General features: G+C 38.9%; 17 protein-coding genes and 3 long non-coding RNA genes across 26 annotated transcripts; 6 read left to right on the top strand and 14 right to left on the bottom strand.

Moving 5' to 3' along the window:
- The first annotated feature begins 1,115 nt into the window (after positions 1-1,115).
- On the top strand, positions 1,116-7,149 carry LOC145234734 (uncharacterized). The gene is made up of 2 exons (XM_080099459.1): positions 1,116-2,253; positions 7,092-7,149. The coding sequence occupies exon 1, from the start codon at positions 1,444-1,446 to the stop codon at positions 2,251-2,253; it is 810 nt and encodes a 269-aa protein (XP_079955585.1). The 5' UTR covers positions 1,116-1,443; the 3' UTR covers positions 7,092-7,149.
- On the top strand, positions 2,753-5,582 carry LOC145234741 (uncharacterized). The gene is made up of 3 exons (XM_080099470.1): positions 2,753-4,119; positions 4,420-4,646; positions 5,422-5,582. The coding sequence occupies exons 1-3, from the start codon at positions 2,768-2,770 to the stop codon at positions 5,565-5,567; spliced, it is 1,725 nt and encodes a 574-aa protein (XP_079955596.1). The 5' UTR covers positions 2,753-2,767; the 3' UTR covers positions 5,568-5,582.
- Positions 5,456-8,827, bottom strand: LOC145234738 (uncharacterized). Of its 3 annotated transcripts, none has more exons than XM_080099465.1 (6): positions 8,605-8,827; positions 8,098-8,187; positions 7,123-7,376; positions 6,567-6,712; positions 5,913-6,026; positions 5,456-5,519 (listed from the first exon to the last, which is right to left on the bottom strand). In XM_080099465.1, the coding sequence occupies exons 1-4, from the start codon at positions 8,667-8,669 to the stop codon at positions 6,687-6,689; spliced, it is 435 nt and encodes a 144-aa protein (XP_079955591.1). In that variant the 5' UTR covers positions 8,670-8,827; the 3' UTR covers positions 5,456-5,519; positions 5,913-6,026; positions 6,567-6,686. The 3 variants fall into 3 exon arrangements, with proteins under 3 accessions (XP_079955591.1, XP_079955593.1, XP_079955592.1); XM_080099467.1 differs by having other exon boundaries at positions 6,657-6,712; XM_080099466.1 differs by lacking the exon at positions 5,456-5,519 and adding an exon at positions 5,679-5,741.
- A 357-nt stretch (positions 8,828-9,184) lies between these two features.
- LOC145234737 (uncharacterized) lies at positions 9,185-17,859 on the bottom strand. Of its 3 annotated transcripts, none has more exons than XM_080099462.1 (6): positions 17,639-17,859; positions 17,132-17,221; positions 16,157-16,410; positions 15,601-15,746; positions 14,947-15,060; positions 14,490-14,553 (listed from the first exon to the last, which is right to left on the bottom strand). In XM_080099462.1, the coding sequence occupies exons 1-4, from the start codon at positions 17,701-17,703 to the stop codon at positions 15,721-15,723; spliced, it is 435 nt and encodes a 144-aa protein (XP_079955588.1). In that variant the 5' UTR covers positions 17,704-17,859; the 3' UTR covers positions 14,490-14,553; positions 14,947-15,060; positions 15,601-15,720. The 3 variants fall into 3 exon arrangements, with proteins under 3 accessions (XP_079955587.1, XP_079955588.1, XP_079955590.1); XM_080099464.1 differs by having other exon boundaries at positions 15,691-15,746; XM_080099461.1 differs by lacking the exons at positions 14,490-14,553; positions 14,947-15,060; positions 15,601-15,746 and adding exons at positions 9,185-9,256; positions 9,961-10,150 and having other exon boundaries at positions 17,639-17,858.
- On the top strand, positions 10,150-16,183 carry LOC145234733 (uncharacterized). Its single transcript, XM_080099458.1, has 2 exons — positions 10,150-11,287; positions 16,126-16,183. The coding sequence occupies exon 1, from the start codon at positions 10,478-10,480 to the stop codon at positions 11,285-11,287; it is 810 nt and encodes a 269-aa protein (XP_079955584.1). The 5' UTR covers positions 10,150-10,477; the 3' UTR covers positions 16,126-16,183.
- LOC145234740 (uncharacterized) lies at positions 11,600-14,764 on the top strand. Its single transcript, XM_080099469.1, has 2 exons — positions 11,600-13,680; positions 14,456-14,764. Exons 1-2 carry the CDS (start codon positions 11,802-11,804, stop codon positions 14,599-14,601), a joined length of 2,025 nt encoding a protein of 674 aa, XP_079955595.1. The 5' UTR covers positions 11,600-11,801; the 3' UTR covers positions 14,602-14,764.
- A 2,282-nt stretch (positions 17,860-20,141) lies between the features above and the next one.
- LOC145234736 (uncharacterized) lies at positions 20,142-21,491 on the top strand. The gene is made up of 3 exons (XM_080099460.1): positions 20,142-20,396; positions 20,457-20,685; positions 20,749-21,491. Exons 1-3 carry the CDS (start codon positions 20,223-20,225, stop codon positions 21,111-21,113), a joined length of 768 nt encoding a protein of 255 aa, XP_079955586.1. The 5' UTR covers positions 20,142-20,222; the 3' UTR covers positions 21,114-21,491.
- Positions 21,492-21,516: 25 nt separating this feature from the next.
- On the top strand, positions 21,517-25,822 carry LOC145234739 (uncharacterized). Of its 3 annotated transcripts, XR_013861327.1 has the most exons (11): positions 21,517-22,208; positions 22,463-22,555; positions 22,712-22,812; positions 23,090-23,179; positions 23,262-23,670; positions 23,925-24,028; positions 24,446-24,648; positions 24,818-25,007; positions 25,198-25,247; positions 25,408-25,465; positions 25,615-25,822. It is a non-coding gene; the product is annotated as an uncharacterized LOC145234739 (long non-coding RNA). The 3 variants fall into 3 exon arrangements; XR_013861329.1 differs by lacking the exon at positions 22,463-22,555 and having other exon boundaries at positions 21,517-22,005; positions 22,712-23,670; XR_013861328.1 differs by lacking the exon at positions 22,463-22,555 and having other exon boundaries at positions 22,712-23,670.
- A 2,865-nt stretch (positions 25,823-28,687) lies between these two features.
- LOC145233277 (uncharacterized) lies at positions 28,688-31,119 on the bottom strand. The gene is made up of 7 exons (XM_080097973.1): positions 30,947-31,119; positions 30,677-30,867; positions 30,303-30,610; positions 29,964-30,030; positions 29,493-29,677; positions 29,273-29,339; positions 28,688-29,062 (listed from the first exon to the last, which is right to left on the bottom strand). The coding sequence occupies exons 3-7, from the start codon at positions 30,421-30,423 to the stop codon at positions 28,870-28,872; spliced, it is 633 nt and encodes a 210-aa protein (XP_079954099.1). The 5' UTR covers positions 30,424-30,610; positions 30,677-30,867; positions 30,947-31,119; the 3' UTR covers positions 28,688-28,869.
- A 319-nt stretch (positions 31,120-31,438) lies between these two features.
- On the bottom strand, positions 31,439-33,155 carry LOC145233751 (uncharacterized). The gene is made up of 5 exons (XM_080098526.1): positions 32,765-33,155; positions 32,399-32,465; positions 32,136-32,317; positions 31,991-32,066; positions 31,439-31,627 (listed from the first exon to the last, which is right to left on the bottom strand). The coding sequence occupies exons 1-5, from the start codon at positions 32,877-32,879 to the stop codon at positions 31,588-31,590; spliced, it is 480 nt and encodes a 159-aa protein (XP_079954652.1). The 5' UTR covers positions 32,880-33,155; the 3' UTR covers positions 31,439-31,587.
- Positions 33,156-39,992: 6,837 nt separating this feature from the next.
- On the bottom strand, positions 39,993-46,907 carry LOC145232345 (uncharacterized). Its single transcript, XM_080096946.1, has 19 exons — positions 45,228-46,907; positions 45,011-45,080; positions 44,640-44,812; positions 44,368-44,431; positions 44,078-44,247; positions 43,919-43,979; positions 43,526-43,713; positions 43,369-43,447; positions 43,039-43,214; positions 42,762-42,825; positions 42,456-42,625; positions 42,297-42,357; positions 41,898-42,085; positions 41,754-41,832; positions 41,511-41,692; positions 41,336-41,408; positions 40,996-41,180; positions 40,597-40,663; positions 39,993-40,384 (listed from the first exon to the last, which is right to left on the bottom strand). The coding sequence occupies exons 1-19, from the start codon at positions 45,391-45,393 to the stop codon at positions 40,204-40,206; spliced, it is 2,397 nt and encodes a 798-aa protein (XP_079953072.1). The 5' UTR covers positions 45,394-46,907; the 3' UTR covers positions 39,993-40,203.
- Positions 46,908-49,644: 2,737 nt separating this feature from the next.
- LOC145234565 (uncharacterized) lies at positions 49,645-51,556 on the bottom strand. The gene is made up of 7 exons (XM_080099277.1): positions 51,445-51,556; positions 51,300-51,378; positions 51,063-51,241; positions 50,733-50,799; positions 50,261-50,445; positions 50,033-50,099; positions 49,645-49,825 (listed from the first exon to the last, which is right to left on the bottom strand). Exons 1-7 carry the CDS (start codon positions 51,554-51,556, stop codon positions 49,645-49,647), a joined length of 870 nt encoding a protein of 289 aa, XP_079955403.1.
- A 222-nt stretch (positions 51,557-51,778) lies between these two features.
- LOC145232051 (uncharacterized) lies at positions 51,779-52,566 on the bottom strand. The gene is made up of 3 exons (XR_013860820.1): positions 52,513-52,566; positions 51,907-52,076; positions 51,779-51,837 (listed from the first exon to the last, which is right to left on the bottom strand). It is a non-coding gene; the product is annotated as an uncharacterized LOC145232051 (long non-coding RNA).
- An 8,043-nt stretch (positions 52,567-60,609) lies between these two features.
- LOC145232350 (uncharacterized) lies at positions 60,610-63,744 on the bottom strand. The gene is made up of 9 exons (XM_080096954.1): positions 63,590-63,744; positions 63,388-63,451; positions 62,966-63,135; positions 62,556-62,616; positions 61,991-62,160; positions 61,847-61,916; positions 61,446-61,639; positions 61,099-61,174; positions 60,610-60,951 (listed from the first exon to the last, which is right to left on the bottom strand). The coding sequence occupies exons 1-9, from the start codon at positions 63,690-63,692 to the stop codon at positions 60,774-60,776; spliced, it is 1,086 nt and encodes a 361-aa protein (XP_079953080.1). The 5' UTR covers positions 63,693-63,744; the 3' UTR covers positions 60,610-60,773.
- Positions 63,745-68,279: 4,535 nt separating this feature from the next.
- On the bottom strand, positions 68,280-69,477 carry LOC145232352 (uncharacterized). Its single transcript, XM_080096956.1, has 3 exons — positions 69,287-69,477; positions 68,833-68,908; positions 68,280-68,688 (listed from the first exon to the last, which is right to left on the bottom strand). Exons 1-3 carry the CDS (start codon positions 69,414-69,416, stop codon positions 68,487-68,489), a joined length of 408 nt encoding a protein of 135 aa, XP_079953082.1. The 5' UTR covers positions 69,417-69,477; the 3' UTR covers positions 68,280-68,486.
- A 9,657-nt stretch (positions 69,478-79,134) lies between these two features.
- Positions 79,135-83,072, bottom strand: LOC145232349 (uncharacterized). Its single transcript, XM_080096953.1, has 10 exons — positions 83,006-83,072; positions 82,558-82,718; positions 82,361-82,424; positions 81,937-82,106; positions 81,473-81,533; positions 80,577-80,746; positions 80,438-80,507; positions 80,041-80,234; positions 79,692-79,767; positions 79,135-79,543 (listed from the first exon to the last, which is right to left on the bottom strand). Exons 2-10 carry the CDS (start codon positions 82,658-82,660, stop codon positions 79,351-79,353), a joined length of 1,101 nt encoding a protein of 366 aa, XP_079953079.1. The 5' UTR covers positions 82,661-82,718; positions 83,006-83,072; the 3' UTR covers positions 79,135-79,350.
- Positions 83,073-83,684: 612 nt separating this feature from the next.
- Positions 83,685-84,304, bottom strand: LOC145232060 (uncharacterized). Its single transcript, XR_013860824.1, has 3 exons — positions 84,241-84,304; positions 83,894-84,033; positions 83,685-83,743 (listed from the first exon to the last, which is right to left on the bottom strand). It is a non-coding gene; the product is annotated as an uncharacterized LOC145232060 (long non-coding RNA).
- Positions 84,305-91,014: 6,710 nt separating this feature from the next.
- Positions 91,015-95,259, bottom strand: LOC145232348 (uncharacterized). Its single transcript, XM_080096952.1, has 11 exons — positions 95,133-95,259; positions 94,769-94,832; positions 94,080-94,249; positions 93,716-93,776; positions 93,420-93,595; positions 93,296-93,356; positions 92,900-93,090; positions 92,753-92,831; positions 92,413-92,588; positions 91,898-91,958; positions 91,015-91,216 (listed from the first exon to the last, which is right to left on the bottom strand). Exons 1-11 carry the CDS (start codon positions 95,230-95,232, stop codon positions 91,015-91,017), a joined length of 1,341 nt encoding a protein of 446 aa, XP_079953078.1. The 5' UTR covers positions 95,233-95,259.
- Positions 95,260-95,704: 445 nt separating this feature from the next.
- LOC145234564 (uncharacterized) lies at positions 95,705-96,879 on the bottom strand. The gene is made up of 4 exons (XM_080099276.1): positions 96,795-96,879; positions 96,522-96,582; positions 96,097-96,275; positions 95,705-95,772 (listed from the first exon to the last, which is right to left on the bottom strand). The coding sequence occupies exons 1-4, from the start codon at positions 96,877-96,879 to the stop codon at positions 95,705-95,707; spliced, it is 393 nt and encodes a 130-aa protein (XP_079955402.1).
- A 3,317-nt stretch (positions 96,880-100,196) lies between these two features.
- Positions 100,197-102,593, bottom strand: LOC145232351 (uncharacterized). Its single transcript, XM_080096955.1, has 7 exons — positions 102,409-102,593; positions 102,260-102,338; positions 102,019-102,197; positions 101,668-101,734; positions 101,198-101,382; positions 100,798-100,864; positions 100,197-100,578 (listed from the first exon to the last, which is right to left on the bottom strand). Exons 1-7 carry the CDS (start codon positions 102,518-102,520, stop codon positions 100,401-100,403), a joined length of 867 nt encoding a protein of 288 aa, XP_079953081.1. The 5' UTR covers positions 102,521-102,593; the 3' UTR covers positions 100,197-100,400.
- Positions 102,594-104,323: the final 1,730 nt, after the last annotated feature.

Here is a 104,323-nt window from a genome sequence, read left to right as displayed (position 1 = left end):
AAAGAATGCTGCAAATGAAAATATATTTGTCAGTTATTTCACAACTGAATGCACACAATTTAATAAGTTAAAAACTGATAATTTACGCAAAACGTCGTGAAAAAAATCTCTAATCCTCTCGCAAATGGAAATCTGGGGTGACACTAAAACGCTGAATGGGCGGAATGGAGGGCGGGACGTCGCGGGACGTCGTGAAAACCGCTAAATATCGGGTTAAATTGCTGACGGTTGGAGCTATTAAGGTTGGGATAAGGTTTTATAATAGAAAATCATTAAAAAAAATTCCGCCGAACACTACATTCCGCGCCCGAAACGTCCCGCCATCTCCCGCGACGTCCCGCCATAGCATTTTTGCCTAATGTCAGGAAATAGTTGAATAAGTTTTAGGCAGGGACATTTTTTGATTCATATACTATTATAAAACCTCAACCTAACCCTAATAGCACTAACCGTCAGCAATTTACCCGATATTGAGCGGTTTCCGCGACGTCCCGCCCATCCCGCCCATTCAGCGTTTTAGGTCACCCGAAATCTGTTTTAGGAATATAGACTTTTTATTCACTGCAATGAAGAATTTGAAACAGTTTTAGTTGGTTATTACCGCGCTATAGTTGTTGTCACTGTATTATACTACATTACACGATACAATAAGCATAAAATTTGACTGAAACAAACTTTATTTAACTAAAGCTACACTAAGCTGTCTGCAAAATCTCGACAAGTGTACCGCTACCACTAGCGGCGCATAGTGACAACTCAATATCTAATTGGTTCACAGAGAAACATAGAAATTTGCTTTATATCTTGGGTATGTAGTATCTATGCATTGGCGGTGTAGCGGTTACAACACTATTGTGCAATGTTTATGAAAACGATTGCATGTTATTTCGCAATAACGTTTCACACCACGAAATGGAAAAGTTTACCCTCATTTCTGCATAGACTAATGTTTATATTTCCGTTTCTATGGTAGTCATAAGTTATTTTCAGCCATTTTTCGGGTTCCAGAAAGATCTAACAGTAAACATAGTGTTTGTTCCATTGTGACACATGTTTCCGTCGATATTTGCAATGTTTCAGCAGTTGTGTTTCGTATTAGAGCGCGTCGTTTCCACCCTGTGAAAAAGCATATGGTGTTCACCAAAAGGCGCTATGGCATTATAAATTACATGGCTACCTTAAAATAAATAATATAAGGAATATGAGAAAAAGAATTCGTACACCGGCCAAGGTTTCACATTGTTATATAAGTGTAGACTTTGATGTTTTCGCCGTTCTATTTGTGCCTTCTATTTGTGGGTTCTATTTGTGGATGCTAAATTTGGTTTTATCTCACTGCTGTGGTTAGCTGGCCAAGAGCTAATCAACGATATCGCTTAAGACAAATAATCAAGAATACAGAGTGTTAATCAACTCTGTGTGTGCCTGATATTTGAGATAGTGATGAATCGTGCGAATTTGAGAGGCTCATTCCGACATAGAAACATCAGGTTCTCAAGACTCTTTAACTATACTAGACAGTACAGACAATCCAGAAATCGTGAGGAGGACGAAGAACAATTAAATCGTGTCCGCGATCACACACTGCAACTTTCTGCTGTCGCTAAGCGTGAGATAAATCGTTTAACTGTGGTTCAGAACGCAGTTCCAACCTTTGTCTGGAATTCTAACCATAGAGAGTTTGATTTGAAGTTCAAGCCTTGTTCTTTGGAGGAAGAGATCTCTTTAGTCGAATTCACAAGTGACCGAGATCAATATCTGGCTGAAGGTCTACGACGACGTTTGCAGGAGATAAGGTGTGAAATCTTCCAAGGCTTAATTGCAAGCACAGATCTTGAACAGGCTAGTTTCGGCAACAACCCAGACGAAATAAGTAAAGCAGTGAGACTCTATCAACGGGTTAATCGTGAGCAACTTGAGTGGATCACGCTAACGCACGCCGCACCTGCAAGGCCATTGTGGTTGCGTCCTAACGGAGAAGAATCTTGTGTCATCAATCTATCCATTCCCTTGAGACACCATAACTGCCGCCCAACAGGCTCTAAGGAGGCTGGTGCTTCAAACTGGTACCCCTATCCCAGAGGTTCGAACTTGCCAAGCTCGTTTCCCGAGCAAGCCGACGTTTTGGTCATCTACGAGGCTGTTGAGTCATCGTGGGAATCAGACGACGAAGTGCCACAGCATCTGGAATACCTGGTACAATCCATTCACATCTACGCATTCGCGTCATCGGATTTCATAACCCTTGCTTAAGTAAGTGTGCGCAGCATTTTCTGCACTTGAATCCTAACGATTTTCAGACATTTTAAACGTTGTGTGATAAAATTGATTTTGATTGAAGCTTTGTTCAAGCAATAATCATTTTGTGTATATACATTCATTCTAATTTAATTATAAATCTTAAAGTAAAGGAACTTGTGTCAAGTTAACAATCAAATAGCGCATGCAATACAGCCTGTGTGTTTTTCTGATTACATTTAATTTCACGTTTCACAAGAGCGGCTTTGTCTAAGCCGGAAACGTTTTTCTGTTCTGCAATACTAACATTTGTTGCTCTTATATATATATATTGGTTTGGTCTGGTTTCAACCGTTTCTATAGGGACTCAAACGTTTTCCCACACTAAGTTAAAAACACAACATTCACACTGTCAAAAATAGTTCGCTCAGTCACGCTAGGTCAGGGTTCAAAGGCCAAATCAAAGGGAAAATCTACGCCTGCACATAAAAAGTCAGCCCACGTGTACAATACTAGAAGCAAATCTAATATGGCAACTGCCAGTAACTCTGATGAATCTGCCAGTATCTTTGAAGCAAGTCAACAACAACAGCTGTCAGGAAATGACTTAACTAATGACGACATAGCACCAACACAGTCTGACCGCGCATCTCAGAATTTAAGCGGACCAGCATTATGCGGTTCTGCAAAATTTGTTGTTCCAGTTACTAATATGTCTACTAACATTCTACACCAAGAATTAGACACAATGCGTATGTCTGTGTTGAAAATCCCACCATTATGGTCTCATAAAAAAGATATTAAAACTTACTTCAAGGTTTTAGATAACTTCTTTGACACAAACAAGGTCATAGATGATAACGCACGCTTTTCGCTGTTGATAACCAGTTTCAATGACAAACAGACAGACAAGTTTCGTTCTGCTATTGTTCAAGCCTCAGACTCTGAGAAACCTTATGATTCAATTAAAGACTTAATGATTTCACAGCTGCAAAGTGGTGGAAAATCCTCTTGGATCCAGTTAATGAATGATATAACTTTCGACCCCAACAATGAATCAGCCTTTGAGTTGCTACAAAAATTATTATCTGTTTGTCCCAGAAAAGTGTCAGATGACCCAACCATAAAAGAACTAGTGGAAAACACATTCTTAAATCTACTTCCCACTCATGTCAGACCGCTAATAAGAGCTACGAAATTTGACACTCTTATGGACATGGCAAAATACTATGACCGTTATGTTGCCGGCGATTTCAGCGATAATAAGCCAACACAAGATGGAAAAAACTCTGAAGTAACACAACTTTCAGCAAAATTAGATGAAGTCTTAACACATATGTCCAGGGGACAGCAACCTTTCCGTCAGCAACGCTACTCAAACCAGCGATTTCAAAATGACAATAGACGACCAAATTTTCAACAAAACAATCAATTTCCACCGCGTTTTCAAGGAAATTATAGCCGTCAAAACTATTACAACCAGCAGCAATTCCAGCGAAACCAACAATTCAATCAACCGCGTTTCTGGGGACCCCCTAAACAGCAGCAAAGGCCAGAATACATTCCAACAGACACTCGTCCACAGCATGAAAGAAACCCTCAATTCACTCAAGCGAACCAGGAATACCGCCCTGGACGTCAAAATCCTAATCCACCAAACCTTTGCTACATACATGAACGCTACAAGGACAAAGCTTTCAAATGTTATGGTCCTCCATGCCCAAAATATCATGAAGGGTTACAGATTGCAATACCAAGACAAACTCTGAATGCTATTCAAACAATAGACAAGAACTTACCTCGTGTCAAAGATGTGCTTTCTAATACGGAGTTTTTGATTGACAGCGGCAGCGCAGGAAGCTTTATCCCAGCCAAAGCAGGTCTGAAACCACAAAAGGAGATGAGCAAATATACTACAGTATCTGGTCAGCCTATACAGTGTTTTGGAAAGTCATTACAGACGGTCGATATTGGTTTTGGTCCTGTTGAAGTAGAATTTGATCAAGTTGAAATCTCCTATCCTATTTTAGGTTTTGACTTTTAACAGGCACAAAATCTAAGTTTGAATCCACAAGGCGGGTTTTTGAAATGCAACACTACTGGAAAGCAGGTTAGCATAAGCCCAAAAGACAACCAATTGCTGCTTCAAGCCCCAGTCCTGCACAACAAAAAATATACTGACCTGTTAGCGAAATTTCCCGAGATAACTGCTGTCCCAAATTATCACCGTGAGCCCAAGCATCCGATAGTGGCCAGAATTCCGCTTCACCGGATGCCAGCAGTACAAAAGGCTAGGCGAGTCCGCCCGGAATATTTTGATCGCATGAAGAAGCAACTTGAAGACATGTGTAGACGAGGCATTCTCAGAAGAGCGCAATCTCAATTTGGCATGGCCATCCACTTAGTGGCTAAAAAAGGCACAGAAGATTTGCGAATTGTCTCAGATGCCCGTGTCTTGAACAGCTGCACGGAAAAGACAAACTATCCAATGCCGCGCCTAAGTCAATCATTTATTGCTCTACATGGATGCAAAATATTCAGTAAAGTCGATTTGAAGGAAGCTTTTTATCAGATAAAAATCGCGGAGGAACATCAACCCAGAACAGCAATTCGGACCCCCGTTGGTTGTTTTGTGTACCAGAGGTTACCGATGGGTTTAGTGAATAGCGCGAGTTTCATGTCCCAATTGCTTGATATGGCTCTGGAAGGCTTAACTAATGTGACTGGATACGTTGACGATTTATTAATTTACTCAAAGAATGAGGAAGAACACTTAGAGCATCTTAAACAGGTTTTCCAGCGCCTCAGTGATTTTGGCTTGTACATAAACCCTGCAAAATGCCAATTTGGCCGTGCGCAGATAACTTTCCTGGGCCACCTCATAGCGCCAACTGGGATCAGACCTATCCCATCAAAGGTACAAGCTATCACGGATTTTCCAAGACCAACTACAGTTAAACAAGTCCGTCGCTTTTGTGGAATGATAAACTTTTATGCGGCACATTTACCTAACATATCAGGCGTGCTAGCTCCCATATATGACCTATTAAAAGGCAACAGACGGAACAATAGCAGAGTCAATTGGCCACCAGAGGCACAAAAAGCATTTGAACGAGCAAAAGAACTTCTTATCCAACAAACTGAATTAGCTTTTCCTAACGCAAAAGCACAACTTTCACTCACCACAGATGCTTCGGATGTGGCCATGGGTGCAGTGTTGCATCAATCTTTTGAAGGAAAGGTACAACCTTTGGCTTTCTTTTCGAAAACGTTCTCAAAAACTGAAAGAAAATACAGTACATTCGACCGAGAGCTCACGGCGATTGTAATCGCACTCAAAAATTTCAGGCATTACTTAGAAGGATGTAATTTCAAGATTTACACCGACCATCGCCCCTTATGTTCTGCTATAGTAACAGGAAGGGACATCGCTAACAGACGACAAGCTCGTGCTCTTGCCTTCATTTCAGAGTTCACTTCTGACATTGAATATTTGCCAGGCGCTAAAAATACAGTAGCTGATTGTTTATCAAGGTCAAGCATTAATGCCATTTACCACCATGCAAACAAGCTAGACTATGAGACGATAGCTAAGGCTCAGGCCAATGACAGTGACTTGCAAGCCTTTTGCAATTCTGCTGAACATTCTTTAAACTTAAAATTACACAACTTACCAAACAGCAACCTCAAACTTATTTGTGATGAGAGCATTCCGGGATCACCTCGCCCTCTTCTTCCGCCAGGTTACAGGAAGCTCGCCTATGACTTGATCCACAACTTGAGCCATCCTGGAGTAAAACCAACAGTCAAATTAGTGGCTAAACGGTTTGTCTGGCCGGGATTAAAACGCGATGTAGTCACGTGGTCACGTTCATGCCAGGTTTGCCAGCGTACTAAAGTAATTCGTCATGTGAAGACGCCCTTTCAACGTTATCCTCCCGTAAGTCAGAAAGGCCAGCACATTAACATTGATCTAATTGGAAAGTTGAATGATTCTAACGGCCATTGTCACATTTTGGTCATGGTTGACCGGTTCACAAGACATATTGTGGCGGTACCATTAAAAGATGCTAAAACTTCTACCATAATAAATGCGTTTCTATACAATTACGTGAGTGTTTATGGGACGCCTTCCTATCTATCATCAGACAGAGGCTCCTCGTTTACTAATGAGGAATGGCAACAGGCCATGAACTTCTTGAATATTCAACATTTCACTACGTCAGCTTATTGCGCCAACGCGAACGGCGCAGTCGAACGAAAGAACAGAAACATAAAACGTGCTTTACGCAGCCTAGCAGAAAAAGGTGATTGGTACTACGCCCTACCTTTAGCCGTCCTGGCATTAAACGCAACACACAATGACGACTTGGGGGCATCCAGCTCCGAAATCATGTGGGGACAACAAATGAGATTACCTGGAACTTGTATAAATCCACCGGATCCATCTAGTGCCTCTCCTTCGGGTGAATTTCTGCGAGCACAAAGAAGATATTTCAACCAATTCAAGTATACACCAACACGGCTCCTTCACAACCAAGAGACCTTCATGGACCCGCGACTATACAGTTGCAGCCATGTGTTTATGCGAACAGATGCTAGAAAAGCTCCTTTAGACGGTGCTTATACCGGCCCTTTTGAAGTCTTGCAACGCAGAGCTAAATACTATACAATAATGCGTCACGGCAAACCTTACGTTGTTTCTTTAAATCGTTTGAAACCTGCAGAGCGTTTACTTGATTTTGTTCCAGATTTTTTAGAATCGCCAGATTCTCTAGCTCAGCCACTAACAAGCTGCACTAATGCGACTAATGAGCAACAGCAGTTAGATGACAATAATTCAACTTCTTTAGAGACAGAAGAAAAGATAGACCAATCACTCACCGAAAATGAGACGATCTCCCACTCCAGTCCACAACAAGAAACGCCCTCCTGTTCCTTTGATCTCCCGCAACCGCTTACAGATGACAACATCTCTCCAGTCTATAACAATCAAACTCCAGCAACGGAAATCAGCCAACCGAATCTCGATTTGGCACAATCTCACGATGAAATCAGTCATCCAGAACTCGACTTGGCAGAACCACAAAGCGAAATCACTCATCCAGAACGAGACTTCCAAACCGCAGACCAGCCACCTGAGCAATCAGAGGAAAGTCAGACAGACACAAGCATTGAAGTCTTACCCAATGAAGCCCAAGCAGCCCCAGCTCGCCCAAGAAGGAATACACAGCGCCCAAGCAGATATGACGACTACCTTGTTGAATCTGATTAGTCTACTACGAGTTAACAAATTGTACATATGTATATACATCTTATTTTCAGTTGTGCATTGCGTAAACCCGTCCCTACTCTACAATATGAATGTATGTTCCCATCAACAAGTCTACAAAAAGATATTTCGAGCAATAAACTCCAACTATTTTCAAGTCTACAAAAAGATATTTCGAGCAACGAGCTCCAACTATTTTCAAGTCTACAAAAAGATATTTCGAGCAACAAGCTCCAACTATTTTCAAGTCTACAAAAAGATATTTCGAGCAACAAGCTCCAACTATTTTCAAGTCTACAAAAAGATATTTCGAGCAACAAGCTCCAACTATTTTCAAGTCTACAAAAAGATATTTCGAGCAACAAGCTCCAACTATTTTCAAGTCTACAAAAAGACATTTCGAGCAACATGCTCCAACTATTTACAAGTCTACAAACGATATTTTTGAGTCCTACATTTACAACTCAGCCTAAACATTTAGAAGACAGCTGTCAGACATCTTATACTTTCAATGCCAATCTACACAAATAACGGCATTACTGGCTGGGGCCAGCGCGCATATTTCCCCAAGCCAGATATTATCCTACCTGAAGGGAAAGCCCATAGCAGCGATAACGCACGGCGACATACTCTTAGAGACCGCTTGTACCACATCAAAAATGCGTTTGTTGCGAAGTCTGCGAATAAAGAATAGCAATTACTTTGCTACAAGGCCTTTTTTCGTAAAAGTTCATGATGGCCACGTGAACAACGATGAAAAGACCTACCAACTTTATGACCAGAGTAATGTTTTCCCAGACCTAGTTTACAAGGAAACATTTCGGGCCAACCGAATGTTCACTTTCAAAGTTCATAATACTTATTACTTATTCGTCAATTATACTCTTGCAAGAGTCGAAACCAATATCCAACTACTTTCTCCTATTATCAAGATGATAAATGAATCTTTTCAATCTTATGATTTCGTTGAAGCGGCCCAGCTTCTCAAATATATACCTAGCGAAAATCGCGCATTATCGGACGTTCTAGCCGTCCTCTCAAGCACTCAACTAAACAACGAACGAATGAATGTTTTCTTCGACTCACAAACTAACCTTTCCACAGAAGGGGGAATTGATGACAAGGTTCTACCGCAAAATCTTCTCAAGTCAGCTTTCATCACCCTTTTATCTTCTGTGACCAGTCCTGCTGCAAATGCATTCCTCTCCTTCCTCGTTATCCAAGCTTTGTTCTGGGGAATAGCCTTGTCCTTGTTAACATTAAAGCATCTTTTTCAACGTATTCAACCAATAGCAAGACCAAAAATCAACCAGGCAGTTGCAGAATTACAACGCCACTGGAATTTACGTCATCAACAACAAAACAATGATGACGACACAAATAGTCAGTCTCAGGAAGCGATTAACACAGAACCAGAAGCCTGAAATACTGTTCCCAGACTAGTTGCTGAGCGAACAGCATATGTTACACTATACTATTAAACATTTCACACATTCAGCTAAGCCTGAACGTAATATTACTCTAGCCGTTTGACTGATCATACCACAACACATTAACTTTAACGTTTCACGTTTGTCATTCTGCTAGAATAGTCAACCAAAATTTTGCTTAGGGAAACCAATATATATATCTAATCCGTGAATATTACTAACCTTGTTTCTGCATGACAATTTCTTTTTGCATATATAAGTATTTCCTTGTTTTCGCCTTTCTCATTCAAGTGCAGAAACCCTTATTGTGTCTCCACTACAAAAATATATAATCAATGCTTGTATATAAGGCTAAAAACTCAAAATTCGAAACCGGTGGAGATTTCAATAACACACATTACTTGTTGTATGAATTTGCATTGTATTTTTCCGCCCATTCCTTTTTAACAATAGTGTAAAAGCAATATATTTATACAAGAATCGCATATACTTATAAAAAAAAAAAAAAAAAAAAAAATATATATATATATATATATATATATACATATATATCATAGCTATCAAACCGCATTATAATCGATAAAACATTCTTGTGTGCAATTTTATCAAATTATGTTTCGCCAGTCTATACTTATACATTATATTCTCTGTTTCCACCCTTGTTTTGACGACGTTTATTATTTTCCTTACGATATTTATTCTAAGAGCCGAAGAGTCATACCCTTATTGACAAGATATATAATTGTTATGTTCATTTTTCGTCTTTAATTGTGCATATTTTTCCCAACGTATAAATCCCCACGTAACAGCACCTACCGCCATCTATTGACCAATCTCTCTCGTCGCGTGTCGCTAACGACCATTAATATTGATAAAATGTGTTTTTCATTCAAACACATTGTGCACCCTTTTTTGGGGGGAGCTTTTTGTAGCGGTTACAACACTATTGTGCAATGTTTATGAAAACGATTGCATGTTATTTCGCAATAACGTTTCACACCACGAAATGGAAAAGTTTACCCTCATTTCTGCATAGACTAATGTTTATATTTCCGTTTCTATGGTAGTCATAAGTTATTTTCAGCCATTTTTCGGGTTCCAGAAAGATCTAACAGTAAACATAGTGTTTGTTCCATTGTGACACATGTTTCCGTCGATATTTGCAATGTTTCAGCAGTTGTGTTTCGTATTAGAGCGCGTCGTTTCCACCCTGTGAAAAAGCATATGGTGTTCACCAAAAGGCGCTATGGCATTATAAATTACATGGCTACCTTAAAATAAATAATATAAGGAATATGAGAAAAAGAATTCGTACACCGGCCAAGGTTTCACATTGTTATATAAGTGTAGACTTTGATGTTTTCGCCGTTCTATTTGTGCCTTCTATTTGTGGGTTCTATTTGTGGATGCTAAATTTGGTTTTATCTCACTGCTGTGGTTAGCTGGCCAAGAGCTAATCAACGATATCGCTTAAGACAAATAATCAAGAATACAGAGTGTTAATCAACTCTGTGTGTGCCTGATATTTGAGATAGTGATGAATCGTGCGAATTTGAGAGGCTCATTCCGACATAGAAACATCAGGTTCTCAAGACTCTTTAACTATACTAGACAGTACAGACAATCCAGAAATCGTGAGGAGGACGAAGAACAATTAAATCGTGTCCGCGATCACACACTGCAACTTTCTGCTGTCGCTAAGCGTGAGATAAATCGTTTAACTGTGGTTCAGAACGCAGTTCCAACCTTTGTCTGGAATTCTAACCATAGAGAGTTTGATTTGAAGTTCAAGCCTTGTTCTTTGGAGGAAGAGATCTCTTTAGTCGAATTCACAAGTGACCGAGATCAATATCTGGCTGAAGGTCTACGACGACGTTTGCAGGAGATAAGGTGTGAAATCTTCCAAGGCTTAATTGCAAGCACAGATCTTGAACAGGCTAGTTTCGGCAACAACCCAGACGAAATAAGTAAAGCAGTGAGACTCTATCAACGGGTTAATCGTGAGCAACTTGAGTGGATCACGCTAACGCACGCCGCACCTGCAAGGCCATTGTGGTTGCGTCCTAACGGAGAAGAATCTTGTGTCATCAATCTATCCATTCCCTTGAGACACCATAACTGCCGCCCAACAGGCTCTAAGGAGGCTGGTGCTTCAAACTGGTACCCCTATCCCAGAGGTTCGAACTTGCCAAGCTCGTTTCCCGAGCAAGCCGACGTTTTGGTCATCTACGAGGCTGTTGAGTCATCGTGGGAATCAGACGACGAAGTGCCACAGCATCTGGAATACCTGGTACAATCCATTCACATCTACGCATTCGCGTCATCGGATTTCATAACCCTTGCTTAAGTAAGTGTGCGCAGCATTTTCTGCACTTGAATCCTAACGATTTTCAGACATTTTAAACGTTGTGTGATAAAATTGATTTTGATTGAAGCTTTGTTCAAGCAATAATCATTTTGTGTATATACATTCATTCTAATTTAATTATAAATCTTAAAGTAAAGGAACTTGTGTCAAGTTAACAATCAAATAGCGCATGCAATACAGCCTGTGTGTTTTTCTGATTACATTTAATTTCACGTTTCACAAGAGCGGCTTTGTCTAAGCCGGAAACGTTTTTCTGTTCTGCAATACTAACATTTGTTGCTCTTATATATATATATTGGTTTGGTCTGGTTTCAACCGTTTCTATAGGGACTCAAACGTTTTCCCACACTAAGTTAAAAACACAACATTCACACTGTCAAAAATAGTTCGCTCAGTCACGCTAGGTCAGGGTTCAAAGGCCAAATCAAAGGGAAAATCTACGCCTGCACATAAAAAGTCAGCCCACGTGTACAATACTAGAAGCAAATCTAATATGGCAACTGCCAGTAACTCTGATGAATCTGCCAGTATCTTTGAAGCAAGTCAACAACAACAGCTGTCAGGAAATGACTTAACTAATGACGACATAGCACCAACACAGTCTGACCGCGCATCTCAGAATTTAAGCGGACCAGCATTATGCGGTTCTGCAAAATTTGTTGTTCCAGTTACTAATATGTCTACTAACATTCTACACCAAGAATTAGACACAATGCGTATGTCTGTGTTGAAAATCCCACCATTATGGTCTCATAAAAAAGATATTAAAACTTACTTCAAGGTTTTAGATAACTTCTTTGACACAAACAAGGTCATAGATGATAACGCACGCTTTTCGCTGTTGATAACCAGTTTCAATGACAAACAGACAGACAAGTTTCGTTCTGCTATTGTTCAAGCCTCAGACTCTGAGAAACCTTATGATTCAATTAAAGACTTAATGATTTCACAGCTGCAAAGTGGTGGAAAATCCTCTTGGATCCAGTTAATGAATGATATAACTTTCGACCCCAACAATGAATCAGCCTTTGAGTTGCTACAAAAATTATTATCTGTTTGTCCCAGAAAAGTGTCAGATGACCCAACCATAAAAGAACTAGTGGAAAACACATTCTTAAATCTACTTCCCACTCATGTCAGACCGCTAATAAGAGCTACGAAATTTGACACTCTTATGGACATGGCAAAATACTATGACCGTTATGTTGCCGGCGATTTCAGCGATAATAAGCCAACACAAGATGGAAAAAACTCTGAAGTAACACAACTTTCAGCAAAATTAGATGAAGTCTTAACACATATGTCCAGGGGACAGCAACCTTTCCGTCAGCAACGCTACTCAAACCAGCGATTTCAAAATGACAATAGACGACCAAATTTTCAACAAAACAATCAATTTCCACCGCGTTTTCAAGGAAATTATAGCCGTCAAAACTATTACAACCAGCAGCAATTCCAGCGAAACCAACAATTCAATCAACCGCGTTTCTGGGGACCCCCTAAACAGCAGCAAAGGCCAGAATACATTCCAACAGACACTCGTCCACAGCATGAAAGAAACCCTCAATTCACTCAAGCGAACCAGGAATACCGCCCTGGACGTCAAAATCCTAATCCACCAAACCTTTGCTACATACATGAACGCTACAAGGACAAAGCTTTCAAATGTTATGGTCCTCCATGCCCAAAATATCATGAAGGGTTACAGATTGCAATACCAAGACAAACTCTGAATGCTATTCAAACAATAGACAAGAACTTACCTCGTGTCAAAGATGTGCTTTCTAATACGGAGTTTTTGATTGACAGCGGCAGCGCAGGAAGCTTTATCCCAGCCAAAGCAGGTCTGAAACCACAAAAGGAGATGAGCAAATATACTACAGTATCTGGTCAGCCTATACAGTGTTTTGGAAAGTCATTACAGACGGTCGATATTGGTTTTGGTCCTGTTGAAGTAGAATTTGATCAAGTTGAAATCTCCTATCCTATTTTAGGTTTTGACTTTTTACAGGCACAAAATCTAAGTTTGAATCCACAAGGCGGGTTTTTGAAATGCAACACTACTGGAAAGCAGGTTAGCATAAGCCCAAAAGACAACCAATTGCTGCTTCAAGCCCCAGTCCTGCACAACAAAAAATATACTGACCTGTTAGCGAAATTTCCCGAGATAACTGCTGTCCCAAATTATCACCGTGAGCCCAAGCATCCGATAGTGGCCAGAATTCCGCTTCACCGGATGCCAGCAGTACAAAAGGCTAGGCGAGTCCGCCCGGAATATTTTGATCGCATGAAGAAGCAACTTGAAGACATGTGTAGACGAGGCATTCTCAGAAGAGCGCAATCTCAATTTGGCATGGCCATCCACTTAGTGGCTAAAAAAGGCACAGAAGATTTGCGAATTGTCTCAGATGCCCGTGTCTTGAACAGCTGCACGGAAAAGACAAACTATCCAATGCCGCGCCTAAGTCAATCATTTATTGCTCTACATGGATGCAAAATATTCAGTAAAGTCGATTTGAAGGAAGCTTTTTATCAGATAAAAATCGCGGAGGAACATCAACCCAGAACAGCAATTCGGACCCCCGTTGGTTGTTTTGTGTACCAGAGGTTACCGATGGGTTTAGTGAATAGCGCGAGTTTCATGTCCCAATTGCTTGATATGGCTCTGGAAGGCTTAACTAATGTGACTGGATACGTTGACGATTTATTAATTTACTCAAAGAATGAGGAAGAACACTTAGAGCATCTTAAACAGGTTTTCCAGCGCCTCAGTGATTTTGGCTTGTACATAAACCCTGCAAAATGCCAATTTGGCCGTGCGCAGATAACTTTCCTGGGCCACCTCATAGCGCCAACTGGGATCAGACCTATCCCATCAAAGGTACAAGCTATCACGGATTTTCCAAGACCAACTACAGTTAAACAAGTCCGTCGCTTTTGTGGAATGATAAACTTTTATGCGGCACATTTACCTAACATATCAGGCGTGCTAGCTCCCATATATGACCTATTAAAAGGCAACAGACGGAACAATAGCAGAGTCAATTGGCCACCAGAGGCACAAAAAGCATTTGAACGAGCAAAAGAACTTCTTATCCAACAAACTGAATTAGCTTTTCCTAACGCAAAAGCACAACTTTCACTCACCACAGATGCTTCGGATGTGGCCATGGGTGCAGTGTTGCATCAATCTTTTGAAGGAAAGGTACAACCTTTGGCTTTCTTTTCGAAAACGTTCTCAAAAACTGAAAGAAAATACAGTACATTCGACCGAGAGCTCACGGCGATTGTAATCGCACTCAAAAATTTCAGGCATTACTTAGAAGGATGTAATTTCAAGATTTACACCGACCATCGCCCCTTATGTTCTGCTATAGTAACAGGAAGGGACATCGCTAACAGACGACAAGCTCGTGCTCTTGCCTTCATTTCAGAGTTCACTTCTGACATTGAATATTTGCCAGGCGCTAAAAATACAGTAGCTGATTGTTTATCAAGGTCAAGCATTAATGCCATTTACCACCATGCAAACAAGCTAGACTATGAGACGATAGCTAAGGCTCAGGCCAATGACAGTGACTTGCAAGCCTTTTGCAATTCTGCTGAACATTCTTTAAACTTAAAATTACACAACTTACCAAACAGCAACCTCAAACTTATTTGTGATGAGAGCATTCCGGGATCACCTCGCCCTCTTCTTCCGCCAGGTTACAGGAAGCTCGCCTATGACTTGATCCACAACTTGAGCCATCCTGGAGTAAAACCAACAGTCAAATTAGTGGCTAAACGGTTTGTCTGGCCGGGATTAAAACGCGATGTAGTCACGTGGTCACGTTCATGCCAGGTTTGCCAGCGTACTAAAGTAATTCGTCATGTGAAGACGCCCTTTCAACGTTATCCTCCCGTAAGTCAGAAAGGCCAGCACATTAACATTGATCTAATTGGAAAGTTGAATGATTCTAACGGCCATTGTCACATTTTGGTCATGGTTGACCGGTTCACAAGACATATTGTGGCGGTACCATTAAAAGATGCTAAAACTTCTACCATAATAAATGCGTTTCTATACAATTACGTGAGTGTTTATGGGACGCCTTCCTATCTATCATCAGACAGAGGCTCCTCGTTTACTAATGAGGAATGGCAACAGGCCATGAACTTCTTGAATATTCAACATTTCACTACGTCAGCTTATTGCGCCAACGCGAACGGCGCAGTCGAACGAAAGAACAGAAACATAAAACGTGCTTTACGCAGCCTAGCAGAAAAAGGTGATTGGTACTACGCCCTACCTTTAGCCGTCCTGGCATTAAACGCAACACACAATGACGACTTGGGGGCATCCAGCTCCGAAATCATGTGGGGACAACAAATGAGATTACCTGGAACTTGTATAAATCCACCGGATCCATCTAGTGCCTCTCCTTCGGGTGAATTTCTGCGAGCACAAAGAAGATATTTCAACCAATTCAAGTATACACCAACACGGCTCCTTCACAACCAAGAGACCTTCATGGACCCGCGACTATACAGTTGCAGCCATGTGTTTATGCGAACAGATGCTAGAAAAGCTCCTTTAGACGGTGCTTATACCGGCCCTTTTGAAGTCTTGCAACGCAGAGCTAAATACTATACAATAATGCGTCACGGCAAACCTTACGTTGTTTCTTTAAATCGTTTGAAACCTGCAGAGCGTTTACTTGATTTTGTTCCAGATTTTTTAGAATCGCCAGATTCTCTAGCTCAGCCACTAACAAGCTGCACTAATGCGACTAATGAGCAACAGCAGTTAGATGACAATAATTCAACTTCTTTAGAGACAGAAGAAAAGATAGACCAATCACTCACCGAAAATGAGACGATCTCCCACTCCAGTCCACAACAAGAAACGCCCTCCTGTTCCTTTGATCTCCCGCAACCGCTTACAGATGACAACATCTCTCCAGTCTATAACAATCAAACTCCAGCAACGGAAATCAGCCAACCGAATCTCGATTTGGCACAATCTCACGATGAAATCAGTCATCCAGAACTCGACTTGGCAGAACCACAAAGCGAAATCACTCATCCAGAACGAGACTTCCAAACCGCAGACCAGCCACCTGAGCAATCAGAGGAAAGTCAGACAGACACAAGCATTGAAGTCTTACCCAATGAAGCCCAAGCAGCCCCAGCTCGCCCAAGAAGGAATACACAGCGCCCAAGCAGATATGACGACTACCTTGTTGAATCTGATTAGTCTACTACGAGTTAACAAATTGTACATATGTATATACATCTTATTTTCAGTTGTGCATTGCGTAAACCCGTCCCTACTCTACAATATGAATGTATGTTCCCATCAACAAGTCTACAAAAAGATATTTCGAGCAATAAACTCCAACTATTTTCAAGTCTACAAAAAGATATTTCGAGCAACGAGCTCCAACTATTTTCAAGTCTACAAAAAGATATTTCGAGCAACAAGCTCCAACTATTTTCAAGTCTACAAAAAGATATTTCGAGCAACAAGCTCCAACTATTTTCAAGTCTACAAAAAGATATTTCGAGCAACAAGCTCCAACTATTTTCAAGTCTACAAAAAGATATTTCGAGCAACAAGCTCCAACTATTTTCAAGTCTACAAAAAGACATTTCGAGCAACATGCTCCAACTATTTACAAGTCTACAAACGATATTTTTGAGTCCTACATTTACAACTCAGCCTAAACATTTAGAAGACAGCTGTCAGACATCTTATACTTTCAATGCCAATCTACACAAATAACGGCATTACTGGCTGGGGCCAGCGCGCATATTTCCCCAAGCCAGATATTATCCTACCTGAAGGGAAAGCCCATAGCAGCGATAACGCACGGCGACATACTCTTAGAGACCGCTTGTACCACATCAAAAATGCGTTTGTTGCGAAGTCTGCGAATAAAGAATAGCAATTACTTTGCTACAAGGCCTTTTTTCGTAAAAGTTCATGATGGCCACGTGAACAACGATGAAAAGACCTACCAACTTTATGACCAGAGTAATGTTTTCCCAGACCTAGTTTACAAGGAAACATTTCGGGCCAACCGAATGTTCACTTTCAAAGTTCATAATACTTATTACTTATTCGTCAATTATACTCTTGCAAGAGTCGAAACCAATATCCAACTACTTTCTCCTATTATCAAGATGATAAATGAATCTTTTCAATCTTATGATTTCGTTGAAGCGGCCCAGCTTCTCAAATATATACCTAGCGAAAATCGCGCATTATCGGACGTTCTAGCCGTCCTCTCAAGCACTCAACTAAACAACGAACGAATGAATGTTTTCTTCGACTCACAAACTAACCTTTCCACAGAAGGGGGAATTGATGACAAGGTTCTACCGCAAAATCTTCTCAAGTCAGCTTTCATCACCCTTTTATCTTCTGTGACCAGTCCTGCTGCAAATGCATTCCTCTCCTTCCTCGTTATCCAAGCTTTGTTCTGGGGAATAGCCTTGTCCTTGTTAACATTAAAGCATCTTTTTCAACGTATTCAACCAATAGCAAGACCAAAAATCAACCAGGCAGTTGCAGAATTACAACGCCACTGGAATTTACGTCATCAACAACAAAACAATGATGACGACACAAATAGTCAGTCTCAGGAAGCGATTAACACAGAACCAGAAGCCTGAAATACTGTTCCCAGACTAGTTGCTGAGCGAACAGCATATGTTACACTATACTATTAAACATTTCACACATTCAGCTAAGCCTGAACGTAATATTACTCTAGCCGTTTGACTGATCATACCACAACACATTAACTTTAACGTTTCACGTTTGTCATTCTGCTAGAATAGTCAACCAAAATTTTGCTTAGGGAAACCAATATATATATCTAATCCGTGAATATTACTAACCTTGTTTCTGCATGACAATTTCTTTTTGCATATATAAGTATTTCCTTGTTTTCGCCTTTCTCATTCAAGTGCAGAAACCCTTATTGTGTCTCCACTACAAAAATATATAATCAATGCTTGTATATAAGGCTAAAAACTCAAAATTCGAAACCGGTGGAGATTTCAATAACACACATTACTTGTTGTATGAATTTGCATTGTATTTTTCCGCCCATTCCTTTTTAACAATAGTGTAAAAGCAATATATTTATACAAGAATCGCATATACTTATAAAAAAAAAAAAAAAAAAAAAATATATATATATATATATATATATATATACATATATATCATAGCTATCAAACCGCATTATAATCGATAAAACATTCTTGTGTGCAATTTTATCAAATTATGTTTCGCCAGTCTATACTTATACATTATATTCTCTGTTTCCACCCTTGTTTTGACGACGTTTATTATTTTCCTTACGATATTTATTCTAAGAGCCGAAGAGTCATACCCTTATTGACAAGATATATAATTGTTATGTTCATTTTTCGTCTTTAATTGTGCATATTTTTCCCAACGTATAAATCCCCACGTAACAGCACCTACCGCCATCTATTGACCAATCTCTCTCGTCGCGTGTCGCTAACGACCATTAATATTGATAAAATGTGTTTTTCATTCAAACACATTGTGCACCCTTTTTTGGGGGGAGCTTTTTGTAGCGGTTACAACACTATTGTGCAATGTTTATGAAAACGATTGCATGTTATTTCGCAATAACGTTTCACACCACGAAATGGAAAAGTTTACCCTCATTTCTGCATAGACTAATGTTTATATTTCCGTTTCTATGGTAGTCATAAGTTATTTTCAGCCATTTTTCGGGTTCCAGAAAGATCTAACAGTAAACATAGTGTTTGTTCCATTGTGACACATGTTTCCGTCGATATTTGCAATGTTTCAGCAGTTGTGTTTCGTATTAGAGCGCGTCGTTTCCACCCTGTGAAAAAGCATATGGTGTTCACCAAAAGGCGCTATGGCATTATAAATTACATGGCTACCTTAAAATAAATAATATAAGGAATATGAGAAAAAGAATTCGTACACCGGCCAAGGTTTCACATTGTTATATAAGTGTAGACTTTGATGTTTTCGCCGTTCTATTTGTGCCTTCTATTTGTGGGTTCTATTTGTGGATGCTAAATTTGGTTTTATCTCACTGCTGTGGTTAGCTGGCCAAGAGCTAATCAACGATATCGCTTAAGACAAATAATCAAGAATACAGAGTGTTAATCAACTCTGTGTGTGCCTGATATTTGAGATAGTGATGAATCGTGCGAATTTGAGAGGCTCATTCCGACATAGAAACATCAGGTTCTCAAGACTCTTTAACTATACTAGACAGTACAGACAATCCAGAAATCGTGAGGAGGACGAAGAACAATTAAATCGTGTCCGCGATCACACACTGCAACTTTCTGCTGTCGCTAAGCGTGAGATAAATCGTTTAACTGTGGTTCAGAACGCAGTTCCAACCTTTGTCTGGAATTCTAACCATAGAGAGTTTGATTTGAAGTTCAAGCCTTGTTCTTTGGAGGAAGAGATCTCTTTAGTCGAATTCACAAGTGACCGAGATCAATATCTGGCTGAAGGTCTACGACGACGTTTGCAGGAGATAAGGTGTGAAATCTTCCAAGGCTTAATTGCAAGCACAGATCTTGAACAGGCTAGTTTCGGCAACAACCCAGACGAAATAAGTAAAGCAGTGAGACTCTATCAACGGGTTAATCGTGAGCAACTTGAGTGGATCACGCTAACGCACGCCGCACCTGCAAGGCCATTGTGGTTGCGTCCTAACGGAGAAGAATCTTGTGTCATCAATCTATCCATTCCCTTGAGACACCATAACTGCCGCCCAACAGGCTCTAAGGAGGCTGGTGCTTCAGCGGCATTGTTTTGGAAGTTTTACGCCGAATTATTTTATTCTTGTGTTTAGTCATTGTGTAAGCTTTAGTTTTTAAAAAAAGTAAATTGATTATGGATACAAAGACCAGTAAAATTGTGAAAAAGCGATCTCCAAGATGGACAGCTGCTGAAGTAGAAGCATTAGTTAATGCAGTGGAAAAACATGCAAAATGCATTCTGGGTTCATTTTCACCAGAAATTACAGTTGCTTCAAAACAACAAGCTTGGAAAATAGTGACAACTATGGTAAGATTTGTGCACAATATTTTTTTATTACTGCTGTACATAGATTATGATATTTTATAGGTTAATTCAGTCAATATCAGTGGTGTTAATCGCACAATTGAGCAAGTGGAACATAAGTGGTGGGATCTAAAAAGTGTTGCAAAAAAATCAGTGTCGGAATGGAAAAAAGAATCAACTGAAACTGGTGGTGGTGTGAACAAAGCTACACCACCTTCAGATGTTCATTATCAAATTGGACAACAGGCAGTGTATGGAATAAAAGGTGCATCATCACTTGAAAGCAGTGACAGTTAAGTACCCTTTGTTACGTTAGAAATGGTTCATACACTTGTAATGCTTAATTTTTTTGTAGGAAGTGTTTCCCAGGTTGCCACTACAAGCCAAGCACCTCAAGATGTGGAAGAACCGGTGGCATTCACATGTTCGACTATAGATGACAGTCTTTTTGAAATAATTGAAGAACCAGTGAGCCCTGCATCGTCACACTCTGAAGCATCATTACAACCCAAAGCAAAGCGCCGCCGTCGTGATCCAGAAAAGGACATAGTTGACATACAAAAAGAAATTTATGTCCAAATATCAAACATAGCTATAATTCAACAGCAACAGTTGGAACAAATGATAATAGCAAATGATTTGAAGCGACAAAAGTTGCAGTTGTCTGAAACCAGTAAAGTTGAATTAACCTGCAGTCAACCCTTTACAGTTGATGGTTAGATTTAATATGCATTTTTAACAGTATGCTTTTTTCTGCATGTGTTTTTCAATTTTCTGTTATTTACTACTTTCACTGCTGGTTAAAGGCTTCAATCTGTGCAAGCCTGTCAAGGTTTTATTCAATCTTGTTCACTGTTTTTAATTGCCCTACTTCAGTAGTTTCCTATTCTTCACTGTTATTCTTACCTACCTTATGACTTTCATATTCGTTCAGTGTTCTGTTACCTATTTTTCAAGTTCATTTCTGTGTTGCTGTGTTGCCACTTTTTGCAATAAACAACCACAAAAAACATTTCACAAACATCTTTATTGGAATGTGGAAATAATCGAATCTTTCACAGTACTACCTTGCAAGTCATGAATTTCATTTGTTGTGGTTGTGTCTAAAAGCGAATCTATGTCAGCATTTGCTGGCAGTGGTTGAGGCAGTGGCACATTGTAAAGGCGACAAATATTGTGCAGAATGAAACAACACATTGTAATTTTACAAACTTGTAGAGGTGAATATCATCATCATCATCATTTTATTTTCAGTTGCGTACGCGGTTATTGCATGCAAATAAAATATAATAGGCAAGCAACTGGTGGATGGCGAAGGGACCATATAGGTCATCGAGTCAGCCACCCGTGTACAGAAATAATGATAAATAGGCAAAAAGGAAAAAAGATAGTCACACAGCAGGAGTCTTTTGATAATTAAAACTAGAGCAGTGTGCACAGTTTACAGTAATGCAAATGATGTACTGTATTGGTCTTGTAAATGTTATCATACATTACACGTGGTTGCTAGGGAACTGGCGGGAGGAATACAAGCGAAAGGCACACAGCATTGGAAAGTAACGTGAAAAATAATGCGGATAAGAAGTATGGCACACATGTAAAAACTTACCAGGTCAGATACATATCCAAAAGGCTTTTTTTGTATAATTTGCTAAACAAGCGAAGAGGGTTGTTTTTTATGTAATGAGGAATGGAATTCCATAATTTTGGGCCTTGGTAAATAGATGCTGCCTGGGATTTTGTTGAGGACATTCGTTTGATGAAAAAGTGGTTAGTGGCAGACTGACGTGTTATATGATTATGAATGGAACTAATGTAAGTATAGGCAGAGGTGTAGACAGGAGGCAGTAGCTTATTGTGAACTTTGAACATAAATTTTCCTAGTTCAAAATTGTACATGTCAGGAATTTTAAGAATTTGACTTTTCGAATATACATGATTTAGGTTTTCTCTGTATGATACGTTTGGGATGTAGCCGTGCCCCAGCTCAGAATGCCATAAGTCAAATGACTTGCGACAAGAACTGAATAAACAGGCTTTAACGAAGCTGATGGCAAATATTTTTTAAGCGTAAATAGCATACCTGACCCGGAGGCTAGCTTTGTTGCAAGGTATGCAACATGTTGTTTCCAAGAGAGTTTGTCATCTATGATCATTCCGAGGTATTTAGTATGGGACACTTGGTTTAGTTTCTGTTGACCACAACTTACGCTAAAGCATTTTTGTGAGATTGATTTTTGAGGGAAAATTATAAAATTAGTTTTTAAAGTATTAATGGTAAGCTTGTTTGAAGACATCCATTGGCTTATTTTGTTTAGTTGCTGGTTTACTTCAACCTCTAATATTTGGACGTTTTTGTTGGACATGAAGAGAGCTGTGTCATCCGCAAATAAGTTTGTTTTGAAGTTGGTAATGGAAGGTAAGTCATTTATATAAATGAGAAATAGAATTGGAGAAAGAACTGAGCCCTGCGGGACGCCACAAACAATGTCCTGATATTGAGACTGTGTTGAATTTAACATTACAAATTGTTTACGACCGGTCAAAAACGAAGTGAGAAGTTTCAATGGAATGCCTCTAATTCCATGTTTTTCAAGCTTACCAAGAAGAATTTGGTGGTCAACGGTGTCAAATGCTTTTTTGAGATCCAGAAATATTGCACATGTTGTCTTCTTTACACTATTTTGCATTAAAAGGTAGTCGTATAATTCTAGAAGCGAAAGTGTTGTTGAGAAACTTGTTCTAAACCCAGCTTGATTATCTGTGATGATATTGAATTTATTTAGGTAAGAATTTAGATTTTTTTTCAAAAGTTTTTCAAATATCTTCGAGAAATGTGGAAGGATTGATATTGGTCTGTAATTGCAGAAAAGTTGATGGTCCCCACTTTTGAAAATTGGAATCACTTTAGCAATTTTCATGTCATCTGGAAATACACCTGTACTTACACAAAGGTTGTAGATTTCAGTAAGGTATGCAGATATTATTGGACAACTAACTTTGATTAAATTTAAGGGAATGTCGAAGGTGTCTTTAGAGGAGTTATTTTTAAGATTGTTTATTGTGCTTTCCATCTCATAGTTATCAATAGGGTGTAGGTACATGGAATGATTGAAGGTGCTGGTGATATATTTTAGAGGTGAATGATTTGATGCTGGAATGGATTGAGCAAGCTTCAGACCAATTGTGGAAAAGTACTTGTTGAAGTTGTTGGCAACTGTTAGGGGATGAGAAGTTGTGGTGGGATCGGAATTTGATGTTTTCATGGAAGAGATGGGTGGGGATGATTTCCTTTTGTTTAGTATATCCCCAATTACCTTCCACATCTTTTTTGGGTTGCCAGAGTTACTTTGTAAAATACTTGCATAGTAGTTGATTTTGGCGTTCTTTTTTATATGAGTTAATGTGTTATTGTATTTTTTGTATTTATTATATGCCGCAATGGTCCGTTTTTTAATAGCTTTGCGGTATAGTTTGTTTTTAGTTTTTATGGACTTTATAATGCTGTTTGTAATCCAAGGCTTTTTGTAGAATTTTTGATGAGATCTAGAGAGTTTAACAAGAGGAGCATGTTTATACAGGACTGATATGAAGATGTCATTAAATTCGGAGAATAACTTGTTGGGATTATCGAGGTAGGAGCTGATATGATTAGACAATTTTAAATCTAAATCTGCTAAAAACTGACTTTTATCTATTAAATTAAATTTACGTATCCAGACTTGGGTCTGGGTGTGTGATTTGTGTCCTTTTAGAAGCATAAATGTTGGTAAGTGATCGCTGATGTCAAACGTTATAGTGCCTGCTAGGGAGAGTGCAGGGTTGCTGTTCGTGTATATATGATCAAGAAGGGATGGTTGTTGATTGGGCATAAATCTGGTCGGAGTGTCAATTAGGGAATGATTTCCAGATGCTTGTAAGCTTTGAATGTAGTTATGTGTAAGAGGGGTGTTGTTAAGTAGGTTAATATTAAAATCTCCACAAATGTAATATGTTTCTTTGTTTGTGTTCATTTTATCAATGGCTGTAGTCATTGAATTTTGAAATTGCAGAATATTGTGGGATGGATGAGAGTAAATGACGCCTATTATGACATGTTTGGATTTATTAGCCTGGATTTCTACCCATAAATCTTCTGTATTTGGATGGTGCAATTGAAGGTCAGAACGTGGATTAAATGGGACTAAATGATTGATGTAAAGGCCAACACCACCAGCATGAGTGGAAGAGTCAGTTGCAAGGAAGTTGTAGCCAGGCATGTTAATTAGGTTATGTTTGTTTACTGTGAGCTTTGTTTCCGAAATGGCTATAATGTCCGGTTTGCAGTTAATGGTATGAATTAGCTCAATTACTTTTCCCAAGTTCTTGTGCAGGCTTCTTGTGTTAAGATGTACTAGGGATAACTGGTTTGATCCTATTAACAGGTGTTTGAATTCTGCTGGACTGTATTGCTGACTGTGGGCTACTGAGGAAAATGTATCATTGTCCAAATGACTCACCATTGGAAGTAGTTGGAATGTTTTGTTCTAATGATAAACACTGGAAATAAGTGCCATTTATGTGGGGAGTAGCTAAATCCCAAGGCATGGGAAGGCAGACAAGTTATGGAAGGAGGTAAGCTTTTTGTTGAGTTTGTTTGAACAAACCTTTGGCTGATTAAAGAATATGGGCTAGTGTAAACATAGGTGTATATTATATCCACAGTATAGGTAGGCAAAGGAAATAAGTTAGTAATTAAAGAACACATTATGTAAAGCATAAAAATAAATAAACATACTGATATTGATTCTTTATGTACTTTCAGGGATGATGATGTTGTGTGTGATAAGATCCTTTTCACTGTGGATGCTGATGGTAGGGCTTGTTTCATTTTTCCTGAGTAGAATTGTTCCATTTCTAGTCCATAAAAACTTGTAGTCCGATTGTTTTTTAAATTGAAGACATGCATAAAATAGTTTACGATTTTCTTTGGTTAGGCTCTCATTGATGTAAATCTTTGATTTATTTGTTGCAGCTGATGCTTGATTGTGGAGCTTAATCCGATTCTTGAAAATATTATCCCGTAGTCTTCGGTTAGTAAATTTGGCAATTATTGTAGGTGAGACCTTTTGGTTAGATGATCTTGAGTTTGGCAGCCTGTGCGAAATGCTTATGTCGGGTTTACTTACGGGTACACCAACTTGCTTTGCAATTGCCATAACTATTTCATCTGTATTTTCAGACTCTGTAAGAGGAATGCCGTTGAATTCAAGACAGTCCCTTCGACCATACTGCTCCAGTGAATTTATTGCTTGTTTGTTGTTGTCGGCAACTTTTTGCATTTCTTTTAAGCTCTTCTTTAGCTCTGTATTCTCTTTTGTTAAAGATTTCATTTCTTCTTCAGTTAAGTTGAGTTTTTTTTGCAATAAATCATATTTTTTGGACAGAAAGTGTTGGCTCTCTTTAATTATTTTTAACTCAGATAATACTGAGTTCAGTTTACCATTAACATAACCTTCCTCCTGTGTGATCAATAACTCTCCATCTTTGTTTCAAAACACCAAATGACCTAAACAACAAAGCTTTATTATCATTTATGTTCACATTAAGAGATGCAGGACAAATGTAACTTACTTCTCTACTGTTGATCGTGTTTGTTTGTGAGCCTTATTATACTTCTGTTGTGAAGGGGTACTTGGGTGGCTAAGAGGTGTCATTAACCAAGGTTTTAATGGATAACCACTGTCACCTAGCAAAATGTCGTCATGATATTTTCCATCCTCAAAATCCTGGTATACATTTGATTGTCGAAGAATGAATGCATCATGACATGAGCCAGGCCACTTGCATACCACATCCAAAAACACCATATTGGCGTCACATATAGCCTGCAAAAATAATTTAAAAATGAAACCAATATATAACAAGGGAAAAGTATACAACTTGCCTGCACATTGATGGAATGATAACCCTTTCTGTTAACAAAGAGATGTTCTTCTTCACTTGGTGCAATTATGGGAATATGTGTTCCATCAATGGCACCTATGACACCAGGAAACCGTGCAATTGAGTAAAAGTGTTGCTTTATCATTGTTGAAGACACCCTGTTTGGCATGTGGATAAATTGATGTCGTTTTGAAATCAAACTGTCCATAAATCGACTTAGTACCACACTAACAGTTGGTTGTGAAACATTAATATTGTCCTTGGCTGAATTTTGAAAGCTTCCCGATGCCAAAAGTTTTAGTGATATCAAAACTTGTTCTTCCACTGTAAGACATCTTTTACTGGCACTTTTCGGTTTTAAATCTTCGTGCAAATGGTTGCACAAATCCATTATTACAGCTTTCGGCATTCGGTATTCTGAAATTAATTCTACGTCCGACATTTCTAGAGGATTTTGTCTGACCTTTTTTCGTTTATTTGAGCGTTTTACCGCAAAATAGGCAGCCATTATTATTTGCTGACACAGCTGTGCGGCTATGTCCGGAATAATTCGGCGTTAGCGAGTGGTCTGAGCTCCTCGCTACTTAGCGAGGAGTTTAGCGAGGCCCGGTTAGCGAGACGGGGGTTCGTAATACCAAATCTCGAGTTAACGAGGTCGTGCGTCAATACCGAGCTCGCTAAACTTAGCGAGATGTGTTCGTAATGCCGCCCCTGGTTTGTAGCCGAATATCTGGCAAATCCATTCACGGTCCATTTGATTATACATGTTTACGTCAAACTAAATTTAGTGTATATTGTTTTTCTGTATATAACACGGTCATTTTCTCGTGCTAGGAATCGATCAAGCTCCTCCCTCTTTTTTGTTCGTTATTGGGTGTAGACTGCCCTCACGTGGCTAAACAAGTTGTCGTTTAAATTAATACTTAAAATGCATAGAAAACTACAAACCTTGATAGATGAGGTATTTTTTATGTTCTACACAAACATCTGGTCCTCATGGTATATGCGTTCTGCAAATCCAACAAAGAGCAAATCATTTTTGCCGTTTGAAACTGAATAGGCAACACTTTCGTTCTTTTAAATCGCTTAAGATCGCCACCTTACGGTATTAACCGGGCTGCCGTTCGTTACGTTTGACGTAAGGCATCAGTGTTGATCGGCAACCAAAATCCTCGTGTTGTTTGGTTTCGGGCCAAAATATACAATATGTCAGCGAAGACCTTTATAGCTTGTTTTTAATATACAGCGGTTTGTTTAAAAAACTTTGAAATGCATCACTTGTAAAGTGTCTATATAACGTTTGTTTTGCTGGTGGTTATGGAACAATTTTCACAACGAAACCCTATCGTGCATGGATTAGGTGATGAACGTCTACAAGACCCCTTAAATTCTAATTTGTAATGTCCATTACCAACCGAAGTTTGTAAAATTTATGTATCAATTTTTGTGGTTGGGGGGAAACAATGTGCTTGCCACTGTTGAATAAGTTCACGCTGCTTGAACCTGTTTTTTTTTTTAATTCTGTTTTTCAACGTTAATGTTTTTATCAGGTCGATATCAGTAATGTCTACATAGCAGCCCAGTTTTTATTTGTTCTAGTGCTAAAGTTTACCTTTATTGCAGAGTAACAGAGTGAACATACGCTTTATTATTAAAACAGCTCCCAACAGTGTAAAAACAACTCGGCGTTCCTCTTCTATGCACATCACCGTGGTGTCGCAGTCAATTCAATAGGATAGAGTTACACCAAAACTCCCTTTTCGCACTCGAGTCAAACAAAAAACATCAACACTTCAGCCCGTGCCCCATTATTTCGTGTTGAATGGAAGTGTGTTTTTGTGGTGTTTACTGCGGGTTGTCATGTCTGGTTGCCTAAATTACGGGTGACTTTATGTTGTTTAAATTTTGCATGTTTTTTGCCTGTTAACTGCCCTATTATACCAAAGGCATTGAGCAAAAATTGGTGTTAAACCATTCTTTAAATTTCGGACGGGACTATGCATGAGGATGTAACACAGTTTTTCACACAACAAACTATTTTTTTATTTCTGGAATAGGTATTGGAATGTACAGAATCGGTTCAAATTAATCCCAGTTAATGTTGTGAATTTTATAATGTTTGGTGACTGTCATTGTAAGGTAAGACATAGATCGGTGCTGAGTGATTACAGATAGCAAAAAAACTGGGTAATCTAAGACATCGAAAAACGTTTTTCATGCTGCGCTACCTTTGTGTTTACGCGTCTTTTTTTCGCGTTTTTATTTTGAGTCATTAGCGTCGAGTGTAGAACTATTGTGCACTCGATTTGACTTCATCTGAATCATAAATCACAGGCATTTTACTACAAAAGTTATATTTGGCGAAATTGCAAACGCTTTTGGAATGTACAGAATCAGTTCAATAGTTTTATAACACTGAGACACAACTTACATTAACACACTTCACAGTAGGTTGAAATCCATGTGCAACGTAAGAAAATAGTTTAAACTTGGATATATATTCTCTAAATCACACAAACACAGTAATGCTGATGCATTGGAAACACATCGATTAAGCCATGAACCAACCGAGAACCACAAGACCCATCATCACCAACATATTAATTTGTGCTGCATGTTCAGCACCACCAGTTGTTGTAGTTTCTGCTGCAGTGGTGGTGGTTATAGAAGTGGTTGTTGTTGTGGCAATAGCGGCAGAGTTGCAACCGTCCGTGTCACAGCAAGTTGATACACAGTTTGCCGCTCTATGAAAATAAGATAATCATGTTTAGCCGTTTGTTCGTTTTGCTTCTTTTCTGAAAGCATGTTAATATGCTTGCTAAAAGAAATGATGTTATTATCACCTTTGACGGGACGAAGTTAGTATGAATCCATTTGTATACAAGTTAAGGGCAAAGGTTTGTGTGAAATTTGAGACAGTTACAGTATTTTATGAGTATGTTTTACTAACTTACGTTCCACAAAGAGTGTCGCATGCAGTTGCTGCTGTACAAGATCCAACTGTAGTCACTGTTGTTGTACCTGAACATTAGCAAATCAAAATTAGAAAATATCTCTGCAAAATATAAATATGCTCATGGAGTATAATGTCCATTATCAGTAGTTTAGTTAGGGTTGTTACGCACGAAAGTACAAATGGAAGCCAAGCATTAGGTAACGTCGTACAAGACTTACTTCCGGATGTTGCAGAGGTTTGAGTTCTTCCGCATTGTTCAGATGCAGCGCACCGAGTGTAAGTCATATCCATAACTGGTGTGTCTGAAGTTGAACTTCCAACGTAACAGTTTCGGGCTGTTTGTTGGCTCACTGTTAAAATGTTGCAGAGATCCGAACTGCTGCAGCAACTACTCACACAATTTCTGTGAAAAAATAGACAAATAAAAAAATCACAAATAAAATTGACCCTTGTCTATTGTAACCTGTGTTTTGATCTCACAGGCTGATGAAATACAATAAACTGGTTTGCTGACAACTATTAATTTGGGTCACTGCTTCCCAATTAGGAGTTCCCGAAAACCCAAAGTCCATTGGTTCAAAAACTAAAACTATGATTTAAGCTTCTAGGACGTAATTGTGCACGGCGCTTTAAGAGATTGTTACTTGTTTCAGGCAGTAATAGAAATTGTGACATAGTTGAGTACTTACTGAGTTGAGCCACACAATGTTGCACATGCAGTTGCAGCTTGACAAGATGTAACAACTGTTGCTATATCTGTTCGAACATTATTGCGGTAAAATAATCTTTGCTCTGGTGTTAGTTTTTGTTCGGCAGTAAAATCGCGTATTATTGTACACAGGAGAAGCCGTTTGTCAGTTCTGTTGTTTATTTGACTTTTTCAACAGCAAATAATTGCTTAAAGTGCGCGATTCTCACTGCCGAATAAAAACTAGTTACCTTTACCATGTCCATTTACAATAAGTTTCAATGTAATTCAAACCTAAGTTATACAGAACGACGTAACTACCCTCACCACATTTACTTACTTCCAGTTCCGGTTTCTGTTCTAGCACAAACTTGATCGGTGGTGCAGTCCGCTGTTGTGGTTAAAGCTGTCGCTGTTCCTGTAACTGTTTGATCGTAACAAGTCAGCGTGCTTGTCATCATAGCAACCGAAACACTGTTGCAACCGTCAGCATTGTTACAACATGCGCGGACGCAGTTGTGTAATGTTGGTTATATTGGTTTTTGTAGCGTGTGAACTTATAAACTTACGAGTCATCTGCACAGAGCAAGTCGCATGAGTCTGCTGAAGCTTGGCATGATCCTACAACAACCACTGTGTCCACGTTGTCTGCAAAATTATGGTTTTAAAGTTTAGACGAATAGTTTCAACATTAAACCGGAGGATGTTTTTCACCTGCTGTTTTTGTGGTTTCAGTTCTTCCACAGAACATATTGGGACTACAATGTGTGGCCACCAAACTTCCAGTTGCAGCGTTGCTTCCAACTGTGGTAGTTGTTCCAACCTTACAAATTGGACTGTTCTGCATGGCTACGGTTAGAGTGTTGCATGTGTCAGCATTGTTACAGCAAGCAGAAACACAATTTCTGCAAAAAAATGACAAACATTAGTAACTATTACGACCGTAAGTTTTAAACCGCGCACTAAAGCCTAACTTTGAATTACCGTTTGTGGTTGTTTCTGTTCTACCACATTGTTCCGTAGCTTGGCATGCCATAGCTGGGGTTGGAAATACTCCCTCGGTTGATAATGTCCCATCTCCACATCTCACTACGTTCTTGATATCAGTGACTATTTCGCTGTTACAGTTGTCGGCATCATTGCAACATGCTGCCATGCAACCCCTGTAACACAATATAACATGTTTTGAGTTTACAGTTTGCATGTTTTAAAATGACTGACAAGTACAACTTTATGGCAAAGTTCTGGATTTATGCAATTTTTTCAGGTATTTTTGCATCCTCACTGGACTAAAAGTTTTTTTTTTATTTACTTACGCAACACCAACACAAAGTAGTTCACAAGAGATGACTGTAGCTTGGCATGAACCAACAACAACTACAGTATCGACAGAATCTAAAAAAACAAGTTATGTGTATTGTTGTGTAATTTATATTGTTGAAAGGCAACATTAAGTTAAGTAGAGTTATGTGTCGGATCTTACTTGCTGTTGTGGTGGTTTCAGTTTTTGCACAGTAAAAGGTTTGGACTGCAATGTGTGGCCACCATACTTTCAGTTGCAGCGTTGCTTCCAACTGTGGTGGTTGTTCCAACCATGCAAACTCTGCCTGTCTGTTCAGCGACTGTCAAAGTGTTACATCGTTACAGCAAGCATCCACACATCCTCTAAAAACGTATTTTGGTCATTTTGTGTGCTAATAGAAGATATTTATTGTTTTTATTGCTGATTTTTTTGTTGCTGAGCTTGCAACTATGTCCATGGCAAGAAGAAAAAAGATTCGAAATGCTTTTCATCGCAACTACTTTCCTTTTCGTTGACTGTTTTTTTTGTGCGCTTGTATACTGTTGATCAGAGGTCTTAGTTCAAGTTTGTGATATTTGAAAGCAAACCGACTAAACTGCTTTAATTTGTAAAAATATTTGTTGCGCAATTGTTATGTAAACCGCGTTTATTTTACCTCAGTTAAAATACTTATGTCTGCAAATATGCAAACCGCTAGTGGATATGATGGTAAATCTGAAACTTACGCAGCGCTGTTGCACAGATCCGCTCCACAAGCACCCGATGTTTGACAAGATCCCACGGTTGTCACCACAGTATTTCCTAAAAATTGATTGGACATTGGTAGTACATGTCAAAAAGTAATTGAAATATATATATTTTTGAATTCACCATTCGTGGTAACCGAAGTTTCGGTTCTTCCACATTGTTCATCGGTGTCGCAAGTCATGTAGGCAGGAAGATTTCCATCGGTAGTTGAACCAGTTCCACACCGTAAAATGTCGTTTACATCGTCAACTGTTCGGTCATTGCAGTTGTCCGCATCGTTACAACATGCCGATACACACGTATCTCTGGAAAGCAGTATGTTTTTTATTTAAAGCTCGTGTTTTGCCCCATGAAATGTTTGTGGCTTCATTAAACTGTTCACTTACGTGACACCACTGCAGAGCAAATCGCATTGTGCTTGTGTCGCGCACGACCCAAAGGTTGTTACTGTGGCTGAAAAAGAATGTGCGTTTGTTTAACCTTTTATGCTTAACATTGTTACATATGAACTGTTATCTCGTGCCAGCATATAGTTTTAACCTGGCTGTACACAGTTTGCATATGTTCATTCTAAGATCACCGTTTTATAGGATGTAATAGTCCAAGTAAAAACGAAACGCTTCGACTATGAGCCGGTAGTCCCACCGTGAACTTCAGATAGTTTGTAAACTTATTAAAATTGTAACAATCTTACGTTAGGATTAAAGAGTTTATTTCAAATCTTCTTCACCCCAACATTTTGTTTTGCATACGTGTAGCATCAATTGTTTCAGTCCTGGCGCATAATTGTCCTGCTGCGCAAGTTGTGGTACCAGTGAGTGTCGTACCAGTTACTGACCCCGTCATGCAAGTCACCACATTCCGCATCTCGGCAACGGTTGGACTGTTGCAATTATCTGCATCGTTGCAGCAAGCTGATACACAGCCACTGAAAAGGCGTTAATGTAATATTTCACAATGCTTTACTCCCACCACAGTGGTCACAGCTTTACTGATGTCGAGGTGTTAATGACAACAAAGTTTCAGTTTTCCTTTTTTATTTCTTTTGATTCGTTTGCATCTACTTACGTTGTTTCGGCGCAGAGAGCGTCACAGGCGGCCAGTGTGGCAGTACAATCTCCTACCGTATCTAAAATGTACAACATTACATTGTTTAAATTGTTACTACTTGTGGAACAAGTCAATTACCAAAGCAAACCTTTGTGGTTTGGTGGCTTATAACAATTTAATACTTACCGCCGTTCGCTGTTTCTGTTCTCCCACAGAAAAGTTCAGCGCTAGCGCAGGTAGTTTCGACTAAAATATTCGTACCAACCATGCAGTTCGAAGGCTGAGCGTTGATACACGACACACCACACAAATCGAAAACAGCCAACAGTGCAACTACGTGTTTTTGGTCCATTTTAATGTATAATGAATTATTAAATAAAATTAAACCCAACAGTATCTTATCAATGTATTGGCTCGGTTATTTTGCTGACATAAAATTTTCCTATATAATTCTGAAGAGTTCAAAATATGCAATGGCAAATAAATCGAAGGTGTAACCCATAACATTGCAGTTACGACCCCACTTACGATATTTATGGCGCTGTCTATTTTTCGTAACTTTGGAAGCGGTCAGTTTGTTTTTCCTTTTCTGTTGCAAATTCGCTTTCATTGAACGTTTGAGTCGCCGACCGTGCACCACGTGTAAAAGTTTTTCTCTTCAGTCATCTACGAAAGTTGTCAGTGCGCATGTTCCTATTAAAGTCGCGTATGTTCGGCCAAATAACTAACGTAAAATTGGCGCCTTTCTACCGCTTAAATCCGACAACAACAGGTTGAGATGTTGAGCTTATTAAGCCTTGTGACACAAAATATTTTGCTGAATGCACTACACAGTACGCATGGGCGTTCTTGTGACAGTTACGGAAAATTGTATTAAAAAGGCCTACACAATAACTGTACATTTGCTGGTGTCCTCAGCTTATGTCGAAGAAAAAAAAAGCCCAAAAGACGGCTTCGACTGCATTGCCAACCTTCGACAATTTTGGACCAATTTGCCGCGTAGCACCGACAGTCCGACACATTCTGTTCCAAGCGCAATTTCGCCGAGTTTCTTTGTTCTTCACTTCACCGTAAACTCAACCGAACTGCACATATTCACTACATTGTAGCGTGCCGACTCTTTCAAGGGAGTCTGATTCCCCCCAAAACTTTTTTTTTTCTCTCGCACAGCGCTATTAGAAATTTTCCAAAGGTCGCTTCCACGTGTTGACTCGTCGTGTGCGGTGATGATCCGCGTTTTTTTCGTGGCTGATTTGCGCTTCTGTTTGCTTCCACGGTATTTGAGGTCTCATGTTGCTGATTCTTTTGGCCATAAACTATACACGTGACTTTTCTAACCAATCATTTATTGCTTGCTAAGTTTACCGGTGACAAGCATTTACGATTTAACATGTGTATTTTTCTGAGTACCACTAAACTACTGAGTTTTTCTGTATAACTGAGTTATCCAACAGCAACTTTTAATTAGTAATTATGAGTACTTGACTGTTGTTGTTAGTTCAGTGGCAGTCGGTTTGCTTCTGCTGTGAGCGTTGAGGCGGCATTAGAACATAATCCACAACACGTGGCTCCCGAACGCGCGCTCAGACAGCCCCCATTTTTTTCTTTTTTGTCCCCTGACTGCTTTTAAGTAAGAAACGAGGAAATACACAGTGGTTGACGTTACCTGGTTTGTAACTAAATAAAACCTGGAAAGCATTTTTTGACCACCAGCTGTTTTAAGTGTTTATCGATTTAAAATTGTTTGAAGGTCTTTTTTGACACTTGGCAATTGTTTATCAAATTTCGTCTCTTTCCTTGACTGCTCAATGCATGTAGTTAAAGGCAACTTACTAAAAAGTGAAAGACATTCATGGATTACGTGCGAACTTTTCAATGCAATCAAATGACGCAGTACTACATACCTAATTTTTCTTTCGACCGCCAGAACATTAATCAGTTTGTTTTGGAGGAGAATTTTGTTTACGTATTACTTCCATAATACTAGATTCTGTTTTCCATGACACTCGACAATTTCATTAAAGTTATATTTAGCGTTTTCAAAATCAAGCGGTTTTGGAATGTACAGAATCAGTTCAAATATATGATAACACTGAGACACAGCTTACATTAACACACTTCGCAGTAGGTTGAAATCCATGTGCAACGTAAGAAAATAGTTCACATAAACTACCGTTAAATTGTTAAAACGCTGTTTTACCAAAGCTGACAATCAGCAACTATTTTGGCCTTTGACCACAAATATATTTTACTAAAATCACGTCCTGGTCCGTATGGACGTTCTTGTAAGTGTTGCCGAAACTTTACTCGGAATCAACCTAGTTTTTGCAACTGGTAGTGTCACATTTTTTGCAGAGTCGCGTTTTTTTGAATTTGTAAACGCTCAAACTTTTTGGCACTTTTCTGTGGCAAAAATATTTCACGTGTCCGCCGCTGCACATTTTCTGGTGGATTTGTTTTAAACAACACGTTTCTTTCATCTGTTTATGTTATTCGTGTTCACTTATGTATATTCGTTTCACTTATGTTCACGTTTCACTTATTTGTTTTATATGTTTCACTTATGTTCACATTTAAATGTATTTCTTACATGTTCTATTTTAAAGTCACTTACATATATTCTTAGTTTTCACTTAATCCCTTATTTCCACTTAATGCTGTTTTTCATTTGCCCTATTTTTCTTTGTTCTAGTGGCACGCTGTTTCCACGCACTGTATTTTCCTCGCCGCATTTTCCGCATCGTTAATTAGCGTTCCCGGATGTGCCGGGAAACCTTGTGATATTGCGCGAGCCGGTGATTGGTCAACGGCCCGCAAACCTAGTTCCGGTTTGCACGCGTTGAACAAGAACGGGGCAGTTTTCTCTTGGGCGTCTCGTGAACGGTTGTGGTAGTGCCTTGCTTTTATGTTTATGTGTCGTTGTTGGTTTTACGTGCAGAGGTTTTGTGTGCTGGAGTTGTAGTAACGCCTCTGGAGTATTGCAATAATATATAATATAATAAACTGTGAGACGCCCTTTTAGCAAAACCAGTGTTAGGTAGATCCGGCTTCCGTGGTGAGCCGTTACTGCAGGGTTCTGGACCGTTTGCAGAATTGGGGAGACAGTCTTGGGAAATAGAGCAGATTGGCAGGGCTTTTGGGACTTAGTTGACAAAGATAATACCGCCACCCGAAATCGCTAGACCCAATTCCGGGCTGTCAAAACAATTCGGTAACATTTCAGTTGTAATTTTTCTTCCATTGACTTGAAACGTTTGAGTCACCGTCAACAACACCAATTTTGTTTTTGCAAATACTGAATCTTTGATTATACCGAGGCTGTTCACACAAATAACCAACGTAGTGTCACCTTCTATTTTCCTCAGTGCTCTTCAACCGGGCTTCAGCGGTTAGGTGTTGCAAGTCAAACATGAATGATTCATAATATCACTGTTACGAACAGCAATGCTCGCCTGTTCAATATTGTTAACCTTGGTTACACCATTGATCAATTGTGACGTAATAAACGCAGCCATGATCCACTCCAAATTGCGATATAATATAGAAACGACCGATCCAAGTAACACGGCAACGTGTTTCAAATAATCATTCAACTGATGTCAACTTTTATTATGTGCTTTGGGTGTGTTAAGAAAAATGAAATCTTTTTCTTTGACATAGCCTACTTCTTACGCTCATTAAAGTTATTTTATTGGGGGTTCCGCAAAGTTTGACAAAACACCTTGGGGGTTCCGTGCCACTAAAAAGATTGAAGAGCACTGATTTACTGAAAGCCGACAACTCGCAATTTTTTTGCACCAAACTACGGCCCGCGGGTCAGATATTCCTGCCACGACGTGTAGGATTAACGTTACCTAGTCTCATAGGATTTCAACCAAGGCAGTTTGTTACATCACAAAAAAGACTAAAAATAATTGTTCGCGAACAATTGCTTTCTTTTTTCCTTGTAACGTAGCAAAGGAGCATTGCTTGGTAGATTTGACTTACTACACATTTTAACACTCGCATCACCAGACAAATAAGATTATAGAACAGGGGTGTCCAACCTTTTTGGCCAAAGGGCCACATGCGGTTTACGAATGATTGCGCGGGCCACTTGAAATTTACTGCTAATTTAAAAAATCTTAGAAATAGCTGTCTTATAATTTCTAATTGAAATCCTCACACCGAAATTCTAATCTTAGAAATGTCTATTATCCTCGTTTACAGTTATAAGAACAATAAACATACCAAGATATAGTAAAGTCAACAAGGTTTTTCCCATACGTCGACATTTCAATGTGAAGTTGTTCTCTTAACTAGTTTGGCAATATTCGGTGAGATGGACGATGGAGCAATGCGAAGCGATTTTTCCATCTCGCTGTCATAAATTACTAATCTTACAGGGGACTTAAAGTCACATGTCAACCTTTCTTGGAAAGTTCTGATAGCGTTACTTGCTTTTTGTTTCCTGCTTGGCATAACCTATATCACTGCAGAGTGCGGAAGATGTTTTACTGCTAAATGCGTTTTGCGCGAGTTTCTGATACCAGACGTATCTCAATGAACCGAGAAACATTACTGACTGACTCTTGCAGCACGAGTCAGATTGTGACGTAACAATGTAGAAATTGTATTGCGTAAAAATGCGCAATGTGACGCAATACAAGTAACTTGAAAAGTTGTGTATTACTCTATTAACAAAGAAATAAAGCAAACAATCAATGCCAATTTTTCGGAACAAAAGTTCGCCATAAATTACGTAGGAGATTAAGTTGCCAATATGAGTCATTTCAAAAAATACCACGCGGGCCACTCAGAACCTGCGGGCCACGGGTTGGACACCCCTGTTATAGAACGACCATTTCTTGGCGGTACATTTATAATTGACTCGCGGGTCAAGTTAGTACAAGGCGATGTAAGGGCTCCGGCCGGCTGTGAAAAAAGTTTGGTGACCCTTGTTTTGGTGCGTCGCGCCACAAAATGTTTTTACTTTCCTGATCTGCTTGGAAAGTTTTGTGAAAGTTTCTAAAGCATGTTTAGAACGCCCAACTTGCAAACTTGTATCTTACCACGTGATGTTTATGCCCGAATGAATTCTCAACTTGTTTAAGAACACACGCCTACATACAAGGCCCCCGACGGGATTGCCTTTCAACCCCCGACAGTTTCGGACCGATCTGTCGCGTATCACTTCGCGCGTTCTGTAAGTGATATTAGACTTCAAAGTTTCGTGTTTTGTACCAGCGGTCTCTAAAATAGATCCAATCGCGCCCCAGTGTTTATCAATTCGTGTCTTGTAGCTCATTAAAATTAAGAATTGATTTCCGACAACCTACTATAACTAACAGAACAAATGCATTTTATGACCAAATATTATTTAAAAATTCCAATCCTAACCCCGCAAAAGCTCTAAGACCAAACTACGTACATTTTCACTACTTCAAAGGTGTCACTTGTCAGGAAAACCCCCAAACCTGACTCTAGATGCTAAAAGATTCAGCAATAAGGGCTTCCGTCGAAAAACTTTACAGACCGCTGTTTTAGACACTCAATATACAGGTTATTTATCGAAACATTATGCGTGTGAACATACTATACTATAGCTGGAAAACTAGGTCAAGCAAATAAATTTCATCTAGACTGCAATGTTTAAAGCGAATTATTATTAACTAATATTCCAAGCGATAACGCCCGAAGCCGGTTTGGCCTCAAGCGATTTCATGAAACTCGCCGCAAAATCTCAGCGAATTCCCACGAAACTCTAAACCAGGGGTGGGCAACCTGCGGCCCGCGGGCCGAATGCGGCCCTTCATTAACGGTTGTGCGGCCCGCAGAGACGCTTGGATTTTAAAAGTACTGGCAAACGAGTCCAATTATTACATATTTTTGAGCTGATTAATGCGCCTGATGCTAGTTTTCTGCGACCTGGCAAAATGCGGCTAGAATCAAATACGAATTATACTTGCAGTTAAGCATATTTGGTAAGAAACAAGGCAAAATCACTTTGTGTTATGCACATGTGCGGCCCGCGATAAAATTTTGAAATTTATAATTGGCCCTACAGGAATAAAGGTTGCCCACCCCTGCTCTAAACTGTAGCAACAACCAAAATTTCGTCTTTTCTCTTCCACCCGACTGATGTAAAATCTTACGATCCCAGCCTTATATTCACTCAAAGGTAGCGTCCCGTCTAATTCAACCAAGTTTGATTGCAGTCAAATAAAAGTCTCTCTTTTTCTCTCTCTTTTAATAAAGTCAAAAATTATCATCCAAACATTCCTATACTCGTGGAACAAGTTTGTGTAATAACACTGGGGCATTTTCTGCGTTTATTGATAATCATGGCAGAAGATTGTGTCTTGTATTTGTTGCCTTTTGTTAAATTTGAAGAGCACCCCTTTTTTCTCTTTTTCTTTCTGTTTTTAGAGGTTTGAGTTGCGTTCGCAAAAATTGCACAAAACCCATTTACTTTCGTCTAATGATTTTAAACTTATGTTTTGAAAGTACCACGTAACAGAATTTGAAACGCGTGTTGTGACAGTATTGTGGAAATTGTAACAACTACATGACAACATGTAAAAAAATGATTCAGGGTTAGACCATCATTATCAACATGTTGTGATAACCAATTCTGAGTTTGAGCACTAGCTGCCTTGTCACGGTAAAAACGAATAACGTTTCAATGCCAGTTAATGTTGTGGGTTTTTGCAATGTCAGTTACTGCGGTTGTCAGCTAAGACATGGATTGGTACTAAGTGATTACAGCTAGTAAACAAACCTCGGTAATCTAAGACACAGAAAAATGTTTTTCATGCTGCGCTACCTTTGTGGGAACGCGTCTTTTCCGCGTTTTTTAATTTTAAAACTCATTGAGGTCGAGTGTAAAACTATTGTGTACACGATTTTACTTCGTCTGTCCCATAAATCACAGGCGTTTTACTACAAAAGTTATATTTAGCGATGTTAAATGCAAACGCTTTTGGAATGTACAAATCGGTTTAAATATATGATAATACGATAACACTGAGACACAGCTTACATTAACACACTTCACAGTAGGTTGAAATCCATGTGCAACGTAAGAAAATAGTTTAAACTTGAATATATATTCTCTAAATCACACAAACACAGTAATACTGATGCATTGGAAACACATCGATTAGGCCATGAACCAACCGAGAACCACAAGACCCATCATCACCAACATATTAAGTTGTGCTGCATGTTCAGCACCACCAGTTGTTGTAGTTGCTGCAGTGGTTGTAGTGGTTGTTGTTGTGGCAATAGCGGCAGAGTTGCAACCATCAGTGTCACAGCAAGTTGATACACAGTTTGCCGCCCTGTGAAATAACATAATCATGTTTTGCTCTTCGTTCGTTTTTGCTTCTTTTCTGAACGGATGTTAATATGCATGTTACAAGAAAATGATGTTATTATCACCTTTGATGGGACAAAGTTTGTATGAATACATTTGTATACACGTTACGGGCCAAGATTTGCTTGATACTAGAGACAGTTAGAAAATTTTGTGAGTATATTTTTACCAACTTACGTTCCACAAAGAGTGTCGCATGCAGTTGCTGCTGTACAAGATCCAACTGTAGTCACTGTTGTTGTACCTGAACATTAGCAAAACATTAGAAAATATGTCTGCAAAAGAAAATGTGCCCGCTTAATTTGTCGAAACATTGTTGCCCTTGTGAAGGCCTCAAACCGGTTGTGGCATCGAACAGAATATGGGAGGCATGGCTTTCTTTATTGTGGTTGGATGGCTACACTAGCCAAAACGGTTAATCTTTCGTCACCAGCTGCACTAATGAGACCATATAGGTCGAAACCGGGTGCACTGTCTACAGGTTGTTATTGCTCTATATCAGTACTTAGGTTTGGGTTGGTACGCACGAAAGTACAAATAAGAGCCGAACATTAGGTAAAATCGCACAAGACTTACTTCCAGATGTGACAGAGGTTTGGGTTCTTCCGCACTGTTCGGATGCAGCACACCGAGTGTAAGTCATATCCATAACTGGTGTGTCTGAAGTTGAGCTTCCAACGTAACAGTTTCGGGCAGTTTGTTGGCTCACTGTTAAAATGTTGCAGAGATCCGAACTGCTGCAGCAAGCACTCACACAATTTCTATGAAGAAAGTACATCTAGATATTACCACCGTTATGTCAAGTTTGTAATATACGATATGTTTGATAGCAGAGTGGAGAAAATTAAAAGAAACTGTTTTAAGTTATGAATTTATCTTAGTGTTTTTGAACTAGTTTTGTGCTGAGCCCACTTACGGAGTTGAGCCACACAATGTTGCACAGTCAGTTTGAGCTTGGCACGATCCAATTGTTTCAACTGTGGCCGAATCTGAAAACATTGCAACATAATAAAACACTCAGACAGAGCAAATTATACAAGCATATTGATAAGTTATTGTTTAGGGACTTTTTGAGATTTGTCCACACTCACTTCCCGTTCCAGTTGTGGTTTCCCTTCTGGCACAGACGTGATTCGCGGTAGTGCAGGCCGTTGTTGCAGTTAAAGTTGTTCCAGAGACTGTTCCTGTGTGGCAAGTCAGCATGCTTGTCATCATAGCAACCGAAACACTGTTGCAAACGTCTGCATCGTTGCAGCATGCGCGGACGCAGTTTCTGAAATTGTACATTATTGATCATGTTGATTTTTGTAGAATGTGTGAGCTTATAAACTTACGAGTCATCTGCACAGAGCAAGTCGCATGAGTCTGCTGAAGCTTGACATGATCCTTCAACAACCACTGTGTCCACGTTGTCTGCAAAATGGTGGTTTTAAAGTTTAGACGAATAGTTTCAACATTAAACCGGAGGATGTTTTTACTTTCTGTAGTGGTAGTTTCAGTTCTTCCACAGTAGAGGTTTGCATCGCAATGCATGGGCACCATACTTCCAGTTGCTGCTTCATTTCCAACCATAGTAGTTGTTCCAACCATACAAATTGGATTGTTCTGGACAGCTACGGTTACAGTGTTGCAAAAGTCATCTGTGCAGCACGCAGCTTCACAGTTACTGTAAAAATTTAGGATTGGTTTGACCCTTGATAATGTTTTAAGTTAGACCAAGAATTCCACAAGCTTTATAAAATTACAAAATTCACAAACAAAGAAATAATGCAACATTTAGTTTGGGATTTTAACACAGACGACTATCCAGCTCTTTAAAAAAATAACTGTGTAAGCACGTAAAAAGCTTTCTTAATGACATAAACGTGAAAACTTACGCCGTGCTTCCACAAAGTCCAGTATTACAGTCAGCTGTCGTCTGGCAAGACACTGCGATTGCTATGACAAAATGTTTTTTTAACCTTTATTAGAATCAATGTACACAAGTTGTGTTATATTTGTGATACCAATAAAATAACCGTTTTTGTGTAACTTACTGGTGCCGTTTAAAGTTCTTCCACACTGCTCGCCCGAAGCACATGTCAAGCTTGCAGTGACAGCTCCATTAGCATCTAGCGTTGTCGCACAACGCACAATGTTGTTCATCAAGTCAACTGTCCGACCATTGCATAAATCCGCATCATTGCAACATGCTGATACACAATTTCTGAACACAAACTATTATAGTAAATCTTTTTATTTATTGGTAGAATCTAGACTAGGAACTAAGGTTTTTTCTGCCCCAACGTTAACCAACTGCCACAGTTATAGAAAGCTTTTAGATAATTTTAAAAAAAACTTACGCGACGCCACTGCAGAGCAAATCACATCCTGCTTGTGTTGCACACGACCCAACGGTTGTTGTGGCTGTAAAAATATAGTTCAAATATATATAAACGTAGATGGGTTGGTTATGTCCAACTAATTTGTTTTTAATGTGGTGTGTTCATATGTAAACGAACTAAACCTGGTTCGCAATTGGTTTGCAACAAGCTTTGTCGCTTTGCAGCTAAGTTCCGCACATTTACAAAACAAGCCTAACGAATATTTCCAACTATTGAAAACAATCAAGTTACTTACTGCCATCAACAGTGGTTTCTGTTCTTGCACATAATTGACTCATTGTGCAGTCTGTCGTTGCGGTTAGTGTTCCAGTAGTTACTGATCCCGTCATGCAAGTCACCACATTTGTAATTGTTGCCACATTATCACTATTGCAGTTGTCAGCATCGTTGCAGCACGCAGATACACAACCCCTAGGTAACGCAGTGAAAGTCAGTATTGTTGATGATTTGTTAAAAGCATCGATTTAAGATTCTCAGCGCAAACGAAGTTGAACGGTTTGCTTTTATTACTGTGCTTAGATTTGTAAACTAACTCAATTGATCCAAACATGTTTGCTTTACTTACGGAGTTCCTGCACAGAGCTCATCACATGTTATAGCAGTTGCTTCACATGTTCCTGCAGTAACGACGGTGTCGACATCACCTGTAAAACCAAAAACACAAAGGCAACTGAATAGCCTGACCAAATAAAGTAGGACTGAACAAATATGATAGTTCTTACTTTCTGTTGTGGTAGTTTCTGTTCTTCCACAGTAGAGATTTGCATCACAATGTGTGGCCACCATACTTCCAGTTGCAGCTTCATTTCCAACCATAGTAGTTGTTCCAACCATACAAATTGGATTGTTCTGGACAGCTACGGTTACAGTGTTGCAAAAGTCATCTGTGCAGCAGGCAGCCGCGCAGTTACTGTGAAAATATAGGATGAGCTTTACCCGTAACAATGTTTTAAATTAGACCGAGAATGGCTCAAGCTTATAAAATTAAAAATTGACAAAAAAAATATATTACTTTTTAGTCTGGGTGTTTAACACAAACAACTATCCAGCTTTTCAGAAAAATACCTCTGTAAGCACGTAAAAGCGTTCTTAATGACAAAAACGTGAAAACTTACGGGGTGACTCCGCAAAGTCCAGTAGTACAGGCAGCTGTTGTCTCGCAAGACACTGCGATTGCTATGACAAAAATGTTTTCAAACATTTATTAGAATCAATGTACACAAGTTGTGTTATATTTGTGACACAATGACAAGAAACGTTTTTGCGTAACTTACTGGTGTCGGTTAATGTTCTTCCACACTGGCTGCCCGAAGCACATGTCAAGCTTGCAGTGACAGCTCCTAAACCGTCCAGCGTTGTCGCACAACGCACAATGTTGTTCATCAAGTCAACTGTCCGACCATTGCATAAATCCACATCATTGCAACATGCTGATACACAATTTCTGAACACAAACTTTTATAGTAAATCTTTTTATTGATTGGTAAAAAAAATTTTCTGTCCAAACGTTGACCAACTGCCACAATTATATAGAAAGCTTTTAGATGAATTAAAAAAAACTTACGCGACGCCACTGCAGAGCAAATCACATCCTGCTTGTGATGCACACGACCCAACGGTTGTTGTGGCTGTAAAAATATAGTTCAAATATATATAAACGTAGATGGGTTGGTTATGTCCCACTTATTTGTTTTTAATGTGATGTGTAAACGAAATAAACCTGGTTCGCAATTGGATTTCAACAAGCTTTCTCGCTTTGCAGCTAAGTATCACAGCACACTTACCAAACAAGCCCAACGAACGTATCAAACTATTAAAAACAATTGAGTTACTTACTGCCACCAACAGTGGTTTCTGTTCTTGCACACAGTTCATTCATTGCGCAGTCTGTCATTGCGATTAGTGTTCCAGTGGTTACCGTTCCCGTCATGCAGGTCACCTCCCTTCTTATTATAGCCACAGTATCATTGTTGCAATCTGCTGTATTGCAACATGCCGACACACAACCTCTGAAAACCAATTTGCTTTGTTAGAGAAGTGAAAGCCGATTGGTTTAACAAGTGAAGTTTCCAAGGTTTAATAATACATTGTGGTAGTACCTTATATTATTGCATTAATGTTGATGATTCTTTCCGAACAGGCTTGTTTAATGTGTTTACTGATTCGATTATTTTAAAATAACTGTTTTATTCGAATTTTGTACTTACGCAACTCCCGCGCACAGGCCATCGCATGCTGCGAGGTCAGCTTGGCAAGTTGAATTAGAAACTGTCCCGCCTAAAATATGAAAAACCAAATATCTGAACATATCCTGGTAATTATAAGATGCTTCAAAAAACGGCTGCTTACTTTTTTAGGTAGATTTTTACGTAGATGTAAAACAATTAGATTTAACACGCATTTATTAAAATAACATTTTCTTACCTTGGTCTGTTGTTTCAGTTTTTCCACAATATGGTTCGCTATTAGGGCAATCACTATTCGCCGGAGTGCCTGAGCTTAATCCCTGCTCACAACTTATACCATCGGTTTGGGAAACTCCAAACACCATCAGTGCTGCTAACAACACCACCGCACGTTCCGAAATCATAATTCTTAATTATTTTAAAAAACCTTAAGATTGTGATCAAAATTTCTTTTCGTTGCAAGTGTACTAATTTTTTTAACTTGACTGATTACATTCGCCAAAATAGTGTTGGTTTCTTTCTGCATACTGCTGAAGAAACGGTTTTTATTTGTGGTACCCTCATTAACCATTGCCTTTTACTGGCATCGCCTGCCATGGTGCGCTTAGCTCATGCAGTCTGCGGTCTTCCCAGTCAACCCAGTTGCTAAACTTTTCCATCAAAAACAGGGCTAGTAACAAACTACGAAACGACGAGCCACACCCGGCCTTATATTCCCACCCACGTGGCGACACGAGCATTTCAGCGGATTCCATTACCCAAAATTTTTTTCCCTGCTCGGCGGCAACAAAAACTTTGCGCATCATTATTTCATGGTTCTGTGGCAACGTATTTTTTCATCTTGTTTTCTGCGGTTTGTCATGATGTTTTGTTTGATTGTGGAAAGCGCACTTTTTATCTTTGTTAAAAAATTGATGTCATGTACACTTAAAACTCTCCGCTTGACTTACAACGCAGTCTATGTGGACATCTGGTGTGTCCAGCGCACGAACAAATCATTGAAAATACTTTGTTCTATAATGCTGTTCCATAAGGGTTAGGCGCGGAATGTACACACCTACACTTAGTGGAGCATACAGAAAAGAACAATGTAAGCTCGATTTGAGACCGCACTTTGCATACGTCTGCTAGCGTTGGGTTTTGTTAAATTGTACTCAAAATTAGCGCTGTTCTAATGCGCAACTTTGCTATAACACTGTTGTCGAATGCGCCACTTTTATGAAATACGCCAGGGTATACGTTTTATTTGAAAACAAAGAATTGTCATTTAAAGAATCGGAATAATTTAATATAACTCTGTTTTATTTTCGATTAAAACTTTTTCAACATTTTGCCGAAACCGACCTTTTGCATAAACGTACTAACTACAACATGCTAACACGCCCCAACAAAGGTTTGGATCTGGATTCTACACTGTTTTACAAGCAATGTCACATTAGTATTATGTTGTCTATTCGTTCATGGCATAAGTTTTGGCATCGCCCGTTTCTAAATTTGCTTTCATTAACTTCATTTATTCGCGCACCACATGTTAAAGTTGACGGCGCCATCAACTGTCAACATCATCTTTTAAACCGCGTTGACTCATACAACTAGCAACATTTTTACATGTCACACAGCATTCGCGCGACATTTTTTTATTGAAACTTCTTTCTCATTCGCATGACCGTTCTGTCATCGCTGCTCAAACTTAACATGTGCCCATCTTCTTGCATGTTATGCCCGAGTTTTTCCTTAACTTTTGTCCAAAAACACACGCTCACACCGATGCCTTCGACTGCACTGCCTTCCAACCCCCGACATTTTCGGACCGATTTGCCGCAAAACTCTTCGCGTTTCGTTTTAATCGCACTTTTCCCGATCTTTCTCTGTTCGGCCTAATGGCAGACCAAACCCAACTGCACAAAAACGTGGCGCCCCCTCCTTATATTCACTACATTGTAGCGTCCCGACTCTTTCAAGCGAGTCTGATTACCCCAAAACTTTTTCTCTCGCACAGCGCCATTAGAAATTTTCCAAAGGTCGCTTCCACGTGTTGACTCGTCGTGTGCGGCGAGGATTGGCGTTTTCCTCATGTTTTTGTCGTGGCTATTATTGCGCTCTTGTTCACTTCTACTGTAATTGAGGTATCAGCGTTCTGAGTCTTTTGGCCACAGACGATACACATGACATTTCCAACACATCATTGATTGCAGTGTTTTGGTTGCAGACGTTACTGGACTTTTCATACCGATCATTTATTGCTTGCTTTGTGTACCGGTGACAAGCATATACGATTTAACATAAGCATTTTACTGAGTGAAACAACACATTGTTGAGTTTTAACAAGTTTTATCGAGCAGCAACACTTTTAATCAGTGAATGTGGAAACTTGATTGTTGTTGTTGTTGTTGTTAGTTCAGTGGCAGTCGGTTTAGCTTCTGCTGTGAGCGTTGAGTCGGCATTGGAACTTAATCCACAACACGTGGCTCCCGAACCCGCGCTCAGACGCATAAAAAAGGTTTCGTGTCAGTATTTCACGCAAGACTAAGTTTTCCCTTTTTACTTTTTTGTGTCCTGACTGATTTTGGGCAACGAAAGAGGAAGTGCACTGTGGTTGACGTTACCTGGTTTGTTAAATAAGTGAAATTTGGAAAGCATTTTTTTACCACTAGTTAACTTTCATTTTGTACGAACGAGACAATTACCTATTTTTAGTGTTTACAAGCACTGTGTTATACCGAGGCTTCTCACACAAATACCCAACGAAGAATCACCACGTTTCTAACTCTCAAAGCAGACAACTCACAACATTATTAGATGTTAATCCTCTGGTAGTGCGTCGCGCTACGAAATATTTTTACTTTAACCATTTCCTGGTCCGCATGGAAGTCGTTATGAAAGTTTTCGAAAGTTTATTATAACGCTCAACTTGTGTCTCACCCCGTGATGTTTATGCCCGAGTTTTTCCTCAATTTGTGTAAGAACGCACGCCTACATACGAGGCCTTCGAGTGCATTGCCTTCCAACCCCCTACAATTTCGGACCGATTTGCCGCGTATCACTTCGCGCGTTCTGTTCTAAGCGCGCCACTCCCGATTTTCTTACGCTGTGCTTATTTACACTTCTATTAAATACCACTAGCAATTAATATTTGCCACTCTGTCTATAAAGTTTCGTGTTTTAGGCCAGAAATCTCCAAAGTATACGGGATCCCACTTGCTATTTTCATTAATTAGGACCTTTTGCGCTAAAATTTTATGACTAATTTTAACTATAAACTCCAATCATAACCCGCCAAAACCCTAAGAACCAACAATGTAGATTTTCACTCATTCAAAGGTGTCTGTCGTCTGTCAGGAAATAACCCAAACCTGACTCCAGACGCTAAAACATTCACCAACGTGGCACTTCCTTGAAAAAACTATGTAGAACCCTGTCTTAGACGCTCGATATACAAGTTAAGAGTCGAGTTGTTCTGCGCTTGAACGAAGTAAGGCTCGAAAACAAGGTCCAGCAAATAAATGCCAAAATGTTTAAAGCGAATTAGGTTTTACTATCGTTTAAAGCGATAAGACCCAAAGGCGGTTTGGCCTCGAGAGATTTCATGAAACCCGCCGCAAAATCTGAGCGAATTCCCGTGAATCTCTAAACTGAAGCAACAACCAAAATTTCGTCTTTTCTTTTCCACTCCACTGAAGCAAAACCACACGATCGCAACCTTATATTCACTCAACGTTAGCGTCCCGTTCTATTCAACCAAGTTTGATTGCAGCCAAAAAAGTATCTTTTTTTCTCTCTTTAGTAAGCTCGAAAATTATCATCTAAACATTCCTACTCGTGGATCAAGTTTGTGTAATAACACTCGGGCCTTTTCTGTGTTTGTTGGTAGTCATGGCAGGGATTGTGTCTTGTCGTTGTCGCCTCTTGTTAAATTTGAAAAGCACCCCTTTTTCTGTTCTCGAGGTTTGAATTGCTCATTACATTTTACAAGACCCATTCACTTCACCTAATAATTTAAACTAACACAGCTTAGAAACGCGTATAGTAACATTATTATGTTAGTGTGAATTGCGTGAAATCGTAACAAGTACATGACAACAGATACAAACGAATTGACTTGGACCATCATTGCCAACATGATGTAGGAATCAATTTGGTGTGTGAGAGCACTTGCTGCCTTGTCATGGTGAAAACGAATAGTTTCAATGCCTGTTTATGTTGTGGGTTTTTGTAATGTTTGGTGACTGAAGTTGTAAAGTATGACATGGCCTGGTAGCCTACTGAGTGACCGCTGCTAGCAAAAAACCTGGGTAATCTAAGACATCGAAAAACGTTTTTCATGTTGCGATATCTTTGTGTTGACGCGTCTTTTCAGCGTTTTTTTTAACTCATTAGGGTCGAGTGTTGAACTATTGTGTATACGGTTTGACTTCGTCTCATAAATCACAGGCATTTTACTACAAAAGTTATATTTAGCGATGTAAATTGCAAACGCTTTTGGAATGTACAGAATCAGTTCAAATATATCATAACACTGAGACACAGCTTACATTAACACACTTCACAGTAGGTTGAAATCCATGTGCAACGTAAATAAAATAGTTTAAACTTGTATATATATATTCTCTAAATCACACAAACACAGTAATGCTGATGCATTGGAAACACATCGATTAGGCCATAAACCAACCGAGAACCACAAGACCCATCATCACCAACATATTAATTTGTGCTGCATGTTCAGCACCACCAGTTGTTGTTGTGGCTGCTGCAGTGGTTGTAGTAGTTGTTGTGGCAATAGCGGCAGAGTTGCAACCATCAGTGTCACAGCAAGTTGATACACAGTTTGCTGCCCTGTTGAATAAGATAATCATGTTTACTGTTTGTTCGTTGTGCTTCTTTTCTGAAATGATGTTAGTTGCATGTTAAAAGAAATGATGTTATTATCACCTTTGATTGGACAAAGTTTGTATGAATCAATTTGTGTACACGTTAAGGGCAAATGTTTGCTTGAAATTTGAGACAGTTACAGTATTTTATGAGTATGTTTTACCAACTTACGTTCCACAAAGAGTGTCGCATGCTGTTGCTGCTGTACATGATCCAACTGTAGTCACTGTTGTGGTACCTGAACATTAGCAAAGCTTTAGAAAAGTCTATACAAAAGTAAATGTGCTCGTTTTATTTTTTCAATTCAGAACGTTGAGTAAATGTCTTTTATCAGTGGGGTTGGTACCCACGGAAGTACAAATGGAAGCCGAGCATTAGGTTACGTCGCACAAGACTTACTTCCGGATGTTGCAGAGGTTTGAGTTCTTCCGCATTGTTCAGATGCAGCGCACCGAGTGTAAGTCATATCCATAACTGGTGTGTCTGAAGTTGAACTTCCAACGTAACAGTTTCGGGCTGTTTGTTGGCTCACTGTTAAAATGTTGCAGAGATCCGAACTGCTGCAGCAAGCACTCACACAATTTCTGTAAAAAAATGGACAAATAAAAAAAAATCACAAATAAAATTGACCCTTGTCTATTGTAACCTGTGTTTTGATCTCACATGCTAATGAAATACAATAAGCTGGTTTGCTGACAACTATTAATTTGGGTCACTGCTTCCCAATTAGGAGTTCCCGAAAACCCAAAGTCCATTGGTTCAAAAACTAAAACTATGATTTAAGCTTCTAGGACGTATTGTACACGGCGCTTTATGAGACTGTTACTAATTTCAGGCAGTAATAGAAAATGTGACATAGTTGAGTACTTACTGAGTTGAGCCACACAATGTTGCACATGCAGTTGCAGCTTGACAAGATGTAACAACTGCTGCTGTATCTGTTCGAACATTATTGCGTTAAAAGACTCTTTGCTTTGGTGTCAGTTTTTGCTCGGCAGTAAAATCGCTTATTTTTGTGCGCACGGGAAGCCGTTTGTTAGTTCTGTTGTTTATTTGACTTATTGAACATCAAATAATTGCAGATCAATTGTTTAAAGTACAAAACTAGTTACCTTTACCATGTCCATTTACAATATGTTTCAATGTAATCCAAACCTAAGTTATACAGAACGACGTAACAACCCACACCACATTTACTTACTTCCAGTTCCGGTTTCTGTTCTAGCACAAACTTGATCGGTGGTGCAGTCCGCTGTTGTGGTTAAAGCTGTCGCTGTTCCTGTAACTATTTGATCGTAACAAGTCAGCGTGCTTGTCATCATAGCAACCGAAACACTGTTGCAACCGTCCGCATTGTTGCAGCATGCGCGGACACAGTTTCTGCAAATTGTGTAATGTTGGTCATGTTGCTTTGTGGAATGTGAATTCTTTAACTTACGAGTCATCTGCGCAGAGCAAGTCGCATGTGTCTGCTGAAGCTTGACATGATCCAACAACAACCACTGTGTCCTCGTTGTCTGTAAAGTGTTGTTTTTGGTAAAAATCTGTACATACATTTCAATGAAATCGCATGATGTTTTCACCTGCTGTTGTGGTGGTTTGTGTTCTTCCACAGAACATATTGGGACTGCAATGTGTGGCCACCAAACTTCCAGTTGGATTGCCATTCCCTACAGTGGTAGTTGTTCCATTCATGCAAATCAGATCGTTCTGAACAGGCACGGTTAGAGTGTTGCATAAATCATCTTTGCAGCATGCAAAAACACAGTCTCTAAAACAGACAATAATTGATCCAAAAGTTGGTGCATAGGTGGATTAAAAAGGTTGTGTTTAGATTAATATTTCCACAAATGTTCCTTGTGCGTTAGAAATAAGACTAAATGTTTAACAAATGTGTGATGCACTAACTTACGCTGCATCGCATCCAGTTCCACATGTTCCAGCAATGCACATTCCCACAGTTGTAACCGTGTTGCCTGGTATGTTAAAAATCCAGTGTTAATCATAATAGATGATGGGGGAGGATTTAAGGTAACATATAATACCGTCAGTAGTTTCAGTTCTTTGACATTGCCCGCCAGATACACAGACTCTGGTTCCAGTGAGTGTTCCATCGGTTACAGTGCCTGTTCCACATCGAACTACCATTTGCATTTCTGTCACTGCCCGTGTGTTGCAGTTGTCAGCATCGTTACAACATGCTGATGTACAACCTCTGTGATTTTAAAACAGCAAGATAAAAAAAGCAACAACGAAAAAGTAGTTTTCAATTTAATCTGCAAATATTTCGCCAAGTTTCAAAAATGCTGTGTATAATGCAGTTACTGTTTTTAGTTAAGCTTGAGATTTTATCTAAGATAATTGTCCATGTCGATGTACGATGATTGGCATTGATACGCTGTATGTTGCTTGTTGAAAACTGTTTTGTTGTCGCAAGATTTACCAGTGCCATCGTTTACGTGACCGATTGAGCAAACACCGTGACGGATTTTACCTTTTAACTTTTTTGAGTGTGACTTCCTAACTATCCCAGCTAACTAAATTCGATATTTTGTAGTTTTATATGATTTTAGTCATTGCTGTAACATACTTTGTCACCCTTTTCATGTGTAACACTGTTGCGCAAGCCAATGTGAAAAATGTCGACTTACGTGACGCCAGCACAGAGCAAATCGCACCCATCTACTGTCTGGCACGATCCCTCCACAGCTACAGACAAAACATTTGTTATAGCGTGTACAGTTATATGTACGTTACAACAAAATTTAAAACCAATAACTGTTTACTACTGGGCTTGTTATTGGTTCTTCATCAAAAATGTGTAGATTTTTAAAAGTAAAATTTTTTTTGTCGTTTTGTTTTTATTCACTATTAATGTAAAAGCATTGAGCCAATGAAAGATAAGCTGCAGACAGTGCACACTGATCGACCTATAAGGTCTCATCCGTGCAGCTAGTGACGAGAGATCGGCCGTATTGGCTACTGTAGCCATCTAACGGCACTCCAGTTCGTTGGGAAAAACAGACTAAACACCTATGCATCACCTAGTCTGTGCGATGCCACGACTGCGCATACGCCACAGAGTTTTTGCCATGTTACTTCCAATAAGACATTGGATGGTTACACTAGCCAATACGACCGTCCTCTCGTCACCAGCTGCACTGATGAGACTTTTTAGGTAGAAACAGTGTGCACTGTCTGCAGCTTATTATTTACTATTGTTTATTTATTTCGAAGAAAGCTTAGCGTGTCAAATCTGAAACTTTTGCTTGTCTCTTTCGGTGGATGTTAATAGTTTTACCATTGCCAATTTCGGTTCTCGCGCAAAGCTGGTTAGCGGTGCAAGTGGTAGTTGTGGGAAACGCTTCGTCTGTCAAGGTTCCAGTTCCACACGCAATTGTAGTTCCCATATCTGTGACTGAGACTCTGTTGCAGTTATCTTCATTGTTGCAACAAGCTGACACACAGTTGCTGTGAGATAAAAGACGATGTTAAAACTCCTCAATTCTACAAACCAACATGACCATTTTTAATGTGTTTGTTATGTACAAATGTGATTTTCAATTTTAGTAAAAACCGGGAAAATCATTTGATAAATGGGTTTTCGATTACATGTGTGGTGACCAACTTAAAGGTTTAAACCAGCGTTTCATACCGGAACGGAACGAAACCAAATAACGTTATTCGTTCTGAGCAAATTATTTATTTCGTTATTTCGTTCTGGACCGATATTTTCATTTCGTTCCGGTCTGACCGAAATAAATTTATAACGGTATTTTTCGGTATTTCGGTCTTAACAAAAGAACATTTCGTGGTGGTCTTTACAACTATTAAGCGAAAAAAGAAAGAAAGTTGCAACACACAAGAAATATTGTCGGTAGTTAATGTTACGTCACATAACGTTTGTCAATGATGGTCAAACGTAAATTGTAGGAGCTTCAATTTTTATAATAGCTTAACGGCGCGAAATTTTCAGCAATTTTTTCATGTCAAATGTCCAGAACGAAATACCGGAATAAAAAATAACGGTATTTCGTTCCGTTCCGGTATTTTGAATATTTTTTATTTCGGTATTTTGTTCCGGTATTTAAGCCAAAAATTATTTGTTTTGTTCCGGTATAACGTTCCGTTCCGGCATGAAACACTGGTTTAAACAACTATTTTACCTCCAAAAATAAGTTTGTGTAAAGCGGGATGCAAATTTTTATTCGTCAATGTGAGTCGAACGCCTTAGTCTATCTAACCCACTGCAAATAACTTACTCGGTGTCAGCGCAAAGAGCGTCACAAGTGGCGACTGAATTTTGACATGTTCCCATTGTTGTCACTTCTGTACCAGCTAAAAAATAAAACATGAGTGTGTATAATATCGTTTACTTGACCTTGTAAGGTTTGTGCTTTTTGAAAACCGGGTCGAAATATTAAAACACTTAATTTAAACAAATACCAAGTTTATTGTTTATAAAAATATTTTGGGTTAAAACGCATATTTTATTTGGTATGTGGGGGTGGAAAATTTGACCAATATTTTATAAAGAATACTACTTAAAGAGATTAAAAATATTAGGAAAACTCTGATTAGTTTCTTTCTCAATATAAATGCAGTGATGAAATTGTAATACACCTTCAGGTTTACATTTGCTCACCTGTTGTTTCGGTTCTTCCACAAATCTGGTCAGCCGTGCAAATCGTAAACGTCAGCACTCCAACTGCAGCTGCATCCCCGTCCTTTGTAGAAGTTCCCACCATACAAACTCTCAGCGCGTTTGCTGCCGTAATCTGAACGACGGTTCCCGAGTTGCAATCGTCAGCGTTTGAGCAACAAGCTGATACACATGTGCCGCTACATGAACAAAACAACTGGGAGTTACGTAAGCCTATTAATCGTAATTGAATTACACGGTGTTCCCGTGCTGCATTTTATTTCCAGCTATTGGTGGCAGGCTTTACAGCAGGGGTGGGCAACCTGCGGCCCGCGGGCCACATCCGGCCCTTGATTAAAGGTTGTGCGGCCCGCAGAGACACTTGGACTTCAAATGTACTGGCAAACGAGTGCAATTATTACATATTTTTGAGCAGATTAGTGCGCTCGGTGCTATTTTTCTGTGACCTGACAAAATGCTGCTAGAATCAAATGCGAACTTTACTTGTAGTAAGGTATTTTTGGTATGCATTGAAGTAAAATCACCTTGTGCCATATAAAGGTGCGGCCCGCGATCTAATTATTGCAATTGTATTTGGCCCCACAGTGACAAAGGTTGCCCACCCCTGCTTTACAGGTACAAATCAAAAACTTTTTGTCGACTTTTAACTTTTAAACCAAGTGTTTCTAGGATTGTTTTTAAAATTGTATTAAACGTAAAAATAGTGATTTGCGATCGAAATGCAAATGTCCGATTGAATAATTATTTTAGTTCATGTAGATTGGTTTAGTGCAGTGCCAACTCACGCGTCTTCATCATCGCAGAGTGTTGAACAAGCGGAATTTGCTTGACACGATGCGGTCGTTGTTGTGCTTCCTGATAAATTAAATAAGAGCATTTTCATCTCGTAGGTAATGTAATAAATTACTTTTAATATGGCATGAATGGAATGAACTTTGCACGTTTTTGATTGGTCTAAAGTACAGTAACTATACAGACACCCACCTCCAGCTGGAGTAACTTCTTTCTTGGCGCAAACTTGTCCAGCAGTGCAAACCTCAGATCCACTGGCTCCCATACATGACAGTAAGCCTACATTTGCTACTGCTTGATTGTTGCAATCATCTGCGTTGCTACAGCAAGCTTCTACACACGTACTGTAAAATATGTAAATAATTAAGCTATGATTACTAGCACGCCTTTTTGGACTCATAGATAAATGAAAAAGTAAATAATAAGATTTGTCTTTGAACAGTATGGTTTCTCGAATACATCAGTTTCCTTACGCAAGCCAGCTGAATATACTTAAGATGTATTTTACAGCCTAACTTAACATAATTACAACGTATCGCTTTCTTACCCGGATGCACCAGTACACAGTGCTGTGCCAGTACAATCTGCTGCTGTTGCGCAACTGCCTGTAGTTCCGTCAACTAAAAATATTACAAGTGATTAAAATTAAAGGCAACATCGCTTTAGCACCTAGTATCACCCGTATCTTCTGTTCTTCCGCACATTTGGCCTGCTGTACATGTGGTGCTGGTTATTGGACTGCTCGTGTAATTGGTAATGCAGTTGACAGTTCCAATGATGTCAGCCACCGGATCATTGTTGCAGTCGTCCGCATTTTTGCAGCAAGCTTCAACACAATCTCTGGAAATACAACGTATATAGTTTTAAACAAAATACTTAGAGAACAGTAACGCGATTTATGATTACACTTGTCTCAATCTCTTATATGATTTTATTTGCTATTAACTTACGTTGCACCAAGGCAAAGGTTGTCGCAAGCAGAGAATGTAGAACATGATGCAACAGTCGTGACGACGGTACCTGAAAAACATAAGTTGCACAGAAATTAAAACATATACTTTAGAATGACTCGTATGTCTTCAGCTACTAAACGATATACATGTAAATACCTGCAGTTGTTTGAGTTCTTGAGCATTGATAGTCGGTTGGGCAAGTCGCAGATGTAAACGATCCAGTTGTGGGATTTGACCCATCCTGCATCATTGTTCCTATACGACAATTCAAACCATTTGTGACGCCGCACAAAATAGCGCCAAAAACGGCTATTGCTCCAGCGAAATGCATTTTTCGTTTCTTTGTTTCAAGTAGTCGATTATTTATAAAGTTTGAGACAAATCCCGTGCCCAATAATTCTATGACTACAAAATGATTTTCATTTAATATAAAACGTTTTGTTAATTTGTTCGCAAAAAATGTTAAGGATTATCTGTGTTTTGTTCCAATTTATTGTGATACACCCAGTAATTAATTAAATAAAAATGCTGTGACCGTTGAGTTAACCAATGGTGTTTAACCCTAAAATTTGCTTGATGTTCTGAATTGCGCCCTCGTTATTTCATCCCACGATATCCGCTTAAATTACTGTCGGACGAATTTTTTCTATATACCCGGGGCTGGCAGTGAGTGGACTGGATCCACGTTGTCCAAAAAACTGTTTAGCAAGCTAATAAGTGATACTATAGCGGAAAGTTTCAGAACAATGTCCTAATAAGAGACCTGCCTCTGTTGCTGCAATTTGTCCCCAGTACTAAATTATGTGAAATTTGATTGTCTCCAAAAGTATGAACAAGAATTTTGGGTAAACTTGGACGAAACTTGGATGAATAAAGTTGACTTGGACGAAACATCAGTTTTAACTTTATAGGTGTTGCCAAGCGAACAACTATTAAGATGGTTAAATACCGAAAAGATACTGTTCTGGGCATTATTTTTTCTACGCCGCAAATATTTTGGTCTGTATTTTAGACGAAAAACAACATGTTCGCCCTAATTATACGCTTGAAATCAAAACTATATGTTTCGGTTTTAGTTTTTTTGCAACGCCGACATTTGACTGCTTCACCTAATGCATAATGTCTGGCTGCGCGGGAAATTGGAGCCCGAACCCGAAAGTACAAGCCCGAAACTCGGTCAAAACACAAATCGTTTTGAGAAGCCCGTTTAGGCTTGAATGTTTAATTGACACGCCTATACATTGAAGCCTCAGAAGACACCAAGACAACAAACGAAATAGACAATTGGTCTCGAACAAGGCGTTTTAGGGTCATTTCAACAACTGGCTATTGAGCTAGTTAGATTTTTTTTTTTTTAAATACCTACACAAAGTGAAAAGTCAAGGCCGTTTTTTTGTTGTTGAAAAGTCCGAACCCGACCGGAAAAGCTCGGCCCTACTTATAACTATGAACTAAATTGACAGTAAATTGTTTTACCTGCATTGCGAAATATTTCACTTGCTTAAACGAGAACTTTCTACACCCCGCAAATATTTGATGTGTCGAATCTATTTAGCCATGCTTGGCCAAATAAACACAGTTTAACAAAAAGTGTCACATTTATTATGTTGTCTATTCGTTCATTACATAAGTTTAATATTTTTGACCCCGCCCGTTGTAAATTTGCTTTCATTAACTTAGTTTATTCGTGCACCACTTGTATAAGTTGGCGACAGCATCAACAGTCACCACCATTTTTTATACGTGTTGTGCTAAAACCGCGTTGGCTCATACAACTAGCTTTTGCAAATTTGGCGCTTTTTTATCGCGCAGTGGTAACAACCAGCAACATTTTTACATGTCACACAGCATCGCGCTACAAAATATTTTTAGTAAAACAACTTGCGCATGACCGTTTGTGTCATGGCTGCTCAAACTTTGCTATAACACGTGCCCATCATCGTGTATGTTATGCCCGAGTTTTTCCTTAACTTGTGTCCAAGAACACACGCCCACACCGAGGCCTTCGACTGTATTGCTTTCCAACTCCCGACAATTTCGTACCAATTTGCCGCAAAACTCTTCGCGTTTAGTTCTAAGCGCACTTTTGCCAATCTCTTTTCAGCCTAATGGTAAACCAAAACCCAACTGTACAAAAACGTGGCGGCCCCCTCCTTATATTCACTACATTGTAGCGTCCCGACTCTTTCAAGGGAGTCTGATTACCCCAAAACTTTTTCTCTCGCACAGCGCCATTAGAAATTTTCCAAAGGTCGCTTCCACGTGTTGACTCGTCGTGTGCGGTGAGGATCGGCCTTTTTCCTCGTGTTTTTTGTAGTAGCTGGTATTGCGCTCCTGTTCACTTCCACGGTAATTGAGGTATTAGCGTGCTGGGTCCTTTGGCCACAGACGATACAAGTTACATTTTCAACAAATTATTTATTGCAATCGTTTGGCTGAAGATACTGGACTTTTCATACCTTTCATTTATTGCTTGCTATGTTCACCGGCGACAATCATATAACGATTAGGATAGAGGAAATACACAATAGCTCGACGATCTGGCTTTTTCTTTGGGCGCTGTGACACGTGTTGGTGTTGGTGTTAGTACTGGTTGTTGTTGCTATGTGCCCGTGGCAACGTTGTTTTTTACATTGTTTTAAACATAAGTTTGCGCCCATAAGCTAAACCAGTGTGCGACAGGCTTTAATGGTAAGTCGTTATTGCAGGGTTCTGGACCGGTTACGATTTGAGTAAGCAGGCTTGGTGTATAAGACCGAGTTATCAGGCCTGCCGAAATAATTCGGTAACAAATGTATTTTAACACTGAGACACAGCTTACATTAACACACTTCACAGTAGGTTGAAATCCATATTTAACGTAAGAAAATAGTTTACACAAACTACTGTAAAATTGCCGCTTTTTTACCAAAGCCGACAGCCAGCAACTATTTTAGCCTTCGAGCACAAATATCTTTTACTAAAATCCGCTTGGACGTTCTTGTGAACGTTGCCGAAACTTTATTCACATTTTTTATAATGTCGCTTTCAAAACTTTACCTAGTCTCATAGGATTTTAACGCAGGAAAAGATCCAAGGCAGTTTGTTACATCACAAACATGACTAAAAATATTAATTGTTCGCGAATTATTGCTTTCTTTTGTTACTTGTAACGCAGCAAAGGATTTCTTGGTAGATATGACTACACAATTTAACTGTCGCATCACCAGAAAAATAAGATTGTAGAAAGACCATCTTTTAGCACTTCAATTTAAAATCGACACGCGAGTTAAGGTAGGAATAGTGTTCGCGTGTCAGGAAATAACCCAAACCTCTGACATCAAAACTTCAGCAATGAGGCCCTCTGACCTATAACTTTGTAAACCGCTCTTTTAGACGCTCAATTTACAGCTTGCGAATTATACTCTTCTTATGTTTAAAGCGATAAGACCCGAAGGCGGTTTGGTCTCAAGCGATTTTATGAAACCCGCCGCAAAATCTAAGCGAACTCTCGCGAATCTCTAAACTGAAGTTGCATGCAACAACCAAAAATTCATCTTTGTTCTTTCTCCCGACTGATGTAAAACCATACGATCGCAACCTTATATTCACTTAACGTTGACGTCCCATCGTGAAAATTAAAAAAAACTCCCTCTTTTTCTCTTTGTTATTGAACTCATTTTTCTCTCTCTTATTAAAAATTATCATCTAAACATTCCTATTTGTGAAACAAGTTTGTGTAATAACACTCGGGCCTTTTCTGTGTGTATTGGTTGTCATGCAGATATTGTGTTTTGTCACTGTCGCGCATTAAATTTCACAGGACCCACTAATTTCGTTTAGTAATTTAAACTGTGTAGTTTTGAAGTACACCGTAACAAAGGTTGAAAACGCGTATAGTAACATTATTATTTTAGTGTGAATTGCTTGACTTCGCAACAAATACATAACAACAAATACAAGTCAAATGACTTAAATCATCATTGCCAACATGCTGTAGGAATCAATTTGGTGTGTGAGAGCACTAGCTGCCTTGTCATGGTTAAACGAACACAGTTTCAATGCCAGTTAATGTTGTGGGTTTTTGTAATGTTTGGTGACTGTCGTTGTAAGGTAAGACATGACCAGGTACTGAGTGATTGCAGATAGCAGATAAAACATGGGTAATCTAAGACACCGAAAAACGTTTATCATGCCGCGCTACTTTTGTAAGTCTTTTCCGCGTTTTTTAAATTGAAACTCATTAGGGTCGAGTAGAGAACTATTCTGTACACGACTTGTCTTCGTCTGCATCATAATACACAGGGATTTTACTACAAAAGTTATATTTAGCGATGTAAATTGCAAACGGTTTTGGAATGTACAGAATCAGTTCAATTGTATTTTAACACTGAGACACAGCTTACATTAACACACTTCACAGTAGGTTAAAATCCATGTGCAACGTAAAAAAATAGTTAAACTTGGATATATATTCTCTAAATCACACAAACACAGTAATGCTGATGCATTGGAAACACATCGATTAAGCCATGAACCAACAGAGAACCACAAGACCCATCATCACCAACATATTAATTTGTGCTGCATGTTCAGCACCAGATGTGGTGGTTGCAGTTGTTGTTGTGGTTGTTGTTGTGGTAGTGACGGCAGCAGAGTTGCAACCGTCAGTGTCACAGCAATATTCGATGCAACCATCAGCCCTGCAAAACATTTTTTTCACCTTTTTGCAATAATACCAATCGTATTGTAATGTTGCACAGCATGGTATCGAGTATTTTTTTGGCATAGGCATCTACATTGTATTTAAGCGATTAAATAGCGGAAAAATTCTTGCATAACCAACTCACCCATTACAAAGCATGTTTCCATCATTACATTCAGCTGCTGTGCTGCAAGATCCGACTGTTACCACTGTAGCCACATCTAAATAAATGCAAAGTTATGGTATTGTCGTGCTTATCTCCAGGTTTGTATTGCGATCCAATGGTGTGGATAAAGTGTATTGCGATTTTGTTTAGTGATAATTACGCTAAGTTTGACTATACTAAGTGTTTGCAGGCAGAAATATAAGCACAATTTTAAACCTCCTGAACACACTTTTAACATGGGTGGTTAAACTTGTGTTTGTCTTTATTACATCTCTTGCGGATGTAGTTTAAGATGTTAGTACATTGTTACTGTGACAGCAGTCTACCTCCACTTGTAGTTGTGGTTTGTTTTCTTCCACACATTTCACCAGCGGAGCAATGCTCAGCAGTCAAACTTCCAGTTGCTGCTGCACTTCCAACTTGGGTGGTCATTCCAGTCAAACATTGTCTCGCTGTTTGTGTTGCCACTGACAGAGTGTTACATCCATCTGCGTCGTTGCAACAAGCTGACACGCAATCCCTGCAACCAAACAAGAATAATTTACACTTAAGTACACTTAAAGGCTGTGCTTGAGCAAAAATGATTTCTTGTGCGTGTTTAAGCCATTAGTATTTAAACTGACGACAACAATAGATGGCGAACTCCATGCGTTTTATTTGTTTCTCCACGCTTATGCTTCGGATGGTAAATTGCGGCTAAAGCTTAAGCTTGTGCTTTTTAACTTACGCTGCAGCGCATCCAGTTCCACATGTGGCATCTCCAGCAATGCACATTCCAACAGTTGTAACAACGTTACCTGAAATAATAATCACAATGTTAATCATGTAATCGTAATGAATGAAACCGCCAATGAAATGAATTGCTGGATACCTGCAGTAGTTTCAGTTCTTTGACATTGTTGACCAGATGCACAAGTCATTGTGTTAGGGAGGTTTCCATCTGTTGCAGAATCAATTCCACATCGAACAACCATTTTAATTTGTGCCACAGTCCGAGTGTTGCAGTTATCGGCATCATTACAACATGCTGATGTACAACCCCTGCGAATTTTGCACTATTATTGTCCAGCTACCTTGGTTTTAAGCATATTTCATTTAAAGGAATTACGTAAATACGCTGTTGTTTTAAATGTGTTTTCAGTTTCCCGATATTTACATTTGTTTAAAGATGCAGTATAATTAATACTGGGTCCTAATGTTATAAAAATGTATTGGTCGCTTGTGTCCTGTTAAAAATGCCAGTTGTAACGTAACACATGATTAAATTGCAGTCACCACAAGTCCATGACTGCACCTTCGTCTAAAATTATGAAACCCTAATGGCCACAGTCAAGTAAATATGAGTCTCGGGCCTGCGGAAAAATAAATGGAATCTGAAGTTAAGGATTATTGCTTTTGCTGTTTCGGTATTGATATTACAAAATCTCACGACTTACGCGATTCCAGTACAGAGCAAATCACATTCAGCCTGTGTTTGACATGATCCCTCTGTAGCACCTGCGAAACATTTTTTAACACATTATTTGTGATGTAGCCAACACTACAGGAAAATGGATTGTGTGTCTTTCTGTCAACTATGCTTTTAAATTTTTATTTTTTCCTCCTTTTTACAACCGAGTGACTTAAAAGTTGTCTCATTTAACAAAATCGTCTTCATTGCTTGTGATGATTTAAATATATATGAGCGAACTTGAATTGGCCAAATTGTTTCTAGCGCTCTCTAACTAATTTCAAACGCACCAGAGAAACGCCTTCTTTAAAACTGTTTGATCACTGTTTATATGAGAAAAATATTTTGGTCAAGCTGTTTGTTTAGTGGCATTTTTTACCACAAAGAAAGACTTACCGTTTGTTATTTCTTTTCTTGCACAAAGCTGATTGGCTGCACATGTAACGCTCTCGGTCAAACCTCCACTTGTTACGCTTCCACTCGCACACCGTAACACAGTCGACATGTCAGCAACGCTTCGTCCATTACATCGATCTGCGTCATTACAGCACGCTGACACGCAACCTCTGTCGAATGATAAGTTGATAAAATTATTTACTTAGTATTACGCATCGTAGATCTCAGCCTGCTTAGTATTTTGAAAGGCTGCGCGAGGTGTCCAAATTATGGTAGACTAAAATAAACAAAAAAGTGTCCATCCTACATCTATATTGTTGAAACGTAGAAATTGGTATAAATCAAGGTGTAATTTGTGAATTAAGGTCATAAAAATCTGGATAAACCTACACCTTGGGTGTATGTAAAGTTACGGTACTTACGTCGTACTAGCGCAGAGATTGTCGCATTCGGTTGGTGATGAACATGTTCCCGAGATGTCGTTTCCTAATAAAACGAAATGAATCTGCCGTTAATGTCTTGTAAAACAGAAGTAGGTAAAACTATTCTCTTTAGAATTGGAACGAGGAAAGATCAAGGTTATGATATTTTTTACGAAAAAGTGTGTTTAAAAATTCCTGTTACCAGTTTCTGTTCTGCCGCAAAGGTCTCCGACGTCACACAGCATTGTTGCTGTCAGTTGCGCACTAGTGACGTCACCAGTCATACATGTCAGTCTGTTCCTCATTTCTGCAACTGTCTGACCGTTGCAGTTATCTTCGGCGCAGCAAGCCGAGATACAGTTACTGGAAAACAAGTATATGTAGCAAGTTTATAGAGCTCTTCTGGCAAATGTAATTTTATTCCCACGTTTCGACGTCCTATACAGGTCGCATTCATCAGGGTAAATCACCTGTATATGACGTCGAAACGTAAAATTAAAAATACATTTACCAGATGAGCTCTATAAACTTGATATTATGCCTGGCAGCAATAGCTTATATAAGTATATGTAGCATTTATCTTTTTAAATAACATCACCGAATTAGCAGCAACTTACACACTAACACGCAAACATGCAACTACACTTACGCATCAGTTCCACAGAGGGCGTCGCAGCTGGCAACGGTAGCTTGGCACGAAAAGGTTGAAGTAACACCATCTGCGACACACACATGGTCATTTATATGGTTTTCTTCACTTTTAAAACTTTAATAATTGCAACTACTACTAAAGATGTAAAGCTGACTATATAACAAAGATAGAGCCTTCCCAAAAGGTTCCAGATCTCAAAATAATTTTAAATTTACCAATAAATGTCCAGCCATATTAAAACCGGTTTCAAAAACTCGTGAAGTTTTTTAATGAAAAAATAGACGTATGTTCAAAATTTGATTTATGGTTGGACGTTGGCGTCATACAAAATGTTAGGATTTTTTTTTTTTAATATTACAAAAGAGTTGATAAGACGAAAACTTGAACGTTTGTTCGCATGTATTTAATATTTTGACAGTATATTTGTCACTTGTGTTCCAACATTTACACGCCTTACTTGCAGTGGTCACTTCCTTCCGGCCGCAAACTTCACCCGTTGCGCAAAGTTTAGCTTCTGTTTCGTCGAGACAAAACAGTCGAGCATTTAGGGTGGTGATTGCAGCTACAGTTGCTGAATTGCAATCGTCCGCATCGCTACAGCAGGCTTCAGTACAACTCCTAATAAAAAAATGCGATAACTTACGTTTATGATGTTGAAAATAATTGTTAACTTACGGCGTCACTCCGCAAAGATTTCCGCACTCAGTTGCATCTTGGCAGCTTGCAGCCTCCGTAGTAGAAACTGTAACAAGAAGTTGATGCTGGTTATTGTTTAAATTAACGATTTTGAACAAACGGTGTGTATTATCACAACAAAACAAAAGTTTTCGACTTTAAATGTACAGAAAAAGTTTGTTCTGTAAAATACGTGTTTTGTCTTAAATAAACTTACTGTCGGTTTTGGCGCAAACTTGTCCATCAGTGCAGGGCCCGGTAGTATTACCGGATCCAATACATGAGAGGAAGTTTATATTTGCTACTGCTTGATTGTTGCAGTCATCTGCGTTGTTGCAGCAAGCTTCTACACACGTACTGTGCAAAAAAAGGAAAAAAATAAGTCGGCTATGATTGCTGCTACTAGCACGCCGTTTTGGACTAATAGGTAAATATCAAGGTTTGTCTTTAAACAGTGTTGTTTTCCTGGAACATCAGTAACTTTACGGAAACCGACTGAATATACTTGGGATTTATTTACAGCGCAAGTTTAAATGATCATGAAGTATTCCTTTCTTACCCGGATGCACTAGCACACAATGCTTCATTAGTACAATCTGCTGCAGCTGCGCAACTGCCTGTAGTTGTTGTAGTTCCCGTGACTAAAAACAAGTGGTTAAGATTAAAGGCAATATTGCTTTTGCATCTAGTATTACCCGTATCTTCTATTCTTCCACACATTTGGCCAGCTGAACATGTCATTCTGGTTGATGCCGCGAAGTCAATAATGCAATCGACAGTTCCCATAATGTCAGCCACCGGATCGTTGTTACAGTCGTTCGCATTTTTGCAGCAAGCTTGAACACAATCTCTGCGACCATAGCATATATTTGTAACAAGATACTTGGAAAATATAGACAGTATAACGATTTACGTTTACACTTGTCTCAATCTCTAATCTGATTTTGTTTTTATTTACTTACGTTGCACCAAGGCAAAGATTGTCGCATGCAGAGAATGTAGAACATGATGCCACGGTCGTGACGATGGTACCTTAAAACAGTTGGGTTGAGCGAACGTTAAAACAGATATTCGGGATGGCTAGTATGTTAACAACAACCAAACGGTCTACATGTCAATACCTGCAGTTGTTTGAGTTCTTGAGCATTGATAGTTGGTAGGGCAAGTCGCAGATGTAAACGATCCAGTTGCGGCATTTGACCCATCCTGAGTCATTGTTCCTATACGACAATCCAAACCATTCGCGACGCCGCACAGAAGGGCGACAAACACGGCGATTGCTCCAGCGAAATACATTTTTTGTTCCGGTGTTTCAAGTAGTCGATTATTTATGACAAGTTTGTGACCAATCCCGTACCTAATAATTCTGTGATAATAAACGATTTTCGTTTACTATAAAGAACTTTGTTAATTTGTAAGAAAAAAAACTTATCGGTGTTTTGTTTTGTTCCAAGTTACTTTGCTATGCGCAGTAATTAAACAAATAAAACTGCTACGACCGTCGGTTTAAATAATGGTTTATAAACCTTAAATTTTGCGATATGTTCTCGATTGCGAATTCGTTATTTCACAGCACAGGCGCAATATCCGCTCAACCATATGCGAAAATTTTCATATGTACCCGGGTTTGGCAGTGAGTTGATCTAAGTTGTCCAAAATCTGGTTTGCAAGCTAATAAGTGATACTATAGTGGAAAGTTTCAATACAATGTCCCCAAAACAGCACAACCTGTGTTTGTTACCAGTAATAAATTAGCGGAAACTTGATGTCTTAATAATTTTAGTTAGAATGCGCTGTAAGTTTAATAGCCCTATTCAATTGTCGCGGAATGTAGTAGGCTAGAAATATAAAATCTTTTCTGCGTATATACTGTTAAAAAGTTGATTTAGGCGAAACATCCGTTTTAGCTTTATAAGTCTTGCAAAACGAGCTGTGTTTCGGGGGGCCAGGGGTGTAGATTCACCAGAAACACTCACTAAAAGTCATTTTGTTTTTTTTGATAACTTTAACTTTATTTCTAATTTAATAGACTATTCTACACACTATTTGTCAATATTGAGGTTTATCATAATTGCGGATTCTTGTTTACTCTATTCGAACGGTTGAAAGCCGAAATTAGTACCGAATTCCAACACGAGTTTGCTATTTACATTTTTAAGGGAGCCACAGGTCTTACAGGGTTACTTGAAAGGGGCCACAAGACCAAAAAGTTACTTTTGGGAGGCCACCGCCCACGAATGGTTAAGAACCACTGGCCTAACCTAATACATAATGTCTGGGTGCGCAAGATCGTTTTAATTGAACTAGATTAACAGTATTTACCTGCAAATTATTCTACTTGCTTAAACGAGAACTTTCTACACCCCCCTTATAAATTTGATTCCATGAACTTAGTTTAGTCGCCTACCGCGCACCAAATGTAAAAGTTAACAGCAGCATTAACTGTCAAAACCGTTTCTATCATCGCTGCTCGAACTTTACAATAACGCTTGCCCATCATCTTGTTTGCTCACAGTTTTTCATCAACTTGTGTCCATGCAGGCACAAACGCCCACACCGAGGTCTTCGACTACATTGCCTTTCAACCACCGACAATTTCGGACCGATTTGCCGCAAAAACTCTTCGCGTTTCGTTCTAAGCGCACTTTTGCCGATCTCGTTCCTTTCTTCCGAATGGCAAACCAAACCAATCTGCACAAAAACGTGGCGGCCCCCTCCTTATATTCACTACATTGTAGCGTCCCGACTCTTTCAAGGGAGTCTGATTACCCCAAAACTTTTTCTTTCGCCCAGCGCCATTAGAAATTTTTCAAAGGTCGCTTCCACGTGTTGACTCGTCGTGTGCGGTGAGGATCGGCTTTTTTTCTCGTGTATTGCGCTCCTGTGTACTTCCACGGTAATTGAGGAATCAGCGTGCTGAGTTTTTTGGCCACAGACGATACAAGTGACGTTTTCAACAAATCATTTATTGCAGTGTTTTGGCTAAAGACGATACTGGACTTTTTCTGCCAATCATTTATTGCTTGTTATGTTCACCGGCGACAAGCATATCGATTTAACATGTGCATTTTGCTGAGTAAAATAAAACGTTGTTGAGTTTTACCAAATTTTATCTAAAACTAACACTTTTAATCATTGAATGTGGGAACTTGATTGTTGTTGTTGTTGTTAGTTCAGTGGTTGTCGGTTTAGCTTCTGCTGTGAGCGTTTAGTAGACATTGAAACTTAATCCACAACACGTGGTTCCCGAACCCGCGCTCACACATAAAAAAGGTTTCGAGTCAGTATGTCACGCTAGACTAAGTTGGCTGTTTTTACTTTTTGGTGCCCTGACTGTTTTTGGGCAACGAAAGAGGAGAGCACTGTGGTTGACGTTACCTGGACTGTTAAATAAGTCAAATTTTGAGGCAGTTTGACCAATAGCTAACTTTCGTTTGCTTTTGATACTAGAGAGACATTACTCCATTCTTTCCAAATGTTGCAACCACTAGAGTATCAACTTAAGTTGGTTTAAAGGGATCTAAATTCCTTTGCTGTTTTTATGACACTCAGTAATTGTTTGCAAAAGTTATATTTAAGGTTGTCAACATCAAACTTTTTTGGAATGCACAGAATCGTTTCAAATATATCATAACACTGAGACACAGCTTACATTAACACACTTCACAGTAGGTTTAAATCCACGTGCAACGTAAGAAAATAGTTTAAACTTGGATATATATTCTCTAAATCACACAAACACAGTAATGCTGATGCATTGGAAACACATCGATTAAGCCATGAACCAACCGAGAACCACAAGACCCATCATCACCAACATATTAATTTGTGCTGCGTGTTCAGCACCAGCTGTAGTTGTTGTTGTTGCTGTTGTTGTAGTAGTTGTAGTAGTAGTGGTAGTTGTGGTTGTAGTGGTGACAGCGGCAGAGTTGCAACCATCAGTGTCACAGCAATATTCGATGCAACCTTCAGCCCTGCAGAACATATTTTTTTGAGTCAATGTGCATTAACTTATTTTAAAGTAGTTTTGCACTGTGATTTTGAAGGATGCGAAGCGTAATGTTAAGTACATTTTTATTCGACAGTCGCCAATATGCAGATTAGTTTAACCAACTCACCCATTACATAGCATGTTTCCATCATTACACTCAGCTGCTGTGCTGCAAGTTCCATCTATTACCACTGTGGTCTCACCTAAACATGTGTGAATTTGTACTCAGTAAGGTTTTCTACTGCAAATCATTTTGTTTACAATGTACGAGTAAGCTTAGGTCAACTGCATATAAGCTATTGCTGCCAGGCATAATATCAAGTTTGTAGAGCTCTTCTGGCAAATGTAATTACATTTGCCAGAAGAGCTCTACAAACTTAGGTCAACTGCTTTGTGTAAACAGGTTTTATGTTGACAAAAAATAGGAAATCTCTGATAAAAGCTTTTCCGAGTTGTACTTCTTAGAACCTGCTTCACTTTAAATTAGGAAGTTTGTGTGATTTGCGTACACACCTATACCACACAAACTTTAACCCGTTTGTTTTAAATACTGGTACATTGTAACTGTGACAGTAATCTACCTCCACTTGTAGTTGTGGTTTGTGTTCTTCCACACATTTCACCAGCCGGGCAATGCATAGCAGTCAGACTTCCAGTTGCTTCTGCACTTCCAACTTGGGTGGTCATTCCAACCAAACATTGTCTTGTCATTTGTGTTGCCACTGATAGGCTGTTACATCCATCTGCCACATTGCAACAAGCTGCCACACAACCTCTGCAACACACATTATAGGTTCGTTGGTTAACATTTACCTCAGTTGCGACAATAATAAGTTTTGGATTAAATTTAGTTTTTATTTGATTTGCAGATTGACGTGTGTTGCACATTATGCTAGGTATAAATCATTGAGAGAAAAGTGAAACTTACGAGGTTTCTCCACAAAGTCCAGCTGTGCATTCAGCTGCCGTTGAACAAAATCCTTCAACAGCTGTAAAAAACATGATTCACGTCAGAGTTTTTAAACCGTGTTTGATCATAGATCAGTATAAGCTATAGGTTCTCTTTATGAAATAACACATTACAATGATCGAATTAGGTAATTACTTTACACTTGGGCATTTGAAAATTATGACTGGATAAGGCAAAAATACCGTTAAATGCCCGTACACCCGCAATCAGTAAAAAGGCCGGAGTGAAAAAAAAACTAAACGGGCACCAAAAACAGAAGTGTAACACGATTAAGTTGGGTAATATCCCTCAATGCGGATAATAGTGTGTTGATTTGTTAATGATCAGGTGAGTATTCTGCGGTTTTATTTTACTTCCGCCTCACTTTTCCCATTGGGCGGCAGATATTAATCCACAACGAAAGAATCCATGAAGATAATACAAAAGTATCTTACGCTACCCTATTTTGATGCAAAAAATGTATGCATGATTGGGAGTTTTTAATGTGCAAGTGCTATGTGTAGTTAATCCAAGATGTTCAAATGAAATATGTCAAACCTTACCTCCACTTGTTAATTCAGTTCTTCCGCATTGGTTAGTAGCTGGACATGTCATAGCTGGAGTTGGAAAAGCTCCACCATTAAGTACACCTACTCCACAGTTGACTACGTTCTTGATGTCAGTAACTGAATCACTGTTGCAGTTGTCGGCATTATTGCAACATGCTGCCACACAACCCCTGGAGCACAATGAAAAATGCATTATTTTACATTGACATTTACATGTAAGCAACAGGCAAACAATACAGAATGCTACAGCAATGTAAATCATACAAATGAAACGAGTTTTTTGCTTTTTAAGTGGTTTGTGATCTGTTTATCTATTTTTAACGTCCAACTTACGTGACACCAGTGCAGAGTAGATCACAAGCAGTGGCATCAGCCTGGCATGATCCAACCCTCACCACTGTATCCACATTATCTGTAATATAACTTCACATTATGTATGTGTCGAAGCATGCAGTCATATATATTTCCACAAGTTGTTACTTGCTGTTGTGGTGGTTTCAGTTCTCCCGCAGAAGGTATTCGGATGGCAATATGTGGCCACCATACTTCCAGTTGCAGCGTTGTTTCCAACTGTGGTAGTGGTTCCAACCAAACAAACTCTACCTGTCGTCACAGCGATGGTCAAAGTATTGCATAAGTCGTTTGTGCAGCACGCAGCAACACATGCTCTGTAAAAAATTAGAACCGGTATTGAAGTCACAAGTGCGATAATGTATTCCATACATTTTTTACTGATCAATAATTTAATATTGACATTTTAAAGTTTTCTTAAAGCATTGATTGTCATTACTATTGTGATGACCTAACTTAATAACTTACGGTGAAGCACATGAATCATCACAATCCGTTCCGTCAGCAAGACATTCTCCAACAGTTGTGACAGTGTCGCCTAAACATATTTAGTTGTTTGTAATTTCGTGTGACTGAACATTCAAACAAGTTTGTCAATGTTTTATACCCGAAGTGGTTTCACGTCTTCTGCACGTGTCAGTGGCCGCACAAACCATTGTTCCAGTCAGTGTTCCAGTCGTTACAGTGCCTGTTGCACATCGGACCACATCTACTATGTCAGTTACAGCGAGACTGTTGCAGAAATCTCCATCGTTGCAACATGCTGATGTGCAGCTCCTGTAAAATTTGAAGTAGGGGTATTTTTGTAGACTCTTAAGCGACATTTAGTTAAAAGTAGGACGCACATATGTTGCAGAACAAAAATAGTAAATGACACTTACCCTACTCCAAAACAAAGTAATTCGCATGCAGCTTGCGTCTGACAGGATCCCACTGTGTCACCTGCACAAATATCACATACATTTGAATGAAATCAGAATTTAAAAATTTTTTGTGTTCTTTTAAATAGTTTTGTTATATTTTGCAGTTCAAGATCAAAACGTCTTGAATTTTTAGTTGTGGTTACACCTATTCTTGCATGACCCTTGTTTATAGTCGTAAAAAGGTCTTTGCGGATTTCAGTGTAGGGGAGAGCGGGGTAAAATGAGGTGGTGGGGTAAAATGAAGTTGACCGTTTTTAGGAGACCTACTTACGCCACCTTGCGCCGAATCGGTGTTTAGACGGCCATTTTGACTACCAATCTTGTCAAGGAACGATTTTGAGTTCAGCGTTTATTTAAAAAGTTTGGACCAAAAAAAATAAAAATAGCCTGTTTCTTAAAATAAGTGACATAATTTTGATTCTTTTTTTCCCAAGACATATACAGTTAAAAATGAAAAGTCTGTAATTTAGGTTGGTTAGTGCTGAGACAAAACAATTGGTAATGAATCAAAAAGTTTTCCAGTTGTTAGTATTTTTTGTGAACGCTTTTTCTGTTCAGTACAGGTGGGGGGCAAAATGAAGTACCCCACTTCATTTTACCCCACTGTGGTATTGCAATACAATGAACCCATATTTATTGTTTTCGCTATCACAATGGCAAGCTATCTAGTATTTTTATTGGTATAGCAGCATAGCTATAGCATAGCTGGCTAACTGTCAAACAGTTAAGAAACAAAGAATTAGTTTAGGATTTGGAAATTATATTTGTTTTTATTTAAATGTAAGCTATTGAAGGTTGTATTTTCATTAGACAACCAGCATGGCAAGAATATATAAGAGAAAAACTAACAGACAAAACTTGTACTGTTATTAATTGATTTAAAACAACAGGCATTTGGCCAGGAAATTAAAAATGTCTTTGATGAGGCAGATCATCTATTGTCACCACTCCTTCAGGTACAATACCTCTAAAAGATTCCTTTAAATAACATAGTGCTGAATGCTGAACCAAACATGGACAATGCTACCAGTATCACAGATACTACATCAAATCGTGATTTGTCATTTGCCAAATCTATTTGTGATTTTGTGATGTGATGCCAATTCCAAAAGTCAAACAAATTCCAAAAGTCAAATAACTTTTAGAAAAAAAGGAAAGAGGGGTTCAACAAGTATTTTAACTAGCTCCCCTTGTCTGTCAAAGCTGAAGTTACAAACACAAAACAAAAAAAAATACCTAAAAAGGGAAAATGCTGCAAGAAGTCTTTAAAGTATAAAAAAGCTGCAAACAATGTGAAAATTAATCAAGAAGACGATGCAGCCTGCTTATTTTTGAGGAGTTATATTCCATTTCTGCAGAAGGATGGATTTGATGCTGTATCTGTCCTAGGAAGGCACTTCACTTGTGTGCTGGAGTTGAAGATTTTGAAGGTGTATTCGCTATATTTGCGATTTATGCCAGTGATTAGGGTTGTTACTTAAAAAAAGTGTTTATTGGTTGTATTTGTTGTTGTTTTTCGAAACTAATTTGTTTATAAATGCAAAAAAAACATTTGTTGCTATTTTGTGTATTTTGTTCTTACTCATTTTAGTGCAGTATGACAAAACCTCATTTTACCCCACCCATGGGGCAAAATGGGAAAAAAAGGAGCCTTGGGAAATTTAAAATAACTTGTTGTTTGTGAAGTAAAGCTTGGCTATTTGGGTTGGTTTCTGTAGAAGATAGATTAAACTACCTGTCATGTAAGTTTGGGTTCAATATTGCCAGTGTTAACGAAGCTACGACGGCTTCCGCTTAAGTGTCCCATTATACCCCGCTTTCCCCTACCTGAACTTATTTCTCTCCTGGCGCAAAGCTCTTCCGCGGCACAAGTCGTGCTTGTTGGAAACGCTCCACTGGCCTCTACTCCAGTTCCACATCGTAGAGCGGCGTTAATCTGTGCCACGGTGCGGGTGTTGCAATCGTCAGCGTTGCTGCAGCATGCTGATACACAGTTGCTGTGAAATAATATATTTAATGTTTAAGTTGTGTTACTGAGATTGTCTACCCGTGGGTTTTCTTTCATTGAGGCTTCAAATTTTTTTTCAAAAAAGTTCCTACTTACGCAGTGTTGGAGCAGAGTGTGTCACAATCAGCTTGAGTGGAACAAGACCCGGTCGTGTCACCTGTGAAAGGATTTATTTTAGGCGTCTTATTTAGGGTAGTTGTTCCAGGATAAGAATAATAATCCGTACTGTTTAATGTATCGTATTTCAATAAATATAAGGATTTTTATGTAAGCAGTTTCTTACCGCTTGTAATTTCGGTTCTTCCACAAAGCGACCCAGATGCGCAAGTTAGAGATGTGGGGAAAGTCGTGGCAAGCACCCCTGTTCCACATCGCACCGCGTCATCCATCAGTGCCACTGTTCGAGTGTTGCAGGTGTCAGCATCATTGCAACATGCCGACACACATGCGTCCCTGCAACAACAACATTTTGCTTATTATTTGTGGCGATTTGCAATTTAAGTGTGGTTGCAACAGATGCGCAATTGCATTCAGCTTTATGAATTTTAGATTTTTTGACTTAACCTTGTTTTCGTAACCTGACCTCGAAAGTGTAGGAAGCACATGAATATAAAAAGCTAAATAGCCAAATACATGTGCATTTGTTACTACATTAAAGCTGAAAGGTCCCGTCGCTGCTCGCCAAGTAAATGATATTAATTCTACATTTTTGATGTAAGTCAGGTGCGATTTACATAACTTTTGCAACATTACTTACGTTTCGCCATCGCAGAGTGCTTCGCATTCAGTAACAGTTGAACAAGAACCAGTGATGGTTACGGCTGAAAAGTTTTGCAGTTTTGTTTATTTATTTTAGTTCTTGCGTTTTTTTCGTTTAATAGTTGGGACTTTTTTAAAGTTTATACCAAACACAAAAAAATACAAACGGTACAAAAATACTATGCTTTTGTAAGCTGATTTATTTGTATCCAAGTTAAACGTCAACGGTTCCCTAGCAAAAGGTTGAAGCTATAATAAGGAATGTTGGTTAAAGTTTACCAAAACCGTGTTGTACAAAATATTTGTGGTTTAAAACCACTGTAAAATTTTTATGTCCATCCGCGTACAAAAGCATGAAAGTTAATTTCTCGACTTACTATTGCTAGAGTCAGTTACTTCCTTCCTTCCACACAGATCGCCTGCGTCGCATGTCATTTCAGCTGTGGGGAAGTTCGTACCATCGTGTGTTCCAACACCACAATTCACTGTTCCTCTCATTGTAGCTACGGCTGAGTTGCAGTCGTTAGCATCATTGCAGCAAGCCGATATACAGTCCCTGAAATAAAGGCAAATTGTTTTGCGTCGCATCCACATTTACGAATCTTGTTCTTGATGTTCTCAATAATTTTAAAATTAGTAACTTAAGTATTGTCGTTTATCGCTGACGTTTATTTATGTTGAGTGTGTTAAAAAGGCATTGATTGTAACTAGAATATGTTCTTATCACATATTAAACTCTAAATATAAATATTTTTTCTACGTCCAAAAAACAGTGTATTTCATTTGCATCAACTTACGTCATTCCGGCGCAAAGGGCATCACAAGCGGCGAGATCGTCCTCACACGATCCAACTTGGGCTAAAACACACAACGGTTGTAAATTGTTTTGACTATGTGTGTTTTTGCAATCTTAACCACGCTTTGACATTTTAATTTTGACACCCTGTTAAACATTGTGCGTCGCTTATCACCAAAAATAAATAAATTATTTTCTTAACAAAATTGCTACTTACCGCCACCGCTCACTATTTCAGTTCTTCCGCAAAAGGTTGTACAGGCAGCTGTTGCGATATCACTACCAACCGTACCAACCAAGCACATCGTAACCGCTGCATTGGTGTAAAAAACGCAACACACAAGAAAAACAGCCAACAGTGCGGCTGCACGTACGTGGCCCATTGTTTAAATTTGAGATATTTTTGGTTGAAACAAATCCCAACTATGTCTGTACGAACATGTTCGATCGGATAAATTGTTGGCATTAAATTATGATCTTACCACTAAATTTTTAACACATATACGATGACTACTTGAACAACTCATTGAACGAATTAAGTACAAGCTAGATATGTATCCGGTTTGCCAAACTGATTCGGCCACTTGCAAACCCAAATTTGAAACGGTACCCCACAATCCTTCATACTATGTCATAACTAAAATGGCGTTTACTATCATGATTTTTCAAACAATATCGTTTTTTCACATTCCGACAACATGTTGTAACAATGTTTTTGCGCGTCTGAAAACTAAAGTTGAGGTTCATTGTGTGTAAAACCTTTTTATTATTGCGTTTTCATAGCTCTGAGGCGAGCACACAAAAAACAAAGTTGTGTAGGGCCTTTGATCACAATTCCAACCAGTCCCGGACAATTAGGCACTGATTTGCGCCAAATCTTTCTCTTTTTGCCCGAAAACCAAAGCGCACTACTCTCGATTTTCTTTCTCTTCCCACTTCGCCGTAAACTCAACTCAACTGCACAAAAACGTGGCAACCTCTCCTTATATTCACTACATTGTAGCGTCCCGACTCTTTCAAGGGAGTCTGATTACCCCAAAACTTTTTCTCTCGCACAGCGCCATTAGAAATTTTCCAAAGGTTGACGCTTCCACGTGTTGACTCGTCGTGTGCGGTGAGGATCGGCGTATTTCTCGTGTTTTTGTCGTGACTGGTATTGCGCTTCTGTTCACATTCATCTTAATTAACCAATCATTCACTGCAGTCTTTTGGCTACAGACGATACTCGACTTTTTCTACCAATCATTTATTGCTTGCTATATTCACCGGCGACAAGCATATATGATTTAATGTGCATTAAAAAATGTATAAAACAGCAACACTTTTAAACAGTAAATGTGGAGCTCGATTGTTGATGTTGTTGTTAATTCAGCGGTAGTCAGTTTTGCTTCTGCTGTGAATGTTGAGTCGGCATTAGAATTTAATCAACAACACGTGGAACTGGTATCCGCCATGAGACGCAAAAAAGGGGTTTCGTGTCAGTATTTCACGCAAGACTAAATCCGCCGTTTTTACTTTTTTGTGTCCTGACTGATTTTGGGCAACGAAAGAGGAAGTGTAGTGTGGTTGACGGTTTTGTTAAATAAGTGAAATTTAGAAGGCATTTTTTGACCACTAAAAAACTTTATTTTTTGTTACTAGAGAGACATTACTTCATTCTTTCCAAATGTTGCAACCACCAGAGTATCAACTTAAGTTTGTTTAAAGGTTTTCAAATTCCTTTGTTGTTTTTATGACACCTGGCAATTGTTTATAAAAGTTATATTTAGCGTTTTTACAATCCAACGGTTTTGGAATGTACAGAATCGGTTTAAACGTATCATAACACCCCTCTATTTACAGACACAGCTTATATCAAACACTTACAACACTTACATTAACAAACAAATTTTTTTCGCGTTTATAACTTTGTTACGCAATCTAAGCTGAATTTACTTTGTGCGAAAACGTTTCTACCACGACTTGTAAGATTTTCTTAACCTAGTCTCATATGATTTCAACGCAGGGAAGGATCCAGTTAGGCAGTTTGTTACATCACAAACAAGACTAAAATATTAATTGTTCGCGAGCAATTGCTTTTTTGTTACATCCAAGCAAAGGAGCATTTCTTGGTAAATATGACTGAATACACAATTTAACAGGCGCACTAATTAGACAACTAAGATTATAGAAAGACCATCTCTTGCCGGTCCAATTAAACTCGACTCGCAGGCCAAGCTATAAACAGGCGATACTTGTAAACTATGCGTGACCCTGCTTTAGTGCGTCGCGCCACAAAATATTTTTACTTTAACTTTATTATAACGCTCAACCTGTGTCTCACCACGTGATGTTGATGCCCGACTTTTTCTAAGTTTGTTCAAAACCACACGCCTACATACGAGGCCCTCGACGGGATTGCCTTCCAACCCCCTACAATTTCGGACCGGTTTACCGCGTTTCACTTCGCGCGTTCTGCTCCAAGCACGCCACTGCCGATTTTCTTACGCTGTGCTTATTTACACTTTTAGCGCTGGTTACTCGTTACTGGTAAAATAAATAGTGAGACTCTGAAGATTTTTGTTTCTTATCTCCCAAAATTCGAAGGCCAACATCCCCAAACATTTTGAAATTTGAACTGGACAGTTACCTGTATTTAAAAAAGTATAAGGCAAAAGCTGCAAAAATCCCAGGACCAAACATGGTACATTTTCACTAATTCATAGGCGTCACATGTCAGGAAATAACCCAAGCCTGACCCGAGAAGGATTTAGCAATGTGGCCCGCTGTTGACAAACTTCGTAGTCCGCTGTCTTAGACGCTCAATATGCAGGTTAATTGTCGAAACATTCTGCGTTTAAACAAAGTATAGCAAGACCAAGCAAATAAATGCCAAAATGTTAAAAGCGAATTATGTTTTGCTATCGTTTAAAGCGATAGGACCCTAAAGCGGATTGGTCTCGAGAGATTTCGTGAAGCCCGCCGCAAAATCTGAGCGAATTCCCGCGAATCTCTAAACTGAAGTTGCAATGCAACAACAAAATTTCTACTTTTCACTTCCCCTCGACTGATGTAAAACCATACGATCCAAGCCTTATATTTACTCAACGTTAGCGTCCCGTTCTATTCAACCAAGTTTGGTTGCACTCAAAAAACTCTCTCTTTTTCTCTCTCTTTAAATCAGGGGTTCTTAACCAGGGGTGCACGCACCCCCAAGGGGTGCGAGAACTGTTCCTAGGGGGTGCGGGGATGCTGAATCATTAAGGTTGGTTAGGTCTATTATATTTAAGCAATTACAGAAGGGGTAGCGAAAATTGGTTGGTGATTTGAAAGGGGGGGGCGAAAATTGGTTGGTGATTTGAAAGGGGTGCAGCAAGGAAAAAAGGTTAAGAACCACTGCTTTAAATCAAGTCAAAAATTATCATCTAAACATTCCTATACTTGTGGGACAAGTTTGTGTAATAACACTCGGGCCTTTTCTGTGTTTATTGGTAATCATGGCAGAAGATTGTGTCTTGTCATTGTTGCCTTTTGTTAAATTTGAAAAGCACACCTTTTTTCTGTTTTTCGAGGTTTGAGTTGCGTTCGCATTAAATTTCACATGACCCACTAACTTCGTTTAATAATTTAAACTGTGTAAGTTTGCAGTACACCGTAACTAAGTTTGAAAACGCGTATTGTAACATTATAATGTTAGTGTGCATTGCCTGAAATCGTAACACATACATGACAACAGATACAAACGAATTGATTTAGATCATCAGTGCCAACATGATGTGGAAATCAATTCGGTGCGTGAGAGCACTTGCTGCCTTGTCATGGTAAAAACGAATACAGTTTCAATGCCAGTTAATGTTGTGGGTTTTTGTAATGTTTCGTGACTGCAGTTGTAAGGTAAGACATGGATCGAATACCAAGTGATTGCCGCTAGTAAAAAAACTGGGTCTGAAATCTGAAACACCGTAAAACGTTTTTCATGCTGCGCTACCTTTGTGTGGACGCGTCTTTTTCGCGTTTTTATTTTGAGTCATTAGCGTCGAGTGTAGAACTATTGTGCACTCGATTTCACTTCGTCTGCATCATAAATCACAGGCATTTTACTACAAAAGTTATATTTAGCGATGTTAAATGCAAACGGTTTTGGAATGTACAGAATCAGTTTAAAAATATTATAACACTGAGACACAGCTTACATTAACACACTTCACAGTAGGTTGAAATCCATGTGCAACGTAAGAAAATAGTTAAACTTGGATATATAGTTTCTAAAACACACAAACACAGTAATGATGATGCATTGAAACTCATCGATTAGGCCATGAACCAACCGAGAACCACAAGACCCATCATCACCAACATATTAATTTGTGCTGCATGTTCAGCACCAGATGTGGTTGTTGCAGTTGTTGCAGTTGTTGTAGTAGTGGTGGTTGTTGTTGTGGTAGTGACGGCAGCAGAGTTGCAACCATTAGTGTCACAGCAATATTCGATGCAACCCGCAGCTCTGCAAAACAATTTTTGTCACCGTTTTGCAAGATTTCCAATCGTATTGTAATGTTACACGCCATGGTATCGAATATTTTTTTGGCATAGGTCTCTACAATTTATTTAAGCGATTAAATGGCGGTCAAATTCTTGCATAACCAACTCACCCATTGCAAAGCATGTTTCCATCATTACACTCGGCTGCTGTGCTGCAAGATCCAACTGTTACCACTGTAGCCACATCTAAATATATGCAATGTGGTGTTATTTCGTGCTTATCTCCCGTTGTGTATTGCGATGCAATGATGTATATAATGTGTATTGCGATTTTGTTGTTAAGTGATGATTTTCTAAGTTTGACTGGTGTTTGCAGGCATAAATATATGGGCGAGTTTAAACCTCTTAAAACGCAATTTAAGTTTAACCTTGGTAGTTAAATGTGTAGTTGTCTTTATTACGTCCCTTGCGGTTTGTAGTTTAAGATGTTAGTACATTGTAACTGTGTCATAAATCTACCTCCATTTGTAGTTGTGGTTTGTGTTCTTCCACACATTTCACCAGCCGGGCAACGCTCAGCAGTCAAACTTCCATTTGCTGCTGCACTTCCAACTTGAGTGGTCATTCCAGTCAAACATTGTCTTGCTGTTTGTGTTGCCACTGACAGAGTGTTACATCCATCTGCGTCGTTGCAACAAGCTGACACGCAATCCCTGCAAAAAACAACATTATTTTTTAAGTACACTGAAAGTCTGTGCTTAGGCAAAAATGATTTCTTGTGCGTGTTTAAGCCATTAGTATTTGAACTGACGACAACAATAGTTGGCGAACTCCATGCGTTTTATTTGTTTCTCCACGCTTATGCTTCGGATAGTAAATTTCGGCTAAAGCCTAAGTATTTTGCTTTTCAACTCACGCTGCAGCGCATCCAATTCCGCACGTGGCATCTCCAGCAATGCACATTCCAACAGTTGTAACGGTGTTGCCTGAAAAAATAATCCCAATGTTCATTATGTAATGAATGAAAAGCGCCAATGAAATGAATTGCTGGATACCTGCAGTAGTTTCAGTTCTTTGACATTGTTGACCAGATGCACAAGTCATTGCATTAGGAAGGTTTCCATCCGTTGCAGAATCAATTCCACATCGAACAACCATTTTTATTTGTGCCACAGTCCGAGTGTTGCAGTTGTCAGCATCATTACAACATGCCGATGTACAACCCCTACGAATTTTGCAGTATTATTGTCCAGCTTCTTTAGTTTTAAACATATTTTAATTTATATTGGAATTACGTAAATACGCTGCTTGACGACGTCGTTTTTTTTTTTAAAAAATGTGTCTTCTGTTTCTCGATATTTACATTTGTTTGAAGATGTGGTATAAGTATTACTGGCGCCTACTGTTGCTTGCTACAAAAATGTATTAATCGCTTGTTTCTTGTTAAAAATGCCGGTTGTAATTTAACGCCTGATTAAATCGCAGACCCCGCAAATCCGTGACTGCACCTTCTTCTAAAATTATGAAACTCTAACGTTAATAAATACGAGCGTATGTAACCGAACCAGTAAAAGATACAGTCTGTTTTATATTTTATGATTTTTTTTAAAAACAGCGCACTCAAGAATACGCAAGATAACACTCATAGGGCATATCAAAAATAACAGTGCACGGTCAAAATTCTTTTGGAGTTAATAAGGCCAGGTATAGATGATGTAGAATTAAAACAAATGAAAATTTGAACCGGTTTAAAAACCGCAAACCGATTCGGACCGGATAATTTTCCTGAACTGGAACAAAACCCGAACCCGAAAATATTCGTTTTTAAAAACCTGAACCGAACCCGAACCCTTAAAAGCAAAACGAAGTGAACCTGAACCGAAGCTGAACCCATATGACAAACGGATCGACGCCTTGGCCTGTATAAGTAGTACAAAATCTTACGACTTACGCAATTCCAGTACATAGCAAATCACATTCAGCCTGTGTCTGACATGATCCCTCTGTAGCGCCTGAAAAACATTTTTGAACACATTATTTTTGTGGGTGTGATGTAGCCAGCACTACAGGAAAAATGGTAAAATCGTTTTTTATTCGTTCAGATTGTGTGTCCTTCTGCCAACGTTGCTTTTAAATTTTTATTACTTTCTCCTGTTTACAGCCGGGTGACTTGAAAATTGTCTCATTTAACTAAATCGTCTTCATTACTTGTGATGATTAAAATATATGAGCGAACTTGTTTCGGCTGTGTTTATATAAATTGACCAAATTGTTTCTAGCGCTCTCTAATTAATTTCACCAAAGAAAAACCGAAAACAAGGCCTATTTTAAAACTGTTTGATCACTGTATGTGAGAAAAATATTTTGGTCAAGCTGTTTGTTTAGTGGCATGTTCTACCGCAAAGAAAGACTTACCGTTTGTTATTTCTTTTCTTGCACAAAGCTGATTGGCTGCACATGTAACGCTCTCAGTCAAACCTCCACTTGTTACACTTCCACTCGCACAACGTAACACAGTCGACATGTCAGCAACGCTTCGTCCATTACATCGATCTGCGTCATTGCAGCACGCTGACACGCAACCTCTGTCGAATAACAATTTGATAAAATTATTTACTTAGCATTACACATCGTAGATCGCAGCCTGCTTGTCATTTTAAAAGGCTGCGCGAGGTGTCCAAATTATGGTAGACTAAAATAAACTAAGAAAAGTGTCCATCCTACATCTATATTGTTGAAACGTAGAAATTGGTATTAATCAGGCTGTAATTTGTGAATTAAGGTCATAAAAATCTGGATAAACCTACACCTTGGGTGTATGTAAAGTTACGGTACTTACGCCGTACTAGCGCAGAGATTGTCGCATTCGGTTGGTGATGAACATGTTCCCGAGATGTCGTTTCCTAATAAAACGAAATGAATCTGCCGTTAATGTCTTGTAAAACAAAAGTAGGTAAAACTATTCTCTTTAGAATTGGAACGAGGAAAGATCAAAGTTATGATGTTTTTTAATATGTGTTTACAAATTCCTGTTACCAGTTTCTGTTCTGCCGCAAAGGTCTCCGACGTCACACAGCGTTGTTGCTGTCAGTTGCGCACTAGTGACGTCACCAGTCATACATGTCAGTCTGTTCCTCATTTCTGCAACTGTCTGACCGTTGCAGTTATCTTCGGCGCAGCAAGCCGAGATACAGTTGCTGAAAAACAAGTGTATGTAGCAAGTTTATAGAGCTCTTCTGGCAAACGTAATTTTTATTCCGACGTTTCGACGTCCTATACAGGTCGCATTCATCAGGGTAAATCACCTGTATAGGACGTCGAAACGTCGGAATAAAAATACATTTGCCAGAAGAGCTCTACAAACTTAATATTATGCCTGGTAGCAATAGCTTATATAAGTATATGTAGCATTTATCTTTTTAAATAACATCACCGAATTAGCAGCAACTTACACATTAACACGCAAACATGCAACTACACTTACGCATCAGTTCCACATTGGGCGTCGCAGCTGGCAACGGTAGCTTGGCACGAAAAGGTTGAAGTAACACCATCTGCGACACACACATGGTCATTTTTGTGGTTTTCGTCACTTTTAAAACTTTAATAATTGCAACTACTACTAAAGATGTAAAGCTGACTATATAACAAAGATAGAGCCTCCCCAAAGGTTCCAGATCTCAGAATAATTTTGATTTTACCAATAAATGTCCAGCCATATTAAAACCGGTTTCAATAACTCTTTAAGTTTTGGAATGAAAAAATGGACGTATGTTCAAAATTTAATTTATGGTTGGACGTTGACGTCATACAAAATGTTAGGATTTGTTTTTTTTAATATTACAAAAGAGTTGATAAGCTTGAACGTTTGTTCGCATGTGTTTAATATTTTGACAGTAAATTTGTCACTTGTGTACCAAGATTTACACGCCTTACTTGCGGTGGTCACTTCCTTCCGGCCGCAAACTTCACCCGTTGCGCAAAGTTTAGCTTCTGTTCCGTCGAGACAAAACAGTCGAGCATTTAGGGTGGTGATTGCAGCTACAGTTGCTGAATTGCAATCGTCCGCATCGCTACAGCAGGCTTCAGTGCAACTCCTAATAAAATCATTCCGGTAACGTACGTTTATAATGTAAAAAATAATTGTTAACTTACCCCGTATTTCCGCAAAGAGATCCGCAGGCAGTTGCATCTTGGCAGCTTGCAGCCTCCGTATTAGAAACTGTAATAAACAGTTCATCCTAGTTATTGTTTAAATTAACGATTTTGAACAAATGGTGTGTATTATCCCAACAAAACAAAAGTTTTCGACTTTAAATGTACAGAAAAAGTTTGTTCCGTAAAATACGTGTTTTGTATCTGATAAACTTACTGTCAGTCTTGCCGCAAACTTGTCCAGCAGTGCAGGGCCCGGTAGTATTACCGGATCCAATACATGAGAGGAAGTTTATATTTGCTACTGCTTGATTGTTGCAATCATCTGCGTTGTTACAGCAAGCTTCTACACACGTACTGTGCAAAATATGTAAAAATAAACCGGCTATGATTACTAGCACGCTTTTTTGGACTCATAGATAAATGAAAAAGTAAATATTAAGAATTGTCTTTGAACAGTATGGTTTCTCTAATACATCAGTTTCGTTACGCAAGCCAGCTGAATATACTTAAGATGTATTTTACAGCCTAACTTAACATAATTACAACGTATCGCTTTCTTACCCGGATGCACCAGTACACAGTGCTGTGCCAGTACAATCTGCTGCTGTTGCGCAACTGCCTGTAGTTCCGTCAACTAAAAATATTACAAGTGATTAAAATTAAAGGCAACATCGCTTTAGCACCTAGTATTCTAGTATTACCCGTATCTTCTGTTCTTCCGCACATTTGACCCGCTGCACATGTCGTGCTGGTCACAGGGGAAGTCGTGTAGTCAGTAACGCAATTGACAGTTCCAATGATAGTAGCCACTGGATCACCGTTGCAATTGTCCGCATCATTGCAGCAAGCTCCAACACAACCTCTGGAAATACAACGTATACAGTTTTAAACAAAATACTTACAGAACAGTAACGTGATTTATTTTTACACTTGTCTCAATCTTTTATCTGATTTTATTAGCTATTAACTTACGTTGCACCAAGGCATAGGTTGTCACATGCAGAGAATGTAGAACATGATGCAACAGTCGTGACGACGGTCCCTGAAAAAACATAAGTTGCACAAAAATTAAAACATATACTTTAGAATGACTAGTATGTCTTCAGCTACTAAACGATATACACGTAAATACCTGCAGTTGTTTGAGTTCTTGAGCATTGATAGTTGGTTGGGCATGTTGCAGATGTAAACGATCCAGTTGTGGGATTTGACCCATCCTGCATCATTGTTCCTATACGACAATTCAAACCATTTGCAACGCCACACAGAAGCGCGACAAACACGGCTAATGCTCCAGCGAAATACATTTTTTGTTCCGGTGTTTCAAGTAGTCGATTATTTACGACAAGTTTGTGACAAATCCCGTGCCCAATAATTCTGTGATAATAAACGATTTTCGTTTACTATAAAGAACTTTGTTAATTTGTAAGAAAAAAAACTTATCGGTGTTTTGTTTTGTTCCAAGTTACTTTGCTATGCGCAGTAATTAAACAAATAAAATTGTCGCATTCGGTTGGTGATGAACATGTTCCCGAGATGTCGTTTCCTAATAAAACGAAATGTATCTGCCGTTAATGTCTTGTAAAACAAAAGTAGGTAAAACTATTCTCTTTAGAATTGGAACGAGGAAAGATCAAAGTTATGATATTTTTTACGAAAAAGTGTGTTTAAAAATTCCTGTTACCAGTTTCTGTTCTGCCGCAAAGGTCTCCGACGTCACACAGCGTTGTTGCTGTCAGTTGCGCACTAGTGACGTCACCAGTCATACATGTCAGTCTGTTCCTCATTTCTGCAACTGTCTGACCGTTGCAGTTATCTTCGGCGCAGCAAGCCGAGATACAGTTGCTGGAAAACAAGTATATGTAGCAAGTTTATAGAGCTCTTCTGGCAAATGTAATTTTATTCCCACGTTTCGACGTCCTATACTGGTCGCCTTCTTTAGAGTACATTACCTGTATAGGACGTCGAAACGTAAAATTAAAAATGCATTTACCAGAAGAGCTCTAAAAACTTGATATTATACCTGGCAGCAATAGCTTATATAAGTATATGTAGCATTTATCTTTTTAAATAACATCACCGAATTAGCAGCAACTTACACATTAACACGAAAACATGCAACCACACTTACGCATCAGTTCCACAGAGGGCGTCGCAGCTGGCAACGGTAGCTTGGCACGAAAAGGTTGAAGTAACACCATCTGCGACACACACATGGTCATTTATATGGTTTTCTTCACTTTTAAAACTTTAATAATTGCAATTACTACTAAAGATGTAAAGCTGACTATATAACAAAGATAGAGCCTTCCCAAAAGGTTCCAGATCTCAAAATAATTTTGATTTTACCAATAAATGTCCAGCCATATTAAAACCGGTTTCAATAACTCTTTAAGTTTTGGAATGAAAAAATAGACGTATGTTCAAAATCTAATTTATGGTTGTACGTTGACGTCATACAAAATGTTAGAATTTTTTTCAAATATTACAAAAGAGTTGATGATACAAAAGCTTGAACGTTTGTTCGCATGTATTTAATATTTTAACAGTATATTTGTCACTTGTGTTCCAACATTTACACGCCTTACTTGCAGTGGTCACTTCCTTCCGGCCGCAAACTTCACCCGTTGCGCAAAGTTTAGCTTCTGTTCCGTCGAGACAAAACAATCGAGCATTTAGGGTTGTGATGTCAGCTACAGATTCTGAATTGCAATCGTCCGCATTGCTACAGCAGGCTTCCGTGCAGCCCCTAAGGAAAAAAGAAAAACGCTGAAAAAGACATTAATTTTCTTAAAAAAATAATTCTTAGCTTACGCTCCGCAAAGAGATCCGCAGGCAGTTGCATCTTGGCAGCTTGTCACCAGTGTATTAGAAGCTGTAATAAAAAGTTCATGCTAGTTATTGTTTAAATAAACGATTTTGAACAAACGGTGTCCGGGATTACAAAAACAAAAGTTTTTGACTTTAATGGACAGTTAAAGATTGTTCCGTAAAATATGTGTTTTTTCTCAAAAAAACTTACTGTCGGTTTTGGCGCAAACTTGTCCAGCTGTGCAAGCTTCAGATGCACTGGATCCGATACAGGAGAGGAAGTTTACATTTGTTGCTGCTTGATTGTTACAGTCATCTGCGTTGTTGCAGCACGCCGCTGCACACGGGCTGTACATAAGAAGTGTGAAATAAAATTAAGTAAAATTGGCTTTGATTTCTAGCCTGCCGTTGTGAACATGTATGCTGAATTAAGATTTGTCTCTAAACACTTGTGATTTACCCTAACAACTGTTGTCCTAAAACACCAGTTTGTTTGCGTAACTCGGCTGAATATACTTTACGATGTATTTCGCAGCACAATATTGAATAATCACGAGTATTCTCGTACTTACTCGGTTTCACCATCACACAGACCAGTATTACACGCTGCTGCAGTTTCGCAAGTTGTGGTTGTTGTTGTGGCTTGGCTCGCTAAAAATATTATAAGCTGTAACGATTACAGAGAAATATCGCTTTTGCATCGAGTATTACCCGGGGTAACTTCCTTTCTTCCGCACATTTGGCCCGCTGTACATGTCGTGCTGGTTGATCCCGCAAAGTCAGTAAAGCAATCGACAGTTCCCATAATGTCAGCCACCGGATCACCGTTGCAGTCGTTCGCATTTTTGCAGCAAGCTCCAACACAATCTCTGCAACCATAGCGAATATATTTGTAACAAAATACTTGGAAAATATAGAACAGTAACACGATTTATGATTACACTTGTCTCAATCTCTTATCTGATTTTGTTTTTATTAACTTACGATACACCAAGGCAAAGATTGTCGCATGCAGAGAATGTAGAACATGATGCCACGGTCGTGACGACGGTACCTGGAAACATTTAAGTTCAGCGAAAGTTAAAACAGATATTCGGGATGACTTTTATGTTCCCAACAACCAAACGGTCTACATGTAAATACCTGCAGTTGTTTCGGTTCTTGAGCATTGGTAGTTGGTAGGGCAAGTCGCAGATGTAAACGATCCAGTTGTTGGATTTGACCCATCCTGCATCATTGTTCCTATGCGACAATCCAAACCATTCGCAACGCCACACAGAAGCGCGACAAACACGGCTAATGCTCCAGCGAAATACATTTTTTGTTCCGGTGTTTCAAGTAGTCGATTATTTACGACAAGTTTGTGACAAATCCCGTGCCCAATAATTCTGTGATAATAAACGATTTTCGTTTACTATAAAGAACTTTGTTAATTTGTAAGAAAAAAAACTTATCGGTGTTTTGTTTTGTTCCAAGTTACTTTGCTATGCGCAGTAATTAAACAAATAAAACTGCTACGACCGTCGGTTTAAATAATGGTTTTTAAACCTTAAATTTTGCGATATGTTCTCGATTGCGAATTCGTTATTTCACAGCACAGGCGCAATATCCGCTCATATCGCTGTCAACCATATGCGAAAATTTTCATATGTACCCGGGTTTGGCAGTGAGTTGATTGGATCTAAGTTGTCCAAAATCTGGTTTGCAAGCTAATAAGTGATACTATAGTGGAAAGTTTCAATACAATGTCCCCAAAACAGCACAACCTGTGTTTGTTACCAGTAATAAATTAGCGGAAACTTGATGTCTTAATAATTTTAGTTAGAATGCGCTGTAAGTTTAATAGCCCTATTCAATTGTCGCGGAATGTAGTAGGCTAGAAATATAAAATCTTTTCTGTGTATGTACTGTTAAAAAGTTGATTTAGGCGAAACATCCGTTTTAGCTTTATAAGTCTTGCAAAACGAGCTGTGTTTCGGGGGGCCAGGGGTGTAGATTCACCAGAAACACTCACTAAAAGTCATTTTGTTTTTTTTGATAACTTTAACTTTATTTCTAATTTAATAGACTATTCTACACACTATTTGTCAATATTGAGGTTTATCATAATTGCGGATTCTTGTTTACTCTATTCGAACGGTTGAAAGCCGAAATTAGTACCGAATTCCAACACGAGTTTGCTATTTACATTTTTAAGGGAGCCACAGGTCTTACAGGGTTACTTGAAAGGGGCCACAAGACCAAAAAGTTACTTTTGGGAGGCCACCGCCCACGAATGGTTAAGAACCACTGGCCTAACCTAATACATAATGTCTGGGTGCGCAAGATCGTTTTAATTGAACTAGATTAACAGTATTTACCTGCAAATTATTCTACTTGCTTAAACGAGAACTTTCTACACCCCCCTTATAAATTTGATTCCATGAACTTAGTTTAGTCGCCTACCGCGCACCAAATGTAAAAGTTAACAGCAGCATTAACTGTCAAAACCGTTTCTATCATCGCTGCTCGAACTTTACAATAACGCTTGCCCATCATCTTGTTTGCTCACAGTTTTTCATCAACTTGTGTCCATGCAGGCACAAACGCCCACACCGAGGTTTTCGACTACATTGCCTTTCAACCACCGACAATTTCGGACCGATTTGCCGCAAAAACTCTTCGCGTTTCGTTCTAAGCGCACTTTTGCCGATCTCGTTCCTTTCTTCCGAATGGCAAACCAAACCAATCTGCACAAAAACGTGGCGGCCCCCTCCTTATATTCACTACATTGTAGCGTCCCGACTCTTTCAAGGGAGTCTGATTACCCCAAAACTTTTTCTTTCGCCCAGCGCCATTAGAAATTTTTCAAAGGTCGCTTCCACGTGTTGACTCGTCGTGTGCGGTGAGGATCGGCTTTTTTTCTCGTGTATTGCGCTCCTGTGTACTTCCACGGTAATTGAGGAATCAGCGTGCTGAGTTTTTTGGCCACAGACGATACAAGTGACGTTTTCAACAAATCATTTATTGCAGTGTTTTGGCTAAAGACGATACTCGACTTTTTCTGCCAATCATTTATTGCTTGTTATGTTCACCGGTGACAAGCATATCGATTTAACATGTGCATTTTGCTGAGTAAAATAAAACGTTGTTGAGTTTTACCAAATTTTATCTAAAACTAACACTTTTAATCATTGAATGTGGGAACTTGATTGTTGTTGTTGTTGTCAGTTCAGTGGTTGTCGGTTTAGCTTCTGCTGTGAGCGTTTAGTCGACATTGAAACTTAATCCAAAACACGTCGTTCCCGAACCCGCGCTCACACATAAAAAAGGTTTCGAGTCAGTATGTCACGCTAGACTAAGCTCGCCGTTTTAACTTTTTTGTGCCCTGTGTTTTTTTGTCTGTTTTTTTGACTGTTTTTGGGCAACGAAAGAGGAGAGCACTGTGATTGACGTTACCTGGATTGTTAAATAAGTAAAATTTGGAAGGTATTTTTGACCACTAGCTAACCTTCGTTTGTTTTTTTGTACTAGAGATACATTCCATTCTTTTCAAATGTTGCAACCACCAGAGTATCAACATAAGTTTGTTTAAAGGTCTTTGAATTAATTTGCTGTTTTTATGACACCCGGAAATTGTTTATCAAATTTGTATTGAATAATTTCAAAATAAAACGGATTTGGAATGTACAGAATCGTTGCAAATATATTATAACACTGAGACACAGCTTACATTAACACACTTCACAGTAGGTTGAAATCCATGTGCAACGTAAGAAAATAGTTTAAACTTGGATATATATTCTCTAAATCACACAAACACAGTAATGATGATGCATTGGAAACACATCGATTAAGCCATGAACCAACCGACAACCACAAGACCCATCATCACCAACATATTAATTTGTGCCGCATGTTCAGCACCAGCTGTGGTGGTTGTTGCAGTTGTTGTAGTGGTTGTAGTAGTGGTGGTTGTGGTTGTTGTAGTGACAGCGGCAGAGTTGCAACCGTCAGTGTCACAGCAATATTCGATGCAACCTTCAGCCCTGCAGAACATAATTTTTTTAGTCTATCTGCATTAACTTTTTTTGATTTTTTTTTATTACTCCATGATTTAGAAGGATACGAAGTGTAATGTTAAGTACATTTTAGTTCACAATCACCAATAAGTAGATTTGTTTAATCAACTCACCCATTGCAAACATGTTTCCATCATTACACTCAGCTGCTGTGCTGCAAGTTCCATCTATTACCACTGTGGTCTCATCTAAACATGTGTGAAATTGTACTCAGTAAGGTTTTTACTGCAAATTATTTGTTTACAATTTACGATTAAGCTTAGGTCGACTGCTTTGTGTTAGTAGGTTGTATGTTAACAAAAATACAAAGTCTTTGATAAAAACTTTTCCGAGTTGTACTTCTTATAACCTGCTTCACTTTACATTAAAAAGTTTGTTAAGGTTGCCTAAATTGCGTACACACCTATACCACACAAACTTTAACCCGTTTGTTTTAAATACTGGTACATTGTAACTGTGACAGCTACCTACCTCCACTTGTAGTTGTGGTTTGTGTTCTTCCACACATTTCACCAGCCGGGCAATGCATAGCAGTCAGACTTCCAGTTGCTGCTGCACTTCCAACTTGGGTGGTCATTCCAACCAAACATTGTCTTGTCATTTGTGTTGCCACTGTCAGACTGTTACATCCATCTGCCACATTGCAACAAGCTGCCACACAACCTCTGCAACACACATTATGGTTCGTTGGTTAATATTTACCTCAGTTGCGAGAATAATAAATTTTTGATTAATTTTAGTTTTTATCTGTTTTGTAGAATGACGCGTGTCGCACATTATGGTAGGTATAGATCGTTGGTGCCCAACCTTTTTTGACTCAAGATCGACTTTTGAGCTATCAAACTCTCGGGATCTACCATTCCAGTTGAATAGCAAAGGATAATTCGCATTTTCCCAGCCCAGTTTTACGTTTTCCCCGTTTTGTGTATGATTTGTTTTACAGTGCAATGAGCGCTATTTATAAACTTGATCTTATACTAATGTCTAAAATACAATATTGAGAAAAAAGTTTCGACAAAAACACTCATTTGATTGAAATAAAGAGTGGAACTACCAGTACAAAATAACAATTACCACTGCAACTATTACTTTTGTGACGTAAGAATGAGCCTGTTGAGTATTTGTGGTGTGAACATATCGACATATTCTGATAAATAAGTTTTATAAAAAGGTCATCCATGTGCAAGGACCCTCCTCAAAAACGTGTTACAAACCAACTATATATTTTATATTATTTTATGCATCCGTCGCGATCGACTTGATACCAGTACGACATCGACCAGTCGATCGCGATCGACGGGTTGGGCACCCCTGGTATAGATCTTTGAGAGAAATGTAAAACTTACGTGGTTGCTCCACAAAGTCCAGCTGTGCATTGAGCTGTCGTTGAACAAAATCCTTCAACAGCTGTAATGAACAAGATTCACGTCAGAGTTTTTTTTATCGTAGATCTGTATAAGCTATACATTCTCTTAATGAAATAACACATTATACAATGATCGAATTAGGTGATTGCTTTACACCTGGGCATTTGAAAGTTATGTTTGGATACCAAGGCCACAATACCATTAAATGCCCGTACATCCGCAATCAGTACCAAGGCAGTAGTGAAAAAAAGCAAACATAACAGGCACAAAAAACAAAAGTGTAACACGAATATTGTGTTGAATTGTTGATGATTAGATCAGTGATCCGCGGTTTTATTTTTTCAATTGGGACGAAAGAATCTGTGAAGATAATACAAAAATACTTTACGCTACCCTACTTTGACTAAAAAAATGTATGTATGTATTATTGGGAGTTGAAAAAGTGCGATGTGTAGTTAACCCAAAATGTTTAAATGAAATTTGTCAGAGATTACCTCCACTTGTTAATTCTGTTCTTCCACATTGGTTAGTAGCTGGGCATGCCATAGCTGGGGTTGGAAAAGCTCCACTAGCAAATACTCCAACTCCACAGGTCACTACGTTCTTGATGTCAGTGACTGATTCGCTGTTACAGTTGTCGGCATTATTGCAACATGCTGCCACACAACCCCTGTTACGCAATGAAACATGTATTATTTTACATCGAAGTTTACATGTAAACCATAAGCAATAAATACAGAACTCCGTTGTTACAACAATGTAGAACATTTAAAAAAACGAGGTTCTTGCTTTTTTCTTACACACGTTTTTACTTCATATTAACGTCCAACTTACGTGACTCCAGTGCAAAGCAGATCACAAGCAGTGACGTCAGCCTGGCATGATCCAACCCTCACCACAGTATTCACATTATCTGTAATATTACTTCACATTAAGTATGTGTCGAGGTATGCAGCCATAAATAATGCCACAAGTTGTTACTTGCTGTTGTGGTGGTTTCAGTTCTCCCGCAGAAGGTATTCGGATGGCAATGTGTGGCCACCATACTTCCAGTTGGATCATTAGTTCCAACTGTGGTAGTTGTTCCAACCATACAAACTCTGCCTGTCGTCACAGCAATGGTCAAAGTGTTGCACAAGTCGGCGTCATTGCAACACGCAGCAACACAGTCTCTATGACGAAAACAAATTTAACGGTTTGCTTGCACAAAATGAACTTTTGATAAATTTTTAAATTTCAAATTTTTCATTCAAATTTTTTACAATCGAAGCTATTATACTTGTATTATAAAACCTGAAAAACAGCTATTGGCTTGATAAAAAACTTTGAATGATGTCAGGTATATACGAATATAAGATTTATAACTGAAAAACTTACGGTGCTGTGCAACCAGTAGCGCACGCCGTAGGGTCATCAATACAATTTCCAGTAATCGCGCCTTTGTAAAAAAATAATTGAAATGATTCCATTTGCCACAACACGGCTGTTTTATTCATATTACCTGTTGATGTTGTTTCAGTCCTTCGACAATGTTCGTCCGTGTTGCAAGTCATAATTGTAGTGAAGGCTCCGTTGCTGTCCGCGGTTCCAGACCCGCACCGAACGACTGCGTCGATATCCCCGGCTGCTTGTGTGTTGCAAAAATCTGCATTGTTGCAACACGCATATGCGCAGTTTCTGTAACACGAGTGAAATGAAATGATGAAGCAATTCGACAACTTGTTTTATGGCAACATTTAAACATTAGCTACATTAAAAAAGTAGCTAAAATAGAACACAGTTTTGACAAAAACTTACGCTACTCCAGAACATAGCAAATCACACGCAGCTTGTGTCTGGCAGGAACCCACTGTGTCACCTGCACACATATAGTTTTGTAAATTAGTTGAATTAGCATTTGAAACGAATTTCAACTGGTCTACTGCACGAAAATTAATTTGACTTTCTTGTGTTATTACAATAATTTGCAAAACAATAACGCTCTTTGCAAAGTACGAATTACTGTGTCAATTTATTTTTTGCGACTTGATCTGTTCGTCTCTTTTGTAATAGTTGGGAACGCGATAGTAATCTAATTGGATTATATCTAACTTCCTAGCTTTGGGTTGTTAAAAAGCCCGAAAAAGAACGTTTTTTCCAAAAAAAAGAAACAGCTTTTTACCTCCCGTTACTTCCTTTCTTGCGCAAAGCTCGTTGGCGGCACAAGTAGTGGCTGAAGGGAACGATCCTCCTGTCATTGTTCCCGTTCCACAAACAATGGCAGCTTCGATCTGTGCTACCATTCGGCTGTTGCAGTCATCGGCATTGTTGCAACATGCAGCTGTGCAATCTCTGTGAAAAGTATAAAGCTGAAATGGCTTTACTTAAGAAAGAAATTTGAGTTTTGCTTCAAACACATTTTCGTAGTACTGATGACTGAAAGGATTTCACATTTATGTTGTTGTTTGAAAAAAAATTAAACGTTGTTTCTGGTAGTTTTTTTGAAATTGCCTAATAATTAATCAGATTGAAGTTGAATCCTTATTTGGGTATTTTTATAATGATTTCTGCTATGTTTTAGGTATTTTTATAGACGTTTTGCCATGTTTCACAATGTTTTTGTGATAAACTTTATTTCCCTGTTTTTTTTCCGATTTTTTTATCAGTAAAAAGAGTTTTTTCTTCAATTACCGTTTACTGCCCAAATTAGTTTGTTTGAACAAAAACCTGAAAGCAGTTTCCGTTTGTACAAATAATGTACAATATAAATTGTCAGTAAAGGTCTTAAATTCCCCAAAAACATTGTGACAAATTATTTGGTGTTTGTTATGCACTTCTTGCACAACTTGTTTACTGCTTTATTGCACTTACGCAGTATCGGCACAGAGGGCATCGCATTGTGCTTGAGTTGAACATGTTCCGGTTGTTGCTGGAGCTTCATTCAAAAAGCGAACATTTAAACTTCATGCAAAAATGTATTTAAGAAAGTTATTGCGGTCATCCCTATCGCCATTTAATACGACACAACAAGTCAAACTTCATGCAGTAAGGTCTGTGTTTCAGTTGACATATTGGATAGAATGTTATTAGTAAAATGCCCTTTACTGTTTTGTTTTTTTCGAATTTGAATCCAAGTCATTTGCTAACAGGCACTAGTCTTTGTAATATATTTTCGACTACTATTATTTAGCAGGACCCTGCGACTTTAAAACTGAGCAAAGCAAATCGTACTTACTTGAACCAGTTACTTCCATTCTGCCACAAAGCGATCCAGCTGCACAAGTCAATAGCGTTGTAGCGTCCGCTCCAGTTCCACATCGCACAATGTTGCTCATTTGTGCCACTGTCCAAGTATTGCAAGTGTCAGCACCATTGCAACATGCCGACACACATGCGTCTCTGCAACAACAACACTTTGCCTATTATTTGTGGCGATTTGCAGTTTATTGTGTTTGCTACCGATGCACAATTGCTATTTGGTTTCAGGGTTTTCACATTTTTTGATCTAACCTCGTTTTCCTTACCAACACACTGGACCTAAAGCTGTAAAGCAATTTGGTTACCAAATTTTACACGGTTACTAAATTTTAGTGCACGGTTTAATGTACCCTTAAAGTGTAATGGTAGGGCATGAATTTTAATTATTAATTTTAAACGGGCAAATACAGATGAGTTTTTTACTGTTACATTAGAGCTGAAAAATACTGCAAATTTATTTTAAATTCTACACTTTTGCTGGAACTCAGGGGACATTTTAATTGTAACATTTGTTCGAAAAGGGCCAGAAATGTCTCGGACTAACACAACTTACGTTTCGCCATCGCAGGGTGCTTCACATTCAGCCACAGTTGAACAAGATCCAGTGATGGTTACGACTGAAAAGTTTTGTAGTTTTGTTTGTATTTCTAAATTCTTGCGTTTTTTTCTGTTTAATAGTTTGGTATTTTTGAAGTTGTTAGTAAACACAAAAATATTCATGACCGGTACAAAAATACTATATGCTTTTGTAATATGATTTATACGTGTTTAGTCAAGTTAACCGTCAAGATTCCCTGGCAAAAGGTCAAAGCTGTAATAAGGAATGTTGGTAGAAGTTTTCCAGAAGCGTGTTGTACAAAATATTTGTGGTCTAAAACCACTGTAACATTTTAATGTCTATCCGCGTGCAAAAAGCATAAAAGTTCATTTTCTCGACTTACTATTGCTAGAGTCAGTTACTTCCTTCCTTCCACACAGATCGCCTGCGTCGCATGTCTTTTCAGCTGTTTGAAAGTTTGTACCATCGTGTGTTCCAACACCGCAATTTACTGTCCCTCTCATTGTGTCTACCGCTGAGTTGCAGTCATTAGCATCATTGCAGCAAGCAGATATACAGTTCCTAAAAATAAAGGTAAATTGTTTTGCGTCGCATGCACATTTACGAACGTTGTTCTTGAAGTAATTAATGAACTAATAATATTAAAAAAATAACTTGGTATTGTTTTCTATCGCTAACATTTATTGTAGTGCTTGGTTGCGTTAAGTATGCTTAAACGGCGTCAATTGAAACTAGTGCAAATTTTTTATCCACGTTAAACTTTTTGGTGTGTAAAACATGCTGTTTATTTTATTTGCATCAACTCACAGTGACCCGGCACAGAGAGCGTCACAAGCGGCGAGATCGTCCTCACACGATCCAACATGCTCTGAAATGTACAAAAGTAAATAACTAGGTACAAATACAATGTAAGCGGTTACAATGTAGTACAATGTGCAATGTAAGCGGTTCTGACGCTGTGTGTTTTTGCATTCTCTACCTTGTTTTTCCATTTTAATTTTGACACCCTGTTAAACATTGTGCGTCGCTTATCACAAAAACAAACAAACAAATTATATTCTTAACAAAATTGCTACTTACCCCCACTCACTATTTCAGTTCTTCCGCAGAAGTTTGTACAGGCAGCTGTTGCGATATCACTACCAACCGTACCAACCAAGCACATCGTAACCGCTGCATTGGTGTAAAAAACGCCACACACAAGAAAAACAGCCAACAGTGCGGCTGCACGTACGTGGCCCATTGTTTAAATTTGAGATATTTTTGGTTGAAACAAATCCCAACTATACCTGTACGAACATGTTCGATCGGATAAATTGTTGGCATTAAATTATGATCTTACCACTAAATTTTTAACACATATACGATGACTACTTGAACAACTCATTGAACGAATTAAGTACAAGCTAGATATGTATCCGGTTTGCCAAACTGATTCGGCCACTTGCAAACCCAAATTTGAAACGGTACCCCACAATCCTTCATACTATGTCATAACTAAAATGGCGTTTACTATCATGATTTTTCAAACAATATCGTTTTTTCACATTCCGACAACATGTTGTAACAATGTTTTTGCGCGTCTGAAAACTAAAGTTGAGGTTCATTGTGTGTAAAACCTTTTTATTATTGCGTTTTCATAGCTCTGAGGCGAGCACACAAAAAACAAAGTTGTGTAGGGCCTTTGATCACAATTCCAACCAGTCCCGGACAATTAGGCACTGATTTGCGCCAAATCTTTCTCTTTTTGCCCGAAAACCAAAGCGCACTACTCTCGATTTTCTTTCTCTTCCCACTTCGCCGTAAACTCAACTCAACTGCACAAAAACGTGACAGCCTCCTCCTTATATTCACTACATTGTAGCGTCCCGACTCTTTCAAGGGAGTCTGATTACCCCAAAACTTTTTCTCTCGCACAGCGCCATTAGAAATTTTCCAAAGGTTGACGCTTCCACGTGTTGACTCGTCGTGTGCGGTGAGGATCGGCGTATTTCTCGTGTTTTTGTCGTGACTGGTATTGCGCTTCTGTTCACATTCATCTTAATTAACCAATCATTCACTGCAGTCTTTTGGCTACAGACGATACTCGACTTTTTCTACCAATCATTTATTGCTTGCTATATTCACCGGCGACAAGCATATATGATTTAATGTGCATTAAAAAATGTATAAAACAGCAACACTTTTAAACAGTAAATGTGGAGCTCGATTGCTGATGTTGTTGTTAATTCAGCGGTAGTCAGTTTTGCTTCTGCTGTGAATGTTGAGTCGGCATTAGAATTTAATCAACATCACGTGGAACTGGTATCCGCCATGAGACGCAGAAAAGGGGTTTCGTGTCAGTATTTCACGCAAGACTAAATCCGCCGTTTTTACTTTTTTGTGTCCTGACTGATTTTGGGCAACGAAAGAGGAAGTGTAGTGTGGTTGACTATATCTTTGTTAAATAAGTGAAATTTAGAAGGCATTTTTTGACCAATAAAAAACTTTATTTTTTGTTACTAGAGAGACATTACTTCATTCTTTCCAAATGTTGCAACCACCAGAGTATCAACTTAAGTTTGTTTAAAGGTTTTCAAATTCCTTTGTTGTTTTTATGACACCTGGCAATTGTTTATAAAAGTTATATTTAGCGTTTTTACAATCCAACGGTTTTGGAATGTACAGAATCGGTTTAAACGTATCATAACACCTCTCTATTAACAGACACAGCTTATATCAAACACTTACAACACTTATATTAACAGACAAATTTTTTTTGGCGAAATCGCGTTTATAACTTTGTTACGCAATCTAAGCTGAATTTACTTTGTGCGAAAACGTTTCTACCACGACTTGTAAGATTTTCTTTACCTAGTCTCATATGATTTCAACGCAGGGAAGGATCCAGTTAGGCAGTTTGTTACATCACAAACAAGACTAAAAATATTAATTGTTCGCGAGCAATTGCTTTTTTGTTACTTCCAAGCAAAGGAGCATTTCTTGGTAAATATGACTGAATACACAATTTAACAGGCGCACTAATTAGACAAATAAGATTATAGAAAGACCATCTCTTGGCGGTCCAATTAAGCTCGACTCGCAGGTCAAGCTAGAAACAGGCGATGTTTGTAAACTATGCGTGACCCTGCTTTAGTGCGTCGCGCCACAAAAATATTTTTACTTTAACCATTTCCTGGTCCGCATGGAAGTCGTTATGAAAGTTTTCAAAACTTTATTATAACGCTCAACTTGTATCCTACCACGTGATGTTTATGCCTGACTTTTTTCAAGTTTGTTCAAAAACACACGCCTACACGAGGCCTTCGACTGCATTGCCTTCCAACCCCCCACAATTTTGGACCAATTTACCGCGTATCACCTCGCGCGTTCTGTTCGATAGTTACCTGCATTTAAAAATGTATAAGGCAAAAGCTGCAAAAGCCCCAGGACCAAACATGGTACATTTTCACCAATTCAAAGTTGTCGCATGTCAGGAAATAACCCGAACCTGGCTCCAGACGCTAAAAGATTAAGCAACGTGGCCCTTCGATCACCGCTGTCTTAGACGCCTAATATGCAGGTTAAGTTTTCGCAACATTCTGCGTTTGAACAAACTATAGCTGGAAATCATGGCCTAGCAAAAAATGCCAATTTGACTTCAATGTTTAAAGCGAATTCTTATTTACTAATGTTTAAAGCGACAAGGCCCACAAGCGACTTGGCCTCGAGCGATTTCATGAAACCCGCCGAAAAATCTCAGCCAATTCCCGCGAAACTCTAGAGTCTAAACTGAAGTTGCAATTCAAAAACTTAAACAAAATATCATCTTTTCCCTCCAACTCAACTGATGTAAAACCATACGATCCCAACCTTATATTCACTCAACGTTAGCGTCCCGTCCTTTTCAACCAAGTTTGGTTGCACTAAAAAACCTCTCTCTTTTTTTAATAAACTATTAATAAACTCGAAAATTGTTTTCTAAACGTTCTTACTCGTGGGGCAAGTTTGTGTAATAACACTCGGGCCTTTTCTGTGTTTATTGGTAGTAATGACAGAGATTGTGTCTTGTCATTGTCGCCTTTTGTTAAATTTGAAAAGCACCCTTGTTTCTGTTTTTAGGTTTAAGTTGCGTTCGCATTAAATTTCACAGGACTCACTAATTTCGTTCATAATTTAAACTGTGTAATTTTAAAGTACACCGTAACAAAGGTTGGAAACGCGTATTGTGACATTATTACGTTAGTGTGAATTGCGTGAAATCGAAACAAACGAATTGACTTAAATCATCATTGCCAATGGATCGGTACTGAGTGATTGCAGCTAGTAAAAAAACTGGGTAATCCGAGACATCGAAAAACGTTTTCTACTGCGCTACCTTTGTGTTGACGCGTCTTTTCCGGGTTTTTTATTTTGAAACTCATTAGCGTCGAGTGTAGAACTATTGTGCACACGATTTCACTTCGTCTGCCCAATAAATCACAGGAATTTCACTACAAAAAATTCTATTTGGCGATATAAATTGCAAACAGTTTTGGAATGTACAGAATCAGTTTAAATATATCATAACACTGAGACACAACTTACATTAACACACTTCACAGTAGGTTGAAATCCATGTGCAACGTAAGAAAATAGTTTAAACTTGAATATATATTCTCTAAATCACACAAACACAGTAATGCTGATGCATTGGAAACATATCGATCAAGCCATGAACCAACCGAGAACCACAAGACCCATCATCACCAACATATTAATTTGTGCTGCATGTTCAGCACCACCAGTTGTTGTAGTTGCTGCAGTGGTTGTAGTAGTGGTTGTGGCAATAGCGGCAGAGTTGCAACCATCAGTGTCACAGCAAGTTGATACACAGTTTTCCGCCCTGTGAAACAAGATAATCATGTTTTGCTGTTCGTTCGTTTTTTACTTTGTAATCTTTTCTGAAAGGATGTTAATATGCATGTTAAAAGAAATGTTGTTCGTATCACTTTTGATGGGACAAAGTTTATACGAATACCATTCACAAACAAGCGATGGGCAAAGGTTTACTTAGTACTAGAGACTGTTACAAAAATTTGTAAGTATGTTTTTACTAACTTACGTTCCGCAAAGTGTGTCGCATGCAGTTGCTGCTGTACAAGATCCAACTGTAGTCACTGTTGTTGTACCTGAATATTAGCAAAACATTAGAAAACATAATTGCAAAAGAAAATGTGCGCGAATAATTTATCCAAAGCATTATTGCTCTTGTGAAGGCCCCAAACCAGTTGTGGCAGCGAACAGAATAGTAGAGGTATGGCTTTCTTTATTGTGGTTGGATGGCTTCACTAGCAAATACGGTTAATCTATCGCCACCAGCTGCAATAATGAGACTATATAGATCGAAACATTGTACACTGTCTGCAGGTTGTTATTGCCCTTTATGAGTACTTTAAGTAGGGTTGTTACGTACGAAAGTTCGAATAAGAGACGACCATTAGGTAACGTCGCACAAGACTTACTTCCAGATGTGGCAGATGTCTGGGTTCTTCCGCACTGTTCGGATGCAGCGCACCGAGTGTAAGTCATATCCATAACTGGTGTGTCGGAAGTTGAACTTCCAACGTAACAGTTTCGGGCCATTTGTTGGCTCACTGTTAAAATGTTGCAGAGATCCGAACTGCTGCAGCAAGCACTCACACAATTTCTATGAAAAATGTGGTTTACAAATACTGTAAAATTGTCCCTTGACTATTGTAACCTGTGTTTTGTCGTCACAAACTGATGAAATAGAACAAACCGGTTTGCTGACAACTATTAATTTGAGTCACTTGTTCCCAACTTTGGGTTCCCAAAAACAAGTTTAAAACTGAAAACTATGCGTGCAAAAAAGTAGGATTTAAGCCTCTGGGGTGTAATTGTGCGTGGAGCTTCAAGGGACTGTTACTAATTTCAGGCAGTAATAGAAATTGTGACATAGTTGAGTACTTACGGAGTTGAGCCACACAATGTTGCACATGTAGTTGCAGCTTGACAAGATGTAACAACATCTGCTGTATCTGTTCGAACATTATTGTGTTAAAAGAATCTTTGCTTTGGTGTAAATTTTTGTTCGGCAGTAAAATCGCGTATTTTTTGTGCGCACGGGAAGCCGTTTGTCAGTTGTGTTGTTGAAATTGATTTATTCAACAACAAATAATGCAGATCAATTGTTTAAAGTGCGCGATTCTCACTGCCGAATAAAAAATAGTTACCTTTACCATTTCAATTTACAATAAGTTTCAATGTAATTCAAATCTAAGTTATACAGAACGCGGTAGCAACCCCCAGCAACAGGACTTACTTCCAGTTCCGGTTTCTGTTCTAGCACAAACTTGATCGGTGGTGCAGTCCGCTGTTGTGGTTAAAGCTGTCGCTGTTCCTGTAACTGCTTGATCGTAACAAGTCAGCGTACTTGTCATCATAGCAACTGAAACACTGTTGCAACCGTCCGCATTGTTGCAGCATGCACGGACGCAGTTTCTGCAAATTGTGTAATGTTGGTCGTGCTGGATTTTGTAGAATGTGTGAGCTTGTAAACTTACGAGTCATCTGCACAGAGCAAGTCGCATGAGTCTGCTGATGCTTGACATGATCCAACAACAACCACTGTGTCCTCGTTGTCTGCAAAATTGCGGTTTTGTTAAAAAATTCGACGAGTACTCCATAAATCAAACCGCAGAATGTATTTTACTTGCTGTTGTTGTGGTTTCAGTTCTTCCACAGAACATATTGGGATTGCAATGAGTGGCCACCAAACTTTCAGTTGCAGCGTTGCTTCCAACTGTCATAGTTGTTCCAACCATACATACCCTACCATTTTGCACAGCGGCTGATACGAGGTTGCAGTTGTCTGCGTTATCACAGCAAGCAGAGGCACAATTCCTGCAAAAATACAATTGGAAGGTCGAATATTAACACTTTGTTGTTGAAATGTTTGGACAGAATGTAACGTATTTTGATTTGCTTCTGTTCGTGTCTTGTGCAACAGTTTAAATCTGTGGCGCAAAAAATGTAGTCGAAATTTCACGTACACTACGGGCTATAAACGTCATTTGTTAAGCTGGAGATTTTGGAACCTAAAACACCACGGGAAATGATTGTTTGGTTGCGGCAAGTCTTTTAGAAGGAGTAGAGCTAAATGCCGCATATTACCACATTGCACCGCATAGTATTCCACTGAGAATACTGAATGATGTCGATAATGTGAGAATGGAAGCCCCCAAAAGGGTAAATTAGTCCAGATTCTAGCATTATTTTAATTGCAAACCCTTACTTAACCCGAATAGCGCTAACCGTCAAAGCTTTCAAAAGTCCGCAAAATTATACCTTTGCAAAAGTTTTTTCAAGCCCTTTACAACTTCCTTTGATGTGATAACGTGCGGTCACATGCGATATTTAGTACCACCGCTTTTATCACTGATTATTACTGTTTACTACAAGGACGATTAACAAAGTTTCCGGAAAACATACGCCTAGAATCTCAGGTTATATAACTCGAAGCAGGCATTGACAATCTGAGTTAAGTCACCCCCCGTTGTCGGTTTACTTTCTATTTCTTCACAGTAGCACAACAAGGTATAATTTTTTACTTACATTTGACCAGTGCAAAGAGCGTCACACTGCGTTTGTGTTGAACAAGATCCTACAACTGTAAAAAAGTGTCGCTTTTAAATGTTATATATACACATGTATTTGTGTAATTAGCGCGAGTTTTACACGTTTACTATCTCCACCATACATTTTAATTTTAGACAAAGTAAATTGGTGACACTGCTTTCTGTACAACAAATCGCGTTTGCATATTTTTGTTCAAAATGTAGGCTACAATTCTCTTCATTCTAATTTACTTTAAAATGTGCGATTGATTGTAGTCAGGGAACAGGTTAAAGTTGTTGGCGTTTTCTCTACTACAGACCCGAGTGTATGCACAAGTCATTTTGGTATTATGACAACCAAATATTCTTACCGCCACTATCAGTTTCCTGTCTTCCACAGAAAGTTGTACAGGCCATATCTGTTGTTGGAAATGCTCCATTAGTCAATGTCCCAGTCCCACAAGTAATAGCTGTTCCCATATCAGCGACTGACTGTCTGTTGCAGTTATCTTCATTGTTGCAACAAGCTGACACACAGTTCCTAAAAATTCCCAAACAACTGTTGTATTCACTTGAACTGAAGCGATTTACTACATATTAACCACTGGCTGTTAATGCTAACAATGGATTGGTTACGTAATTCAAATTGAAGCTATTTTTTGTGTTTAGTCAAAAACCCCGTTTGTGGCATTTTAGTGTGCTCTTTGGTTCTGCCGTGGAAAAAAATGTTTCACAAGAGTCGAAAGTGCTGCTGGTTACCATAACTGCTGACAATTAAATAGCCACACTGTATGTCAAGTAACTTACGATGTCCCGATGCAAAGTAGGTCACATGTTGTGACAGAATCTTGACAAGATCCAACCGTCGTTACCACTGTACCCACTGCAAAAGATTCTGCTTTATTAGATAGTTTTTTTTAAATACTAGAGAAAAAATGCTACATTGGTATAAATTTCTCTTTTAAATGGCCTATTTATTTTGTCCGGTGGAAGCAACTAAACAAAGGCGTT

The sequence above is a fragment of the Phallusia mammillata genome, chromosome 6 (genome assembly GCF_965637545.1).
Source record: "Phallusia mammillata chromosome 6, kaPhaMamm4.hap1.1, whole genome shotgun sequence".
Taxonomy (NCBI): Eukaryota; Metazoa; Chordata; class Ascidiacea; order Phlebobranchia; family Ascidiidae; genus Phallusia; species Phallusia mammillata.
Note: the sequence above shows the minus strand (reverse complement) of the source record. Positions and strands in the feature narration are given on the sequence as shown.

Bases quoted from the DNA above. Each gene is read 5' to 3' on its own strand.
- LOC145234734 (XM_080099459.1), top strand. From the start codon at position 1,444: ATGAATCGTGCGAATTTGAGAGGCTCATTCCGACATAGAAACATCAGG.
- LOC145234741 (XM_080099470.1), top strand. From the start codon at position 2,768: ATGGCAACTGCCAGTAACTCTGATGAATCTGCCAGTATCTTTGAAGCA. The intron at 4,120-4,419 runs TCTGAAACCACA...AAAATATACTGA, and splicing joins TTTATCCCAGCCAAAGCAGG to CCTGTTAGCGAAATTTCCCG. The intron at 4,647-5,421 runs CTAAAAAAGGCA...ACTTTCACTCAC, and splicing joins CATGGCCATCCACTTAGTGG to CACAGATGCTTCGGATGTGG.
- LOC145234738 (XM_080099465.1), bottom strand. From the start codon at position 8,669: ATGAAAGCTGACTTGAGAAGATTTTGCGGTAGAACCTTGTCATCAATT. The intron at 8,188-8,604 runs GTTAGTTTGTGA...CTTTATTCGCAG, and splicing joins ATTCCCCCTTCTGTGGAAAG to ACTTCGCAACAAACGCATTT. The intron at 7,377-8,097 runs GTAGGATAATAT...CTGATTGCTCAG, and splicing joins GCTATGGGCTTTCCCTTCAG to GTGGCTGGTCTGCGGTTTGG.
- LOC145234733 (XM_080099458.1), top strand. From the start codon at position 10,478: ATGAATCGTGCGAATTTGAGAGGCTCATTCCGACATAGAAACATCAGG.
- LOC145234740 (XM_080099469.1), top strand. From the start codon at position 11,802: ATGGCAACTGCCAGTAACTCTGATGAATCTGCCAGTATCTTTGAAGCA. The intron at 13,681-14,455 runs CTAAAAAAGGCA...ACTTTCACTCAC, and splicing joins CATGGCCATCCACTTAGTGG to CACAGATGCTTCGGATGTGG.
- LOC145234737 (XM_080099461.1), bottom strand. From the start codon at position 17,703: ATGAAAGCTGACTTGAGAAGATTTTGCGGTAGAACCTTGTCATCAATT. The intron at 17,222-17,638 runs GTTAGTTTGTGA...CTTTATTCGCAG, and splicing joins ATTCCCCCTTCTGTGGAAAG to ACTTCGCAACAAACGCATTT. The intron at 10,151-16,156 runs GTGAGTGATTGG...GCTTTTTCACAG, and splicing joins GGGAGATCGTCTCATTTTCG to GGTGGAAACGACGCGCTCTA.
- LOC145234736 (XM_080099460.1), top strand. From the start codon at position 20,223: ATGGATACAAAGACCAGTAAAATTGTGAAAAAGCGATCTCCAAGATGG. The intron at 20,397-20,456 runs GTAAGATTTGTG...GATATTTTATAG, and splicing joins GGAAAATAGTGACAACTATG to GTTAATTCAGTCAATATCAG. The intron at 20,686-20,748 runs GTTAAGTACCCT...ATTTTTTTGTAG, and splicing joins ATCACTTGAAAGCAGTGACA to GAAGTGTTTCCCAGGTTGCC.
- LOC145233277 (XM_080097973.1), bottom strand. From the start codon at position 30,423: ATGATGACAAGCACGCTGACTTGTTACGATCAAACAGTTACAGGAACA. The intron at 30,031-30,302 runs GTAAGTAAATGT...ATGTTCGAACAG, and splicing joins AACAGAAACCGGAACTGGAA to ATATAGCAACAGTTGTTACA. The intron at 29,678-29,963 runs GTAAGTACTCAA...ATTTTTTCACAG, and splicing joins ACATTGTGTGGCTCAACTCA to AAATTGTGTGAGTAGTTGCT.
- LOC145233751 (XM_080098526.1), bottom strand. From the start codon at position 32,879: ATGCGGAATGTGGTGACTTGCATGACGGGGTCAGTAACTGGTACGACA. The intron at 32,466-32,764 runs GTATGCAAAACA...ATTCTTTTTCAG, and splicing joins TGAAACAATTGATGCTACAC to CCACAGTAACAACCTTTGGG. The intron at 32,067-32,135 runs GTGAATTCAAAA...ATCAATTTTTAG, and splicing joins AACTTCGGTTACCACGAATG to GAAATACTGTGGTGACAACC.
- LOC145232345 (XM_080096946.1), bottom strand. From the start codon at position 45,393: ATGATTTCGGAACGTGCGGTGGTGTTGTTAGCAGCACTGATGGTGTTT. The intron at 43,215-43,368 runs GTAAGTAAAGCA...TGCGTTACCTAG, and splicing joins GAGCTCTGTGCAGGAACTCC to GGGTTGTGTATCTGCGTGCT. The intron at 41,409-41,510 runs GTGAGTGTGGAC...CAATGTTTTCAG, and splicing joins AACCACAACTGGAACGGGAA to ATTCGGCCACAGTTGAAACA.
- LOC145234565 (XM_080099277.1), bottom strand. From the start codon at position 51,556: ATGAATGGAACAACTACCACTGTAGGGAATGGCAATCCAACTGGAAGT. The intron at 50,800-51,062 runs GTAAGTAAATGT...ATGTTCGAACAG, and splicing joins AACAGAAACCGGAACTGGAA to ATACAGCAGCAGTTGTTACA. The intron at 50,100-50,260 runs GTAAGTCTTGTG...GCTAATGTTCAG, and splicing joins AACCTCTGCAACATCCGGAA to GTACCACAACAGTGACTACA.
- LOC145232350 (XM_080096954.1), bottom strand. From the start codon at position 63,692: ATGAGGAACAGACTGACATGTATGACTGGTGACGTCACTAGTGCGCAA. The intron at 62,161-62,555 runs GTAAGTCGTGAG...CAAAATTCGCAG, and splicing joins TTGCTCTGTACTGGAATCGC to GGGTTGTACATCAGCATGTT. The intron at 60,952-61,098 runs GTGAGTTGGTTA...AATGTTTTGCAG, and splicing joins GGAAACATGCTTTGTAATGG to GGCTGATGGTTGCATCGAAT.
- LOC145232352 (XM_080096956.1), bottom strand. From the start codon at position 69,416: ATGACAAGACAATGTTTGGTTGGAATGACCACCCAAGTTGGAAGTGCA. The intron at 68,909-69,286 runs GTAGATTACTGT...ACACATGTTTAG, and splicing joins AACCACAACTACAAGTGGAG to GTGAGACCACAGTGGTAATA. The intron at 68,689-68,832 runs GTGAGTTGGTTA...TATGTTCTGCAG, and splicing joins GGAAACATGCTATGTAATGG to GGCTGAAGGTTGCATCGAAT.
- LOC145232349 (XM_080096953.1), bottom strand. From the start codon at position 82,660: ATGAGGAACAGACTGACATGTATGACTGGTGACGTCACTAGTGCGCAA. The intron at 80,508-80,576 runs GTATCCAGCAAT...TTATTTTTTCAG, and splicing joins AAGAACTGAAACTACTGCAG to GCAACACCGTTACAACTGTT. The intron at 80,235-80,437 runs GTGAGTTGAAAA...TGTTTTTTGCAG, and splicing joins GGAATTGGATGCGCTGCAGC to GGATTGCGTGTCAGCTTGTT.
- LOC145232348 (XM_080096952.1), bottom strand. From the start codon at position 95,232: ATGAGCAACATTGTGCGATGTGGAACTGGAGCGGACGCTACAACGCTA. The intron at 93,596-93,715 runs GTAAGTTTTTGT...CTCGTGTTACAG, and splicing joins TTGCTATGTTCTGGAGTAGC to AAACTGCGCATATGCGTGTT. The intron at 92,589-92,752 runs GTAAGTTGGACG...ATTGCGTAACAG, and splicing joins CTGCTTTGCACTGGAGTCAC to GGGTTGTGTGGCAGCATGTT.
- LOC145234564 (XM_080099276.1), bottom strand. From the start codon at position 96,879: ATGTGCTTGGTTGGTACGGTTGGTAGTGATATCGCAACAGCTGCCTGT. The intron at 96,583-96,794 runs GTAAGTAGCAAT...TGTACATTTCAG, and splicing joins AACTGAAATAGTGAGTGGGG to AGCATGTTGGATCGTGTGAG. The intron at 95,773-96,096 runs GTAAGTCGAGAA...AAAACTTTTCAG, and splicing joins AGTAACTGACTCTAGCAATA to TCGTAACCATCACTGGATCT.
- LOC145232351 (XM_080096955.1), bottom strand. From the start codon at position 102,520: ATGGTTGGAACAACTATGACAGTTGGAAGCAACGCTGCAACTGAAAGT. The intron at 100,865-101,197 runs GTAAGTCTTGTG...GCTAATATTCAG, and splicing joins GACATCTGCCACATCTGGAA to GTACAACAACAGTGACTACA. The intron at 100,579-100,797 runs GTAAGTTAGTAA...CTTGTTTCACAG, and splicing joins TGCGACACACTTTGCGGAAC to GGCGGAAAACTGTGTATCAA.